This window comes from Lissotriton vulgaris, unplaced genomic scaffold (genome assembly GCF_964263255.1).
Source record: "Lissotriton vulgaris unplaced genomic scaffold, aLisVul1.2 SCAFFOLD_1139, whole genome shotgun sequence".
Lineage (NCBI taxonomy): Eukaryota > Metazoa > Chordata > Amphibia > Caudata > Salamandridae > Lissotriton > Lissotriton vulgaris.
Window position 1 is genome coordinate 611,375 of NW_028241234.1, and position 135,544 is coordinate 746,918.

At 46.0% G+C, this 135,544-nt stretch overlaps 1 protein-coding gene across 1 annotated transcript; it reads left to right on the forward strand.

The window, feature by feature from the left end:
• Nucleotides 1-38,624: 38,624 nt before the first annotated feature.
• Nucleotides 38,625-117,345, forward strand: LOC147672011 (F-box/WD repeat-containing protein 5-like). The gene is made up of 7 exons (XM_086948058.1): nt 38,625-38,753; nt 39,410-39,574; nt 52,202-52,418; nt 57,924-58,081; nt 59,983-60,157; nt 104,777-104,925; nt 116,432-117,345. Exons 3-7 carry the CDS (start codon nt 52,226-52,228, stop codon nt 116,909-116,911), a joined length of 1,155 nt encoding a protein of 384 aa, XP_086804184.1. The 5' UTR covers nt 38,625-38,753; nt 39,410-39,574; nt 52,202-52,225; the 3' UTR covers nt 116,912-117,345.
• Nucleotides 117,346-135,544: the final 18,199 nt, after the last annotated feature.

Genomic DNA, 135,544 nt, shown 5'->3' on the forward strand with positions numbered 1-135,544 from the left:
GGCAAGTGTGTTCTCAGCTATTAGGGACGTGACTAAAGTTTTTTAAACTATGATACTCTGGTATTACTTCAGTGTTACCACCTTGCTACATTTCCTTTCCATATAGCTGTAAACTGCACAGAATCTACTATAGTAAGCACTATTTGTTTGATTGCTTTAATGTATCTCTTTAGTGACTGGCTCCCAGTAGAACTTTGGCAGCCTTTTTTTCCCTGACTATAAACTGTTTTCTCTTTTAGCTATCTCGTCTGTATATCTTCAAGTCAGTTCAGCTCTTTGTATCTCTTAAAAATTGAATTTGAGAGTAATTGCTGTGTTTAGGCGTCCAGTGTGCAGGTGTCGTCCAGCCTTTGGTGTTTCTGCCTGCCTATATTAGGCAGTTCACCTGTGTAGGACATTTGGTTGTCACCTCTTTTCTTTTACAATCTGTGCTTTCTGTTGTTTGCTGCAGCTATTACAGGTCACTCACTTGATCTAGCATGTATCTGTTTGTGTTGATTCCCATGCCTGCCGAAAACCCAGAGGGCCCCCATTCAGTCTAAAGCCTGTGGCAGTGGTTCCCAAACTTTTTTGACCCGTGGCTCCCTTGATCTAATTGGCAGTTGGCCGTGGCTCCCCCCCATTTTTTTACCGGTGGACGGGTGGGTGGGGATGTAAGCCCGACCTCGGGAGTACTTCCTGTTGTTTTGCCTGCTTCCGTTGTGCCCTCAGACTACCCTTCTGTCCGTGCCTGCCCCCATACCCCTGACTACGCCTTCAGTCCATACCTGCCCCCGTGCACTCTGACTGCCCCCTCTGTCCATGCCAGCCCCCGTGTCCTCAGACTGCCCCTTCTGTGCATTCCTCCTTTCTTCGTGCACTCAGTCTGCTCCTTGTATCCATGACTGCTCCATTTGTACCCCTGATTGACCCGTCTGACAATGCCTGATCCCACTGTGCTTTCAGACTTCCCCTTCTTTCCATCCCAGCCCCCTTCGTGCTCTCAGACTACCTCGTATGTCCATGCCTTTCCTCCATGCCTTCTCCCTTCGTGCGTTGAGACTGCCCCTTTCCTCCATGTCTGCTCCCTTCGTGCCCTCAGACTGCCCCTTTCCTCCATGCCTGCTCCCTTCGTGCCCTGAGACTGCCCCTTTCCTCCATGCCTGCTCCCTTCGTGCCCTGAGACTGCCCCTTTCCTCCATGCCTGCTCCCTTCGTGCCCTGAGACTGCCCCTTTCCTCCATGCCTGCACCCTTCGTGCCCTGAGACTGCCCCTTTCCTCCATGCCTGCTCCCTTCGTGCCCTGAGACTGCCCCTTTCCTCCATGCCTGCTCCCTTTGTGAGGTTAGAAAAGCTGAGTTACGTTAATACTGGGGTGGAATGAAAGCCCCAAACCTGGTGTGAAATACGCATTAAAAAAAATCAGATGAAGGGCTTTAAGATGATCTGGGAAAAGAAACAGGAAGGATAACTTGGACTAAAACCCGCATTTTGTCGCTCAGCTGGTGGGGTTGGCATGCTGGTTTGTGTGCTGTTGCACAAGAAAGGAACAATCACTGTGACATTGGCAAAGAGCAACAAGGCCCCTTGCTCCGCTCCCCCCCCCCCCCCCCCTAAGCCTCCCCTTTGTGTGTGGCAGCCCAGGATGGTTAGCTACTGGGAAAGTTAAGAAAAAAGGGGACTCTTGTAAGGGAGTACCTATAATCTTTGGCAATGGACCACCACACATGTCAAGCATTTATCTGACACTGAGCATTTATAGGACACTGAGCATTTATAGGACACTGAGCACTCACCCAACCTGAAGTGAAATGCTCCGCCACATGGTATGCTCCCCATACATGCCGGTGGTCTCTGACATGTGGTATCTGAACCTTCCCATTAAGGGGGTACTTATGGTGTTCCAGTCTGTGTAAAGACACTGTCTTGGCCCTATAGTGCCTGTAGAGAGAGTGAGGAATGCAAGAGTTAAAATTATCTGAAGGTGTGCCAGTATTTTGTATTAATCCACCCCACGGTAAGACTGAAAACACCGAAGAGGGTGGTGTTGATATACCCTGTAAATCAGTCCAGCATGTCTCCTCCCATAAGAAATAATAGCTCATAAAAGGTCCCTAATGTTAGTCATGAGCACTGAATAGCATAGCAGACCCGCCCTACATAAAGGGAAAGGAATGGATGAGAAAGCACCATGTCATCCCCCTAAAAGACTCCTAAAGGATGCCTGACCTACTTGTATATTCACCCTGGAGTTCGACTCAAGTCAATAGTGTCTTATAAATGTACTGACAGACCTCCAAGTGGTAGCTTTATATATCTATGATATAAGAACATTTCACAAAAGAGACGTTGTAGAGAGTTTCACCTCTAGAGGAATGGACTCTAGGCCTGATGGGCCTAATTATTTTTTGTCAACTGCTTGCGTAGTAAAATACAAGAGACTATCGATGTGCAGATGGATTTTTTTCGTAGTGACAAGACCTGTTTTCACAGGACTAAATTTACAAATGTTGGGATTGCCTAAAACATTTCGTTTTCATTAAATTGAATTTTCAAAACTCTCTTCACTTCTAAAGTGTGATGAGCTGTTTCCCCTGGAGATTATGGATTTGTAAATAAAATTGGGCAAAGATCTAATCCAATTGGCGCATGATTCCTGACTGCATAAGGCCTGAATCTTGCTAACCCTAGAAGCTAATGCTGAAATTATAACTACCTGAAAAGCAGACTTTCAAGTAAAATGCTGTGGATATGCCTTATGTAAAGGCTCAAATGTCAAACCAATGTGTTTAGAAAGGGTGATTATATACTACAAAGATGGAAACAGACCTAATGGGGGAATCGCCTTTATTTAATACCCTCTAAGAAATATTTCACGACTAGTATCTTGAAGAAAGTTTTGAGGAGATTTCTCTATTGGTAGTAATTTGCACAATGTGTACCTTAATTGAAGAACAGTGCAATCCAGATCTCTAAATGCAGACAATAAAGAAGTACTACTTATTCTTGACCACTATGAGGATCAAAGCTATTTTGAATGCACCAAAATGCAAAACCTCTTTCACTTGAAAGTATATGATGTGCTGGTGAATGGATGCATTCCCTCTTTCAGAATGTCTGTACAGTCCTGTGGCAAATTCAAATGAACATATTGTATGTGTTTAGGAGCCAGGGCACTTAGTTCAATGATAGAAGGTTGGAATGCAGGATCTGGCCCCTACCCTTCTGCAGCCTCCTGTTTGATTACTTTGCAGGTGCAGATGGCCTGTAAACTCATTATCGCATCCATCCCAGAGCTAGGAGGATCATTCAGGCCCCTTGCTCCCCTCCCCCCCCTCCGCCTCCCCTTTGTGTGTGGCAGCCCAGGATGGGACAGCATCCCGGGTGCACACACAGCCGCACCCGAACGCTTCCAGGTCTTTAAAAGACCATTTGCGTGCTAATGAGGCCTTGCTGTTTTTTTCACCCTGTCTAAGAGCCCCTGCAGCTCCACTCTGCATGTTGCCCACATCGTGCCGCGGCGCCCCTGGCAAGTGATAACGGCGCACCAGGGCGCCACGGCGCACAGTTTGGGAACCACGGGCCTATGGATATTGAGGAGATGAGGGGGGTTTGGGCATCCCTCATCAATTTCTGCAGGGGGCATCCTTCTATATTATGCCACAGGCTGGTATGCACATGCCTACAAGCCATAATATATGGGATAAGGTACCATTATAAGGATAATTCAAGTCACTGAGGAGTTCCATAACCATATGTAGGAACGAGGCAGAAAGCAGAATTCCTTTATAGGGTTATGGAACTCCATGGTGACTTGCAATATCCTTATCATCAATCAATCAATCAATCAAAGACATTTATAGAGCGCACTACTTACCCGTAGGGTCTCAAGGCGCTGGGGGGAGGGGGGTGCTGTTACTGCTCGAACAGCCAGGTCTTCAGCTTCTTCCTGAAGGAGAGGTGGTCTTGGGTCAGGCGCAGGTCGGTCGGGAGGGAGTTCCAGGTCTTGGCGGCCAGGTAGGAGAAGGACCTTCCTCCTGTTGTCGCTCTTCGGATGCGGGGGACGGCGGCGAGGGCGTGGTTGGCTGATCGGAGGTGGCGTTTGGGAGCGTAGAAGTTGATTCGGTTGTTGAGGTAGCTCGGGCCTTGGTCGTGTAGGGCTTTGTGTGCGTGGGTGAGGAGGCGGAAGGTGATTCTTTTGTTGACGGGGAGCCAATGCAGGTCTCTCAGATGTCCGGAGATGTGGCTGGTTCATGGGATGTCGAGGATGAGTCTGGCTGAGGCGTTCTGGATCCGCTGGAGTCTCTTCTGGAGCTTGGCGGTGGTACCGGCGTAGAGGGCGTTGCCGTTGTCCAGTCGACTGGTGACGAGGGCCTGGGTGACGGTCTTCCTAGTCTCGGTGGGGATCCACCAGAAGATCTTCCGTAGCATGCGTAGGATGTTGAAGCACGCCGAGGAGACGTTGTTGACTTGCCTGGTCATGGAGAGGGAGGAGTCCAGGATGAAGCCCAGGTTGCGTGCGTGGTCTGTCGGTTTGGGTGCGGTGCCCAGGGCGGGAGGCCACCAGGAGTCATCCCAGGCGGAGGGCGAAGAGCCCAGGATGAGGACCTCCGTCTTGTCTGAGTTCAGTTTCAGGCGGCTGGTCGTCATCCACTCGGCTACCTCTTTCATCCCTTCGTGCAGATTGGCTCTGGCGGCGGCGGGGTCGTTGGTCAGGGAGAGGATCAGCTGGGTGTCGTCGGCGTAGGAGATTATGTTGAGGTTGTGTTGGCGTGCGATGGCCGCGAGGGGGCTCATGTAGACGTTGAAGAGGGTGGGGCTCAGCGAGGATCCTTGAGGGACGCCGCAGATGACTTCGGTGGCCTCTGACTTGTACGGTGGTAGGCGGACTCTCTGTGTTCTTCCGTTGAGGAAGGAGATGATCCGTTCTAGAGCCAAGGGGAACTTTATCCCATATAATACATGGTCACACACCCCCTTTCCCACAAACCACTGTCAACCTTTTTTCATAGCTCTTTCATATGATGGCGTGCACATGTTTGCAAACATAGAGAATAAAATTAAAACCTCTAGGGTGAAATTAAACCCATCAAAAACCTGCTAGATATTTGTTGCAAACAGATATTAGAAACAGTTCAATACAAGTCAGTTGTTTTTAAAAAACAAAGCTACAGTAGCTCGGAATGTATAGAAATATGCAGAAAGATTCTAGCTTTTCTGTATCTAAGGAGTGCAAAAAATAAACATATTCTCTCTGCTTGTCATTGTAAGCAATTAAAAAAGGAGAAAAAAGAAAAACAATGTTCAGTTTTCGTTGTTAAAGAGCTGCTTCTGACGGGTGTGGCCAAGATGGTGGCTGGATAGGACGCACAAACGTCTCCCACCAGCATCGCCATTCTCTAGCTCTAGATTGCGGGCCATTCCAGGTTCTCTGAAGCAGCAAGGGAGAACCAGGCATTGGTGGAAAGTAGTGGAGCGCCAGAATTGAGCCCTTTTGGTAGCTAATCCGGCCCCATTAGCACAATCCACACCTCAGCAGAAGCGGAGACTGGGGCGGATGCCCAGTGGGAGGAGCCAGGACGGCTGATGGACTCCAGAGCAGCGGAGCTGTGTACGCCTGCTACCCGTTGACGGCGAGAGGTTTGCTGGAACCTCGGTGTATGGCGTATGACTGGTGACAACCCTACAAGACAGTGAACAAGATGCCCGATGGCTGCCTTGAACGGCATTGGCGCAGCGGAGCCATTTTGCCTGTCTGCGGCACCACTGCAGCGTCTACCGTGGCATGGATCAGCGCTGCTCGATAAATGTGAAAGTCTCACCCCAGGCTCCTGTGGAAGTCGACGCCTCGGCTGCTGGAGCGTGGTGCAGTGGACCCTGGCCGGTGTCCCAGTTGCTGTGAACAGCATATCAACATGGAGTATGCGGACAGCCGTCTTTGATCCCCTGATGGTGGGCCTAGCGCTGGGTGCAGCAAGGCCTCTGAAGACGCGGTGAGCCCCGGAGCGGCTAGTGCACAGGTTGCCCACTGCGCGTCACCAGCCCAGGAGCTATGGTATGAACTGAGCCAGACCCAAGGCACAGTCGAGAACCACGTAACCAGCGTGGGTCCCACGATTTTCATCAACTGCTGACTTTTGTGAGTATGGCCGTGAGGCCTGGTGGCATGGTGCGAGCCCAATCAGCGACTCCCCCCTAACCGGTGGGTTTGCCGGTGCGGTGCTTGCCAAGAGGCGTTGATCAGGAGTGGGGTGGACTGGCGGCTGACCCCCAAGCAGAAACACCTAGTGTACCCAGTCCTTGCTGGCGACAACCCTAAGGGGAGGTGGATGGGGAGCACAGTGATCACCTTGGACTGAGGAGGCCTGGCGCTCAACTTCTTGCCTGCTGGGCGGGCGCAGGATCGTCTGCCGTTACAAGGTGAGATCATGCTCCGCTGAGCCTAGAGACCAGACCTGAGCAATTGGCAGGTCAGATCGGAAAGCGGTGTGGTTCGGCACAGTGCCCATTGTGGTGCGGGAGATTCAGGCGCCAAGACCAGCGGATCGCTGCCAGGGAGTTGGGTGGCTCTCTTGACCTTGCTGACGGCCGCATAGATCTGGGCACTGCTGGGTCTTCGGTGGCGCGCCGAAATTGGCCAGTCTGTGCTCGCGTACCCGCCTACCTGCCATCTGCCCAGTAGCGCACGCCTGATCGGCACCAGAACTGGAGAGCGCTGGAGGCCCAAATAGCTAACATGGACTGGCCTATCTGCAGTCTGCTGGGCTTCTGCGAGTACAGCCGGGAGGCCAAGCAGCGTGGCGCATGCCTGATCAGTGGATTTCCCCTGGTCTGGGGTGCGCTTAGCTTTGTCTTTTCCAGTAGGAGCTACCCAGAAGTGAGATAGGCTGAAGAGTGGCCCGGCGAATCGGCGCACATAAGATCCAATTACTCCGGGGGGACAGGCATCACATCTGATTGCAGCCACCTCGTGATACAGGATTTCCCTCACGGCGGTGGAATGCGCCTGGAGCACTACCGGTGGTGGGGGCCAGAGGGCCCCAGATCTTCAGGGACATCCCTGGTGGAGCACTAGGGGAGTCTGGCACACACTCGCTCTGAAGTACACAACGGTGGCCTGATATACACAGAGGGAGCCCCTTCACTGGCACTATCTACCGCTCTTCCAGGGCATTTGTGCGGGTGAACAGAGTTAAGTCTGCCCCGTTTCCGATTTCCCGGGGGGACACGACAAGGCGGCCCGCTGTACCCCCTCTTATTTGTCTTATATATGGAGCGTTGGCACAACGCCTACGGGAAAACTCACAAATTGAAGGCCTGAAATTTGGGGCAGATACTCACAAAGTCAGCCTTTACGCTGATGACGTGATTCTGTTGCTCACCAACCCTCAAAACTCCCTACCTCCTCTACTCTTAGAACGCGATAACTTCGGAAATGCGTTGAGGTTCAAAGTCAACTTGACTAAAGCGCATATATTAAACCTGTTGATCCCTCAAGAGGGTGGCGGACGACCTACAACACCACTACCCTTTCCAATGGACCCCGCATAACATATTGTACCTGGGCATCCACCTTGCGCCAACCATTGCTCGTACACTAACCCTCAATTATGTGTCCTTGCTTGAACAGACGACTAAAGCTTTGGATTCCTGGGCATGTCTACGATTGGCGTGGTTTGGAAGAATTGCGGCTGACAGTACTTCCCTGTATTCTTTATCTATTTCAAACCATGCCAATAGCTCCCCCACCGAAGGCTATCGGCCAGCTTCAGTCCCTCATCAACAAATTTGTATGGAGGTGAGAAACCGCGCCTATCGCTAACCCAAATGGCACTGCAAAAAGAGGGAGGAGTTGGGTTTCCTTTGATTAAACGGTATTATCAAGCGTCCTGTCTTCGATATATTGTCGAATGGAACAGACCACTGTCGGGTAAGCATTGAAAACTTCATGGACCAAGCGGTGGCTGGAGTGAACATCTGGCCTGAAATCTGGTTGCCCCGTAAACACAGAGCCTGGGGACTTTACTCCTCACCAGTTACCTCCCCAACGCTGAAGACTTGGGATGCTGTGGCGAGCAAAAGTGACTGGACCCCTTTTCCCTCACAGATGCCCCTGATAGTAGACAACCTGGACTTCCCACTGGGTCGGGAATTGGCAGTGTTCCAAAGATGGAGAGAAGAAGGATGCAAGAGACTCAGATATCTTTTTGACATGAAAGGGCTGGTTCCATTTGATCAGCTAAAGTGAGATTATGGCCTCCTAGCATCTCATGAATTTGCATACCATCAACTACATCACTGGGTGACAGCGACCTCCTGCTATAGTGGGGCTTCCAGGCTACTCACGACCTTTGAAAAATGGCTAATCTGTAAAAAGGACGATCGACGTCTCATCTCTGAGCTTTACTCTATGATCACTATGAGACACGCAGGGCACTGCACGAAGGCTCAAAGCCGTTGGGAAGTGGAGTTGGAGAGGCCACTATCTGTTAAAGAATGGGATAATATAATCAATCGTGCACATCACCCGGCACACAATACAGCTAGGACAGAATCTGCTTTCAAGGTTTTTCCATACTGGTATTACACACCGGCGTACTTGCATAGTTGGGATAAAAGCAAATCTGATCTCTCCTGGACGGGGTGCTGGCTGACCGGATCCTTTGTGCATCTGCTATGGCACTGTCCCAAATTGCAGCACTATTGGACAGAGGTCCTAGATAACATTGATGAGGCTTCTGACACGTCTATACCTAGATTCCCGGCGTATACCATTCTGGGGCTTTCGAATCCCCTTACCTTTCCCCTGCACTCCTTGAAAGGCAGACAAATCTCCTTAGCCCTATTCGCTGCACGACAAGCAATCTTAGTCTCTTAGAGATCAGCCACTGTCCCAGACTTTACTGCCTGGCTGCATCGGCTCTGGCTAATCCTTGCTATGGAAAGAAAGTCCCTTGTGGTGGATCAGAAGGGGGACTCTTATGCTGAACTAAATATCTCCAAATCCTTAAACCATTGCTGCAGGGAACCCCCTAAATACCACTGTATTCGCCAAAGGGGAAATTACTCACAGGTGCTGCGTGTCTCCCAGGTGGAAGGATTCACAGGGAGGACGGACTGGTTCGGAATGTGGGTGGGGTGGTTTTTTTTTGGAGGGTTCTTTTTGGTCTGCCCTGTTCCCATGATGCACTGGGCCAGGGACAGACTAATTTGCATGTAGCCAGGTTCTGAGCTGGGATGGTGCAGTGAGCTAAAAAACGGTGATGGATCAAGCCCTGATCTTTGGACTGGGTAAGAGTGGTCTGCTTAATTCAGACACTCTGTTCATCACCACCCCCTTTTCTGAATCATTTTGTCCACCATAAGCGTGGAAGGGTATACTCAGATGTGAGTCCCTTGCTCATTGCACCATCAGGATTCAAGCAAGCCGGGCCGAAGACGGCTGAAATGCCAGAAACCGGTCCCCGGAAGCTTGTTTCCTTCCCAGTATAAGAATTGGCTTGGTAGTCTGGTCTGCCCTGTTCCCATGATGCACTGGGCCAGGGACAGACTAATTCGCATGTAGCCAGGTTCTGAGCTGGGATGGTGCAGTGAGCTAAAAAACGGTGATGGATCAAGCCCTGATCTTTGGACTGGGTAAGAGTGGTCTGCTTAATTCAGACACTCTGTTCATCACCACCCCCTTTTCTGAATCATTTTGTCCACCATAAGCGTGGAAGGGTATACTCAGATGTGAATCCCTTGCTCATTGCACCATCAGGATTTTTTGGGAGAGTCGCTTGCTCACTGCACCACCAGGATTCAAGCAAGCCGGGCCGACGACGGCTGAAATGCCAGAAACCGGTCCCCGGAAGTTTGTCTCCTTTCCGGTGGAGAATTGGCTTGGTAGTTTGGTCTGCCCTGTTCCCATGAGGCACTGGGTCAGACTAATTTGCATATAGCCAGGTTCTGAACTGGGGTGATGCAGTGAGCTAAATAACGGTGATGGATCAAGCCCTGATCTCTTGACTGGGTAAGAGTGGTCTGCTTAATTCAGACACTCTGTTCATCACCACCCCCTTTTTTGAATCGTTTTGGCGACCACAAGTGTGGCAGGGTATACTCAGACATGAGTCCCTTGCTCACTGCACCATCAGGATTCAAGCAAGCCGGGCCGACGGCGGCTGAAATGCCAGAAACCGGTCCCCGGAAGCTTGTCTCCTTTCCGGTGAAGAATTGGCTTGGTAGTTTGGTCGGCCCTGTTCCCATGAGGCACTGGGTCAGACTAATTTGCATATAGCCAGGTTCTGAACTGGGGTGATGCAGTGAGCTAAATAACGGTGATGGATCAAGCCCTGATCTCTTGACTGGGTAAGAGTGGTCTGCTTAATTCAGACACTCTGTTCATCACCACCCCCTTTTTTGAATCGTTTTTGGCCACCACAAGTGTGGCAGGGTATACTCAGACATGAGTCCCTTGCTCACTGCACCACCAGGATTCAAGCAAGCCGGGCCGACGACGGCTGAAATGCCAGAAACCGGTCCCCGGAAGCTTGTCTCCTTTCCGGTGAAGAATTGGCTTGGTAGTTTGGTCTGCCCTGTTCCCATGAGGCACTGGGTCAGACTAATTTGCGTATAGCCAGGTTCTGAACTGGGGTGATGCAGTGAGCTAAATAACGGTGATGGATCAAGCCCTGATCTCTTGACTGGGTAAGAGTTGTCTGCTTAATTCAGACACTCTGTTCATCACCACCCCCTTTTCTGAATCGTTTTTGGCCACCACAATTGTGGCAGGGTATACTCAGACATGAGTCCCTTGCTCATTGCACCACCAGGATTCACCAGGTGAAGTAGTGTGGCTCACTGGTTAGAGGCGGCAGACCCGAGAGCAGAGGACGGCCCGGGACCAGGGTTCGATTCCCGGCGCGGCAGGTTTCTGGGCCAGGGTCAGCGGACTCGATAATTCTCTTGCCTCAGTGCCCACTCTGATCAGCGATCACACTCGGCAACTCTGGGCATTAGCTTGCCTCATCTTCACTAACGGCCCCACCAGACCGCCGGGGATGCCTGGTCTCACCCTGGAGATACCCATTAAGGGACCATCTCTCAGGGAAGCCAGGAAGGGTTTCGCAGCGGTCGAAGCACCTTGGGACCCTCCGGGTAAGTAGTGCGCTATATAAATGCCTATACATACATACATACATTCAAGCAAGCCGGGCCGACGACGGCTGAAATGCCAGAAACCGGTCCCCGGAAGCTTGTCTCCTTTCCGGTGAAGAATTGGCTTGGTAGTTTGGTCTGCCCTGTTCCCATGAGGCACTGGGTCAGACTAATTTGCATATAGCCAGGTTCTGAACTGGGGTGATGCAGTGAGCTAAATAACGGTGATGGATCAAGCCCTGATCTCTTGACTGGGTAAGAGTGGTCTGCTTAATTCAGACACTCTGTTCATCACCACCCCCTTTTTTGAATCGGTCTCTGGGTGTAGGCAGGATGATTCTTTCTTATACTAATAAAAAGATTAGTTCCTTAAAGAGCTGCTTCAAGTATGTTCCCCGATCTGCTGTTCACCTACGCTGCTGGCTCTGGTAGCAGGCATTGTGACCTCAGAGCTCAACTGTAATAACTTATAATAGTCGAGTTCTGACGTCTTTTCTTTGTAATCAATGACTGGGTGCACCAGAAATTGCTGATTATAAAGAAATTTGGAACTGCCATTTATACAGGGAATACAAAATCCCATGTAGTATAAACTGAATGCCTGCTGCAAGACACAAGGCTTAGTTCTCTTATCAGCATGTAGTAATAAACGCCAAATGGAACCCACTCAAGATTTTTATGTGTGCTCTATCTCATTAAACTATCTGAATGTCTTTTCATGAAAATTGACGTCATGTCTCACTAAAATCTGCAACACAAACATTCATACTTCTTTCTGTGACAGTTCCTGAGGTATGTAGGCGCTCTGCTATGTATTTATATGCTAACAGCAGGACAAGGCAGTACTAAAAAGTGTGGTAACATATGCAATATTGCTACTTCAGACACACAAATAGCTTTCAAATCTGGGACCATTGTGAATTCATCTTCTAAGAAACTGCTGGTAGAATCAGGCTTCAGCAAACAGTGAATCAGCCTCAGAGGCTGCTCAATTTACCGTCTGGACCTCAGGAATAATTTTCTTTCTGATATTCAATCCTGGGTGGTCAATCTAATTTTCCCCGGAATATGAAACTCTGGCTTTCAAGGTAGTAGCATGTTCAAAGAATCATATAAATCAGCTGGACTTGGTGAGTCCCTTCCAATACTATAGGAACTCCACACAACCCCTAATTAATTGAAGAAGCAAACTGTTTCTTACTAAACCAGGTTCTGGTAAAGAAACACTCTATATTATGTCATTATAAAGCTATTAAACAAGAAATCAAACATTACACTGTCAAATCTGCATCCACAATTTGGAGAGACTGCAGTGTAGACTAGTGACATTTGCAAACTTTCAGGAATCTACAATTCAACCAGAAGCTCATAATGTAATCAATAATGTGCAATGCTTGTTTATTTACTGTGATTGGCACAAGATAAACAGTCTCTCAATGACCCATAATAATATTAAACATGACACCTATACCAAAAAATGAATATAGTGCTTAAAGAAGGAGCATTCAGCTATTCCCGAGCCGTAGTAAAACGGAGCCTCAGGAACCACAGGGATAGATTTTCACATGAAAATTAGATTTCTTTACCTTAACTAATGCTAACTAAAGTTGAGACTTAATTATTGCAGACCACTATAGAGAGAATTCAGTCTAGCTATTTAATCCATATGATATCAGAAAGGATTCCAAAATCATGTGGGCTCTCTGGGTGAAACCAAGGGTGAAAAATGTGTTATTTCTTGGGAAATCAGGAACCAAATTAAGTAATTCCACCTGGAAATGTGTAAGGGGACCCTCAGAGCCCTACTTAAAATCCCTAGTCTGTGTCTCTACTCTAAGAGATATTGATACCCCAATACAGATAGCGTCAGGGTTTGGGTACTGGCACCAACTGCCACCTTCAGCAATATCATCCCCTCTCCTGACCTTTGCAACTAGCTCACAATAATTCTTCTGCAAAAAAACCACTTCCATATACAGCAACTTCGATCCCCAACAGGACCCAGTCACTGTCTCAATTTAACTTCTCATCACCTCCAAAGAACAAATTCTGACCTCATGACCTGCCGATACCACAGTAGTAATCACTGCCACCATGAAGACCTTCCACTCAGGAGCTCCATCTGACCCATGCCCCTCTGCTCTTTTGCCAAAGGACTCCTGCTCAGCGAAGCACTAACACCCATCCTCATTGCCTCCGTTGACTTAGCCACATTCCCGGACACCTGGAAACATGTCAGTGTCATGCCCCTGCTCATGAAACCAAACCCTGCCCCAGTCATGCTTCACAACTGCATGCCCATCTCCCTCCCACCATAACAGGCAAAGGTCTCAGAGAAAGTAGTCAATCAACACTTCATCAACCATCTTAGCAACCACCTGATCCTCAATGCCACGCAGTCCCTAGTCAGACCCAAATACAGCACAGAAATACCACTTATTGCTGCCACAGATGACATCCGCATGATTCTTGACAGAGGGGACTTGGCAGTCCTCTTTTTTCTGGACCTCTTCGTAATATTTGACATGGTCTCACACCCTATCCTCATCAGGTGCCTGCATGAGATTGGCCTCCAAGGTCCCGCATTATGCTGGATCTGCTCCTTCATAACTGATAGAACACAATATGTAAGCCTAGCACCTTACTTCTCAGAAACCCGCAAACCCATATGCAGAGTGCCTCAAGGTTAATCGCTCTGACCCACCCTCTGGTCAATGTCATCCGTGCACACAACATCAACATCCTCTCCTACTCTGACAAGATGCAACTCACACTCTCCCTCTCGGATAAGACCCCCAACACAGGAAACAAGGTCACCGCCTGCATGACCAAAGGTGCTAACTGGATGAAAGTCAACTGTCTCAAGCTCAACACTGAAAAGACAGAAGTAGTAGTGATCTTTGGCAGGAGAACCTCACCATTGGACTCTATCTGGTAAAAGGCTAAACTCGGACCCACACCGAGAACCTGCGCCAGAAACCTCAGAATAATTATCAACAGCAAACTGGACGTGACTGCATGAGTCCTGCTTCCAAACCATGAAGATGCCCAAGTGTTTCCCAAGGAACACTATGAAAATTATTACTTACACCCTAGGCACCAGCATGTTGGACTATGGGAACACTCTCTATGCTGGGATAACCAAGCAGTGCATTAGAAGACTTCAAACCATTCAGAACCCAGCAGCCAGATTTATACTCAACCTCCCACACAGAATTCACCCCACACAATATCTCAGGCGCGTTCCACTGGCTCCTAATACACAAATAAGCTCAATTCCAACCCCTCAAACACATACACAGTCAACGCACTACACAAATTAGGCCCCACCTATCTGAACTATCACATCTCCTCCCACTGACCACCTCGACACCTCCTACTTGCACACATCCCGCACATACACAGAACCAGATAAGGAGGACGGGCAATCTCTTCCATTACATCTAAATCATGGAATGGTCTCCCACTCCACATCAGAGCCTCATTCTTCTCTTCTTGAATTCTGCAAGAAGTTGAAGACCTGGGTTTTGCAGGGTTAAACACGCACACCTGCTCTGTGCCAAGGATACCCTCGCAGGTGATAGTGAGATTTACAAATACGCATAAAATAATATAGTGGGAACATCATTAAGCTTCTTTAAAGGGTATACAATCATGGTTAACTTCTGAAAAAATGGCTAGTCATTTGAAATGCATATAGGGTTGTCTGACTAGGATAATTGATATTTAAAACAATAGTTGTACGTGAACATATCTAAAATAAAAGTCTCATGTAATTAAGTGTTTTTAAGCAGGTAAATGCCCTGGTGGAAGTCTGCTGCTGGCAAGTAAGTGAAGTGAGTGAGTGATGATCCTATGGTCTTACGCAAAACCACAGTAGTTTCTTATCTGGATTAAATCAATTTTATGGTAGGATTTATACTTGCTGGAATCCTATCAAGTCATTTTTTTCTGAAGGCTATTCTTTGAATGTGATCTTAATCCCCAGATTTATTGTGGGAAAATAATTGGCGGTAAGACGATATTAGCTTATCTTTTGAGTCAGTCCATCTGGCATTTAAATACATGTCCTTTCACCTGAACAGGCTATCACACTTCCATTGCTTCGCTTCAGCAATCATGTGCATGACTATTGCCTTAAAAGCTTCCTCCAACATATTAATACAATTTATTTTCTTACCCTCAAACCTGCTCAAGTATTACATCAGTTGCATGATATTCACTTGCACTTCCGAACATTTTACATGAATGCCACGCAAGGGGGAATCAACAAGATATATATTTTCTTTTTAGCATCTGCAGGTCTTCCACCAGCAACTTTGCTCTTGGTTCATCAGGCACATGCCAAGAAAGAGGCCACTCCTTATCTGAGGAGGTGGGGAGACCAACCTCTGTCCCACAAAAAAATGAGGTATTTGGTAGTGATGAGGACTGAACTTGAACAACCATCAGAAACAATCCCCCTAGGGGCCAGGAGCACTGTGTGCTTCCATCTTCAATCCATCTGTCTGTTTATACCAAACTTTTGTTGTCCACCTGAAACCCAGCCCACTCGGACAATTGGGTAACAACTAATGCTCCTCTCAGAATCTAATGCTGCCACACAGTTCCCCCACCACATACTTGGCAACATTCTATTCCCAAAAGGAAGTAGGGTTTCTGCGAAATCAACACAACAATTTGGCATAATGATATCACTGGAACTAGCATCTGATGATGGCATTACTGGGAGCCACTTCATGTGTCACTGGACGCCCATCATAAGAAAGGCCCCACAGGGCACCTGGAGAAATACTTGGCATGATATAAATGAGTGGCGTGGTGAGCCTTACATTTTTTCACACATATCATCACCAGCAAGCTTATCAATGCTGATGATCAATGCTGAGTACTGTAGTCAGAGAATAGCTCCAGTAGCTGCAGCGAGGTGTGGGTTTCAAGGTACTATGCTGCTTTCTGAAGGTTCTTGGTATGTTATTCCCGCTCAGGGAACTACTTTCACCTTTTAGCAGGATCAACCTGCAGCATTTCCTTAAGCAGTAGGATGACATAGATACATCTATAGGCAGTTGTTCATCCGAAAAATGGATTAGTCGACCTCTTAAATCTGTATGGTTGTCTAGACCGGAAGCTACAATTGCCTTTGCTTCTCGCCCTGGAGGCTTTGAAAGTTTTTGCTGCAGCTACACTGCAGATACATCCTTCGCCAGCTCAACATGCCTCTCGACGAAATCCAAACAGGGGCCCGCTCCCATGAATTTTCCAATTACGGAGAGTCGATTAAACTTGCTTTTCAAAAACTTTAGACAATTCAAGAGCCTCCCCTTCAGCCCATCAAAATAGAAAGAGCCATGGTCATCACAAAAGGATCTTCTCAGCGGCCCACCTCTAGGTCCGCCCTAGGAAAGGAACCCCAAAAAGACCAGTGCGGGTACAGCAAACTGTCTCCTTAACCTCTCCCCAAATGCCCGGCCAGAGGCAAACCTGCTAAGCATGTCTTCACCCCAACCACTTTGCCAAGGTCTGTTGAAGCAGACGCAAATTGCCTGCTCCGCGTGGGCGTGAGTAAAAGTGATCACACAAGACCTCGCTCCCGCTCTGGATAGTGCACCACCCATGCCCAGCTCAAGACGATCTTGAGGGAGAGGACAACAACATGTTCTCATATCCTATGCCCGAACACCGGCGCAACTGACATAACAAACCCAACCTGAACTGCAAAGTCATCATTAACATTACCCCAACCACTTCACTCATTGACAGAGGCGCATCAGTGAACATCACCAGCCTAGTTCAGTTCTACACTCTGATCCCATGGCCCACCCTGCGACCCATAACAGCACGTTTCTTTGGTATGGGAGTACAACCGCCATCTCGTTAGCTGGTGTTTTTGCCTCTGTCACATCCTATGGCACCCACTCATGCCCAGCAAAGTTCTTTGTCATCTCAGCAGAGTTCGAATCGCTCCTCAGTTGCAACATGGCGGAATGACTGCAGTTCATTCACTTCACAGTGGCCCTTGGTGACCCCTTGGGAGATGTGAATAGGCTACTCCTCGGCTTCCCTCGCCTATTGACCAGTCTAGACTGCCTGAAAGGTCCCCCAGTTTCACTTCACATCGCCCCCTCAGTCCACCCAGTGGTACTCCAACACTGCAAAATCCCTTTACACCTCCTTCTGGCAGTAGAGGCAGAGCTACAAAAACTGGAGGATACCAGAATTATTGAAAAAGTCTCTGGACCAACCCCATGGGTATCCCCCATGGTAGTCACCATCAAACCCAAGCAGCCAGTTTGCACACACATTTTGCATAAACATGCGTTTCCCCAATAAAGCAGTTAGAAGATAACAGCATATATCCTCCACAATCAAACTCATCACCGTCATCAACGGCTCTACCTAGCTCCAAAAACTAGACCTGAATACTGGCAACCACCAACTCAAGCTCTAGGAGGATAGCAGGTAGATCATGACTTTCTCCGCCCACGTTGGCCTCCGCTACTACCGTTGGATCAACTTCGGAATATCACTGGCAGCGGAGGTCTTCCAAAATGCAATCTGAGAAGTCCTGACAGGCATCGAAGGTGTCATAAACGTCAGCGATGACATCAACATACATTTACCCACCGTTGACAGTCATCACTGCCATCTACATGCCGCCCTAAGGGGGATCGAGACAGCTCGCCTCGCCCTCAATGGCACAAATAGCCAATTCTTCCAGCAAGAGATGGTGTACCTTAGCTATATCTTTTATAAGGACGGCGCCTAAGTCGACCCATCCTAATGCGTCGACATTAGAGATGCAACCATGCCCTTCACAGCAGCAGAGATTTCAAGGAATATCTACAGTCCCTGGCCATTAAACACAGGAAGATCACCCGACGTTGGCCTCAAGCCAACGGAGGAGTGGAAAGACTGATGCGCACACTCAACAAGTGCATATGCCCTGGGAGCGAACAACAAGTTGACATTGAGGAGGCAATCCACAAAAACCTTGGGGCTTACAGGCGCACTACTCCCCACAGCTCGACTCACAGGGCACCCGCTGACGTCATGTTTGGATGTGCTGTCCGAAACCGCATACCCCATGAGGCAACATGGGCCCCAGAGCCCATTGACATCATAGCTGCACAACAGAGGAGAGCGAGGAAGAGCTAAAGTTTCAGACATATGTGTAGGAATCTGGATCCTAGTGCGAGATCAGCACCCTGGTGGGAAGTTTCTGGCAACTCAAGTAGTTGCCAGAAAGCGCACAATGGCTCTGACTCATCAAGAGAAATGTGTCCACCTGAACCAACTTACTTTCCAGAAAATAGGACTGTTTCGAAAGAGCTATACAGTTAGACAAAAAAAAAACGTATTCCATTGTACATGGATTCCTTTTACAATTCTGAATACTGATTGTAAATACGTATACATTGTCTGAGTTGTGTCTTGTTTGTTTTAGAATGTTTTGTCACAGTGAAAAACTTGTACGTCGTTATTCGTTAGTTTTGAGTGTGTCAGAATGGACTGAGTGCTCGGAGCCACAAGGTGAGCTCTGCCAGGAAACATCAATATGTATACTGTGACTTTCTTGCTTTTGGTGAGTTGCGTATTTGACATGCAGATGATTTGTTTGGATTCCTATTCATTGTATGGAGGAAGACGGGGCTTCATTGTGTGACTGTAAAACCTCTTCTGTTGTAGAGCGGATCAGTTGGCACTCTTCAACGCATGAACGAGCAGATGAGTTAATTCAAGCCTTTAAACTGAGATCTCTGCTTTAAATGGGCAGGTACTGTCAGGTACTTAGGGGCTTATTTATGAGCCCTTGCGTCAATTTTGCGCCGCCGGTGCGTCACTTTTTGTGATGCACCAGCAGCGTAAAAAATGCGCCATGTTGGGTCAAATTTACAAAGTGACGCATCTAGGTAGATGCATCACTTTGTAAACCCCTGCACCACATTATACCTGTGCCAGGTATAATGTATGCATGGTGAGCATTCTGACGCAAGTAAGCCTTGTAGAAGTGACGCAGTGAAATCTAAGAGATTTCACTGCGTCACTTCTATGATGCAAATGTGTCAATATCTTACGCCTGCTGTGCCTGCCTCACAGCAGGCGTAAGACTTACTCAGGCACATTTGAAATGGGACTTGCCCATGTGAAATGGCCCATTGATGGAGCTGCTTCACTTTTAAGACACACTCCAGCAATGCGTCATTTTTGCACCTACAGATACGTCAGAAATACTGACGTATCTCTAACTCCTTGCGACATGATGCATCATACTATAAATATGACACATCCAGCGTGTCACAAGGAGGGCGCAATGAAAAGTGACGCATCGCTGTTTTCACACAGCAATGCACCACTTTTTATAAATGAGGCCCATAGTACCTGTACTTATTTCAAATGAGAGGGAAAGTACCTGCCCTTTCGATAGAGGTACTATGGGCCTCATTTATGAAAAGTGCCGCATTGCTGCGTGAAAACAGTGATGCGTCACTTTTCATTGCTCCCTCCTTGTGACATGCTGGATGCGTCATATTTACAGTACGACGCATCATTCAATTCCCCCTTCGTAAGGGTTGTTGCCCTTAGAAGGACTCGTGGCTGCGATTTTGGCCCTTGGATTTTCTTAAAGTTTGAAGAGATTAGTGAAGGTGGATTTGAATGTGAAGGACCTGGTTTTTACTTTTCCAACGACCCATCTGGAAGTCTGCAGGACGTCGTAACTGGTACATGATTTATGAATCCAGGTCTTCAAAGAATACTGTAAATGTACAAATAAACCTTTTGGGATTCACTGACGGTCAGACACCGATTGAGTGAAACGAGAGATAGACATTCTTGCCCTGACGAAGTTCCTTTTGGAACGAAACGCGTTGGCTGTTGTATGAATTTTAAACTGAAAAATGTAAATAACGAATATATTTTTGGAACACTTTTGGAACTATTTGACTTCATCCTGGTGCACTGTCCTTCCACTTGTGAAGTACTCTGGGATAGTGAGTATCAGCACTTATAGATTTTCATTTCAAGCTCAGCATAGCGGAGATTTCTGCGTACATAGAAGAATGTAAACATTTCTTCTCAATTACACTCAGCACTCTGCACCCTGGCGGCAAAAAGGCACCCTATAACAAGATCACGGATAAATACTTAAGTTAAATGAATAAACTTCACATTTAACTCCTGGGGTACCTTCTCAAACGCAGTTCCAAAACATGATTCCATGTCTAGTGTCAATGTGTATACAGGCAACTGACATGACACAATATATCGCTACACTGATCCTGCACCCTCCTCCGGTAGTCCTTTGAAGGCTAGTTGATTCATCCACACATTTATCCTTTGTGAATCCTATGCTTCACTCCGCAGGAAAATGCAGGCCTTCATCCCTGGTCTCCTGTCCCACGCTCCTACGGTCACCCAGCTGTCAACAGCTGGTGACAGCAACAGCTAATGGAGCTCGCTTCCAATGACCAGGGCCAGACTAGAAAATAAAATCAGCCCTGTAAAAAAATATTGAAACCAGCCTGACACTGCAGGAAGCCACGCTGTCTTGGGGCAGCTGAGGGCTAGGTGGGTCACAGCAGCCCATCCAGCTGCGAAAGCAACCCTCGCATTCCAGCACAGCCTACGACCACCTCCTACAGTCAAGCCAGCTATTCTTTCAGTAAAAGCAACTCAAAATGTGGAGAGAGATTAGATTTCATTGTGTAAGGTGTGCTTAGAGGGTGCGGCGCTACATGGCTCTGTTCCTCTGGTCAGGAGCCTGCTGAGCACTGCAGCCCTATCAGACGGGGGTCAATCTTTGACTCCGTTTATCCTTATTTGTCGTAAGGCTTGAGGGACGTTTGACCAAAATCCCGCCCCCGTTCAGAGAGCTTCTGCACTTCATACATGACGCACTGATTCGGGCATGCATAGCCCAGCACTGCTGACACGGGCGCACTACCTGCCAGAAGCACAGGACAGGGACCTGAAAACAGAGCGGCGTATCTGTCAGTATGTTTGTTTACAGTTCTGCAGCTCACTGCTGCAAAGAGCTCCCTAGCGTCCCCAGTGCACCAGCAGCCTCTGCCATAGTGCCACAGCCTTTAAACACAGCTTCAGGGAGTGTGGAACATTATCACTCCAGATCACATGCGCCCTAGACTCCCCAGTGCACCAGCATCCTCTGCCACAGTGCCAGAGCCAGTAAACACAGCTGCAGGGAGTGTGCATCATTACCACTCCAGGTCACATGCCGCCCTAGCGTCCCCAGTGCACCAGCAGCCTCTGCCAAAGTGCCACGGCCAGTAAACACAGCTGCAGGGAGTGTGGGTCATTACCATGGCGCCCTAGCATCCCCAATGCACCAGCAGCCCCTGCCAAAGTGCCAGAGCCAGTAAACACCGCTGTAGGGAGTGTGGGTCATTACCATGGCGCCCTAGCATCCCCAATGCACCAGCAGCCTCTGCCACAGTGCCAGAGCCAGTAAACACAGCTGCAGGGTGTGGAACATTACCACTCCAGGTCACATGCGCCCTAGCGTCCCCAATGCACCAGCAGCCTCTGCCACAGCGCCACAGCCAGTAAACACATCTGCAGGGAGTGCTGAACATTACCACTCCAGGTCAAATGCGCCCTAGTGTCCACAATGCACCAGCAGCCTCTGCCACAGTGTCACAGCCAGTAAACACAGCTGCAGGGAGTGTGGAACATCACCACTCCGGGTCACATGGCGCCCTAGTGTCCCCAATGTACCAGCAGTTTCTGCCACAGTGCCACAGCCTGTAAACACAGCTGCAGGGAGTGTGGATCATTACCATGGCGCCCTAGCATCCCCAATGCACCAGCAGCCTCTGCCGCAGCCCCTGAGCCTGTAAACACAGCTGCAGGGAGTGCTTAACATTACCACTCCAGGTCACCTGCGCCCTAGCGTCCCCAATGCACCAGCAGCCACTGCCAAAGGGCCACAGCCAGTAGTAAACACAGCTGCAGGGAGTGCTGAACATTACCACTCCAGGTCACATGGTGCCCTAGTGTCCCCAATGTACCAGCAGCTTCTGCCAAAGTGCCACAGCCTTTAAACACAGCTTCAGGGAGTGTGGAACATTATCACTCTAGGTCACATGCGCCCTAGACTCCCCAGTGCACCAGCAGCCTCTGCCACAGTGCCACAGCATGTAAACACAGCTGCAGGGAGTGTGGAACATTACCACTCCAGGTCACATGGTGCCCTAGCATCCCCAATGCACCAGCAGCCTCTGCCACAGTGCCACAGCATGTAAACACAGCTGCAGGGAGTGTGGAACATTACCCCTCAAGGTCACATGGTGCCCTAGCATCTCCAGTGCACCAGCAGCCTCTGCTGCAGTGCCACAGCGAGTAGTAAACACAGCTGCAGGGAGTGTGGATCATTACCATTCCAGGTCACATGGTGCCCTAGTGTCCCCAATGTACCAGCAGCTTCTGCCACAGTGCCACAGCCAGTAAACACTGCTGCAGGGAGTGTGGGTCATTACCATGGCGCTCTAGCATCCCCAATGCACCAGTTGCCTCTGCCATAGTGCCACAGCCTTTAAACACAGCTTCAGGGAGTGTGGAACATTATCACTCCAGGTCACATGCGCCCTAGTGTCCCCAATGCACCAGCATACTCTGCCACAGTGCCACAGCCAGTAAACACAGCTGCAGGGAGTGTGGAACATTACCACTCTAGGTCAAATGGCGCCCTAGCATCCCCAATGCACCAGTAGCCTCTGCCATAGTGCCACTGCCTTTAAATACAGCTTCAGGGAGTGTGGAACATTATCACTCCAGGTCACATGCGCCCTGGAGTCCCCAATGCACCAGCAGCCTCTGCCACAGTGCCACAGCGCCACAGCCAGTAAACACAGCTGCAGGGAGTGTGGAACATTACCACTCAAGGGCACATTGTGCCCTAGCATCCCCAATGCACCATCAGCCTCTGCCACAGTGCCACAGCCAGTAAACACAGCTGCAGGGAGTGTGGAACATTACCACTCCAGGTCAAATGGCGCCCTAGCATCCCCAATGCAACAGTAGCCTCTGCCATAGTGCCACTGCCTTTAAACACAGCTGCAGGGAGTGCTGAACATTACCACTCCAGGTCACATGGTGTCCTAGCGTCCCCAATGCACCAGCAGCCTCTGCCAGAGAGTCACAGTCAGAAAACACAGCTGCAGGGAGTGTTTAACATCATCACTTCAGGTCACATTGCGCCCTAGCATCCCCAATGCACCAGCAGCCACTGCCACAGTGCCACAGCCAGTAGTAAACACAGCTGCAGGGAGTGTGGATCATTACCACTCCAGGTCACATGGTGCCCTAGTGTCCTCAATGTACCAGCAGCTTCTGCCACAGTGCCACAGCCAATAAACACAGCTGCAGGGAGTGTGGGTCATTACCATGGCCCCCTAGCATCCCCAATGCACATGCAGCTTCTGCCATAGTGCCACAGCCTTTAAACACAGCTTCAGGGAGTGTGGAACATTATCACTCCAGGTCACATGCGCCCTAGAGTCCCCAATGCACCAGCAGCCTCTGTCACAGCACCACAGCCAGTAAACCCATCTGCAGGGAGTGCTTAACATTACCACTCCAGGTCACATGCGCCCTAGTGTCCCCAATGCACCAGCAGCCACTGCCAAAGGGCCACAGCCAGTAAACACAGCTGCAGGGAGTGCTGAACATTACCACTCCAGGTCACATGCGCCCTAGTTTCCCCAATGTACCAGCAGCTTCTGCCACAGCCAGTAAACACAGGTGCAGGGAGTGTGGATCATTACCACTCCAGGTCACAATGTGACCTAGGATCCCCAATGCACCAGCAGCCTCTGCCACAGTGCCACAGCCAGTAAACACAGCTGCAGGGAGTGTGGAACATTATCTCTTCAGGTAAAAATAGTAGGTGGCAAAGTACCACTAGAGAAATGGAATTAACCAGAAATATAAGAGCAATCAGGTATTGGAAGTCCCAAAACCAATAAGCACTGAAGGTAATGCCAAGAATGTTGAAGGCTACCCTTTGATCATTCTTCATGCTCAGGGCCACTCATGCTACCCAAGTTGTGTACCAGCTGAAGTTGATCTTGCCCTTTCTTCTGTACCCCTATGTGCATACTGGTACTGTAGTCTAGGTGTGATAGTATCTGTGTGCAGAAGACGTTCACTTTGTATGGAAATGTAAGAATTTGTGTGACTTCACTCTGCCTCGCCATTGACTTGATGGGTGAACATGGGCGTCTAAATCGGTGTGGCGCAGTGGCCAGAGTGGCTGATTCCAGAGTGCGGGGTTCATGGTTCTATCCATAGTGCTGGCAGCAGCTCAGCTAAGCATCATATGACTGGGCAATAGCTCACTTAATCTCTCCGATGGCCCCCAGCGCCTTGAAACCCTTAAGGGGGTGATGTGTTCACACTTTACAAATAGGAATTTTTAATTCATATCTGCAGCTCTGGATCATTGCCTTGAGCTCGTTCTTTTTACAGGTCTAATTCACCACCTATAAAATTCTTTTATATAATTTAACATAAGCATTAGCGATGCCAGTGGGTTTGGCTTATGAATGGAAGTGCCTTGTGTGTCACTGATGAGTTAAGGTACTCAATAGGCCATCAAATATGTACTCTGTTACTCATCTTTGCACTCATACATCTCATCATCCACCCACTGACTCATTCTTGCATTCACACTCTGACCAATCGCAATAAAACATACAGAAATTCAACGGCATATGGAATAATATACCTTCCTCATGGCTGCCAACCTCCCATCTGTGCTGCTGCCAGAGATAGACAAACACCACATATTATCTGGTTATCTAAGACAAGTTTGCAGCATTACAGTGTTCCAGCTCAGGCACACAATAATTAAACAAACTGGCCACAGCTGTGTGGCGGGCAAGCACTTTTTGTGGAAGCACACAACTTCTGCCCAATCAAAACATGTATTCCTAATTCCCAGCATAGGGATGGAGTCAAAGTCCCTCTCTAGTGATGATCACATAGTTCTCTGGGGACAGCCGGGCTGTCAAGCCAGACTATAAAATAGCAGACCGGACTTGCTCATTCACAAGGAAGCAGCTAACACAGCCTTGCCATTAGGTAGCAATAAATACTATATTTTCTCTTTCCGAGAGAACATTTTGTTTCTATTTACAAGGTAAAAAGTCGAACAGGGCCTCACAAAGCATTTTGGACCGAAGCACTATAAAACTTCTGATAGTCCTGAGTGAATGAAAGTGCCGACTAACGAATAAGGAGTGCGTGAGTAATACTGTTTGAATCAATTGCCTTGTAATGTGTAGAGTCCCCAGTGAGTGCCAGTGACATCACATGTAAGTGGAAGAACACTGATGCCCTAGGACACAGGGGAGTAACAACAGTATTCTCAAAAGAGATACTGCCCAGTAACCATGGCCTGCCCCAGGACCAGAGAAAAGACTTTACGCATACCTGCACGAAGCATTTAGAAAAATATTTGGACAGTTTTGAATGTGTTTGCCACGTTGTGCGAAAATATCTCAAGCGTGATACAGAACTTCATCAAGTTTGTCAAGATGCCGAATCTCATTCTTATCTGACTGTTTTTAAATGTTAAATTCTATACAGCCCTTTTCCAAAATTGAGCCATTAATCCCTTTTTTTCAACATAAGGAAAAGTAAGAATTATTTGTCTGCAATAATAATTGTAACCTAGTGATGGCACTAATGGTCTATAAAAGAAAATGAAGGACAATCATACCAAAATGCTTGGGTCGTGCACATCGATTGACTGGAATACTGGAGGACAGGAAATAACATGACAGCATCCATTACTGCACAAGGACATCACAGACTATATACTGACACTCTGCAGACTTCACATCCCTTAGAGTAGTGGTCTTTAAACTTTTAAATGGCTCTTCCCCTTGGTGTAAAAGAAATATACGTGGGTCCCCACAGAATGACAAACATGTGTTCACAATAATTCTATAAACTTGGCAGTTCTAGATATATTGAACAACTCAAACATGGTAGTTATTGCTTTTAATAAATGCCATCAAATTGTAATTGTATGTATATCGCGCTTACTACCCCTGACGAGGTGTCAAATCGCTTTTCAGCAAGTAGCACACTAATCCAGAACCCAAAAGGATTAGTGGTAGATTAGTATAGGGAAATATGAGTATAGTATTAGTATGACTATATGGAGGTACACGTTAGTTTGCGCGGAGGACATGGGAGTCTGTTAGTTGGATTGAATAAAGTAATGGAGGGATAGAAGAGAGAAGAAAACCAGAAGTCTTATTTGGGAGATCATACTAGTAAATTGAGGTCTCTGATGAGTAATGGAGAGATGGAGGAGGGAAGAGACTGTTGAAAGGGATTAGGGAGAAAGAGACTCAGAGTAGAAAAATGAGGTTTGGGATGAGTCAAGGAGAGATAACATGAGGGAGAATTTAGTAGGGTTGTTTGGGAGATCATAGTGGTAAGCTGACATTTGGGGTGAGCCAGGAGGTGTAGAGGAGGGAGGAGTCTAGATAGGGTTATTTTGGAGATCATAGTAGTAGAAAGGGTTTGGGATGAGAGAAAGTGAAGATAGAGGAAAATTGATAGAGGTGTAGCGTGATGGTAGGACAGAGTAATGCTTTCGAGAGAGTAATTTATTTTTCTTTTATAATAGGACAAAAATAATAAATACATGGATACATGATTACATAGTAAGGGAATACATATGTAAGGAATATAATAATTTTAGATTTGTGTGCTTTGTTGTTGTGGAGTAGTGGGAGAAGATATTGATGTAGTGGATTTCTGTGAAGGATTTGAATGTGCAGTTTTGCTGGTGAGTGGTATTTGAATAGTACAGGGCTGGTGGTGTGGTTGGAAAAGAGTAAGGGGTGTGTAAGAGGGAATGAACAAGAGTTATGAGTGTTTGTGTTAGTTTGATCACTGGAATAGGTAATGTGTGTGGTGGAATGGCGTGTAAGGATTGTATGGTTGTTTGGTTGTATGGCCTTTGGTGTGCACGGCGTGTGACACCTTCTGAAAGAGTTGGAGGACGGAAAGGTCATAAGAGAATTCTGACGCAACTGTTGACACTTGATCGTCAATATGAATATTTAAATCGCCTAGGATAGTGAAATTAGAAGCCAAACTGGCCAGCTTGGTGACTGTTTCGGATAAGGGATTAAGAAACTGACCTATAGGTCCAGGCGGTCTGTAAATTAGAATGACCGAGAAGGAGCGCAAGGGGGAGAGCCTTATGGAAAAATTGAGATTCTCACATGCAGTTAGAGGTCTCCCTAGAGTGCGACACTTGAGGGAGTATTTAAGAATAATAGCGACCCCACAGCCTTTCCCTACTGGTCTATCTAGTCTGTGGAGTGGATTGTCAGGGGGGAGGGCTTGAGCAATATCAGGTTCAGAGTAGAGGTTGGTCCATGTTTCGGTGAGAAACAAAATGCCCAGACTTTCCTCTGATAGCAAAATGAACAACTCAGAGGAGTGTTTGGGTAAAGATCTGCAGTTAAGCAGAAGAATTTTTAAAGGTTCTCGCCTGTGATCCTTCTGAGGCTGGGGGGAGGGCTGTGTTTGCAACCTGAAAGGCCAGTGCCTACAACTCATACCAAGGCCACTAAGATTAATATTGTGCATGCATCCTGTTTCAGGAGTATTTTTTAAACGTTTTAGCTGCTCAGGACTATAACAGTATCTCTTTTGTTGAGAAGGGGTAGAGTTTGTGGCCCTTTGCCCCGGCCGGCCGCAGACGGGCTTGCCTTAGGTGCACCTTCGGCGCGCCACCAGCGCGACCGCTGAGCGCGGTCGCATCATGTGGGTTTAAATTCCCTTACAGGGTCCAGCGACTAGAGCGCTGACCCGAAAATGGCCACCAACTGCGGGGATAGTGAAAATAGCGAGCGTATTCCCCCCTGAGCTTTAACAGAGCTCATAGTACATCAAGCCACAGAGTAAGACAACAATTACATTGAGAACAGTATTAAAATCAATTAGAATCACTTAAAAATTCGAGCCTATTTTTAAGAAGAGACCCCCTCGCGCTGCAGGCTTGTAACAACTAATGCCCGCTGCGCCGTCGCCTCATGTGGGTTAAATTTCCTGGTAGGGTCCAGCGACTAGAGCGCTGACCCAAAAATGGCCGCCAAATGTGGGGATAGTGAAACGAGCGAGCGTATTCCCCCTGAGCTTTAATAGAGCTCACAGTACGTCAAGCCACACAGTAAGAAGACAATTACATTCAGAACAGTAATAAAATCAATTAGAATCACTTAAAAATGTGAGCGTTTTTTTAAGAAGAGCCACCCTCGCGCTGCAGGCTCGTAACAACTAATGCCCACTGCACGGTCGCTTCATGTAGGTTTAAATTCCCTGACAGGGTCCAGCGACTAGAGCGCTGACCCAAAAATGGCCACCAAATGCGGGGATAGTGAAAAGAGCGAGCGTATTTTCCCTGAGCTTTAACAGACCTCACAGTACGTCAAGCCACACAGAAAGACAACAATGACATTGAGAACAGTATTAAAATCAATTAGATTCAATTTAAAATTCTAGTGTATTTTTAAGAAGAGCCCCCCTCGCGGTGCAGGCTGGTAACAACTAATGCCTATTGGAAGATCATCAGGGCCCATCGCGCCTGAATACCTTTTCCTGTTAAGGAAGCTCTCTATTTCTTTACAAGAAGTGAGGCCGCAGTCTATCCCCATATGAAACTCCTTAAATAACCCTAACTTGGACCCGTGAAATGTATTGGGTCCATTCTGCATCAGGTATTAAAATGGCTTTTGCCTTAACTCGACTGTCACAATATTTGACTATTGAACCCAATATTTGCACAAGTCACCAGACTGTGCAAGATCTCCTATTTTAATCCAGTTTGAGTCTGCCGCCTTTCTACGTTTAGACACAAGCATTCTCTTTCTTATCTGCTTTAATCTACTAATTTCCCTTTGCCTAATCAAAGAAGATTGCTCAAATTGTTCCCTTACTAGGACATTTATCTCCTGATTTAACTTTTTCACAGTCCCCGAACTAACCAAAGGTTGCTTAGTGCCTCTGGTCCGTTTTTTCGTTCCGCAGGATCTAAATAAGAGAAGGTTTTTTTCAAACCAGGAAATGGGATTTTCCTGTATAGGACCACAGCTCACATTTTCAACTAGCCTCTCTAAACATATAATGCTTTTATTGGGCCAAAATGTGCGCCGATTTGTTTCATTATACATAATAGTATTGTCTCTAGAATTCCAGGACTCCAAAGACTTGAGCTCCAAGCTGACTTCCACTGATAAAATACCGTGGTCACTCAATTTTGTCTCAATACCTTAAATTGGGTGCAGGCACCAAAAGGCGGGTAAAATACTACCATATAGTCAATAAGTGACTGCCCCCATGAGGCGTGAAAAGTAAGGGAGACTGGGGAATCCTCTGGGAATCTCCAATTTAAAATAACAAGATCATTAATTCTCAAACAATAGAAAAAAATGCAATCCTCGCTTGTCCGACCTAATATAGTCAGGCAACATTGGCTCAGGGATGGTCCATACATCCTCCAGCTCCTGGTTACGGTAAACCAGGGAGGAACAGTTTGAGATTTTTGCATTAAAATCTCCCACCATCAACATCATTGTGCATTCTTCTGAGACCCTAATTTTATGGATAAAAGAGAAAATGGATTCAACCGGAGAATCAAAAAACCTCCCAGGAGGAATATACACATTTACCAGTAAAAGAGACGGGTGCTGACCAGGCCTCCCATTACCCAGCATAAGTTTCATGGCCATACAAAGATTAGACTGATGTGATAAAACCAAGGGGTTCCAATTTATCCTGCAACTAAGTAAAAAAGCAAAACCACCTCTTGCATGACCTTTTACTGAGTGTTTTGCTGCACAGCAGAATACAAAGAAATTCTCAACAAAAAAAAAATGTAGATCATGCTGCATTAGGGTGTCTAGCTTGGAGCTGGGATTTCCTAATCCAGCCAAGTTCCAGGACAAAACTTTTTTGGGAGGGCTACCGCTGAAACACTTCTCTTCTTTGGAAGCATTCAAAGAGCCAGCAACCCAACTCCAGTGGTCCCCCTCCTCTATGGTCCGTGGTACTTTGAACAGCGGGTCCTACCATGTTAATCACTCTTTTTCCGGAGGTACTACCAAAAGAGATTTTAATATCTTTCAGATTTAAGGCATCCTTAGTATTGGATAACGCTCCACCACTGTCTTGGTAATCCTTCCAATGGGACTCACATGGAACAAAAACTGGCTCCTTAAATGGAAAAACATCAATACAATTTTTTTCTAAAAAGATCTATGTTAGCCAATACTAACATTGTGATTATTCCACAGCTGAAAGTTACTCTGGAAAGTGGGAGTTCACTTCTTGGATCTAAAAATACCAGCTCAATATCTTTATTTGTTACCAATCTGAGATCTTCGATTTCATATAATAGCTGCAAGAGGAAACTTATATTAAGTGGGCCTGGTACTCTATAGAATAATAACATAAAAAACAAGGTGTTCACTACTTGTCCTGGCCCTTGTACAACACGTACCCTATCACTCAGCCTTGACTCTGACACTGGCGTTTGCCCTAGAGGGGAAGGAAAGGTAGGCCCTCCCTCATAAAACCACCCATGGTTGGAACCATACAGGGAGAGTATCCCTACCAGTAGGGGTTGAGGAAAAGCTATCCCCTACCTGCCCTACCTGTGACAGGGCATTGTTTGTTTTTACTACTTTATTCTCCGAGTCTGGTTTATCTTTATTTTCTGAAGCTCAGAATCCTGATTTGTCATTATTTTATGATCCTCCCATTTAGAGCACAATCTCCCCCACCCCATTATGTTCCATTACCCCCAACACCTTGTGCCCGTCTTCCAGTCCTAAACCCCTCCCTACAAGTTCTCTTTCATAATAATAGGTGGAGGGAGAGGATTTACCTCTGGGTACCCAGGATTCTGACCAACCGGGAACCTGGCAGGAGTGGACTCACTACCTTTCTGGGGCAAGGGGGAATCAACAGGCTCCTCGAATAGCGTTGGAAACTGCAATTTTTTTGGCGTATGTTTTATTATACGCTGGGTCCTCTTCTTCTTCTCCCTCCGTGTTTTTGGGACATTAGCTTCTGCCTGGGGGACACCCACCCCGGGGGGAACAACCTCTTAACTAGGGGAGAGGAGTTGGCCTAATGGCTACGGCGGTCGACCTTGAATCTGGGGAACCGGGTTCGAGTCTCGACAATGACGCTGAACATCCTGTGATTCTGTGCAAATCACGTAATCTCCCCGTGCCTAACAAAAATGAATGTGTGTCCTCATGTAACGCAACTGGTGCTACGTAAAGCGCTCTGATACCCGACACTGGGTCAAGTTCGCACTATATAAAACTCTGTTAATTTTTTTTTTAAATAACTCGACCATGGGCTGTTTAACATCTGAAACATCAGTTGTTAAAACTGAAATCCTGGTGTTCCCTTTTTAAAAAGAGTAAATCGGCGGGGTATTCTTAGGTACTAATGCATTTACATTTCCCTCTAGATGACGTGCAGATGATCACCCGATTCACGATCTTCTGGGTTGCTATAAGACACAATAACAAACATAGGGCTATCTTTGGGCTGCACTGAGGAAGTAGCCCCCAAACCTTCTCAATTCCCCACCTGGATCACCCTATCAATCCCCTTTGTACTCGTCAGACTCGCCTGAGATTTCACATCATTACATGTTCCTGCTTTTCCTAGACAAGAACTAGTAGAATTAAGCTGCTGCACCCCCTTTAGAATCGGAGATAGTACACCCAGCACATGATCAGAATTGGCAGTGGATTTCTCAAGCAAGGTTAAAATTGATGAAAGAATCATCTCTAATGCATAAAATACTTCCAAATTTGCCCTCCCTTCCCTATTTTCATTAACAAACTCATTCAGTGTGTGCCAAAAATCTTGTACCCTTTCATTTGAGGTTGCTTCCAAATTTGATAATCCCAATGATCTCACAAGTGAAGCGCTCAAAGGAGTGCTACTGTACACAGCTGGCAAGCAAGGGCAGCTAACAAGGTAGTCTGGCAACAGTCTCCGAGCTAATTCTGGAGCACCTGGCACACACTGCATTTTTAGTTTAGGCTCTATTTCTTGATTTTTTTCGTATGTATAGCAATGTCAGGGAGTATAAAGTCCTCCAAATCCTGATGTTCAGAACTGCAATTATCAATCTGGGTTACGTGGGTTAACTGGTAAGGGACCTGGTGGTGGCTCTATGACTTTGAAGGGGCTATAATGTCACACATAAGCAATCTGAAACCTTGGCAGCTATGGCTAAGGACCACACGTGTAATATGTTGCATATCTTATGCGTTTGTCTCGTTCCTCGTCTTTCCTGTGGTATGCGCTCTAGCTTATGGACGCTTACGTGAGCACGCGTTACGTCATAAGCTAGAGCGGCACGGCGCACGCGCAGGACTATGAAAGGAAAGGCGCGAACAGGACAGTGTCAGTTGGCGGCTGGAGATGGTCATAGCCAGACGCTCGGCGCCCTTAGCGAATTGTATTTCTTGTTGTATGAATAAACCTGTTTCCTTTACCGGAAGTCTCCGTGTATACTGTGGGGGAGTAAGGAACATTACAGTGGCGACGAGGCTGGGATTCGAACACCACCTGGTGTTTGGAAAAAGGAGAAGAAACGAAGAAGAACACAGGATACCTCCACAGCCGACATCCACGGGCCAGTGAGGCACAGGTACTACACGAGAGCAAGGGCGTGGCAGTAGCGCAACAGCAAAGGAAAGAACGTTCCCAGGCATAGCAGAAGGTCGTGCGACCCAGGCCTCCAGGACCCCCAGGCAGCACCCTGGCAACCAAGGGAGACACCCCCACTTCAGAGGAAGGGGGGAAGGACGTACAGGCAGCACACGCCACAAGGGATAACACCCCGGGCAGCCCAGGGGGCCCAGGCGACACGGCAGGGAACGCAGGAGCGTCCGGTGAGCCTACCCAAAGACCCCAGGAAGGAGGACCCAGAGGTGAAGCCAGAATGACGAGTCAAGCGTCAACACTAATGGCGCCCGTCCCGTTCCTGACCAGACCAGGCGAACCCCAACTAAAATGGGAAGATTGGAAAGAGTACTTCCTAAATTACATTGAGGCGCTGGAAGACGAAAGCGAAAGTGAATACAAACCGGATAGAAAGAAAAGACTATTGCTCCACAATTTAGGCCCAGAAGGGGTACGGGTCTATAAGAACTTGGTGCCTAAGGAGAGGGGTGCAGAAGAAACGGATGTCTTCGTGAATGCACTGGACGACCTGGACAGCCACTATCGCCCAGCGGTCTGTGTCTCGATAGACCGCTACAACTTCCAGCAGAGGAAGCAAGAGGCGGGAGAATCGATCGACGACTATGTGGCTGCCCTCCGCCGACTTGCAATCACGTGTAGGTATGGTAACCTGCAAGACGAATACATCAAGGACCAAATCGTAATGCACACCACCAGCAGGGCAGTCCAAGACAAGCTGTGGGCAATGAACGAGACCACCCTGAAGGAGGTCGTGGCAATGGTCAAAAAGGCGGAAATGTCGAAGAGAGGCGCAGACGCGGCGAAGAGAGAAAGCGCGCCAAAACAGATGATCAACAAAATAGACGAGGCACCCCACTCCAGCAAGCAAAGAAGTGCCAGTGGAGACCTGAGGAAGGAGACGAAAGGACCGGGGAAGCAGATGCCTCGCTCCAGCCAGGGGACGAAGTTCGCATGCTACAGGTGTGGCAGCGCCGCCCATGCAGCCCAGGACAGACGTTGTCCCGCGTTCCGCGCCAAGTGCTCCTATTGCGGACTGACGGGGCATTTTGAGAAAGTCTGCCGGAAGAAAGGGTTGAAGTCTACGGTAAAGTGCATCGAAGCAGCCACTGCCGAAGCGAGTGAAGAAGAGGAACCGGATGAAGACGACCTGGTACTATGCATAGAGGACCAAGTGCTGGACGTGTCGGGGAAACGAAGGGACAAGCCACGCACTGACATGCACATCGGAGGCGTCAAAGTCTATGTAGCGGTGGATTCAGGATCCCCTTGGACGATAGTGCAGAGGTCAATATGGGAGGAAGATTTTGCCCCGGTGTTGGGACCCGACCTATGGCCACCTGACATCAGACCCATCTCGTACACGGAAGATGCCATTCCCCTAGTGGGATGCAGAGACCTGAGATTCGAGTTCAGAGGAAGGACGGCCACGTGCACGCTATATGTGGCGGAGAAGGGTCCGTCGGTGTTGGGATGGAGAGATGCGGGTGCCCTCGGCATCGTACTCAACCCAGGAGGGAGAGAACAGATCTTGCTGACAGAGGAATGGCCCCTCTCGAAGGAGGAAGACTGGAAGGCAGCATACGCCAAAGTATTTGAAGGCACAGTGGGCAAGCTGGAGAAATTCGTGCACAAAATGGTCCTCAAGGAGGGAGCAAAACCGGTCGTGCACAAAGTACGGAACATACCAATATCCACCAGCGAGGCAGTACGCCAAGAACTACGGAAACTGGAGGAGCTAGAAATCATCGAGCCAGTGGACAGCGCGGAATGGCTATCGCCCTTGGTGGTAGTTAAAAAGCCCAACGGCAAGGTCAGGCTCTGCGTGGACCTGAGGGAACTCAACAAAAATCTTATAGTGGAGAGGTTCCCACTCCCTAGAATAGAGGAGATGTTGGCCAAGACTAAAGGGATCACGCACTACTCCACCATAGACCTCACGTCGGCGTACTACCAGATAGAACTGCACCCAGCGAGCAGGAAATACACGGCCTTCATAACGCCATTCGGGTGCTACCAATTCAGAAGGATGCCCTTCGGACTGGCATCCGCCGCGGCCGTGTTCCAGAAGCTCATGCACAGGCTATTCAAAGACATCCCGGGAGTGCAATACTTCCAAGACGACATCCTGGTGATGGGCTCCGACAAGAATGAGCACGACAAGAAACTGCACCAGGTGTTGGGAGTGCTACAGAACAAGGGATTGACAGCTGAGTGGAGCAAGTGTAGAATTGGGTCTCGCTCAGTGACATACCTTGGGCACGAGATAGGAACGCATGGCATCTTACCGAAAGAACTAAATGTCAAGGCCATAAAGGACGCCAAAGCCCCAACGACCAAAGAGGAGGTGCGGTCATTCCTCGGCATGGCCGAGTATTACAGCAAGTTTGTAAGACATTTCGCCACTAGGACGCACCGGATGAGGCAACTGATCAAGCACAATACGAAATTCGAGTGGGACAAGGAGGCCCAGTCGGAATTCGAATCCATCAAAGAATGCATCAGCCAGGCCATTCCGTTACAGGGATATGTACCCACGGGCAAGACCATCGTAACTACGGATGCGAGTGACAAGGGCTTGGGGGCGGTCCTGGCGCAGGAGAGGACAGATGGAACGAAAGAAACAATCAGCTTCGCTTCCAGGGCACTATCCCCAACGGAACAGAGGTACAGCGTGATAGAAAAGGAAATGCTGGCCGTCACATGGGCGTTGAGTAAATTTCGTCAATTCATATGGGGCACGAGGTTTAGGCTCCAAACAGACCACAAGCCCCTCGTCAAAGTGTTGACGTCATCCGGCCACGACACTGCCACCCCGAGAATAGCGAAGATGTCCCTGAAGCTACTAGACTACACCTACGATGTCGAGTACCTTCCGGGCACGCAGAACAGGGTGGCGGACTACCTCAGCAGGGCGGCGGCGATGGAAGAAGCCCCGAGTGCCACCCCCGAGACAGAGGAGATGGTCGCTTGCATGGAGGATCACGAGACAGCCATCAGCGCTCAGGAGTGGCAGGAGGCCTATGAACTCGACGAGGAGAAGAGAGATGTCAGGAAACACCTCACGTTGGGGTGGCCGGACAAAAGGAAACTGACGGAGAGCGTCCGCCGCTTTTATGAAATAAGGGAAGAGTTGTCCTTGAGTGATTCGGGGATATTCTTATACCGAGGTGAGAGAGTGGTACCCCCGAAGTCATTGATACCAAGACTGCTGAAAACACTCCACGAAGGCCATCTGGGCATAGTGAAAACCAAGGCGCTGGTCAAACAGACGTATTGGTGGCCAGGAATGGATGCCCACATCGAGAGGCAAGTCAGGGAGTGCGTGCAGTGCCAAGGAGCGGACAAGGTGCTCCGACCACTCCGACCAGCGCTGGGGAAATTTGACACGCCACATGGCCCCTGGGAGGATGTGGCGATAGACATTCTGGGGCCGGTTCTGGACAACCGGGGTGTGAACAAGTATATCTGCGTGCTGATGGACAAGTATTCCAAGTGGCCAGAAGTGGACATACAGGAGTCGATGGATACGGACACGATCTTGAAATTCGTAACAGAAGTGTTCCTGAGGGAAGGAATACCCAGAACGATCCTCAGTGACAACGGGCCACAATTTGTGTCGGACAAATGGGGAAAATACATGAAACGGAATGGGATCGAAGTGAGACACACGGCGGTGTACCACCCGGCGTGCAACGGCCAAGTCGAAAGGTTCAACAGGGTGCTCATGGGATCCATCCAGGCAGCCATTTCTCAAGGCAAGGACTGGGAAGTGGAGATAATGAACATGATATGGGCTTACCGCATTACTCCCTCGGTGGTAGGGTATAGTCCCTTCCAGGTGCTAAGAGGACGGCATCCATTTACCAGGGACAATGTGGCATGGAGGGAAAAGACCATCACCAGCAAATGGTCCCCAGCGGTGGTGCAAAGCAATCTAGAGAAGGCCCAGAGGATATATGCAGCGCACTACGACAAGCGACATGGCGCTAAAGAAACGTCGCTGGAAGAAGGGGAGTGGGTCAGGATCAAACTGCCCACCCTCCAAAAGAAGGGCGACAGCAAGTTCAGTCAACCGCTCCAAGTTAAGGAAGTGCGGGGCAGAGCGGCCCTCCTTAGTGATGGAAAAGTCTGGTCACAGGATCGCATGGCCAGGGTCAACAAAATATTGGTCTGGCCGAGGACGGAGGAAGCAGACAGAGACACTGATCACCCAGAAGAGAGACTGCATCAGGAGCAGAACAGCCAAGGAGTTGAGGCAGGCGAAGTCAGTGAAGAGGGCGCCCAGGGAGCTGGGCAGGCCGAAGGAGGAAGAGCGCAAGAGAGTGCAGGGCAGAGATCGGTGGAGAGAGATGCGGGGATATCCCAGGCACAGACTGAGACGAGGGAGAACGTGCCGGTAAGACACACCCGCAGCGGAAGGGCAGTAGTGATGCCTTCTCGTTACAATGACTTTGTGGTAGAAAGACACTAGGAATACGGCCCCCGGTGCCCCACATAGACAAGGGGTACAGAGGTGGACTATGCCTTTATAGAAGGGGGGGGTTGTGCTTTCTGTGTTTAATAAAGGGGGGAGATATGTGGTATGCGCTCTAGCTTATGGACGCTTACGTGAGCACGCGTTACGTCATAAGCTAGAGCGGCACGGCGCACGCGCAGGACTATGAAAGGAAAGGCGCGAACAGGACAGTGTCAGTTGGCGGCTGGAGATGGTCATAGCCAGACGCTCGGCGCCCTTAGCGAATTGTATTTCTTGTTGTATGAATAAACCTGTTTCCTTTACCGGAAGTCTCCGTTTATACTGTGGGGGAGTAAGGAACATTACATTTCCCCTTGTTTTTCTTTACTTCCTTCCGTGTGTGTGGGTGTGCCGAGCGCTGGAAGTTGTGGAATGTTGACGCAATTTAAAGTGGCGGTGCATTGTTTAAAGACCACGGTCATAATAAACATATATTTTGACTTGACTTGACTTAAAGTGGCGGGGAACGTTAACGGCTTTCAGTGTTGATTTGAGTGGCGTTAATAAAGAATATGAAATTACTTTGTCTTCTCATTTCGACAGCCGTCAAGGGGGGTGGTGGGTCGGTCTCATAGTGAGGCGGGGATTCAATACTGTACTTAAGAACGTAAATTAGTAAGTAATGCAAAGGTTGCATCCCCAAAGACACTGTGTGTTTGAGGCGAAGGATTAAAACCTTGAAGGATATACTGGCGTATGGCTCGAAAGCACACGTTAGACACCTGCACTAAGTGCTTCAGGAGCACGAATTAATGTATCCGTCCTATTTAATATGAGGACGCCACATCGAAGACAGAAAACTCGCCATCACCCATCCTAGGCACTCAGTCAACTCTGCACCGACCCTTCACTGTTGCCGCTGTTACTGCCCGCAACCGAGGTTTATTTTCCCCTCCTGACCCGTGGGTGGAGCAACAAGACCTAACTCGAAGAGGCTAAAACTTTGCCCTATCGACTATAACTGCCACGTCCATGACTGACTCCTTGAATGGCAGTTGAGTCCACCTCCTCAGTGTTTCGAGTGAAAGCGTATGTTGTCAGAGAGTGACAGTGTTCTGTTTACACATCGTAAAGGCACGTGCGGGCCTGACAACCAATCAACACTTCAGACTTCTGTGCTGCGCTCTATGATTGGCTGGATGTCGACAATGCTCCAATCGTAGATCCTCGTACAAAGTAGGAGTCTCTCCCAGTGTCTAACAAATCCCGAATTATGTTCAGCCTAGGCATTGGCTGGCAATCGACCCGGATGTACTGAAAATACACACTAATGTCCTCCGAATATGGATCGGTGACAGGCGACGGATGTTGAATTGAATTGACTGTCAACCGGAGTAAGTAGTGATTAAATGGGGCTACCTTAATTCCTGGTGGACACTGTCTGCCTCTTAGGTTTTAGCTGCTTTGGGATCTCGAGGATGGAACTGGTTATTGCTACATGAAGTTGTTTATGGTCTGTCTCAGATGTTGTCGCTGACCTCATAGTGTCTCTCTAGGAAGCAGGATCACTAATTGTAGTGAGCAATAGCAGGTATTGCTCAAAGTGATAACTCTGCCCATACAGTCGCCTTTGTGACTTTAGCTCTAGGTTATACGAATGCTGAAAAAGATGGAGATGCCTTAAGTTCGAAAAAAATTTACTCTTCCACGTTTTATAAAGCAAATAACTAGTAAACTTCCATACTTTGTTTTATAGTCTAGCCTTAATTCAAATAGGGTCAAGTTGAGCTGCAAGTATGTCAGTGGCACAAGACCCTTTCAACAACTTTCACATGTGGCGAACTGTGGTAACGTCTATCATTTGCCCACTTAGAACCTGTGTATGTGTTTCCCATTTATCGTCAAAATAGCTAACACTTGTGTGGTTTGCAGCAACTCTAAACGCGTACTATACTAACATTTAAACGGGCTCAAGAAAAAATGCATCTGATTTCGACAAAAAGAATCCAATCGTTTCCAATAATTAACATTGTTTCCTTGTTTCCGATAGGCGTAGGGTATCTAGCATTGACAGTGGACCACACTAACAGCACTGCTGCCTTCCTGCCAGTCAACTTGGCTGAAGAGACTAGCGGCACAAAACGTCAGTAGCCTTGGCACTCCACGTTTCTTCGTACTGTCCAAACTATCCCAGCTGCAGCAGCAACTCCTTCCGGTAGGTACAGCAGCAAAGGGCGCTGGTGGCACTGCATTTCTAGAGGGGATTGGGACAGCCTTGGGGAGCGTTTTAAGGTCTATTACACCCATGTTACTTTATGTGCGCTGTGCTTACTAAATAAGATTTTTAGGCCCTTCTTTGCTTGGGTAGGTCTGTCTACTCGCAGAAACTAATCACGTTCTAGATTTCCTGGAAGGATCCTCTTTTAATATCAATCCGCTTTTCCAAATTATATGGGGTCATCAGCCTTATCATGGCAAATATTTGCACGCACATTGATTGAAAGTTTCAAAATAGTTACCACATTTAAGTCGTGTGTTAACAGGAGGAGGCGAGGTGGAGGAAGGAATAAAGACAGAGAGATCAGACACAAAGCATTGCTAAAGAGGCATGCATGCTATTTTCGACCATCAAATAATTCAGTTGGGTGCACAAGTTTAAATAGTCGCAGTCTGTTACAAAAACAGCCAAAAGAAGATTGCTAGAAACTCCTCTGCTGGAAAGACCACAAGCAAAGAGCTAGAGCTCATGAAAGCATCAACATATTGTATTGGTCTAAAACTCGGTTGCATATTATTCTGAGGGTGGGATAGTGAATCCACTAAACAGTCAATAGATGAGGCAAATATAATTCTAGTTCAGTAGCAGTTTGAATATTTGTCGGTCAGTCTGAAAACTCAGATCGTTTTTGTCATTCAGTGGGTTGATGTTGCCAACCCTAAATGTTAATGCTCTATTTAACAAAAATAAAGTAACACCCTTTTGTGCTAACACTGGACACAACCCAAAAAAACATGAAAACAACTAAACTAGCAGACATTAGATTGTTTGTTAAATCCAGGGTTTGATAAACCTGTTTGAGATTTGTTTTTTCTGACTTGTAGAAAGCTATTCTGAGATGAGGATTGTAAGCAAGTAATTATTTTCAGTTCACCCATTTAGACGCACACAACATCCACCACATGCATGTAAGAACTGCTCTAATCCTCTTGGACCTCTCTGCAGCATTTGATACGGTTAATCATCATGTGTTAGTCACTGGCTGGAGACAGTGGGAATAAAAGGTGCAGCCCTAACCATACTCTCTTAGTTTCTCTCACGTGGATAACAGACTGTTATATTCGAAGGGCACACCTCTAATCGGGTTTCTCTCCCTTGTGGGGTGCCTCAAGGATTTTCGTTATCTCCATTGTTATTTAACTCGATGTCACCCTCTTGGCAAGACTTATTCAATCTCATGGTTTCCCTGCCATTCCCTATGCGGATGATACACAGATATTCATATCTATTATATCTGATGCAAATAATGTGGCCAGACAATTTAAGAACTGTTTGGCGCACATCACCAGCTGGATGCATGAGAACCATCTAAAGTTAAACACAGAAAACAGAGGTGATACTTTTTGGGAAGAGTTTTCTCCTTCTGGAACGACTCCTAGTGGCCTGTTCATTCCGGCCCCAGTCTGTAAAGAAAGAAATCTCGGTGTCATATTCGACAACCAGCTTTGTTTCTCCGAACAGATCAACCATATTACATCTTTGTGCTTTTATCTTTTAAAGATTCTAAAAGAGATCTTTCCCTTTATTCCATTTGATATGCAAAAAACGGTAATAGTTGCTTTGATTCTGTCCAAGATAGAATATTTCAAAGCTCTCTATCGAGGACTAGACAAACAACTTCAATTAAAGCTTCAGTCTCTGCAGAACTCAGCAGTTTAGCTGCTATTAAAAATCCCCCAATTCGGCCCCATATCGAACCGCATCAAGGACCTTCATTGGTTGGCAGTTTAAGACGGTCAAATTCAAGGCATTGTGCACAAGATCTTGCATGGACTCTGACCCCTGGGTTTACAGAAATTCTTTGTCTGATATGTCCCTCGACGTGATCTAAGATCTTCTAATGCTCTGCTGGTGGTCATCCCTAGGATCAAGCAGGCCAAGTGGGATGGTAGAAGCCTCTCCTACTTGGCGGAAAAACTATAGAATTCTTTGCCTTGCTCCCTTAGGTCTCAACCGAATAGGCTCTGTTTTAGAAAATCTTTCAAGACCTGGATCTTTGCTCCCATGTCCAAGTAAGTCTTTTCTTTTCCTAGATCAGCTGCAGCATTGTTCCAGCACTAAGCACTAAGACGCCTCTGCATTTGTGCGCTTTAGAAATACTTTACTTAATTACATATCCCATCACTACACATGCCACATGCATACACACTGATGTGCGAGTGAAGAGCACTCCCTTGGAAGTCTGCGGTATTCTTGTAAATTGAAAGAGCACTTTTAGCAGTTTCAAACTCCTGCACGGTCAGCAAAGTTTTCTGTGTTCATGCAAGCCATGTTCAATGCTTTATGCCAGAGCTGGACAGAGGCCTGTACAATCTGTAGGTTACACGTACAGCAATTATATGTAACAAGAAAATACCAGTGCATGATCCGAGATGCAGATCGCTATTTCTGCAACGACTTTGTATACAAAATCACCTCCTAATATCATTGGCTTATGCAATAATGCAAACATGAGCTTCAAACACCTACCTTCTCTCTAGGAGGGGAAATATGTGCAGTAACAGTTCATTTCTATGTTATCTGTCAGAATCTGGTCAGTAGCATAATGACTCTTGTGGCATTCATATTTGTAGGCAGGTAACCTAAAATAAAAATCAGAACAACTGCTGTGTCACTCTACCAACAGCGCCGCACTGCCAACCCCATTCTGCCTGAGCCAGTGCAAGTTTTAATAATTATAGGCAAAGAGCCAGAGCTTGGAAGTCCATGCACAGTGTTGGAAAATGATTTCCAGAAAGTATTTACCCAGAAGCAAGGGACTTGCTTTGCAAAACTTTATCAAAAAACCCTTCCCGGATTCTGGTCTTGCACCAATACTTATTGTAATCGCATATTGCTTTATATTTTATCTTGGTTTTTTTGTAATAAAGGTTATGCAAAGTACTTTGTACTGAGCTGGTGCAGGATATAGAGCATATGTGAACTGGCAGGACGAAGACCCACTAACAGGCGAAACAGTACAGACTGACTATACATGATGAAGCAGACTTAATAAAGAGGTACAAATGCTAGCTGATATAAAAGTTGGGCACAGTTATGAAGCAGGGGTCGACTGGTAAGAGGGCTGACACAGATAGGAGGAGGACAGATTGACAGGAAGAAGAGGTAAGAGCTGACAAGACGAGTAGGTAGAATTACAGAAGTGGAAATGAAAGACAGGAAGATGAGGAAGGCAGATTGTGGAGAAGTGTGGCTCAGGGATTTGAGGCGGCAGACCTGGAGCTTGAGTTCGGCCCTGGACCAGGGTTCAATTCCCCGCCTCGGCGGGTCTTGGCCTCAATAATTCCACAGACTCGATAATTCTCGCTCCGGTGCCTTCTCGACTCACGGGTTCACACTCTGCGACTCTGGGCAATAGCTTGCTTAATCTCCACATCGGCCCCTCGCGGTGGGATGCCTGGCTTTCACCTTGTGGATACCCTGCCAGGGTTATCTCACAGGGGAATACCAGGACGGGTTTCCTAAGCAAGCGCGGAGATGCCCCAGGGTAAGTCATGCGCTATATAAGCTTCATACATTTACATTTGACTGCTGGATTGACGATGGAGCCTTCTTAAAGGCACAGTTGAATCAAGGCTATCTCTGGGCGTGAAAGTCTGCTAATTTGGAAGCAGTTACGAAACCATAACAGTTTGAAAGAATGGCATACTCTCTTGCTTTTAGCGTTCTGTTAATTTGTTTGGCATTCGGAAACTTGTCAGAATTCTGTTTTACCAGAGATACAGGATTAGGGGTGGACGAGTTGGGATGGGGACTTTGTATAACGGGGCTATGTAAACTAAAAGTACTCGGACACAGATTGATGGCTTAATATTTACTTTTTGACCAACTTTACTTCCTGGTATTAAGACTCTTTTGGGGAAGAAGGAATAAATGGTGACTCCAAATGACTAACCTGAAGTTGATCGCATTAACCAATAGGGAAGGCAGAAGTAAAGATTAGTGTTTCACTTCACCTCCAACGTAATTGTCAATAATTAAAAAAAAAAGTGAAAATCGGATAAAAAAAAATCAAAAGAACTTATATTGGTGCTGGAAAATTGTGTAGGACACGGTTGAGGACCCTCGTCCAAGTATTCAACCTCAGAAGCGGTATATTTATTCTTCGCTAGGGTGATTTCGTTATTAGTACCATCATATTCCACCTGAGTATCCCATTGTCCAGGTGGAAAGACCCTCTTCCTGGAGGTAAACCGTTCTTGCTAGGACAGAAGTGGTTTGTGGGTGAATTAAAATGATCTCCAGTCCCAAAAAGTGTGTTTAATGAAGGTAAAACGGCAACAGGGATAAGGTTAAAAAAAGAGGGCGATGTTGTAGGATGAGTTAGCAATTCTACACATCTAGTGCATTAGGTCAACATGTTTTAGCCATTATTAGCCCAGATGGGTCAGTGGCTTTCATCAGGAACAGGTGAAAAGAGGTTGCTCTTAGATTCTGAGCAGGTGCGGTAAGTAATTAACTTACATGTAACACAAAGAGACCCAACCAGGTTTTTATGTTGAAGGCAAAACCTCACAGGATAGAGAGAACCGTCCGGTCCTTAGACATTTATGTGCCGACCGGCAGGAGCAGTTTTCTGCATCTCTCGTTTCCCCTTGTGATTCTGATGAAAGCAGCTGACCCATCTGAGCTACTAACAGTTTAAACATGTTGACCTTATGCACTAGATGTGTAGGATTACTAACTCCTCCTATAATCCTCCGTTTTTAACCATATCAGCATCTCTGTTTTACCCTCATTAAATATCCTTTTTTTGGGGAGTGAGAATTTTAATTCACCCACAAACCTCTTCTGTCCTAGCAAAGACGGTTTACCTCCAGGAAGGGGGAATTTCCACCTGGAGAACGGGACACTCAGGTGGAATAGGACCCTGTGATGATGCTACCCTGTAAATCATCCTAGCGGAGAATAAATATACCACTTCTGAGGTTGACTACGTGGATGAGCATCCTCAATTGAGCCCTCCAAAATTTTCCAGAACCTATATACATTCTTCTGATCTTTTTTTATCTGAGCATTACTTTCTTTGATTAGTGTAACCTGAAGGTGTATCGGTAGTTGTTGTGGCTCTCGCTACTAGTTAGCACCGGTTCCTGCATCTCTTAGAGTTTTTGGTTTCCTCCTATTTCGGATCCTTGACTTCCATAGTCCACTGCCTTCCTCCCTTTGTGGTTGTGTAATGCTCATGGTACCTTTGGGTTGCTTGTCCCTCTCTCTCTGCCTTGGTTCTTCAACTCCTTATTTTTCTATTTTGTCCAGTTACCCAGGAGAAACCGTTATGTCTGGTCCACAAATTTAAAGTAACCAGCTAGAACAGTCCAGCACACCCACTTACACAAAGCAATTCCTGCCTGTCAAGTTGGAGATGCTAGGTTCAAACCTAACTTGTTAATTCTAAAGACGTGGAAGCCAAAGGGCAACAGACCAGCCACTGTGCTCACCATTTCCAGTTGATGTCTTTTTCAAACACTAACATTCTTTCACCACCCATTCTGCTCTGGCATACCTACCATTACATACAAGTGATGCTGCTAAATACATTCCTTTCTTTTAATTGAACTAAAAAAAAACTGAATGACACCGGCTATAGCAAGACTATAACTTCTCAACCCCCTTCAAATGTTCTGAATGTATATGTAATCATGTAATTTCGAAGGCAATTTCCTTCCATCGAATATGCTTATTTCTGGAATCTTTGGTCACAGCCGCATGTTTGCTGGTGCCCTGACTGTCAACAGACTGATCAAAGTGAGATCCAGCCACCTTCTCTTTTCCCACAGTATCAAAAGGGCCATCACCCTCCTCCTCCTATTTATGAGTCATGAAAGGGATTATTATTTCTTGAATAACTTGTCTCCTTCATATCAGTTGCCTTTTTACCAAATGTAGTAACATTCCATCTTAAAACTGAGACCCTGGATAAATTCCAAACTTTACCTCTAACGACCCTTACAAGCCTTCCTGTATACATCTGTAACGACTATTTTGTCACACCACAAGGAAGTACCTCAACCAGCGTCAGTGTTAAACCTGAGTGTGAATAACAATTTTGCTGACCCTTGCGTTTTTTCTAGACAATGTAGTCCTTCATTTTTCTGCTGTGTTCTTCAACAACTCACTTGATTTGCTTGCGATCTGTTTTGGACCCAACTCCAAACTTTGTTAACCCATCTCCAAGTGAGTTTAGATCCTAGTTGTGTCCCCTTGGTCACTCAAAAAGAGGTAAATCATGTACCTGTTGCGTGTTCTTTACGTAATAAATGCCCCTTATAAAGCAGTCCATATAAGTGTTAGTCAAAAGCGGAGTAGTTTTACAATTCTGCAAATAGGACACTGCTGTAGCATATATCCAATTACTTCAAGTCCACAAACCCTATAGGACGATTTCACAATGATTGTATGATATTGTCAGTGTTTTTGTGTGTTTTTTTAACAGTTAGTTGTTATCTTATCTTAACAGCTAACTGTAACGTCACTTTTTAACATTTGTCTTTTTTAGTGAATGTTTGACGGGTTTTGACCATGTTCAGCTAGTGGTGTCGCTAGTGGGCTTTGAGGCGGGGGAGGCGGTGCCGCATCTCTACATGTCGTGCCCCCAACCACACACACACTGCCCCTTAAACCCCCTCTTGTGCCCCATCACCACCGACAGACTCTGCCCTCACAACTTGGGAACAGCAATGTTGTTCCTGTTTACATTTCACATTTTACTTACTCTTGAATTCCCTAAGTGTATTTGCTTTTTCCATGATGGTGTGTTTTCTTAATGCAACACATTACTTGCGCATATTGTGTACTGTGAAAAGAGTCGCTCCTATGTAGCTGTGTGAGTTCAGGTTTTGAGTGGGCCATGATAGGGAGAGCAGGAGTTCAATCCCAATGGAGTTTGAAGTTCTTTCAGTGCATGTCAGTGGCTCATAAGCTGGTTTGAAATACATGCTCATAAAGTCCTCGAGCTTGCTACAGAGCATACAAAATAATGTTTAGGTGTGGCAATTGTAATTGTGATTATATGCAAAAGTGTGTGAAGATGACAGGACGAAAGTTTAAGAAAATGCAGTGCATATAGGTGAGTTGGTGCATTGCGTGTCTGGGGATTGCATAAGGAGATATAAGGAAATGCAAGGAGAGTGAAAAGATGGTGCTGAAGAGGAAAGAGATGAGATGTGAGATATGTAGATTGAGTATTTCAGAAAGATATGAGGAGAAAAAGCAAGTGTCTAACAAAGGCTTCTTAGGAGAACAGGAGTGATTAAGACACCCCAATGACCTTGGCCCTTCCACTGACCATACAAATGTTTCTATAGTTCTTAAAAAGTTCAAACAAGTGTGTGTGTGTGTGTATGTATGTATGTATGTGTGTGTGTGTGTGTGTATATATATATATATATATATATATATATATATATATATATATATATATATATATATATATATATATATCCTATATCACATGCGCATGATCATCCATTGCAGGCGGGCCGCCAAATTTATCTGTGCCCCTTCAATGCTGCCCCTAAAATTCTAATCTGGGGAGACGCAATTTAATACAGACAACTCCGCCACTTCGCAACAAGGGATTGACCGCAGGGACTGGTGTCTGGCCTGGCCCTGCACCCAAACCCCCACTGATGTCTCCACCTCTCCCATGTGAACTGTTCCAGTGGTACCAATATGGCCAACGTAAAAAAAAGCTCCCTCTGCGAATTAGAGGGCCCTGTTTTATAATTTAGAGCACCGCGAGTATCGAATAGGACCAACCGCCCATATATACTTAACTTTTAGCCCACCTCTATAAACATAACCCTGGGTTTACAACTGATTACAAAAAACACGCTTTCTGAGTAAAGTTATACATTTTTGCAAAATTTGGTGTAGTCTCATTCAGCCATTGTTTCTGTATCCAAGAGAAAAGTTTCTTATAGGAATTAATATGGGAAAGCCACGTTTTGGGACCCTCCTTTTTCTTGCTCCCACTTGATTGATCAGCACAAAAACTTTCTAGGAAGGAACTGAGATGGATGAATTTCTTTTCGTAAAGCTTTCTGCAGGTTTTTCAAATGACGCCAAAACAAAAACCACTCTATGTATGAAAACTCTCATCTAACCGATAACTACACAGTGAAGGCTGTCAGTGGATGATAAATATATACATAGAGAACTCATTAACATACTAAATCCTCTCCAAAACATCAACGCTGCTACTTATTACTCACAGGAATCGTGTGATCATATTTCCAACTTTTTTCAGGCCAAGTTGCCAAATATCAGGGAAAGTATAACAGACTGTTAAATGGATTCTTTCCCTCTCTCCCACCAGCAGCCCAATCCTTCCCTCCATGCTCAACCTCTGGAGTTATGTCAGCCTCCTTTTTGATTTCTTAACTTCATTTCATAACCTATTACTGAAAGTGGTGGGGGATACCTTAACTAAAATAAAATCCTCTTTTATGGTCACAGAAAAATACGGGTTTGGAGAATAGCCTCATTCCTGAAATATTTGTTTATAAACTATTCAGTCTTTGTTAACATCTCTCTGCAAAATGGTCAGGTCCTTGCTTACGTACAACATGCGATCACCACACAGCACCTTGACAGACCTCTCACCCCCAACTTCCCACCTCTGGAGTTGGGCTTCCAACCTCTACTTTCGAATGTCCTAGTCTCTGACTGGAAAAAAATGGGGGCTGCCTTAACTAAAATAAAGCCCTTTTATATGATCTGCTGAAAAATACCATGTTGGGGCAACCCTAGCAGAGCACTTCAGGTGATTGGGCCATGCCCCCGAATCCCTCCGCTGGCTTGTTCTCGAAAAGGCTACCCTGGGCCCTAGGGGTGGTGACATTGAACAAATACTGAACACCAGGGAGTCCAAATGGATGTCCCTTCTTGACTCGATAAAAACAGGCTCAAGAAATGGTCAGCAGCCATGCCCAACTGGCGACACTGTGCCTTTAGATTCACTATTTGCCAACACTACTGCGCATCCCTCAATGAAATGGACATTAGTCATGCCCAACTGGCAACACTGTGCCTTTAGATTCCCTATTTGCCAACACTACTGCATATCCCTCATCTATGCTATCTCTGTACAACTAATTGAATACTCTACCCCTTTTGGAATTTGTGGTATCCTGCTATGTTGGTACAGACTTTAACTGAATGTGATTCATTCCTTAAACAAACGCCTTACCCTCCTGCGGTGAGAGGTACATGCCTTCTATGTCTGCCATGTGCCCCTTAGGTCTTCACCCTCCTGTGCGAGAGGTGAGAGGTGCACTTATGGACATACGGGCTATTACATAACCTAGTAGCACTTAGCCACACAGCTGTGAGTTCCACTTTTCCATGTATTATGCCAAAACGGGACTTTTTACATTTTATATTTGTTCTGTAATTAGTTTCGCTAGGTTGGCTCCATTTTTACATTTGCTCTGTAATTAGTTAAGCTAATTTGGCCCTGTTTCAAACTTCACGGAAACACCAATCCGGCTATCGGTCTGCTTTAGTTGTCCACCTTCAAAATTTTATGGTGGCAAAGCCGTACATTGTACATTTTCTTGACCATCATGGGGTTGCTTTTAAACTTTCCAATCCCTTGTGGATACTATCACCATGGCAACGTCATCGACCCGATCATCATCGGGATCGACGTGCAACCACTTCCTCCTGCCGCGTGTCCCGTTGCTTTCACAAATCCAGCGTGGTGTGGTGTGGCGTGCACGAGATGAGCCGCCATCGGCCGGCTTCATCCACATCCCTACCTATCCACTCTTCATTCTTTGCGGACTTTGGATTCCTGAACGGGTCATGATTTCAGATGAGCTACTGATTTTAGGCACCCCATACACTACGCAGTGCGGTTTCACAACTGCGAGTAGTTTAAGTGTTGGTCCCTTTTCACATTTCAGACTCCGTGGTAAGCTGACCATCACCCGGCAGCGCCCCAATTTAATTCAAACAATAAGCGATGGCCTCTGAAGATCAGTGAGTATATACTGGTTTTCTTTTTGCCATTGACAGGGTCTTTGCGCATAATTATTTAATTTATACCAAGATCTTGACTCCGGTTTCACTTCTTTATTTAGAGACTCGATTTGGCCGTTTCTTCCCACTTTTTGGAGCACATGAGCCCACATACACCATGTAAAAATCTTCTGTGCAACTGAGAGTAACGGTAATTACTTTCGGCACATTTTTATCATTTATTGAGATCAGAGAAAACTATTGTGACTGTTGACTCTCTGTAATTTGTTCCCAGGCTCTTGGCCCCTCCCACATCCCCCTTGTCCTGAAGAAGACCCCCTGCTAAGGTCATACTGTCACCTAGAACGTATTTGCGGTCGAAACGTCGACAACCACCCTACCTGCCAATACCGACCTCAGTGCGAATATGTTCACAATGGTTGTTTTATGATGGCTTTGAAGAACCTGTATAAACATTTAACCACTTGGCTGCTAGGCGTTTTCCCCCCCTGTGCTGGAAAATGCCATTTTAGTGGCACCATGACGAGCTCAGCTCGTCATCAGCACACGACACCTGTGGGTGATGACGAGCTGAGCTCGTCATCAGCATCGAAGGGGTTAATGTTTTAAGTGTGGCTTTATGTTCAAGCTGACGCATTTGTATATATTTCAAGAATCTAGTCGTTTTGATTGTCACTCTCCCTGAATTCCCCATTAACCGTTGCACTCACCTTTGCACTGACCCTACCTCCCCGTCCTCTCCCATCCTGGGGCACTTCTTTTTGTCGTTTATTGGAAAAAGTAATTGATTTTCTAATGAATATGCTAAGATTCCTTGTTGTAATTCATTGTGATTAAATAACAGTGAATCCATGCACTTTGTTCTTTGTATCATCCTTGAATTTATTTTCTTTAATATTGTTCTTTCCGAAGGGATCTGTACTGGGACCCTTTCTTATCTAAAATAAAGCCCTTTTATATGATCTGCTGCAAAATACCAGGTTGGATACTACCCTTCAGAGATCTGTCAGTTCTAAGCAAAGAATTACGGGAAAGGGATTACAAAGAGCTACACAACATTCCAATAGTTGTTAATGGCTTGCCCACAACAATTGTGGTTTTGATCCACAGCATGGGGTGAAGAGTGCACTATTAGATAAAACTCTAATATCTACTGCTCAGTTGATGAATGCTGCTCAAAGGCCTGCATAGCAGGACAGCTTTTAACACAATTGGCCATCTGCTGCTTTACAAAGGCTTGAAAAAGTGAGAGTGGTAAATGGGGCTCCCTGGTGTGGTTCCTCTCTGTTTTGATGGCTCAAACCTCCATCATTAAATTGGGAATGTATCAGTCCCTTTCCACCATGTTAACCAAACTCTCACCATATCATGTTTGTTTGTATTTGCCCTTAATTGCTCCTGATTCAACCACCGGGACTTGCATACAAGTTCTACACAAATGACACCCGTTTTGAGATCTCCTTGCCAGCTGGACACACAGATTGATTTTCTTAGATATATAAATATCTTGATAAAAATTACTTGACTGTAGGTCAGCAAGGATAAAATAGAGTCCGTCCTTTTTTCCTCCTTCTTGGACAATTGAGTGACATAGAGTGTTTTTTTCTCTCTTGGATAATTGGGTAACACAAACACTACAGATAGGAGAACTTCAGTGTTCAATCAAAAGAAGGAGTCTCTTCGTAATGTTTTTGTCTTTGTAATTTGTATCTTAATGCTGAATGTGTGTGATGCAGGTTGAAGGTTTGTTTTGAGTGTTCGGCCACTATCACTTAAGGCTAAGTACAGTATGGACCGAGCTACTGTTGTCATTTCTGGTAGGGTATGGCTTAGGGCTAGGCCTGGGTGTAACCTCGGATGTTATCTGTAACCTGATGTGAGCTATTATAAATAAATTAACTCGTTGCACTACTACTACTGAGGGCATTGAGCAACTTAATAATTGTGCTACATAGAAACTCAGCAGAACGCCATCCTTTCTAATGTAAAGCTACATGGCTTATTAGATGACATATATAAAATACAGCATAAACAGATCAGCTGATACAGCCAGTAAATCTTAAACTGGCCACATATTGTGCTGACTCTGCACCCATATCTCAAAGGTAATTAAATTCATATTTACAAATAAAATGTTCCACATGTGCACACACACATTCAGCACATAATGTGTACACTGCATTCTCATTAAGCAAAATATGGAGATTTCAAATCTCTCTCCATACCTAGGCCATGCCACATATTTAGCAACAATTAGCTCAGAATATCTTGATCTGCTGGGCAATGGGCATGGGAGATATGTAAGTAATTGCTAAAGACCTCCAGCCACACCCTTTCAGCATCACCATTATACCCTACAACTTAATGAATAGCCTTTGCCCTTATTGTGAGAGACAAACTAAAACACAATACTGGAAACCAATACAAGCTGACTGCATTCTAGCCTCCAGTAGAAGCACGTAGACAGCTAACCTGGACTTCTGAAAGAGCTGCAAGACCATATAAGGGCAAGCTCTGTGCAATACCAATGCCAGTAACATAACATTGTCTGTCTTTCTTTTCCCATGTCCTATCTAGAGCCTCTGGTGACAGAATGACACAATGGACGCTAGGGGTTATCCCTGTCTCCCAGATACTATTCTCTACCAGATCTTTCTAAACTTAGATCATGAAGATGTGTTGGCAGCAGGCTTGGTGTGCCAACAGTGGTATGCTGTCTCAAGGGATGAGTTCTTGTGGAAAGAACACTTCTACCGATACTACCGGTTGGACCGAGATGTGCCACGACACCCAGGTTTGTTTTCTTTTAGTTTTCTGTATTATCATTTTTCTAGCTTGTGACACCTGGCTGTTCTATATGGTGTGGAAAAGACCTATTGGGGCTTTACATTTGAGCATTTTTAGAAGAGCAGTTAAATTATATAGTACAGTTATGGGAAGCATCATGGTGTAAAATCAGTATCTTAATGTACAAAGAAGCAGAAAAGAAGTGTACAGATTTGCATAGGGATGGTATTTATAGTAATACTAGCAGTTGTGATCATGGAAATAGCTTAGGTTTCAGATATTGCTTGTCTGGGTCTTGGAAAATTGATAGGTCGAAGTGGCATTGAAACAACAGACTCTTTAACTTTAAAAAAAACATGTTTTGTGAGATGATGTTGTACTTTTGAGTGATGTAATGAAGTTCAACTCCCTGGGTGCTCTTTCCGAGAAGGACTGATTGCCATTATACAGTGATCTTTTCAAGAAAGGTGTCGTAACTCCAATGGGATTGGCAAACTGAGATTACTGTTTTCTGAGAAAGATATTTATGGGTCTCCGGAGTGCAGTGACAGATAAATTATACTTTCTGGATGATACTCTTTACCTCTGTAGAAAAAACAACTTCCCAAGCTCAGATCTGTTGAGTTGTAGTCAGATGTTTCGAGTTTGTAGTCCGCTCAGCAGCTGCATATTGATCCTATTGGAGAGGTGCAAGATGCAGTTCTGCAGTCCCTTGGATAAGGAATTTACCTTAAACTAACAATAGAACAAAGAGTTTAATTATTTATTTGATAACCAGATATAAGGTAAATGGTATCATCATTCGAGTGGGTTTGAGTTGAAATTGTGTCCATGGGGCCAGTGAGCAAATGTGGGCTTGTAGGTTAAGATTCTTTTCAAAAGTATTTAGTTTATTCCGCAATGAAATAGCTGCAACTCAGCACTGAAAGCGTGATATGCAATGTTTGAAGATGGTGGTGCTTCAGCCATGCTTGAATATCATCAAGAACGCAAGCCAGGATTATTACACATTTTAGGGCAGACATCTTCCCATATAGTAGAGTGCTGTCAGCATAAAACGATGCAAGATGTTAATATGGGTTCTATTGGAAGCAAGAATTTTCACAGGTATGTTGGAGAGTAGGCGTGATAATCGAACCCGAGGAACCTCTTTTTCGTAGTTAGAGAGCGAGAGAGAGAGTTATACATTTTTGGATGATTTTTCAGGTATGACAAGCTTCAACTGAGAACTGAACTATTCAGATAACATTTCCCATTACACATTTTCTGGAATTTGGAGTAATTCACAGTGTAGAAGGTTGCTGATAGGTCAAAGTGGATGAGTTGGAGTCAACATAGTTTAGAATGTGAAGTGTGCCAAAGTATTTTTAAACTTGCTGTTTCTGTGCTGCATCCTTTTCAGAAGCCTGGTTGGTTCCTTTTGAGGATGTTGTTTTCCTCTATCACTAGTTTGAGCTTCACACCGCTCTCTAAGAGCTTCATTTTGACTTCGGTAGTCCATCGGACTGCCGAACCTGTGGTTGCAGTACGGCCACCGCTGCACTGGCAGTCCTACCGCCTCCTTCCGAGTTCGGTGGTCGGAACGCCATAGGACCGCTGCTACAGCCGGGGATCCATAATCCCATGGCAATGTTGCAGCAGTCAGATGCTGCAATATACTGGTGGTGCTGCGGCGGCACCGCCAAGCAAATTACGACTTTCCTCACTTCCCTCCTTTTCATGCCAGTGAGTCTGCCATGAAAAGGGCAGCGGTAAGGAAACTAAGGAGGGCCTTATAGAGCCCTCCTGTTGCCTCTGGGCCTGGAGTTGCATGAAGGGGGCCACATATTGTGCCCCCCCTGTATGTATGCACCCCCTGTTCCTCCACCGCATGGACTACACAACATGGTACATTCCATGCCGTGCAGGAACGTGCTATGGCGTCCCCACAGCAATTCCAGTCTAATGCTCCCATATGAGCCTTAGAAAGGCACCGCAATGGGATTGCCAAAGCATTGACCGCCCGAGATTAACTCGTAAACTGGCAGCGATCTGACTATGGGTTTGGTGGTTTTCCTGTGGGAAGCTGGTAGGCCCTAAGATTTTGACAAACAGAGGTGAATAAGAGACTTGTCAGAAATTGTTCAGATCTTCTGCAGCTGCCCCAGGTTCCTTTAGTAATGGGGAGACCTGGCCATTTTAGGCAGTTTGGGACTGTTTCTTTGGACGAAGAGATGTTAATTATTTATATCCAGTAGTATGTAACAGCAGAGCTGTTCTCTTAAAAAGCATAACAGGGATGGGTTTTGTGAAAGGGAACAGGGGAAGATTTGGCTGTGATGTTAGCAGTTTCAGAGGGGAGGCCTCTTTTGAGAGAAGACCATACAATTTAGATTTCTGGATTGTGTTGCCACTGACCTATGTTTTCAGTTGGCATGTGACGTAGAAGGTGAAAAACTCTTCTTTGGATAGCTTGGTGATCCCCAGCCCTGTGTGTGGGAAGAATGGGTTTGAATAGGTTATTTTGGGTATTCTTAGCATGTTCGATCTCCATTTTGTCATGAGTAGATGTAAAAATATATTTTGTTTGTATTTACGTTCATATTGTAAATGTGTCACTTTATTAAGAGAGAGATTTTAATGCCTAATTTCTCTGTTGCTGTGACTTTCTTTCCTTGATCAATTATTTTTTTGTGACCTTCAGACCATTTCACTAACCTTTTTGTCCACGGTGACTGGCACAGTGTCCGTGATGTGAGTTCCGAGGCCACTGACATTCTGCTCTTGATTTGTACCAATGTGGTAGAATTTTCCTAGGAAAAAGACCACCCCTGGAGATGTATGCACTGGGAGTGAGACTGGAACCACTGATGAAACGAAAATCCCTAACCAGCTCCCTCTAGAGACAATTAGTGCACACTGGCTTCTTCCACTGATTTTATAGAAGGAGACTATGTAAAATAGCACCAGAGGTGCCTTATGTAGGTAGAGCCATTTACCACCCACCAACTTTGCACCCAAGCCATTCCTTAGGTCTACCTTAAAGTATTCACTCTATTAGAAGCTAACCACCGGAAAAAGCAGGAACCATGGTTTTTAGGAGTGGATTAGCTGTCTTCTTGCTTGCTAGAAACATAGAATTTTGCCGGTGGAGAGGAATTGAGCCTCCTTTTCTGTTGCTACTGATAAGCGGTCTGATATGTGTTGGAAATTATGTATACTGTGTCAATAATAAATATGATTACTGCCTCCTCGAAGAGTAAGTATAATGCACGTGATGTGAAATTTCTGTTTTAAATAATATGTTTAGTGATGAGTGTGCTTATATATCACTGATCATGCGCTTGAGTTTGCAACTCCATTTTAAACAACTACTGTTTAAAGCTGATCTTTATGGTTGAGTCGTACAAATGTCTTAAGAAACCTTCTATGGACAAGTTTGTTATATGATTTTAGAACACTGTAAAGGAGTTGGAAATTGAATTAACGTAATTGTGCCAGTTGAGAGGCAAACAGTTCTTGACTCTGCCACACCCAACTCTTCCTATAGTTTAATGATATTGTTGCCCTTTCTTGTCTTATCAGACTGTTGCAAGGTAGTTGAAGTTTTCTAGTATATTTTTATGTTTACAATATGTGTTTCGTTATGCTCCATAAGTTGTATGCGGCAGGTCATTAGTTTAACAATTTACTACACCTTCTCTGGACTCGCTTGTTCTAGAAAGTGGACAATTGAGGTGTGGTGAAGGTGCACAGATTTTCTGTTTCTTGTCTATACAGGGCCTCCTGGAGGAGAGACTTACCTACACTCAGTGCTCAAGACTGAGTGCTGGGCGTGATCGTGAGATTTTACATTCTCATCAAAGACTTGTGGTCCTAGTTTTTTTTACATCGTCCCTTAGTTATTTCCAGAGTCATTTCATTAGCTTGTGCTTTGTAGTAGAATCACTCAACGTTGCTATAACGTGATTTGTGTAGTGTTGCATAGATGTATCACCTTACTCCTACTCACATTGGTGTGCTTCATCCAGTGCTTATTTAGGAAAAGAATAAGTGCTGGGGTCCAAAACTTTGTTCAGAAGCCTATGCTGGTGCTATCAGAGGTCTTGATGACCACTACCAAAGTATCGTAATCTTGATTCCACCTCATGCCTCTTTAATCCACAAGCTGGGCCCGTCCTGATCCTTTACTCTTGCAGGATCTTTTCCTTCTCTGCTTTCTCCCTTTGTCACTGTTTTCGTGTTTTTCTCTTCTTCCCCCCCTCCGCTTTATTCCTCGTTTCATATTATTTCACTCAATCTTCCCAGCGCCACTACGCTCTTCATGTTTTGTAGAATGTCTTTAATTGCAGTTTAATAACATAGGTTAGCCTTTCTAAAAATCCACTTGTACTTTAATACCAAAAATATTTTTGGTTTACTACTGCCGTTTGGTCACTACTTGTACAGTTTTGTTACATCATGGTGTCATTGTGTCAGACATTGCTTAGTTAATTTATAAAAAAAATCTACGTAGACATTGTTGTTCTGTCTTATTAATAATGGAGGATAATGTTACAAAATGGGACAATTGATTACTTCTCTCAAAAGTAGTTGTATGACTGGATAGTTACTGGTGACGACACTGCAAAATTCTTCACCACATTTTCATAGAAGAAAACAGAAGTGTACATCATGACCTGTGCCATCTAAAAACGCAACGCGAGGTGTGACTGTAATTCTTTTCATATCAATTAATACTGGTTGGGTTAAAACTCCTAACCTAGCAATTTTTGTTATTGTGGTCAGTTGTGCTGTTCATGTTTAATGATATTGTTGCCCTTTCTTGTCTTATCAGACTGTTGCAAGGTAGTTGAAGTTTTCTAGTATATTTTTATGTTTACATTTCTATTTACAAAAAAAATTTAATAATATGTGTTTCGTTATGCTCCATAAGTTGTATGCGGCAGGTCATTAGTTTAACAATTTACTACACCTTCTCTGGACTCGCTTGTTCTAGAAAGTGGACAATTGAGGTGTGGTGAAGGTGCACAGATTTTCTGTTTCTTGTCACATCCTATTTACCTCTTGACTAATATTGAACTGTATTTTTAGTTTAAGATTTGGAAATAGACGACCTACGACAGTATCTTTTCATTTATTGTAAAAGTACCCATGTTAGCCTTCAACTTGTCAAAGTTGAATCATAGCTTGTTTGGCAAAATAAATACTAATTCAGTCTACTTTTTCAACTGAAAACTGTTTAGGTGTACCAATATAGGATGCTATTATTTCTGTCTAAAATAAAAAAGACTGTACTATTTAAGTGAGGATTATTGAGAGGCATGTAGCGTGATAGTCCCTGGCTCATGTACTGGAATTAAACTACTGTTAAATATAGTGCCTGAGACATCAAATTGAATACTGAAATACAGTCCTTTCACTGTTACATACCACTCCATTTGAAATGTGTGCAATGCCCTCTCCCTTTGATGTTTTGATGTTTTAAGCGTGTTATGTAGATGTTTTACTGTATACACACTACTTTCTCTAGCTGCTGTGTCCTGGTACGAAGAGTTCCAACGGCTCTATGATACCATCCCATGCGTTAAAATCCAGACTCTGACGGAACACACCGATCAGGTGCTCCACCTCAGCTTTTCACACAATGGGCTGCTCTTTGCGTCCTGCTCAAAGGACTGTACTGTCAAGGTAAGGGTAGCCCTTTGAACCAACCATTGATTGGAGTGAAGTGAAAAAGGCCTCTCCATATCTGCAACAAATGTTAGTTTCTCTTAAATGCATGTGAAACCTAAATGTTAACAGCGAGTAGAAGATAATCATTGTTCGTTTTAACATACAACAATCATGAAAAGGTGTAGAATACTTGAAAAGCACCTTCTTTCAAGTAATGTTCAGCCAAGTATGGAGGAAGATGCATCTACCTTAGCTTACCCTTGAATTAATAAAAACCTAACCTTGTTTTGAAGCAGTGATTACAAACTGGGAATTGCGAACAAAGCCCCTTTCTGTTTCCGGATTTTACACCTCTTTTTTCAATGTCATTTCTCCTTCATGTAAACTAGAAGGCTTTGTCTGCAATTTCTTTGCAGTTTTAAAATTGCAATCTCATTGCATCTGCTTTTCTATTCATAACTTGAAACCCAAGATGATAGGTGAATTCATAGGAAAGCGAAAACATGGAAACCACTTTGGAGGAAACAAAATGTTAGAAACCAATTTTAAGGAACGGCAGTTTTAAGGAAATACAAACCAATCGAAAATTAAAGGTATCATTTTGCATTTTAAAAAGTAAGATCATTTTAAAGAAAATCCAAAATTACATTAAGCTTGGGTAGAATCTAGGACTACTGTGCGGTTTATGGGCTCCGGGTTAGATCATACTTTGGGTGATGAGGGGGTTCTTAAAGGTCAGGAATAACTTGTGTTAGGGCATAGAATGGGGTTTTTAGTGTTCAGAGATGGGTGGAGTTCAGTGGTGGTGAGGGCTTTTTAGGGTCCACAGATGAGTGGTGTTTAGGTGTGTGAGGTGTTAGGTTTCAGGGATGGGTGGAGTGTATGGGTGTCGAGGTTTTGGGGTTCATTGATGGGCAGGGTTTAGGGCTTGTGAGGATTTTGTAAAGTTCAATTATGGGTAGTGGCTGGGGTGGTAAATTTTTAGGGTTCAGGATAGGGTTGAGTTTAGATGTAGAAAGGGCTTTTTACGGTTCGGGATGAGTAGTGTAGGGTGATGAGTTCTTATGGGTCATGGATGGCTGGTGTTTAAGGACGGTGAGGGTTTTTTTTTAGAAATAAGGAAGCATGGAGTTTGGGTGTACTGAGGTGTTTTAAGGGGTATGGGATGGTTGGGGTGTAGGACATTTTAAATATAGGACAAAGAGATGGGTAAAGTGTGTGGCCCCACTAAGCCACCGCAGTTACATTTACAGACCTTTTGTACAAGAGCAAGTTGACCCATCAGCTGTTTTTTTGTGGGCCCTCCTTAATTGGTTATCTGTGGGACTTTGTCTCGCAAGACATATAAATTGCCTCCGCTGCACTAATTAAGATGATGTTGAATATTACTCAACAAACTGAAAAAGAAAACATGATTAACTAGGAAGGGGATAGGAATGCCTGTTCGTGGTCATTGTGAGAGGAACACTCATTTTACCAATGTCAAATTTAGAAGCAAAGAAAACATGACTAGTGCAAGAGCTTTATCAATAGCCAGAGGAATTCCACTCAGTTACCTGTTGTCCCTTAGTTCTTATGTGACCAGGCTAACTGACCTGTGCACTTGGGTAGTAATAACCATGGTTTGCCATCCATGGGACAGCCTGATAATGGCTACCTAAATCAATCCCAAAGTAATTACTTTCTTTGGGCTGAAATGGAAATCCTATTTCCCTTTCTGGCTTTAACTCCCTGGGTACTCTTTGAATTGTGTAAAGACTACTGCTGCAGAGGTTGGCATTTGGTGATACTGAATTAGTCTATTCTAGATGGGTAACAAAGAAAGAGGGCAGAAACGTCCTATCCATTACTCACATTGGTCCGATTTATGAATTAACAGGCATTTTAATGGGGTTTCTTATGCTTCTTTCTATCAGATCTGGAACAATGACCGATCGGTCTCTCTGCGACACAGCTCAAACATGAAGCCTTATAACTGGAGCTACACCCAGTTCTCTCAGTTTAACTTGGATGACTCACTCCTGCTTGTTTCGGGGGTCTTCATAGGGCCTCACAATTCCTCCTCCGGGGAGATTGCTGTCATTAGTTTAGGTAAGGTGTGTGTTTTTATTTTCCATTGCTGTTTGTTTTTGTCATTATTGTTGCCAAGCCTAACAAAGGTTTGAATAAAAGCATAAAGTATATCCTTAGAAGACCAGTGGACAGTTTCAGAACAAAAAACACAGAAACATGAAGAACATGGGATAGTTGGACATTGTGGTCACTGAGAGTCTGAAGATTTGCCCACCACTAACGACATCAAAGTAGGCAGGCAGTGTGTAGGAGATTACATTCCAATTGCTCTCGGCACACCTGCATCCAGGACACAATCATACTAGAGATGAAGTCTAAAAAATTAAAAGGTAAAGCAAGATGCTTTGTCCATCTACTGACCCAGGACCTGGAATGACATCAATGCATCAATTAGGACTGCCCCAACCCTGTCCCTATTTAGGAAAGAGAAAGACACACTTATTTAAAAAAACTTTACATCATGGTGCACTAACAGTACACATTCACTCTTAGAAATCAGCTAACCCCCCATTCACATTTTGACTGTGTCTTTGCCTTGCACCCTCTACAGCACTCTTATACCTTTCGGCTAAGTTTTTGTATATAAATACCTTAAACTTAAATCTGCTTTCATATGTCCAGTTGAATTAGATGTGAGCTCGGTAAGAAAGCCTAAGCACCTTTGATATCTGCTGGGTCATTAAGTACCCATCTCATGCATTCTCATTGAGGGGCCCATTTTCTGAGAAATGTTCCATTATGATTGGAAATGCAGACGTTGTCTTCACTTCTGATAGAAAAGGCTAAGCTTTATTCCACTAAATTTTTACAGATCGGTTATTTGTGCATTTTCATGAATGGAAAATATATAGTTTAGCTGCCACCAACTGGTTTGTGATCAGCATTACAATACTGTTTCTAAAGGAAAAATGTCATTGTAATCCACATTACCTAATAAACCTGTATGTCAAGCAGAACTGCATGCTGCATCTTTTATGTGTGATGTGATTTGCTTCCAAAAGATTTCAATGAAGTAACATTTGCTCCACATGTAGTACATTTTGCCTTTTTGGCCGTAGCCCCATCAGCATAGCTATGAACTTTATAGGAACATATGAAACTATTCAAGGATCTGATGCCACTGTGAGTGCACTTTGAAGGCCCTTTCTTTAGTTAGTATAACTCTTCAAGATGTAAGCACCCTGCACCAAATATTGGAACACAATGTTTCTCATACTTTAGATTATAAGTCCTTTCTCCAAATAACTGACCTTATTTGAGACTGACACATTTTCCAGATGTTTAAATAGGAACGTTATTAAGTATCCGATCAGTTTCTGCAGAGAATTTGTAATCCATGCACATTTTCAAAAGTATATGTCTCAGATCCCCGAAATTCACACTAATTTGTTAAAATATCTTTAAATATTTTCAGAGTACAGTATAGTTGACTAACCATTTTTTTTGTTCTGGAGTTTAATATAGTGCGAACTCTGGCAAAGGTAACAAAACGCTTTACATGAGCACCAGTTTTGTTAGACAGACACATTCATTTTTGTTTGGCACGGGCAGATTACATGATTTTCCCAGAATCACAGGCTGTTGAGTGTCCTTGCCGAGACTCGAACCTGGTTCCCCAGCGTGGGTTTATCCAAATGCCTGAGTAAACAGGATGGTTTTGAGTTTCCTCCTAAAGCGAAGTAGAGTGGTTTCCCTGCGCATACTGTCGGGGAGCTTGTTCCAAATCTGGGAAATCACAACTAAGAAAGCCTGCCCCCCTAATGTAGCTCTGTTAAAGCGTGGGCAGGCCAGTAAGCTAGCCTCAAATGACCGGGGATAATGTCCAGGCACTTAGGGCTTCAGGTGTTCCCTGATGTATTTGGGCGCTACTCCATACTGTGCTTATGTGCAATGCACAGACCCTTGAACCAGACCCTCTGCTAGATAGGGGGCCATTGTAATTGTTGTAGCAGGGGGTGGCATTAGCTCTTCTTGGCAGTTTAAAGATCAGCCTTGCTGCATCATTTAAAACCACCTGAAGTTTCCTCAGGAGTTTGTCAGGAAGCCCTGTGTATACTGCGTTACCGTAATCCAGTTGTGACAGGATTAGGGCAGTCACAACGGTACGCATGGTGGAAAATGACAGCAGGGTCCTAAGCTTCCGGAGTTGCCGAATCAGGCCTGTGCAGCTCTCAACTACAGCAGACACCTGATTGTGTATCAAGCTGGACACCAAACTAACCTTAAACAGACTCTTCACGGCTGGCACTGGTGTCGGGGTGGTGCTAAGCTCTAGGGGCCAGAAGAGGCTGGACCAGGGTGAGGTTCCTGTAGTGAGAGCTACCTTGTGTGAATTAGAGGTCACCCAGTTCATATTGAGCTGGGCGATATTCTGGACATTGAGCTGTGCCTGGGAACAATTATCAACTCTTACAATTAACTGGGTATCATCAGCGTAGTTGAACACCTGACAGTCTAATTTTGCCAGTGCTTCTACTAACGGCTGGAGGTAGATATTGAATAGCAGGGGGGACAATGCAGAGCCCTGTGGACCCCCCCCCAATGCAAAACACCCTGCCTGGACGTACATTCTCCTAGTTGGACCTTTTGCAACCAATTCTCCATGTAAGAGGTAATCCATTGGAGGACCGTCCCGGTGACTCCCTGCCATCGGATACGGGGCAGCAGCTACGCGTGGTTCACCGTGTCAAACGCTTCTGAGAGATCTAATAAGAACAGTGCAGAGGGATTCTTCTTGTCAACCGCTAGCCTTAATTCATCCAGCACCAAGAGCATCACCAACTCAGTGCTGTTATGGGCCCTGAATCCTGCTTCCCGTGTATGTAACAGCTGATGCTCTTCCAAGGACGAGAGAACTCTGAGCACACATTGCTCGAGAACTTTGGCCAGGAAAGGAAGCCAGGAAATGGGTCGGAAGTTTTTCAAATTGTTGATGTCTGCCCCAACTTTTTTCGGTAATGGGATCACCATGGCTTCCTTAAATTTGTGAGGTACCTTCCCTTTAGCCAAGTAGAGATTTAATAGAGACAACACGTCTGGCTCTACCGCCGTAATGACCCTTTTCAACACCAAAGGGGGGCAGGGATCTTCTGGTGACCTGGATTTTACGTTGGCCACAATATCGGCTAGACTATTTGAGTCGAGTGTCGGGATGGTTGAGAGAGAACCGCCCAGAAACTCTGGCGAGTCCACCACTGATAAAGGACAGGGGGTTATACGGGTATTGCCTATTTCAGTAATGATGTTTTTAACCTTAGCTAGAAAGAAGTCCTGTGCCTTTTCTCGGTCAGCCTGATTAGGGATTGTCCTTTGTTCTTTCATGCCACTTAACTCCTTGAGTACGTTAAAGGTCTCTCTCTGAATATCTTTAGCGTCCCTAATCCTCACTTCATAGTACATAGATTTGAATCTGATGATTGATTTTTTTTATTTTTTTTATTGAGGGCTAGTTTTGCCTTGTACGTCTCCTGGGATTCTAGGTCGTATGATTTCCGACAGTGCCTTTCGCATTGACTGAGAGCCTGTTTTTCTCCTCTTAATTCTTGCACGTATCCGGGGGCACCCTTCATACTCTTTGTTACCCTTTCCCTTTGCGCAGGAGCTACTAAATCGAAGGCTGTCCTTAACCCGGAAGTGAGTTTTTCGTACACCAGGTCCGGGTCCCCGGACTGTGATCCCGGGTGTTCTGTCTCATTTAGTGCTTCCCTCAACTTGGTGTACTCTATCTTGTGCCAATTCCGTACAGCCCTCCAAACTGGGGTAGGTGTGTAAGGCAGCTGCCCACAGGAAGTTCCAAGCTGATAAGATATTGATCTGACCAGCTACATGGCCTGCAATCTGTATGTAACTTTACTGATGACGTGGTCCAAATAAGGTCTAGAGTATGACCCTTCTCATAAGTGGGGGACTCCACAATTTGCTGCATCCCCAACATAGTCATAGCTAGTTAAAATCCTCTAAAACCAAAATCTGTTGGTATCTTGAACACAGATCGCTAACCACTTCATGGACCAGATCATTAAATAGCGGGATTGGCAGAGGGGGGTGGCATACCGCTACCACTATCAGACAGGATAATTTGAGCCAATATTAATCCCCAGTACCTCTGCCCCATCTAGGCTCTCCTGAACTATTTTCTCGGTGGTAAGTGACCTGCAGCTGAATACTGCAACTCCGCCACCTCTTTTGTTCCTTTTGCCGATTATACGTTAAGACGTCATAGTCTGGGGGAAGGGCGGCCACTACATCGAGACCAGAGGTCTCCTCTAACCAGGTCTCCTTTTATGCAAGGAAGTCGAGCTCCTTATCCTGGAGTAGCTTAGAAATCTCTAAGTTATGCTTTTAGAGGGACTGGGTGTTCCACAAAGCGGCCTTTAGGCCAAAGGGCACCTCTAACCCAGTGTCCAATGCCTTTTCAACCAACACACCACTCCTCAGTGGGGCTCCGGTGTCCACTAGCAAGTTATTTGAGCCAAGACTTTCTACCAGAGAGTCAGAGAAGGCCGGCGTGTGTGGTGTACTTTTTAATTTCATGAGTTCTTCCATGGAGTAAACCAGTTTCTGACTAGGGTTCCTGGCCCCTGGGCCCAGTCGGGCACAGACAGCCTTGCCTTAGACGGGCTAACTGCACGTCCCTCGCAGCACCGGTCTTATGACCTTGAGTGAGGTGGTAACTAGCGCGCTAACCCTGCCCAAATCGGAAGTGTAACCAAATGCCTCCTCCACACAAACAGCACACTGCTGCGGTGGACTGTGAAGGTGGGCGTGAAACCAGGCTGAGTAAGGAGTCTGCACACTCTAATTAAAATGCAGTTAAAACTTGTTTTAAAATAGCAATTTGTTTAAAAAAATGTTTACAAATATTTAAGGACGCTGGCTGGAACTGTAAGCAGCAAAGTGTCGGCACGAGTAAGGGGACCAGCCTCTGATCAGCTGCTCGTCCGTTGCACCATGGATCTTATGACCGTGAGTAAGGCAGCAACTAGCGCGCTAACACTAACCAAAGCGGAAGTGTAGCCAAATGCCTCCTCCACACAAACAGCACACCGCTGCGGTGGACCGGAAGGTGACTGAGGAAAGTCGGCGTGCAACAGAGCTAAGCAAGGAGTCTGCACACTCTAATTAAAATGCAGGTAAAACAAAAATAAACCATCAGTGTCGCAAATCAATATGCAGTAATGGAATATCTGAAAAAAACTGAGGGTCTTATTTCATGACTGCTTGAAATTCTAAAAAGATGGTTCTGAAGTCCTAAGACTGTAGAAGTTTGTGGAAACGTGCTTCATGGTCTTCCAAACTGTGGGTGGGAATGTTTTAAATAGCAGAAGAATCTCTTGCCCTCTTTCTCTGCTCTTTGTTGCCCTCTCAGTTGCCCTCTTCTCCGGTTCTCTTATCTTCTTTTTTTTTTATCATCACTGTTGTGCTCATTCATGATGCCTGAGGTCTTAGAGAGAGGGGCTGGGGGCAAGGCACAATCCAATGTATTTGTAAATGCTTGTTTTCTGTGAGACCATGAATTCCTCAAACATTTTACTCTGTGGAGATAGTATTTTATAGGTGGGGAATACTTGCCTAATGCTTGGGTGGCCCCTCGCCTGCATGGATAGAGAGGAGGGCTTCTCCATACCTTTCCGGTGTCTAGCAGGTACATCCCTGTATGGAGATTGTCCTCCTGCAGACCTAAACAGGCATCTAGTAGGAAGAGATACCACTAGAAAGGAGAGATTCTCCCCTTACTAGCAAGGTGTAGGAGGCTGGCTTAGTCTATGGTGCTCACTTATGCAATTGTAGCACCCTGCACTAGAACCACACATTGTAGTTATAAAAAAATAAGTATTTATTATTATCACTCACTAACACATTGCAGTATCTCCTACCTGGAGATATAAACACAATACTTGGTCAATAGAATATGTAAGCAGCACATGCTCCCATCTGCTTTTCCGGTCGTGGCCCCGGTCCACCGCGGCAAGTGCCGTTTGTGTGGAGGGCGTTTCTGACCGCGTGCCCGCCCCTTAGGGTTTCACTCTGCACCAGAGGCGGGGACGGTGCCTACATAGCCTCCTTCACTTTCTCCCGTGCAGGGGACGCGCGCGGAGGGTCGCCAAAAGCAAGCCCGTCTGCGCTAGACCGTTGCCTGTTGCCCAAACCCCTGGTCGCTTAACAGCGATGACGCCCTACGCCCGGGAGGAGCATCTCGCTCTCAGATACCGATCCGACTGTATGGCTCACACATGGTACCCTAGCTCCCCCATTACTCAATGCAATCAGTGTGGCTTTAAAATCCCTGCGGCCTGTTTACCGCCACCTTCTTCTACCTCAGTGACTACTGGTTCTTCTAAATTATATATATATTGAGCCTGAATTGTAGATCCCTTGTGAAACATCACGAGGACATCCAGGAGCTCCTCTCTGACAAGAACCCTGATGTTCTGTTTTTAACAGAAACCTGGCTAACCGAAGATTCCTCGGCCATTTTAGCCCTGGCCCTTCCCCCAGGCTATTGTATCTGTGTCCAGAACAGACCCATAGGCAGGGGAGGTGGAATAGCGGCGATTTATAAGTCCAAATTTACTTGCACTTTTGAACCCACTAATGTAGCATACAGTGAATGTGCACTTTTCAAGATAAAGGTCTCTGACACCTACACCCTCTCAGGGCTCCTTGTCTACCACCCCCCAGGATCAGCGAGCGCATTCCAAGACTCGCTGGTATTAACGATTTCATTACTAGCGCTCCAATCAGCCAATTTTAGCGTATTCGGAGACCTCAACCTCTATCTTGAACGCCAAGACTCCCCCCGTCATATCGAAGTTCCTTGGTGATTTGGAAGCTTGTCAGCTCCAACAGTTAATTGTGGGTCCCTCCCATCAGGCAGGCCACCTTCTGGACCCTGTCTTTACCAATATAGAGGAAGCTACAGCTGAACCCCCTAGTCTTCTCAGTTGGACTGATCACTTCCTGGTTTCTGTTTCAGTCGAGATCCGAGCAAGCAGCAAGGAGAATCCTCCCCCTCTCCTATGGAGGCGCCCCTTGAACAGCCTAGATAAAGTTTTACTAGAAGCCAAATTGAACCAATCACGCCCTGTTTGGTCGAATGATATGGAGGAAGCAGACTCTGCATACAGGGAGTGGATAAACACTTCACTGGATCACCTCATTCCCATAAAATGTTCTAGGCCTAAGCGAGGTTATTCTCACCCCTGGTACTCGGAGGCTCTTGCTGATACCAAAAAACAATGTAAACGGTTAGAACGTATTTGGAGACGCTTGTATGATCCTCTGGCCAAAAGCAAGTTTAGGCTGGCCACTAAGGCATATCATAAACTTATAAAAAAAAATAAAGCCACATATTATACTGGCCTGATCACCGCTAGTCCCAACCGTTCCAAAACTATCTTCTCCCTGGTAAAAGAATTGACTAAGGCCCCGTATGGTATAGGCAACCTGATAGTGTCAGATACACAGTGTGAGGAATTATCTTGTTTCTTCATTAATAAGGTCAAAGGGATATATGACCTATTACAACCAGACGGCCCCTTGGGGTTCCCTAATCCTACTAGTGATCAAGCTATTCTCCCTTACTCCCTCTTAACCATTCCATCTCTAGAGTGGACAGGGATGGAACACCTTACACTAAGAGTAAAATCAGGATCCCCAGATGACCCTATTAAACCCGAACTGTTTAGATCTTTCTGTGAGTCCGCCTTACAGGCAGGACGGGAGCTGATTAATAAGTTATTTCAGCTAGCCTCCATCCCTAAATCATGGAAGCATGCCAAAGTAGTGCCCCTCTTGAAGAAACCATCACTCGATCCCTCTCGGCCTGATAGCTTCCGTCCCATCTCACTGCTTCCCTACCTTGCAAAAGTGGCAGAAGCACATGTCAATCACACTTTGACCGTCTATCTAGAGTCCAATGGGATCCTAGATGAGTCCCAAAATGGCTTCCGTGCTAACCATAGATCGGAGTCTGCCTTGCTAACAGTTACAGAACATCTAAAAGCTTCACTGGATATGGGCACAACCTCTATTCTGATTCTGCTGGATTTGAGTGCGGCTTTGGACACGGTCTCCCACAAGATACTGCTCGAGAGACTGTGGGAGATCGGAGTCAGGGAAACGGCCCTGGACTGGTTTGCGTCATTTCTATGTGACCGTTCCTTCCAGGTGCACGCACCTCCGTACTCATCCAGCCGGCTCCCCCTTGAATGTGGGGTGCCTAAGGGGTCTGCGCTCAGCCCCACATTGTTTAATGTGTACGTCCGCCCCCTGGCTGTGATGGCCCGGGAACATAAGATACAACTAATATCACATGCGGACGATACACAACTTATTTTTAATTTCTCCAATAACAATGTGATTGATCAAATGAAGTTCCAAGAAGACATGCTGGCCATATCTAGGTGGCTATCCAAAAACTGTTTTCAATTAAACTCCTCCAAAACAGAGGTACTCCTGATTGGCAATGGCACGCAGTCTTGGGACGAGCATTGGTGGCCTCCTGCGCTGGGATCAGCTCCTATACCTAAGGAGTTAGTAAAAAATCTGGGAGTGATGCTTGACAATTCGCTCAATCTGGAATCCCATGCCAAAAAAGTGGCGGGCATCTGCTACGGGCGTCTGCGCTCTCTCAGACCCATTTTGGGTTTTTTCGAGCCCCCTACCCGTCAACTCATAGTCCAGGCGTCAGTCCTTTCTCATCTGGACTATTGCAACTCCCTTATGTTGGGCTCCAACACGACCACAATAAACAGGATGCAAAGAACACAAAATGCCGCTGCCCGTGTCTTGTTTGCTCTACCCAAAACACACTTCCCCCTTTCTCCGGCGACTACATTGGTTGCCTATAAAGCAACGCATTCAATTCAAAACCCTCTGTCTCACTCACAAAATCTTGTACAGCGCTGGCCCCCAAACTCTTCAAGGACTATGCTCCTTTTATATTCCTACGCGTGCACTCCGCTCAGCGGATCTTTCTTTAGCACGTACCATTAAGATTCGGAGGAGCAGAGCCGGCGGCCGTTCCTTCAGGTACCTGGCCCCTAAGCTTTGGAACTCCATCCCCCTAAAAGCTCGAGCCACTTCAAACCATCTGCTATTTCGTAAACTTATAAAAACTTGGCTGTTTGCGTCCATCTAGCACACCCTCTGTCGCATTAGTTTTAGGCATGTCCGCAAGCGCTGAGACGCCCCGTTGCTGGGGTAGCCTTGCACTATACAAGATTCCATAACATTAACATTAACATATACACTGTGTTCTCCAGGGGGAGGCCAAACCATAAACTATAATAGTGGAATGCGAACCACGACTTAAGTCAAGAATGGACCCAGAAGACGTAGAAGAGTCTGGATCCAAGGAACCACTCAAGGTGAGTATCTAGGAACCCCACGGAGGCCGTGGGCAGAGTGGGAATACGACTGCGTGCTCAATAGAAGCAAATGGGTAAGTCGGGTTTGCAATTTTTTAAAAAGGGCCCTTCCCAGAGGACCCTGAAGAAACCCTGTAGAAGATGGATGGTTGGAGAGTCACCCCACCCGTGGATACCCCAGGAACCAGGATACCTACATCAGGGAAGCCTAGTGCTTAGGTGCGAAGTGACGTCGGAATCCGCCGTAGACCACAATGGAGGACTTCAGAAAAGAAGCCGCTGGCGAAGAAGGTGGAATAGTCCAGTGGAATCCAAAGGTGGATTCAAGATGAGAGATACCTGTAAGAAGAGGAGGCAGAGTCTAAGCCACTCAGGAGTGACCGGGGGGCACGGAAGTCGAATGCCCACCAATGAGAGGGGACGGTACCCTTGAAGTTGCAGCTGTACAGACCAGGCAACACAGAGGAAAAACAGTAGCTGGGCACAAGCTGTCCCACGTCTGATGTCGAGAGCCAAGAGGTCAGTGTCCGGCAGGGGCATCAACAAGCCTTGGCAGTGGCAAACAACGTAGTCGTCAGGAAAGGTGCAGTGTCGGGACCAGCAAGGTCCAAGTGACTCACCACGAGCAGGTAAGTCAGAGCAGGCCCAAGCAAGCAGGGGAGCCCACTGGAGCCAACGAAGTCCCACAAGAGGACCCATGGACCAAAGGCACAAGAGTCGCAAGAGGATCTCGAGCATCTTACCCAAAGGATGCTATATGCAGGTGAAGATCTTAGCTGCAGGAGATGCTTGAAGCTGGAGCTTCTTTGAGCCCGAAGGTCTCTAGAGGAGAGAGTCAACAAGCCTTTGCAATGATAAGTTGACAGGGTGCACAGGGGTTCTGTTCCAGCGGTTCCGAACAAGGGATACTGGCTTCAAACTTGGTGAGAAGACAGTGCAGGCCTCGAGGGAGTTGCAGAACATCCACCACCTGTGTTGCTGAGCCTTTCGAAGTCCATGTGAGCCCAGAATCCGCAGACCAGTCAGCTTCGTTTCAGTGCCCGCAGATGCATGGGAGTGACTGCTTCACCCCAAGGGAGATTCCTTTGGGTGTCTTGGATGTTCACAGGCCGTGTGAAGAACCTGTATGGAGCACAGGCACAGATGTTGCAGAAGACTTGCAGGATGACAAGACCAAGAGCAGCAGGAGTCTTTCCAGTTGCAGTCTCGGTTCCCAAAGCGAAGTCCAGTGTGCCCAGGCGGTTGAAGTAGAATCTAGTGACACACCCACAGGCAAGCCCTTAAGTACCCTAAGGAATGGGATGGGACGATTCAGGGGTCCCTCCCAGCGGTGGGGCTGGACAGTGGGGAGGATACTCTCATATCCTTTGTCCAGTTTAGCTCAGGAGCGGGAACCAACGGCTCCCTGAACTGATTTCAACTGGAGTATACAAGGTGGGCACCAAAGGTGCCCTTCAAAGCATTCTAGTGGCGCTGGCAAGCGCCTTCCCCCTGTACCAATACACTAAGTCCTGTCTGGGAGGTGGTCCTGTCTTCCTCTGCTCGAGCTTGGCCCAGCAACAGGAGTGCAGAATTGTGTCTCTGGTCGGCAGCAGCCATAATTTGCTGTTCGAGTCTAGAAGACTGGTACTGGGAGCACTGATGGCCTCCTGGAGGAGCTTTACAGTGCATGGAATCATACCTCCCACACAGTTTACGGTGTGGGTATTATGATTCCAATATGTTTGATACCAAACATAACAGGTTTGTTACATCCAGTTTAAAGTTAGCCATCGCGTAATGCCACATGGCCACTCTATGTATATTAATGGCTGATGCACTTACAACCCGGGAGAATGGACTCTGAAGGTTGAAGATGTGTCCTGCTCATGCAAGGGCACCCTCACACTTAGAACCGCGCACCCTTCCTTCTGGATTGAAAGGCCTGCCTTAGGGTCGACTTACAGGTTTTAAGTGCAGTGACCTCAGATATAAGGAAACCTATATCTGTTGTAAGTGGTGCTAGCACCAGCTTACACAGGCTGCAATGGCAGGCCTGTAGTAGCAGTTTGTGTGGTCTCCCATGGGTGGTATAATACATGCTTCAGCAAATGGGAGACCCCTGGTGTGCCTATGCCCTTGGTACTTTAGTACCATATACTATGTTACTTACAAGGGGATACCTGTAGCCAATCTGGAGTGTACCAAAGTACTCACCATGTCCAATTTAGGAAAGAAGCACAGTGACAGGGGTCCTGATTTAGCAGGATCCCAGTCAGAGTATTCAGTAAAACATAATGGCACCAGCAAAAAGTGGTTGTGACTGGGAAAGAAAATCCTACTTTCCTACACAATCCTTCTCCCATCAAAATCTGTGTTCCAGGGCTGAGATATTCCCCAAGCACCAATGGAAGTGGAAGTATTCAGCTTCTATCACTTGATGTCAGAGCACCACATGTTCTGATCATTAGTAAACATAAAACAATTAAATATATATATATATATATATTGGTCTGAAGGGGAATGCAAAATGTCCTAGCTATTGTAACCAAATGTTTCAATTCTATTAAAGACATGGAGGCAGGGCTTATGCGCCTACTTTGTTCACTGTTATTACCCATCAGCCACAGAAAAACATCAAAACTCTTTACCATGAGAACTTACACCCAATCACAGCATGGAATGTCCTTTGTAGCCACTCATCTATTACCGTGCCTCCTGTTTCTTCTTCACATACCATGCACCAGATTCTTGCTCCAGGTTACTTCTGTTTAGAAGATTTATTCCATTGCGAGTAAACCTCAATTAATAAATTGCAACAAGATTGAATCCAATTTAATTGCAAAAACAAAGTACACCAAGCTGCAATAATTAGTAACTTTCACCACAGAATAAAATTCCCACATGACCACAAGCTCCTGAAATCAATAACATGTAACTGAAATATGGTTACCTACAAAGTATGCAATAACAAAACGCATCCAATGGGAGGAAATGTGATCTGACCAAGAGTAATTTGGGTGGAACAATACTCACCTCTGTGTCCTTTATAGAATTGAAAACAAAGCTGTGTCCCCCACCTGACACTCTATATAATTACCCACTAGACACTCCCGTACTCTTACTTTTCCCACACAGTCTCAAATAACTGAACCAATTTATATGCACAAATGTAACATTTTATTCCTATAGCAGTATTACAAATTTCTAAAACAAATTATTTCTATAATCACAATCTTGCTAATTTAGGTACTTCGTCACAAAGATGATCACTTGATACATCCAGAAGAACAATTTCACATATATGTACATGTTTCATCAATATCACAAAATAATCACAGATATCTCCAACCATATGAATATCCATATATACAGATAAAAATATTGTAACTATAGGGTTGTCGATGCAGCATTTCGGTAGATGCACTTCAATAAGGACACCTTCTTCAGGACTTTATGTATATGACCCCAATGATCTGTTTACTTTACACGAACAAATTAATTGAGGGATTCCAGGTCACAAATTATATTTTAACTGAGTGACTGAGTCATCACCCCACTTGAACTTTCAATGGTTCCTACAACTTAAAAATTCTGCTTCCGTGGTCTCATCTGATTAAACCAATTTGATTCATGCTCTCCAACTATTTCCTTATTTTATGTAATGGGAGATCTTATTTAATGTTAATGCATTCACTTTGGGCTCTCTGCAATTATCCCTTTACGGTTGGCATAGGTCAATTATTTTGGTCGATGCCTGATTCCAACTACACAATCGGGTGTCTCTTTTTTATTTTGTGATTTGGTGAATTTAAATTTTCTGGTACGATAGCTAGAAAATGCTTCACTCTGTCAGGACCAGAGACGAGGATTATGCTGGTTTGAAGCAGATTCTCCCTGAAAAGTAACCCCTTCTGGGGGTAAATATTCTACCTGTTACATCCAGTGCCTTGACATCGGAGATGTGCCTGCAGGAAACAAGACCCAACAACATTACCAGCTTCTTCGACAACTACTTCCCAGATAGTTACTCATTACTCTGCCAAGAGAGAAGCCGATTCAGAACCCTGTTGACATCCCATAGGGAAGAATATCTCAGGTTCAAAGGGAGAGAAATATGAATACCTTGCAACTATTTCCTAAGCTGGTAATGCTCCCCTATAGGAAGGCCACCTACAGGAGAGTCTTCTGCCAAAATCGGTGAGCGGAATATTTTCACTGATCTGTATGCCTTGCCCTCCGAAGCCAAATGCGCCAGGAAATTTAAGACCTTGACAGTATCTGCCCCATCCATTTCAATCGAGCCGACCTGTAACGCTTGATGGTCCCAACTTATGCAAAAGACCTAGGACATTCCAAATGTTCCTATAATCCACCAAGCCAAAAGATACAACATCCTTTTCAGATTTAATCTGTGATGATTCCCTGACGAAACGAGGAGGCTCAGAAACTCAGGGAGAAAGTTCCATTAGAACTGGATACCAGACTTGAGATTTCCATGCTGGAGTTGCCTCCATGTTGTGCGCCTGTGTCCACCGTACATGAGTGGAAAGCAATATTATCATCGAGAATGGGGAGAAAGCCTACCCAGTCTCCTGGCTGCAACTCTTTAGGAAAGCATCTGTTTCCACTACTTGCGGGTCAGGGTCTGTCTTTGGTCCAACATTGAACTGCAAATGATCCCTCAAGTAATTCCAGGCAATTGATTTGCAAGCTATGCTTCTGACCGGACCATTATCCTCTTGTGAACATCCCTTCAAATCTGGCTCCTCAGCAGCTTCTACTGGCATCTGATTATATGACCAGATCCAGTGGGGAGCTTAAACTCTTTCTCCCATTCTAGAACTCTATGTATGAAAGCCACCAGGTATCTCTTCTTTGGCGTCCACCTGAGACCCTTGCGAAGATGGGACATTTTCAGCTGTTGTAGGGCTCTGTAATGAAGCTGACCTGGTAAAATTGCTTCTGTGGACGATAACAGAAGCCCACCAAGCATTGTAATGCAGAGACTTGTAGTTTTGCACAGTGTCTTGCATAATTCGATTTTGGTCATCTTCCGAGACGGGCAGTTCCGAATCACCTCAATGGGGTCTATTACAAAGCCCAAAAACGTGATTCTAGCAAAAGACAATGTTTCAACTGGTATATCAAGCATGGGGGCTATTCAAGGCGTGTATGAATCACAAAGCACAGGAAAAGGACACTGGAGACCAAGTAGGAGTTGGAAGGTTGTTATTTGCATATAGGAACACAAAATACAACTAAGTTGCAGTAACCATAACAACCAGATGTGCACTGGGAGTGTTTCGTGGTGAATAAACGGCGCAGTGACTCATGTGATTATGAAAACGTCCGGACTAATTCCAACACCCTGGTCTACAACTGAGCTGACCACACTCCTCTGCAGGATTAATTACTTCCCAGAGCGTTGCCTAGCCTTCTGCACGCTCCTAGTTTCTTGACATAGGACCTTCCTCCATTGATTGCCTCCCAGACACTGAACGCTGCCATAGTGACACCTTACCGCTGATCCAGATGCTTAAGAATTACCCTCTGGACTCTCCTGTGCCTCTTCCCTCCTAGGGCCACCAGAGCACTCTTTGAATCATGTAACCTTCGACCTTATGATGACTTCAAGTTAAAGACTTCGAAACGCCGTTGACTCTACAACGCCATTGACTCTACAACGCCATTCGCGGCAACCAAAGGGTCAATCACAAATAATTAAATTATTTTTGTGACTGTAAATATTTTTGTTTGACCCCCACTTATTAGCATTGTTTCTTCGCTGCCTCGCGTTGTTTTCATAATCACGTTTCCCTGTGTCGTTTATTCACCACAAAACACTCCCAGATATCTATAGATTAGATAGAGTGATCTTACTTATTTATTGTGCCTTTTGTATTGCAAACAGACTTCATTAGGTATTTCAACTAAAAATGATAACTGACACTTTGGTGAAAAAAAGTCCTTAACATTTGTCTACAGGAAAATTGGGACTGAGAAAACTGTGTTTCTGCCCGTTTTTCAAATTCAGAGTAGTGTGCAATTAGTGCTTTCACCTGGTTTTATTTTTTTTAGGCAAGTTTCAATAGGGTTTACCTGGCAGAATATATTTGGCCGAAACATTGCAATTTAAAATACCATGCAGTAATAGTAGTTGGTATGGCAATTTCCGCGTGTTATTCACCATTTCCCATTTGGAAATTCTAAATCGCTGCCATGTGGTTCTCCTAATTTCCTCTTTTTGTGTTTGATATTTCTTTCCAAGGCAGTAAGATCACCACGTTTCGTCTGTCAAAGCATGATAAATGTTCAGATAACAAGAAGTGTAAATGAATCTCCTCTTTATAATCAGTATTGAAATTACATCATTTGTTCTCGTGCTCCCAATGGCAAGATGAAGGTGGCGAATTATACGTTAAAAGTAAGCTTAGAGTTTGATAGCAGTTAGAATATACACATGGTCCCCACTTTCTCATTTGGCAAGGGGTAAGCGAGATGACGTGTGGATTTTTTTTAATCCCTTGTTTAGAAAGAGACTTTAAATTTGATTGCACGCTCAAAGGGCAGCAGTAGGTTACAAATAGCAACTGTTTGAATGGGTCAGTAGGCAATATAGGTAGACTAAAGTCTGCAGTATAAAAGAGCATATTTTGAAGATATGGGAGGCCTTCCTAGCCCCTTTTACCCTCCTTACACCAGATTAAATGGATACACAGCTCTTGTTGGTAATTTGTGGCTACCATCTTATGAAAAGTGACTTGCTTAAAATATTTACCATCTCTAATTCAGTCCATCGGTTGAGAATTCCCCAATTCATGTGAAGAGAAATAGGAAGGCAAGGGGGAAAAAAAGAGGACCTCAAATATTCCAACATCTCAACTTGTTAATTTTGTGTATTCTCATGCCTCCTCTTCGGCTGTACAGTAGAAGCCTTTGCTACTGCTAGACCAAATAAGTGGCCCGCAACCAAACAGTCCACCTATATGAGAAAAATGCTCGATAGTGGTCAGTCTGTTCTTCCACCTCTTATCCAAAGAGTTCTTAGTAGCCTGAACCCGGATAAAACATGGCATGAAGAGTGATGAGTTACTTTTAGCTTGGCAGGTTGCCACAAGGCAGCACCCATACATACACAGACTGATTGCTTTATTGATTATTTGCAACATCTGGTGCCTATTCTGTGTTGAATGGTTATATCTGGGGAAAAATGAAAATGTGTCCCCCATGTCTGGCTGTTGTTTGATGATTAACTGCCCCTTTCACACTCTGGCCAGTTCAACATGGACTGTTTCTATAGACGCCCTAATATATTGTTACTCTGTTGGGAAACCTATGTGCCTCCTATCCCTGACCTCCGCTGAAGTCATCAGCACGGAGGATCCCAGTGTTGAAAATCTTGTGTATGGAAGTGTCTAGGGACCCTTCTTCGTCTGTTGTTTCAGCACCTCACATGGTGAATTGTGGTTGCTCACAGCATAAAAACCTGTGCTTCCATATGGATCAGTTATTGTATAGTAACATTTTTGAAATACTGATGTGTTTTGTGTTCCTGTGTTTGTGCAGGTCGTGTTTTACTCTGATCATCCTAGGGATACATTTTGTGGGTAGTCTACATTGTGGCATCCAGGTATCAGCGAGGAGCTCATAGTTCTAAAGTTGAGGCTGTCGTTGGTACTCTTGGGCCAGCAGTCTTCTACAGACAGGTCTTTAAAGGCAGTACAACACCAAGTGTATGCCTTCAAGCTCCATGGACTTGTTATTCCATTCAAGTGTCCATGTAACAGCCCTACAAAGGCTGCAAGTGATGTTTGCAGAAAGGTTTGTGGAGACCCAGGACCACTGGAGGGCCCCTTCTTGTGTTGTATGAGGTCCTAGTCATGCCTCCCCTTCACCAAGCATCACATCTATGGCAGGGCTTGCAGTTGCCTCTGCCTGAGACCACTGCCATCTTGAAAACCCCTGGGCCCAGTTCTGAGGTCGGGGTTGCACTTCACACGACCTCAGCCATAAGTGGAATAAACAGCACTCATCCGCATCAAACATACTGGTACGCCTATGCACCCTGCTGTCTGGGCTGTCTTACCATGCACTGCACACTTGTTCTAAACTTACTTCGCTCGCCCTTAAAATGTAAGCCTCTCCATAGCTCTGAGACAACATGTGTGCTCTGGTGCCTGCCTGGCTAAGCCACCCTGGAATTGCAGATTAAGTTCAGGTGTGCTGACATTAGAGAGGGAAATTAGCAAACGTTTTTACTGGTACTCCTCTTGACATTCTAAAAAAATATTTTGCACAATGAATCGCAGCTTAAAAATCTGATCAAACCGTGAAAAAACGTCATCAGAGTAAAGTTAATATCATCCTTCATGTTATAGATGAGAGAAATTATATTTTGGATCATTTTAGCAAAGGGCAATGAAACCGGTTATGGAGTGAGATGAAAGTAACAGTCTAGGTAAAACTTTAAATTCATAAAAACCTGATTCCCCAGATTCTTCAAGACCTACAAACCTGCAGAGCTATCAGCACAGCGGTTTATGCCTTTTTACAAAGGGACTTGTGGAGATTGGCACGATGTTTTAATGTTTGAGAGAACCCTCCCAATAGAGTAACACATTGTGTGTACACTCTGGGGTTCCTTGTTCTATAGGAACCTAAGCTTTATGGTGCTCTCTTTCTGGGAACAAGCTAGTGGGGGCATGTATCCAGGATCCTGTATTTGGCTATTACTTCCATTCCATGAGGTTACTCTTCCATTTCCTCCCACTACTTTTTGAGTTTTTAGACTTAAGCTCATTAAGGCAAGTGTTAAGGTTTGTCCCTACAATAAATGGTTTATAGCAGGTATTATCTATTTTACTCTCCCGGTTAAAAAGCTCAGCAGTACCATTTGTCTTCACTATACAAAGTTTCTGTTTTTATTTATTCAACCACGCATTCAACCAATAGTTGCTTGCACTGTGCAACTTTATCAAAATACAATCTACTTGTTCATGCAATTGAGACACTCTAGAAATCTAAGTGTTCTGTAAAAACATGTTTCCCATTCATTGTCATCCTCGTTACATATTAGGCAATGTTCTCCTAATAAAACACTCAGATTAGCCTTTGGTTTTCCTTATAGCTAGATTCGGATATTGCCTTGATTCTGATTTTGCTAGACACTCAGTGGGGAGGGGCTGCATTTTCTCTCCTCTCATCACAGGCTCGCCTTATGTATAGATGCTGCTTAATAGTGCTATCAATGCCAGCACTCCCTTTATGCATCAGTTCTAATTATTACATCATTCTGGATATTCCAGGGTCCTTACTATATCGTGGCTCTGTTTTATTAACCTTTGTTTCAGGGAAAGGGACATGCAAATTTCTCTGGGAAAGGAATCGCATTTACTTAATGCATTTACTTTGTTTTATTTATGTATTTATTTATTTATTGTGATTTATATAGCGCACTATAACCCAGAGGTCTCTAAGCGCTTTGTTAGGATCAGCTAGACAATAGAAAGGATGCATCAGAATTACAATTGGCGGCCACCCCACGCTTGCTGGAAAAGCACAGTTTTTAGTTTCTTGCGGAAGGGCATTAGGTTCGTCTCATTGCGAAGTTCCAGCGGTAATTTGTTCCACATAGCTGGCAGAGAATGTGAAAAAGCACGCCCACCCACAGTGGTCAGTCTACAGCGTGGCTGAACAAGATAGATGGAATCTGCAGATCTGAGCGCCCTCCCTGGTTTATGGAGGGTCAGGCGTGATTTCAAATAGGTAGGTGCCCTTCCATGAAGAGCTTTGTGGACAATGCAGAGCCCCTTGAACATTAGCCTCTGCCTAACTGGCAGCCAGTGGAGTTCCCGCAGGAGGGGGGATGCCTGGGTGCTCCTCGGTTTCTTAAAAATGAGCCTAGCGGCATCATTCATGACCGTCTGCATTCTGTTTAGAAGACCCTGTGGCAGTCCTATGTACAGTGAATTGCCATAGTCTAACCTGGCTAAAATCATTGCAGAGACCGCACTCCTTAAAGTGGAAAAAGAGAGCAGCGAAGAAACTTTCCTGAGTTGTCGGAGGAGGCCGACACAGCTGCCCACCATAGCTGTGACTTGCTTTTTCATGGACAGCTTACTGTCCACCTGGATACCCAGGCTCTTAACCACCTCCGCCGGTTCCGGAGGCATGCCCAACTCCCCAGGCCAGAAACGATCACACCAAGGATTGCCAGCGATGGTAATCAGCAGCACCTCGGTTTTGTCCGGGTTGATTTTTAGGGAGTTACCGGACATCCAGTTAGCTGTACTTCTCAGAATGTTTTGCAGTCTAGCAAAAGCATTCTGGCTATCATCCAACTGGATGATGATCTGAGTGTCATCTGCGTAGTTATATACCTGGCAGTCCATTTGATTAAGCATTAGAATCAAAGGCTGTAGATATAAATTGAACAATAGGGGTGACAGAGCAGACCCTTGTGGGACTCCGCAAGTGATCGAAGTTGCGGTAGAAAGCATGTCACCTAATTGCACTCTCTGCGTCCTCCCTTGAAGGAAGGATGTGAACCATGCCAGTGCTGTGCCCTGAATGCCGAAATCCCTCATCCGCGACAGTAGTTGTTCATGACACACGGTATCAAATGCCGCGGAGAGGTCCAGCAGCACCAGGGCCCCCGGGATTTTCTTGTCTGCTCTGTTCCTAAGCTCATCTACGATTGACCGCATAACCAGCTCCGTGCTATGATTAGCACGGAAGCCTGCTTGATTCGGCTCTAACAAAATGTTACTGTAAATAAACCAAGAGTATACTTTCAATCAAGGAGATTGATCACCGTTTGTTCCATACAGATCGAATCATCAACTATTTTCTCAACAAAGACAACCATCAAGAGCATTTATGTACTTGTTTTCGGTATTGCACTTTGTCACTCTAACTTTGTTCATTTACTCACATTTCCCTGTGAATTGCACTGCCTGCACTCTATTTCAAATGTATATAGCGTATGTTAAATGAATGCATATTCTTGATGTTATTTGAAAGATTTGGTCATGTATTGAATGTTTATAATGCACTTATATCAGAGCCTTAGCAGGGGGTCCTTTGTTTAAACTTCAAGGATTGTAGGATGAGACCTAGGAAGCCATTGTCTCAAATATTGTATACACCCAGACTTCTAAATGGGTTTCTATGTTTGGCTCTGTATGTTTGTATTTCCTGACCATCATCTGACATGAATCGGAGTATCCGGCGGTTGAGATTAAGAACCTGCCCTGCTGTAGCTAGATGGTAACCATTATAAATGTAACTAGGTGCTAAGGATACAGAAAAGTTTAGTAGAACCATGCATCCTTTAGAATTAAAACCTTCCTCCAGATATTCCTGTAACCGGAGCAGAAGGGCCATTACAACTGCAGTGTCCTTATTTGTTTTAACCCCTTCGATGCTCATGATGGAACGGTTCCGTCATGAGCATCGGTCGATCTGTGCTCATGACGGAACCGCTCCGTCATGACCACACCCATTAACATTGGGGCTCAGCACCGGCGGTAAATCGGGGCAGCACGGATGTGGTTAAGAAAACTGCATTAGAGCGCCCCACTTGGTAAAGATGGACTGAAACCCTGCCTGGGAGGATAACACTCATAGTCAGGGACACTGCACCACTGCAGGTCATCTGCCCACTCGCTAGGCATGCCAGAATGTTGACAGACAAGTCTTCACAAATTCAGACCCAGCATCACAACCTTCGAGCTTCCAGGCAAAGGGAACATGGATCCATATTAACCATGTGCTTTAGGTTCATATCCTGAAATATCACGATCATGTATTGAAAGTACTGTGCCCTCTGCTTAGAATAACTGGTCCCAAGGGTGCTCTTTATCTCCATCACTATTCTGAGAAGACCTTGCATAAGCCAACTGAAACATTATGGGTATATGAGGTAATGCCCATGGAGGAACAACAAATGTACTTGCCTAGTTGATGGACTGATCTCACAACATTGTAGTCTTTCTACGGAGCTTGCAGAAAAAAATAAAAAATAAAATGGATGCAACAAAATCTAAATTATAATGATGATAGGTAAGATTTTTATCTTGAAAATTCACATATCCTCTATAACCAAAGAAAACCCAAAGGCATGCGAGTAGGGTCCTAAATCACAAAGATTTTAATATGTTCCTCTTTTGAGCTCCAGTGAGTAGAGAACACATAGTGCACATGCTGTTGTACACGAGCCAGTAATAGGTGTGGCTGTGTCTGTCGATGGTAAGACTAAGGCTAAGTTAGAGCTTCTCTTGCAAAAAAATAATTCAAATATTCTTCTTTAACCAGAGATGCTAGTGACCGTTCCATATCAAACCTTATTCCAAAATGTGCATCTCTAACTGGTGGGGATAGTCATCCAGCTCATAGCCAAAATAATGGACCACACGGGGTATTGTGGCATTTGAAAACTGATCCCAACGGTGATCCAACTGTCTTTCCACAACATGTTACTACATCGTGATTCTTCCTAGAATGTTAGAAGGATTGAGGTACATCTGATTACATATATAAACAGAAACCACATCGATGGATGAATTGGGGAAGAGCCTTGACATAAACATTGTAGAAGCTGGTGTCCATCGACACCTCTAGTTGCTGCCACAGGAAAGGTGCTGAGATTCTAAGTAGAAGGTGATCAACAGAACCTTGTTCTTTGAATTGTTGAGAAGAAAGCGGGCCAAGATCACAGAGTACCCACTACTATTATCTTGTTAATTAATGATTTGATTGGTGTCAACGACTACCAAAAGCTCTAATATTATCAGTTGTGATATTCTCATCCCCTCTACTTCTCAAATCAGTGAGCACTGCAACCAGAATGCATACCATGCTGTGGGAGAACGAAAGCTGGCCTAAAAACTATGGAAATGGATGATGGACTCCAGTATTCCAAAATGAATGGCATTTTGGAGGCGGCTGGAATAACGGTTATGGGTTGCTTTGTGCCAGAAATTGAGTCTGATGGCTACTAGAAGATACCTAAAAGGATTGATTAAATTAATGGCTTAAGTTGCCTTTTTTTGTGTTTTGGTTTAATAAGGAAAGAAAAATCTTATTTGGAGCAGTTGGCTAAGCGGCCTACTGTGAGGTTTCTTATAGCATTGGAAGCACATCCATGCCCCATTTGTCTAAGCGAGTAGTAAGGCGATCCCATGGAGGGCTCATCCTCTAAACTGATACTTCTTTCTGCAGAGAAGCCTATAATTTAGGGAAATCAGTTTCCACATCTGCCACCCAATTCCACCCTATTTCTGTGCACATATGTAAATGTATCCTTTAAGGGACAACTGCATGAGAAGATTGACTGTGGACACTGAGAGTTGTGAAAGGAGGTCATCTCCTGCTCCGCAAAGGTTCCCTGGCCATGCTTAGTATCATTAGAATGGAATATCCTGCGTTCAGTCCCACACAATTCAATCTCATGGTCGCCTCTAAATGTATGTTCACTTCTATCCCCTTCTTTGTTTCTATTCCCTCATACTGTTCCCTGCTCATGCCACACATCCACTGTAGCTTCCACTCTCTATAGATGCACATAATGCGCTCTTTATCAAGTGAGATATTCATGCTCTGTTTAAGATTTCTCCACCCACAAGCCTCCTTCTTTCCATCTTATTCTTGGTTTTCCTCTCTCTCTCTTGTTTCCTCTTTCCCATTTCTGCATTATGCACAATTTTCATCAGGAATTTATAAATTTATAAATGTGGACAGTCTAAGTTGATAGATCTAAATAAAACCGTGTGAGAGTAGAGAGTAGCATAACTTGAAGCTTGAACAGTTAGGTTAAATGCCTGTGTATACTCAATACATCTCTTTAAATAAAGTTAGATATATATACCCCCACATGCCATCTATTTTGAAAATTGGTCCTGCTTTGTATTGTGTTTAGAGTAGTGATGGTTAAATGTATAAGTATTGCTCTCAAAGTTTGGCAGAGGTGTCAAATGTCACACTTAGCATAGGTTTTAAAGTGTGCCAACTTCCACCACCTCACTTGTGTGAAAAGTTCCCTTGGGGAAAAGAAAGAAACGTTTCATAAATACATTCTTCTGAAAGAATTGTAGAGAGACTGTTCAACACTACAACCACAAATCTAAAAGCTCAATTCCCAAAGGCAGTTCCTTGTAGTAAAAATGGTTCTCCTCATGGATACCTCCATTAGATTCTCATGTCACCTACCTTATATGTGGGAATTGAGCGCAGGTGGGGATGGGCTGGGCGTTGTATTGTGTTTGTCAGGGCAGTTTAGGTTTTGGACCCATTGCAATGGGAGCATAACATGATTACCACCTGTTTGGTTTTCTGAGAACCTCGATTGACACTCAGTGGAAAGTCACACAGGCATGTAGCCTGACAAAAAGAAACTATTTATGGAGAATCATTGCAACAAGTAGGACTCTGTATTACTTCTCCACTCCCTTGAAAAAGTGCTGTACCTAGTACTAGCACAATGTCAACTGAAAATTCTGCTGATATATTGGGTCTTCAAGGGGATTGATTAATGTTTCAGCCATTTCACCAGTGATATTTTAAATCTATGTCTGTCCAGGGTCTTTTTACAAACATGTCCTCTGAAAAGGGCCCTGACCATAATTCTTCCTGCAAGGACACCATATGTTGGGCACAAAGCCAGTCTGTGGCTGTATTCATTTACGATTCTCTATTCCTAAGGCTAGCTGACAGACTAGTTTCGCCAAGAGAACATACTTTATTGAGCAGCTTCAGGCACTTTTTCTTTTAAATTCATCCATATTCCTCCCCATGTGACCTCTTAGATAGACAGGAACCTATCCCGTAGCCATCACCAGCTCTAAAAGGTATTATGCTTGTTACTGCATAGTGCTAAAACAGATGCTTCATGGTAAGTCTCACAGAACAAACCGATAAAAAGAAAAGGCCTATGTATACAAAGTTTATTCATCAATTTTAGTGCTCATCCATACAATGTTTTCATTAGCTACTTCAGTCCTGTGTGTGTCCCCCAGTGTTTAGCCTTTATTTTCAAATTAGTAGCAATTCTCATATAAGCCTTAACTATTTTGTTCTACACAGCATATCCAGGCCGTTGTATGCTAAATGTTGGTTATTGTAAAGGTACTCGAGGTTAGTGGTTTTCCCCAGAGGGACCAGAGAAAACAGCCACAAAATGGCAAAATTGGGTTCCACTTAGAATGATGAACTGAAGGATGCTGCTTCTGTACCAGTGAGACTGTTGATAATGACTGCTCAAAGGTTAGGTAGGTAATTTTACTCCTGGTGTCAGGCTGACAATAGAGAGCATATACATTATATGCTGACAAGATACCAAGTGGACAGCCAGCTTCTAATGCAAAGTGCAGATTTGATGTACTGCATCATATGATTGAAGCGATTTGTCGATTTCTCTCTATGCCGCATATGTTCTTTATATAATCAGGTAGACAACTAAGCTTATGTCCTTCTGCCAGCTTTGACGGGAGAAGGGCTCTCTTCATGAGTTGTAGTAAGCACAAGTACTGAACTTCCTGTCAGTTGTGAATTCTTTCAGGTAGCTGTTTGTTGCAAAACATTGCACTGCTATAACCTTTTATAGAGCGTTTCACTAACCAGCTCCTGAGGGAAATCTTAGAAGTAGATTTGAACTGTCCTGCACGCAACAGTGCAAATGTTGTACAGTTCGCTGAACAGTTACGTTTTTGTATGGAAATTGTACACATGAAGGTTATAACCTTCAATAAATATCACTTCCTCACTAGAACATAGAATTAAGAGCTTTTAGGTTGGCCATCACCATTCCTCATGCTACTGTCTAAAGAGTACAAGGAAATCACTTGTCTGCCGTACCTTAAAGTGTCATTGCCTCGTCTGGAATCCATCTTTCAGTTTATACTTCTCTTAGTGTTACAAATGTATGCCGGGACTTCAGTGTGCCACTTCCTTCACACGACATTATGTCTGTGATTTTATGTGTGTCTGTGTGTCTCTTTTGCCGGGGTTGGGAAGTGGTAATTGGGGGCGGCGGGGGAGGGGGTAATAACAGGACATGGTGCTTTGGGATGTTAAAAGGTTCCCTTTTTTCTATGTGCACTGCTTTCTCATTGACCAGTCTGGTGCAGGTGATGGTATGTGTAGAGATGAAACAAATAAAAAGAGTTAAGCATAAAGGGAGCTTATAAAGGGAGTTACTCCCGTTATTAAGTGGAATGGGATCTCACATAGACTTCTCGCTAATTCTTTCTTTTTCTTTGAATTGCTTTTAATCGTAAATGTCATCAATTATCAATATGAACAGCAGGCATTTCAACAGATGATACATGATTTGTCAACTACATACTCTAAACAGCACATCCTTAATACCCATATCAACATATAATTAATAATCAGTCAGACAAAGATAGAAATAATAGCAGAAAATGCTTATTCATATTATTCGTATATAATTCACAATCATCAGTGGAAATGAAAACCATTTGTTCCAACATTCTCATTAGGACTAACCCTGACAATGGATTAAAGTTCATGAACATAATGCCTCGAAGTTAAAATCGTGTTATTAAACCAGACCAGAAACAGTGTATACATGTTCAGAAAGTGCAATATCATAACTGCACAGATGCCATTATGTAAAAGCAGCAATTCCACCACCCTTTTAGGTACCAACAAATCTTTAAAGTGCAAATGTATTAATGCTAAATATGTTTGATGATGCCAAAATAAAAAATGCCATATCTCCAGTGATTCTCAGGGAATGGACACACCAGCAGATGAAAACCTAGTCCAGCTCAAAAGCCATCAGCTCCATTTCCTTGTTCGCGCCCCCCCCTCCCCCCCCCCCCCCCTTCACTGCTGCACTTCGATCCATTTAGTATCCGGGGCCCACATCCTGGACCCCCAACGCTGTTTTTTTTATACTCTTTATATTTATACAGATTAATTTTCCTATGGTAGATTGCTAACTGCCTTGACCTCCACATTGAAAAAGTTGGGGGTGGGGGTGGATCAGGGCTTCATTATTGTGACGCAATACATAGGGAGACAACTGTCATAGCCACAAATTATCCATCTCTTCTGGGCTTACTCAGACAGCGCACATGAAAGGACTCGGTCTAGCTTCTCTAGACGTGGTGACTATTTAGCCCCATCCTGGCAGGCTCCAGACACTCCCACACTATCGACGGAGCCTCCAAGACGCCCAAATTACACTTGCACAAATAGACTTACAGACCCACACTCGTGTCTTACTGGCCTTGATATCTACTGCCGCTTTTTACTTATAGGATTCGCACTCCTGATTGTAGCATTTTACTGGAGTGAATGCTGAGGGACCACTACATCCAAGAGGTTCTCAGACTCTACATACACAGTGGGACCGGTTTGGAATTATCACCGGCATTACGATTACCTCATCCGATTTTTCACCGGACAGTCCGTAGTACGGTTTTTTTAAGTCTGTACCACCATCATTGATTTACAGCGTCGAGCGCACCCTACCGGTTTGGAATTTTCACCAGTTTAGTGACCAGTAGTAGCGTTGGTATAAACTTTCAGCCCTGAAAAATCAGGAAACTACTAGTTTCCCTGACGAAACACGTGTTGGCTGGCTGCGCTGTTCAAACTGTATTAAAGAACAAAAGACATCAACCAAGAATTCTGTGCAGTTTTACTTTCACCAATACTTTTTGTCACAATACTTTATGATACTATATGTGTGCACGGGAGACAGGCAACAAATTACCCATCACACCTAAAATTATCAACATCGGGGTAATTCAAACCTGCCCACCAATAATTAGCCCTATAAACCTCCCAATCTCCTGCAGAAATGTATTTAGTTTGAATAATTTCAGCGAGCTCGAAATGACACCTATTGCATTTGCCACCAAACATACCATTCCACTTTGCTTCCTATGCTGGAGTGTGATATAAATTAAAAATCGTCTTATAATGCAGAATTTTTATAAACTGCCCTTTTGACTCCTGGATATATAACCCCTCCACTCCCAGTCTAGCCTCTGACTTCGAGTTTTAGAGCTCTACATCATCTGGTAAACATTGTATCTAACTCCTAGATTGTGCCAATCCTGTCCTTTCACCTCATTGGTTCAACTACGGGTATCTTTGTCACAACCTTTGCATCCTTCATGTTTTAAAAAGGTCACAAAGCTACAAAAAAACAAATGATTATCTCCCCTAGCCAGTCCAAATGTCTCTTGCAGCTCAGCAAAGCTGTCCATCTGCGTACATATCCCCGAAGGCTGTAAACCCCTCTGTACCCATCTAGACATTGTTACATCCAGAAACACAGATGAAAGATTTGATGAGGCCATCATAGGTGTCTATTGATTGATTGATCTTGGTGATACCAAGTTTTTGTTTAACTTGAGTCGAGACCTTACATGCTGCTTGTAAGATCTTAAACCTAGTTTTCCTATAATAACTAGGTTCCACATTTTTAATGAGGCAACCTTCAGCTTCACTCCCCAAGACCACCTCATAGATTGTTGGAGTTTCTGCCAAGGAAACCCCTCCTGGGCTATCTGGAACTAAATACCCTTGTGTTGTAACCTACATGCCCAATAGTAAAATTTAAAATTTGGAACCGACCAACCTCCACGCTGCCTGTCAGAGTCGTACATTTGGCTTCCCTCCTTGGTCTCCGATAACCCCACAACAATCTAAAACAAGCACTTTCCAAAGAAGACAGCCATAGTTTGTTAATTTCGAGCTAAACTATCCTAAACATATGTAGCACGTTTGGCAAGATGGCTATTTTCAACACATTGCCCCTTCCATAAAGTGACAAGTGCAGATAATCCATTCTTATCAAGATCTCACTTAATGTTACCTAGTATTCGTGCCTAATTCATTTCCACCAACTTACCTAGGGCTACTCTGAGTTTAACGCCAAGGTATACTGCCTCAGTTACTCATTTCATTTCATAAATCTTTATTTCGGTAATTTATCACCATAAAAGATATTAAGTATCCATTTCATAAACTGTTAAGACAATAAAATATTAAAAGCATTCCAAGGTCCATCGGAGTCCATAAGAAAATTTCATTAGTACAAGGTATCACATTTTTACTACGGCAAAGTTCAATAACCTGGCCTTAAGGCACTGTCTTCTCAGAGACCACATTGCACCTAGGTATTTAGCCACTGCAAAGACAATGTGATCCGACAATTCTGTTTTCAGCACTCTAAACGCGGCAAGGCACTCTGCAAACCCCAAATTCCTGCATACAGGGACAATCCATTTCTTACGGGTCGCGTTATAGGCCGGGCAGAAAAAAATTATATGCAGCTCAGATTCATTGGCCACTCTGCAAGCCGGACATAAACTGACTGCTGGTTCGCTCCACTTACTAGTTAGAGCTCGAAGTGGAAGGGTCCCGTGCCTCCATTGCAAATAGAGTTTCTTGAGTGAGGCAGGATATAGTTTATCTAAGGCTGGTTCAAAGCTGTAGATGTCCTTGATACGTAAAAATGACTCCGTGAATGTCCCAAGGTTTTGTCGACGACAAAGTGCCGCTAATTTGCTGTCGTAGTAAACCTTTGCCAGTCTCTTTTTGGTAATTAATGGGCAAGCGTATGAAGGGTCAGACCAGAGAGTCGATAGGCCTAAACCCTCCAACTCAGTTTTAATGAATTTAAGCAATTTAATTTTCCCTGCGTTAGGCATGGCTAGCACCTCCTGAAGCCCCTGCCTATAGCTAATCAGTTCTGGAACTGCCCACAACCTACGCCAATAGACCAAGGGACGCAGTGCTAATTCTTCACCAAGAGGTTGCATCCCCAGATCTAGCCTTAGTGGAACAAGAGGCGTGCTGGGGGGGGGAAGTGCTACCACCCGCCTAATGAACTTGTTCTCCTCTTTCACCAGGTCTGAAGAAACTACATGACCCCAGAGCTCGCAACCATACATGGCAGCCCCCCTTGCCTGTGCCCTGTAGATCTGGAGAGGTGGGCCAACTGGTTTGATGGATGACCTGTTTTTTTCCATAAGCTTCATGATCCCACCCGAGTACTGAGCCAATTTGAGTAGTGCTTACTCTTGGTGTGTGCACCAGGTCATTTTCTCATTTAACATGACTCCAAGGTTCTCACCCTTTCGAGTCTACTTTGCCCGATGTTGGGGCTAGAACGTAGTTTTGGTGGGGGATTGAAGACCATAAATTTGGTCTTTAGGGTGTTGATTTCTAAACCGTGTTCCCCACAGAAATCCACAAAGCCGTTTAGAACGCGCTGAATCCCCATCGGAGACTTTGAAAGCAGCAGGGTGTCATCAGCGAACATAATCACCGGCACCCTGCTGCCTTCCAACTTAGGAGCGCCAGAGTTAACAACCCCATTCAGGTGGGAGATTACCCCGTTGGCGTAGAGGCAAAACAGGGTCGGTGCAAGCACACAACCCTGCCTTACCCCCCTGTCAACGGGGAACCGGTTCGACAGCGCCCCCTCCTTGCCACACCTCACCTGAGCAAAGTTGGCAGTATGGAGACGAATAATCATCTCCAACAAACCCTTAGGGACCCCAGTTTGGCCAGCACCTCCCAGAGTGTTCTGCGGGGAACCAGGTCGAAGGCCGCCCTCAGGTCCACGAATACAGTGTAGAGGCTGCCACCCTCCAGCTGTACCGTTTTCCAAAAAATGAGGGCGAGCCGGAAGACCTGGTCTATGGTGGAGACCTTCCTTCTGAACCCCGCTTGGAATGGACTCAGAATATCATATTCCATCATCCATTCCGACAGTCGATCCAGAAGTAGCCTAGTAAAGAGCTTCTGAGAAACGTCTATCAGGCTTATTGGCCTGTAGTTAGCTGGGAGCAGAGGCGAGCCCTTCTTAAATATAGGGACTATCTCTGCCCCCAGCCAAGTTGGGGGGATCGTCATGCCATTCAAAATCGCATTGAACAGCACCCTAAGATACGGGGCCCAGATCTTGACTTCGTGCCTATAGAGGTCACCTGGGAGCTTGTCTAAGCCTGGCGCCTTTTCAGCAGCGAGGCCCATAATTGCCATAGTGAGTTCCTCCAGAGTGAACCCATCCATCGGGGGTATGCTTTCAGAGGGTTGGGCCATTGCTAGTTCGGGTAGGTTCCCCAATTGGTCCAGATCGGGCGCGCTATACAGGGTTTTAAAGTGGTCCTCCCATACAGCAGATGCAATGTTTGTATCTACTGCCGCTATAGGTTCAGCTGTTCAGTTACTACTTGTGAATCCCTGAATCCTATTCTCTCAGTGTATAAAACGTGAGTTTTGCTCTTCTGTAATTTATATCTGTAGCACACCCCAAAATGCTTAGCTATCGCTTCGATTTCCTGAAGCAAAGATGATGGGTCGGTGGTTACCATTGCGATGTCTTTGTATGCAAGGACCTTATATTCCACCTGATTGACAATAACAAGGTTTGATATGTAGACTCCTCTCTTGTCCTCCTATAAAGGGATCAATATATAAGATGAATAATAAAGGCGAGCATGGGCAGCTTTGCCAATATACCCCTAGAAATTCTTATACTATCAGATTCTTGCCCCATTTTTCGTACAGTAGCCCTCAGAGCCTTATATAGGGCATTAATAGCCCGAATACAATTGTTTCCAAAGCCCTCCCACTCTAATACCGCCCACAGACACCCCCATGACACACGGGCAAAAGCTTTCTCAGCATGTAATAAGGCTAAGCCCAGGATGACCCTGAGGCTTTAGCCTTGTCAAATAGAGTGATTACCCTTTTAACATGGTCAACTGTGCTATGCACAGGAGAAACAACATATTGCTGGAGTAAAACTAATGGTGCAGTGGCTTTTACCAGTACTTTTGCATATAGTTCCCATTCAGTTTATTAAGGAGATCATCCAACAGGACCCCAAAATCATAGCCGCGTTATCTTACTTTCTGAATACTAACGATATTGGTGGTCTCCCAAGATGGTGGAATTGTCCCTGCTTGTGCTTGCCAAAAAGTCTGTAACATATCTTTTTGCAGCTCTTCAAAAAAGGATCTAAAAAACTCAATAGGGAGATTATTGGGACCCACCGTCTTTCCAATTGCTAGAGACTGTATTGCCTCCTATATCTCATCGATAGTTTTTGGGCATCCAGAATAACAAGTTCCTCCTTACTTAACCCCGGACGCACTCCCTCCCCAGTGCTGCGAACGGCCAACGACCGTCGCAGCCCCGCCCACTCAATAGAACGCCCGTACCGCGGTGGAATTGTCGCCCCGCTTAAGGCGTTAACTTGACCGTATCTAAGTCCATACAAAAATATTGACAACTTTCGGCCGGTTAAGCCTCTTCTGTATAAAGTGCATCATAAAACTGCCTAAAAATCCTCAGGATATCAGTCAGTGACTCGAATATCTGCCCTGGCTGATTTAATATAGCGTTCTCCCATTTTCTACCTCCTTCTGTCTAATCAGTGTGGCTTGAAGCCGCACTGTACTTTCTTTGAATTCGTAGCATTCAGACCTGTACTGATTAAATTTAGCAGCCACCTCAATACCAAAATGACGGTTAATCTTTGATTTGAGAATTTCTATCTCTTGTGGGATTCCTGAACATCTGATGCCCTAAGTTTCCTCCGGGTAAATTCTCCTTTGGCTAAGGACAGCTGTTCATATAATTTGTGAGTCTCACCTTGTCTCACCTTTTGTTGATGCGAGCTAAAACTGAGGGTCTCCCACTTAAGCCGTATCTTGAGAGCATCCCACACTATGCCTACCGAGGCCATACTCCTATTAGTTTCTAGAACTGTTGAATCCATTTGCACACCTGATCCCAATACATTATATCCAACAACAGCTTCCTGTCAAAAATGAATGTCCTCCTATGTCTAGTGATATCCATACTGGAGTTCAAGAACCAAAGGGCTATGATCCGACAGGGCCCTTGGAAAGATCTCTATCCCAGCCTGTCCTGCCAAAGCTATAGATATAAAAAGTAGTCCAACCAAACTAATTTGTTATGCGGGGATGAATAAAATGTAAAACATGGATCTGGATCTTTACACTTAGCCCATACTTCTACCAGGCCATGATGCTTCACCAAACACTGCAGAGCATTGTACACCCCCCGGTTTCTTTCCAAAATACAAGTGATCCCCACTTAAATCCTCCCACACATCCAGATGGATATTTAAGTGCCCACAAAGGATAAGAATTGCAAAAAACACAGTATGTCATACATTCACCCCAGTACAAGAATCTGGGCCTAAATCCATCGTTTTTTTGCACTCCACACCACCCTGGGTTAGACACTGGCTATATGCAAATCAGCTCTGACCCTGTGCCTCATGGGAACAGTCCAGTCCGAACTACCAAGCCATGTCTTTCCCAGACCGGAATCAAGCACCCAAGGACCGGTTTCTGGCCATCAGCCTTCATCAGCCTGGATAGCTTGACTCCAGTGGTGTGGAGAGCCTGGGACTCACGTCTGAGTATACCCAGTACACTCGGGTGAAAATTGCAAAAAACACAGTTGATGGACAGAGTGTAGAACAATGTCATACATTCACCCCAGTACAAGGATCTGGGCCTAAATCCATCGTTTTTTTGCACTCCACACCACCCTGGGTTAGACACTGACTATATGCAAATCAGCTCTGACCCTGTGCCTCATGGGAACAGTCCAGTCCGAACTACCAAGCCATGTCTTTCCCAGACCGGAATCAAGCACCCAAGGACCGGTTTCTGGCTATCAGCCTTCATCAGCCTGGATAGCTTGACTCCAGTGGTGTGGAGAGCCTGGGACTCACGTCTGAGTATACCCAGCACACTCTGGGTGAAAATTGCAAAAAACACAGTTGATGGACAGAATGTAGAACAATGTCATGCATTCACCCCAGTACAAGGATCTGGGCCTACATCCATCGTTTTTTTGCACTCCACACCACCCTGGGTTAGACACTGGCTATATGCAAATCAGCTCTGACCCTGTGCCTCATGGGAACAGTCCAGTCCGAACTACCAGAAAGACCTTGGAGGTTGTGAGGTGTCATCAGTTAAGTTACCATATACAACTGGCTTTGATGTATAGCCCCCTCCCCACCCACCCTTAAGGTGCCATACACATTCCCCCTGTTACAGAAATCACGACCGCTATACCTTCTTTAGTTGTTGGCTCTATTATTCCCTCCAGGCGCTGAATCACTGAAGCCTGCTTTCTAGGGAGGAGTGCAACTCCGTACCACCTTCCAAGGAATTTTGACCAGTCTCGTTGAGCTCCAATCAGGCAGAGGAAGAGATGCAGAACACACTGGTAGAGGGTTGCATGCATTTAAAAAGAAATCCCCATAGAGCCTGCAGATCCTGCTGTAACTGTTGATTTTGCCAACCAGCAGCCCCTGATTCTGGGCTCTGTCTCTCCGCCGGCTTCTTCGCTTCTTTGCTAAAGATTGATTCGAGTACTGCTGGCCTGATTCCACTTGTGTTACCATTCTGCCACCACCATGGGTTTTTTAGCCTCTCACTGCCTTCAGAAGTATCACCATCCCCTGCTTTGCCTGGCTCCTATTAGCAGCAGCCGTCCGGTGAGCAGCTCGATATACCAGCCATGTCCGAGCATGATGCGCCTGGGATAATCCTTTTGTTGTTGACAGCCACACGGCTAACAAGACGCTAGCGATGCCAGTCCCCACTCTCATCACCCGGTAAGACACCTGAGGAGTGAATAACTAAATGGTAGGCTCTGTAGGGAGAAAACATTTGTTGTGTCACGCCTGACATCTTGATTTTTTTGCTCTGACTTCTCGCTAATTCCTAATGAGGAAAGGCAACTGTTCGTTTCTCGGATACATTCTAAAGTTGTATACATAATCAGTGGAACGCATGCGCAGCATATAAATCTTGATGCAGTAACACACTCTTTCAGTAGGTATATACTGCCTGAACAGCAGCCACCCTATGTTCAAGATTGAAGACTCGTCCACCCTTATTATACCCTGAAATGCAAACCTCTGCAGCATTTGCTGAGAAATGGTCAACCAAAGCTTGTATCTTGAACAGCCTACAATAGTTTGGTAGACTGGGCAGGTTACTTAGTGGACTAATGCATCCACTGTAGGTGCATGTGTTCGACCTCATGATCACAGGTTCAAATCACGGCAGGTCCACTCTCCCTTTCATCCTTCTGATGTCGAAAAAAAGAGTACCATTGAGTTGGATAGCAATAAACACCTGTTATTCAGCGCCAAGATACCCCTGGGTGAACAGGCGATTTACAAATGCACATTATGTAATGTTTCATAGCAGTGCTGCTAAGTTATCACTGTAATAGAGCACATGCTGCAGATTCAAAAGCGAAGTCTGCTCTTGATAGATGTGAAGGTGGGTGTTGCCAAAATTGTCAAAGAGCCGTAAGAAGGAGGCGTGCATAACACACCTATGAGCAGCTAAAGGCCTCAAATGTTTTTAGGTCCGTAAGTGAGGTGGGAGTCTACAAGTGTGTTCTGGACGGAGATGCCAGAGAGCCATCAAGCTCCCACAAAGCTTTTCTGCATGCAGTTTAGTTTACTGCACAAATTCTTCAAAGAACTTGTTATCCACAAAAAGCTGAATTCCAGTGGGCATTTACAGTATTGACTTTACATCCATAACCTCCTGACAAATCAAGAATTATACAAGGTTGTCGAGGGAGCTCCCTTGCAGTGCTGTGCGGGCAATTCTGCGGATTGTGCTCCTTTAGACTGTGAATACTCTCCGAAGAATTCGAGAGAAAAGAAAGCTGCAGTCAACACCAGCCAAACAAGAGCAGAAAAAGCATAAGGTCATGGCAAATACACCAAAATCAACAGGGAAGCACAGAGAAGCTTAAGAGAAGACAAGCGAAGATTTATCGAAGCTCTTGCCACAGACAACCAGGAAGCAGCAAGCCATGGAAACCTGAAAGAACTTTGACATATCAAGAAACCTCTCTGGCAGATACAGCAAGCCTGAAAGACCTATTAAAGACAGACAGAGCTGGGAAGACACGCATGGGTAGCGAAGGCCAACGACGAAGATGGATGGAGCACTTTAAAGAACTGCTGAGCCAGCCTGTTCCGCAGTCTTCACCAGACATTCAGCCAGCTGACCAGGACTTTCCAGTCAACTGCAGCAGACCCACCAAGGAAAAAATACGGCAAGCCATCAAACATCTGAGAAATGGGACGGCAACAAGACCTGAAAACATTTCTGCAGAGTCACTGAAGGCAAGCATTGAAACAACGAGAATCCGGTCCAGCTCTCGGAGGAACATGGCGGCAGTAGGCTGAACTGCCGCGGTACCCCACTCTAAGCTCTTGCGGAGCGTTTGTATACTTTGGCAGAAATGAGGACACCTCAAGATTTTTGTTACTTTATAACTTAAGGGTGAGCTATTAGCAGGTTATAGTTTAAAATTGCACCAAAAGAAAAGCGGAAAACCTTTTCTCTGGACGAGCCGTTGGCCCGGTCTCTCCTCGCTCTTCATGTGCTTTCAGAGGGGCGTGTTCCGGGTTGATTCAACGCTTGTCGGAGCTCTCTTGCGAAGCTGTAGCAGCTCAGCCGTCGCAGCGGACACGGACGCCAACGGTATCGTGGAAGTGGTGTGGAGCCACCCTGGAACTCCGTCGGGGGAGGCGGCTGCGGTCCCTTCGCAGAGACCTTTGCCCTGTAAGTGAGGCTACGGAGGGGGGCGCAATAGCACGGAAAGACACTGCAGCACTAGCGGCGACTGTTTCGGTATTTACGACGGCTGCAGCAGAAGCAAGAGAATCGTGTCCGTCAAAGTCAGCAGCAGCAAAGAAGGTGAAGGGGGGCAAGGAGGGGGGAAGGCAGCTGATAGTAAATGTGACAAGGCACTAGAGGAGATATTTGAAGAGGGGTTAGACCCGAGCGTGGGTCCAAGTATCAAACAGAGAGATAGTAGTTTGGTTAAAGAACTACGTTCTATTACTGTTGGAAGCCAGTATTTGAACCAAGACAAGCTCTCCACGAACTTACACTCATCTATCACTACTAAGGGTCGTAGAGAGAATAAAGCTAGCAAGTATCAGAACCCATCTAAAAAAAGGGGAAGAAAGGCTAATTGGAAAAAAGGGGGAGCGTGTGGGCCCCCGGTCCTGGAAAACAGGCTGGAGTTTGGGGGAGAAACCCAAGATACTATTGCAGTGAGATCTGAATTGGTCAAGTCGAACAGTACCAACAGTACCAACGACAGTAATAGTGCCAGTGCCAGTGCCGGTAACAGTGCCAGTAAAATGTAATCAAAAACCTCTTCCTACCTCTCCTCTGAGGCGAAGCCCAAACGAGCGAAAAAATCTAAGAAAGCAAAAACAATTCTAGATTCAGGCACTAAGATAACGCCTTCATTGATATCTTATTTTAAGGTCATCCCTCAGGTTTTGAATCTGGTGCAGAGCAATTCCTCTGTAGTCTGCACATCTCCGGTTATAACTTCGAATATAGCTACATCAGGCAGTCAGGCCTCTTTAGAGTGTAGTTCACTAAGTATGGACGAGGAGGCCCATAATGAGGATCAACCTTGCGAGAAGGGCTGTGTATCTACTGATTCTATTTTGTCAGGTGTTAATTCAGCTATCTTGTCTACAGATACATTAGCAGAGAAGGGTTTTGAGAATCACAATAGTCTTAGTGATTCCCTAGCTCTTCACAAGACTGTCACAACTCCCACGGTATCAATTAGTTCTGCGGAAACAGAAGTCTGTAGCTTTCCTGGTGAGCATATAAGTCAGGAGGCTGATACAAGCCCGAGCCAGAAGAGACAGGGTATCTACAACTTGAGTGTCTTCCAAATGTAAATCAAAACATTCAGCTGCAACCCACTTATAATCCCCCTCCTAGCTCGGACATCCTTCTTGGACTACCTGCTTTTGCCACAAATATACCCCCTGATCTTTCACTCTCCTCAATAACATCTATGTTTTTTAATTTATCGGCTGACATTAAACGGGGGTTGGAGGAGTCATCAAAAATTCAGAGATCAGGTCCTACTGTGAGTCGCTAGACAGCAAAATAGACGGGCTTTTTGCAAGAACTGGGGTGCTGGAAGAAACAACAGCTGCAATGTCTCTTGAATTGGAAAGTGCTAAGGAGGATATAGTTAAACTCAAAAGAGAGGACATCGCTCTAGCTGATAGAATGGAGGTCCTGGAAAATAATGCCAGTAATGTAATATCCGCATTTTAAATGTACCAGAAGGAAGTGAAGGTTCTGACATGAAGTCCTATATTATCCAACTCCTTAAAAGATCTCTCAATCTAACCCATACAGAGGAGGAATTAAATACAGACATCCAGCGGATTCACAGGGACCCCTTCAAGAGAAATATTCAGCGGACGAAGCCCCGGAAGATACTAGTCCACTTTCATACTTTCTTATTGAAGGATCATATACTTAACTTAGCCCTTAAACACAAATCCCTATCTGGAGGTGACTTGACTTTTCAAATAAGATCTGATCTCCCAAGGGCAACCCTGGATAGACAGTGGGAACTGGGCAGGAGAATGGAGGCCTTCAGGAATCTGGGTGCGTCAGTCTAGTTGAGTTTTCCCGCTGCTTTGAAGATTATGTTTAATAATAAAATGTATAACATCCGCACAGTTCAGGCAGCAGGTGATCTATTGAAGAGTATTGGTACTCCCAAAAGTTGAGGCCGTGCCGGGTCAGGATTGGGGTATGCCCACTCTTTCTGCTTGTGGGCTTGAGTATTGAGTCTATATATTATAACTCTATCCTGATCTGATCTTCCCCAGCTTTCGGTTTTCCTCACTTTTAGAAGCTCATAAAAGTAAGGGGAAAAAAAGATTAAAAAAAAATTAAAATAGAAATAAAGAGAGAAAGAAGAAAGGAGTGGAAGGGTAAAGAAAAAGGAAGAAGAAAGGGGGGGGGGGGGAACCCTAAAAAAAAAAAAAAATTAAATTTTTTATTAGAGCTATAATACAATAAGAAGTTTAATATCAACAATTTATAAAAAAATTTAAAAAATCACAAAACTTAAACATCTCATTCCTTGAGGAAATTACTCCTGATTTTCGGGAGTAGCCATAATAAGTTGAACTATAGGCAGATTTAGTTAGTCCTCAACACTATAACTAATAGCGCTTCGAGGAACTTAGAATGGGTTAGGGGTACCGAACCGGACCTGTTCCGGTGGACAAACAAGGGTTCCTCAAGGGAGGGTGGGTTGGGTTCACGTGGGTGAGGGTTAGGGTAAAAAAGTATAAAATGTTTCTCATCTCTGAATTGGTTGTCGACAATATTATTCCTAAAAAATGGACAGAATACATATCTCCGATATATACCAAGGGCTATAAGCTAGCAAGATCTCGCCTCACTAGATACATCAGCCATGAGTACTATTCAGATTCTTTCCTGGAATGTTAATGGCCTGCGCACAAAACCCAGATCTAACACGATACTACAATATATACGTGATTTTGATGCGCAGGTCATTATACTCCAGGAGACACATCTCGTTGAGGCTGAAGTGCTCGACTTGGTAAATAAAAACAGTTGGATAGATCTAGCTGTTACCACTTCTCAAGCAGTTAATACCAGAGGGGTTACCATTCTTTTCAAAAAAACAATTACTACTAGACTTGTAGAGCAGAAAGTAGATCCCATAGGTAGGTGGGCTATTGCGACCGTTATGATATGTGGCTCACGCCTTACGATAGTGGGGTATTATGAGCCTAACCGGGATGACCCCTCTGCCTTGGTATCATTATTCTCTGAGCTTTTGCACTTTCCAGAACCTGTCATAATAGCAGGAGATTTTAATATTGTACTCGACCCCTCATTCGACAAGACTACCTCTAGTCGACAACATACCTTGTCTAAATCCAGAGATTTTTTACTCAAAGCCATGTCTCAATACGGTATTATAGACATTTGGAGGGTGAGGTCAGGACAGAAAACTGGTTTTTCTTTTCAAAATTATAAATATCGTCATAGATCCAGGATCGATTTCTTTCTAGTAAGTAGAGCTTTTCTTAATTTAACAAAGAGTGTTACCTACCTACCATCCCATCTGTCAGATCATTCGGCGGTTCTTTTAGATCTTGAAGTAAAGATTCAACCTCCAATCAGGTCATGGTCTATTGATAAGTCTTTCCTTACATCTCCAGATGACTTGGAGTACATTAGAGCAGAAACGCAAGAATTTTTTCTAGTTAACATCGGTTCTGCGAGTTCAAGTTCTGTATGGGACGCATTTAAATCTTCCTTGCGAGGGGTTATTAAGAACAAAATTACGTTTCGAAGGAGGCAGTACACCCAAGAAGTTGCATCAATTGAGGCTAATCTATTGCTAGCCCAAACTGAACTAGATACTTTCAACAATGCTTCTGATTTTGCTATATCGGCTAAGCAGGAGGAGCTGCTGAAACTTAAAGGGCAACTAGCTTCAGTACTTAGTCAACGCATACTTCAATGGTGGGAAGCAAGTAAACTGGCCCATTTGGAATTCGGAGAAGAGGCAGGTAAACTACTCGCTTGGAAAGCTAGAACCGATCGGACCCGTAATAATATAGAGTCTATAAAAACTAGTTCCGGTACTGTAACTTCGGACTTAGAAATAAGATCTGCCTTTAAAGATTTCTTTCAGACCATATACCGGGAGGACAATAACATCTCCTCTGAAAATATAAAGAAGTGGCTGAGTAACATTTCATTGCCATCACTTTCCCCAGAACAAAGGGCCTTTTTAGATCAGGCAATAACGGATGAAGAGGTAGTGACTGCTATACATAACCGCAAAAGCGGTAAGGCGGCGGGGCCTGATGGCCTGCCCGCTGAGAGATATTTACCTTGCGGGAGATATTGCGCCTTTTCTAACTGTATTATTTAATCAAAGTCTGCTGGAGGGTGATCTACCGCCCATATCTTGGAATAAAGCATCGATTACACTCATTTTGAAACCAGGCAAGGTTTCTTCCGACTGCGGCTCTTATCGCCCTATTTCAATACTCAACACTGACTACAAGATCTTCACGTCACTTTTGGCTAAGAGGTTGGGTCAGGTTGCTCCCTCAGTCCTACATTCCAACCAAAAGGGCTTTGTTAAAGGTTGCCAGCTCTTTGAGCTGACGTACGACTTGATAGGAGCAATCGATATAGCAACTAGCTCCTCATTACCCTTGGCTATTCTCACATTGGACTCCACCAAGGCCTTCGACAGGGTCAACTGGTTGTATCTGTCGGAGGCCGTGGAAAAATTTGGCGTGGGTAGGGCCTTCCGCAGAGCGGTGGAGCTCCTATACCATAATCCATCTGCTTCGGTGTTGGTGAATGGCGGTTTGTCAGAACCATTTACTATTACAAGGGGTACACGACAGGGTTGCCCTCTATCGCCCCTGCTATTTGATCTCTATATTGAGCCGTTTGCTCAAAAAATTCGGGAGGAAAATAACATCATAGACTGGGATAAAAAGGTGTCCCTGTATGCCGACGATATTATGATCATGACTTCAGATATCAGCACTGCATTTCCGACAGCCATAAAGTTAGCATTGGAATTTGGTAACATCTCTGGGTATGAAGTAAACGCCACCAAGACCGAGGTTATGGTGTGGAATAGCTTAACAACTGGGCTTCCTGTGCAACTTTGTGGAAACATGAGATATCTAGGCATAAGAATCGTTAAGGATATAAACCTGATTGCTTCTATAAACTTTACCCTGGTTGCTAAAGAGTGTAGGAAATTAATGGGCTCTTGGGGTCATCTCCCATTGACACTTCTGGGTCGCTCAAATCTAGTCAAAATGTCCATTTGACCTAAGTTGACTTTTATTTTTAACAGTATACCACTATATTTTGAAACTTCACTAATAGCGAAGATGCAGAGTGATATCTCTTCATTTGTTTGGAAGAACAAATGTGTAAGAATAGCCTGGAAGAAATTAAGGCATCGCAGGGAGAAGGGTGGTTTGGCAGACCCGGACCTCCAGACCTATGCCTGGGCCTTTCAGATGTCACATGCCCGAATGTTACTAAAAACTCCATCAGATCAAGACATCGGGTTAATGTTTACAACATTATTACAGTGTGAAGGGATAGGGCAGATGGGGTTTCTTTTTAAGTTTGGAGACCCCAAATTTTTCAAGAAGATCAAACTGAAGGTATTGCTGGGCCTAGCAAAAACTTGGTATAATCTTAGAGTAACTACTAAAATAGGATACTACTAGAATAGATCTCCTATATGGGATCTCCCTATTCCTCCTGGTTGGGTTAACGATGTATTGATAAATCCATTAATAGACGCCGGAATCTCAACATAGGGTGACCTGTTTGTGGAAGGGGACATGCTTTCCTGGGAACATCTAGCAAGCAAGGTGGGCCCCAATCTCTCCAGATTGAAGTTTTTACAAATTTCAAATTGGGCGCAAGCACAATCATCTGGGGCTCCTCGTCGTCCCCAAATGCCCATAGGAGGAAGTAGTCAATTGGAATCTTCTCTTCTTGATAAAACACCGGCACCCAAGGAGGTTTCCTTTTTCTACAACTTAATCTTGGAGGAGATAGACGGGGAATTCCATCTTCCAGACCAACTTTGGGGCTCCTTGTTGCATTCTTTCAATTTGCATGAACTATGGTTAGCCTCCTGTAACGTTCTCTGGGCTATAGTCAAACCAGCTTGGCTTCGCAGAAACCATCTATATACTCTTCACAGGGCTTACTACTCCCCCCAGAGATTGTCTAAATTGTCAACAGGGGATCCGGTGGCGTCTGCCCGGTGCGGCTTAGTGGAGGCCTCGGATGCACACATGTTTTACGACTGTCCACATTTAACATCTTATTGGCAATCAATAGGCAATAAACTAACATCTTCAACAGGCTCAACAGGCTCCACTGTGACTATAGATCTCCGGTTAGTAATATTTGGAGTAGTAGACCAGAAGCGAAGCTCAACTAATAACCTTTTGTTCTACTCTATGCTGGTGGCCCGACGAGAAATCTGCAAGCGATGGAAAGAGGCTTCTCCTCCGACGTTACATGACTGGTGGTCCTCCATGTTACAAATATCAAAGATGGATCTTTCCAGGGCCGGAAAACCAGATAAAAGGGCTTTTTGGCAGAAACTCGATTGGTATCAATAGTTTGAGCTGGGTTTTTTTTCTTCCCCCCCAGTTCCAATGATTACGAAGCCATGATACACTTTTTCTGCTATAACATCTTCAACCTCTTCCTGGGCAAATTGGTGATAAAAGCAATGGTGATAACTGGCTAATGGTAAATATCCGTCTAAAATGATCCAGGGTGCAAAGATTGAATAGGTGAACGACATAGCTGAAGGGTTTTGGCGGATCCTAATATCGAATATACCCCTAGCAGTCTTTGACTGAGACAGCATGTCGGACTCACCATAAGCAACTCTTCCCTGTCCATTGGTTCGACAGATTAGTACCATGGTGGAAAATAGAAACATCAGTAGACATGTTCTACGCCATGTTTGGAAGGATCTGGGAAGAGGAAAAGGTGCCATCAGACTGGAAGGAGGGATAGCTCATCAAGATCCCCCAAAAAGGTGACCTAGCAGCTGCGCAAACTACAGAGGGCTTACTCTTCTATCCACCCCAGGCAAAGTGTTCAACAAGGTCAGATTGCAAAACTGCACATTATTATTGAGCAGTGAATGGAGTGGAATTCCCCCCTCTATGTCAACTTCATCGACTATGAGAAGGCATTCAAGATCATGGATCACCATTAAGGTTGGCAGATAAACTTGTAAGCATCATCAGAAACTCTTACGAAGGAATGACTTGCAAGATAGTCTGCGGAGAACTCACAGAAGCCTTCCAAGAGAGTACTGGAGTCCGCCAGGGTTGTTTGCTCTTGCCTTTTTTCTTCCTGCCGGCCATAGAGTGGATCATCAAGACACCCACAGCAAGGAAAAGAAGTGGGATCCAGTGGACACCTTGGATGCAGGTGGAAGATCTGGACCTCTCAGACTCCCTGACCCTACTCATATGCAGATTCAAGAAAAGACTCACAATGTGGCAGCCGCATCAGCACAACTTGGCCTCAAATTCAGGGGAAAACTCAAGATCCTGAAGGCTAACATGGCCAGAACAACTGCAGTCACTCTTACAGGCAATGCGCTGGACGAGGTTGAGACCCTCACCTACCCCAGGAGGAGTAGTAGGCATAAGTGAGTAAGACTGTGATTGTGAAGGTTCATCATGGTTGCAATGCTGTGCTTCATGCCCATGGGAGATTATAGGGAGTGTCCTTTGCTGTGCTCTGCTTGGCATCTCTATGAACTGTGTCTTGTGCTCTCACAGACCTTGCTTGTGGAGGGACACCATGGTTACCATGATGTGCTGTATGGCCATGTTCTCCAGATTGACTTGAAGAGGAGTCAGACTCCTCATCGTATACAATTCGGCCAATGGAAAATACACTTCCAGAATATGAGCCATCACCCCCCCTTACTCATATGCTGACTCAGTATTTGAACAAGCCAAAAACACTCCTTCATTATTAGACTTAAAACTAGGGCAACAGACAACCTATGAGAAGAGGTATCTGCTTTTACATAAACACTGGCTTCTGTATATTAGGTAGGGGTACTATTACCAATTTGAAAATAATGGTGAGCTGAAAGAATGAATGCACTGCACTGCAGGGGACTGTGAGAAAGTGAGAACACAAAACTGCAAAAGCTAAAAATAAAACTACAAAGTGTCTGATAAAGCAAATAACATGAAAAAATTCAAACGTTCACATGGAAGAATCACAGTAACATTTATCTGGAAACAACCTGTGTTATAAAAACATTATAAACAATACTCCTATTAACAGCTCAAAAGCACACAACAAAAAGGCAATAACAACTTTAACAAACAGGATTGGTTTCAGGCCCGCTGTGCATGCGAATAACCAAGAAAAACAGGAGTCGCACAGGCACTTTAAAGATAAATTATAGTATAGCAAATCATTTAGAAATGACTGACTGACCGTGTTAGAGCAAACATTTCTATTGATTCCACAGCAGTGTCACCCTCTCTGGGTACAACCAGCTTCAAATATCATTTGTGTGCATGAGAGTGCAAGAAATTGAACACAGTTGTAAGCAGTTAGCGTGTCCCAGGGGTAGGATATATAATGTGACCTCTGTTCTGGACATTGGTTCCTGAGACCTTTGAATAGCTACGCGATGAGTAGAAGTGGTTGGGTTGTGTGTGGGAATTCAGCAAAGCTCAGCCTGATAAAGATTTGTAACCTCCTTATTTTTTGCTTGGCCTGGTTAATTTGTTTAGCTGTTCAATTCGTCTTTCTTCCTATTCCTCATCCAGAAAACTTTGAACTCCTGTCTCGTGTGAGAAACAAACCCTATGATGTTTTTGGTTGTTGGTTAAACGAAACCCTCCTAATCTCTGGGAACCTGCACCGAATTGGCCGCATCACATCCTGCTCTGTGCTGTGGCTGAACAATGCATTTCAGGTAACGTGTGTGATAAGGTGCTCCAGTTTAACAAATTTACAAAAATATAGCAACCTTTCATCTTTTTCCATCATAAGGTGATAATTGTTCGTTAGATTGTGATTTTACTCTTTCATTGTGTACTGCATCTTGACACCTTGGCATCATATTGCTTTTAAAAAATGAAAACCTCATTAAAGAAACTAAGCAGAGGCTAAAAGTATTATCTTAGTTGTCTCAACATATTTTTCATACTGTAGAGGGATTTTAAATTGCAGATCTCTTATCAATGCATGCAGTGTTCTTCGGCTTCATGTTTCATGCAGCAAAATATCCTAATTGCTGATTCAGTCCTTAACTATGTGTATATGACTGTTGTAGAAGAAAACTCTTTTCTTTTTTTAAAGAAAGATGTTCTGGGAGAAACTAGAGCATCGAAGTAGCATAAACTACTGCGTCAGTCTCCACAAACCAAAACCAAAATGATAATTCCATCTAAAGTGCATTCTTATGTTTTGTTGATTGGTATATCACGTGCTGCCTTTGGCTACTTGGGAAAATCATTGGGACCACTTACAACCTGCTGTCTAAGTGGCACTTACCTTTCACGAGCTTTTCAGACTCGAATTGAACTGTTTGTACCAAGGTTAAGCAGTAAGTTGTTCCAGATACATGCTTTACAATAACCTAGGATTTTGACACTTTAACCTTCCCCTTTCCGCAATCTCTGTATTGTAATGTGCTCCTGTGAAAATACTTTTTGTTAATGTTTAGGTAAGCATCCTACAGTGGACATTGTATTGTGATGTAATGGCATCTATATAGCTCCTACTACCCATAATGAGGCTTTGAATCCCATTACACCAAGAAGCTCGCTGCTCCGTAATCCAAGGTTAGTGGGTTAACCAGTTGTTATTGTTGTGCTTTCAAGAAAACCATTCCATGCATTTACTGCAGTTTCTTTGTGGTGGTTTAAATTAACAGGGGTTAGCTGTGGGGATCATTGGTGAGGGTAGAGTATGTGAGTTCAGGCAGATGGTGAGATAGTGGAGATTTGATATTGTTAGTTTGCTGTTGATGCTTTCAAAAGGAGAGGTGATTTTTTTTGTTGAATTTTGAAATTAAATGTGGGCAGTTGACAGTAATACAATAATAACGATTTCGTCAAACATGCATGTAACTTAAAGTAGTCTGTTATGAGAAAGAGGAGACATGCAAAGGGTAGAAAGTAGAGGGTCACTTGTATTAAATCGGGGGAAGAGTTTTTCCTACTGGGTTTCAGCAATATTGGGGAAGCTGTCTGAGATAGCATGAGACCTGAAGATGCAAAACATGTTTGATAGTCCTGTAGTAGGTACTTTATTAGTCACTAAAACAGGTGAATAGCCCATATGCTGGTAGGCTCCCACTATGCCAGTGCTTCAGCAAAGACAGCTAATCAGCTCAGGAGTTGAAAGTGCAAGTTAATGGCATGATGTGTATGTATAGGAAATTAAAACTTTCCTAGTAGACATGAAGGAAAGTTTCAGTTCTATTACGGAAGTTGAGGCGAAGATTGTGGTCTACTTTCGTTATTTCCTATGGTGCACAGGAAAAGGTCAACAACAGTCAGCCAATCAACAGTCCAGGCTGTCCACAGTAGTCCTCCTCCTCTGCATCCAGGCCGTCGGGGCAGGAGGGGTTTGAGGGGGGGAGGAGGGGGTATAGTCGGCCATGTCTGTCAAGGCCTTGGGCGTGCCCAAAGTTGGGCGAGCAAGGAAAGCCTTCTTAAGGTGCTTGCATGCCCTAAAGTCAATGCCCAAATCATTTCTGCGTTTAGCAGCATGTTTAATGGAGGGAGTAGGTCCCAGATTAGAATGGGGTGTTTGAGCATCAGTCAATCAATCAGGGATTTGTAGAGCACACTACTCTCCTGTGAGGGTCTCAAGGCGCTTGGGGGAGGGGGATTTCTGGCAGTTGCGGTCCTTCGAAGAGCCAGGTCTTGAGGCTCTTCATGAATGCCTGCAGTTTGGGGCTTTGTCTGATGCTGAGGGGGGAGTTTTTTCCAGGTCTTGGCCGCGATGTAGGGTCTGTCTCCCGTTCTGGCTCTTTGGATACGAGGGATTTCGGCCAAGGCTAGGTCAGTGGAGCAGAGGTTTCTCTTGGGGGTGTGAAAGGAGATTCTTCGGTTGAGTATTGGGGTCTGGTGTTATGGAGGGCTTTGTAGGTGTGTGTGAGCAACTTGAAGGTCACTCTTTTTTTAGACGGGGAGCCAGTGGAGGTCTTATAGGTGCTGTGTGATGTGGTCTTGTTGTGGGATGCTGAGGACAAGTCTGACTGCGGTGTTCTGAACGGTCTGGAGTTTGTGAAGTAGAGATTTGTTGGTTTCTGCGTAGAGGGTGTTCCCATAGCCCAGTCTGCTGGTGCATGGGGGATGGTCTTCCTGGATTTGGGAGGGATCCATTTGAAGTTCTTGCGGACTATGCAGAGGGTGTTGAAGCACGTGAAGAATACAGAGTTGATCTGTTGGTTCATGGTGAGGGAGGAGTCGTGTATGATGCAGAGGTTGCGGGCGTGGCTTGTGAGTGTGCAAGGGTTACAGAGGGCGGGGGGCCATCAGGTGTCGTCCCACATGGGGGGTATGGATCTGAGGAGGAGGACTTCCGTTTTCTCCTAGTTGAGTTTCAGGCAGCTGCTGCTCATCCAGGATGCAACGTCCTTCATTCCTTCCTAAAAACTGTGCCTGGTGATGTTGGGTACCTTGGTGAAGGAGAGGATGAGCTGGGTGTCGTCTGTGTTGGATATTATGCTGAGTCTGTATTTTCTGACGATGGTCATGCATATGTCATCTCCATAAGGGCGGCGCTCGAAGCGCGCAATGGCTGCTGCCACCGCCTGGTGGATGGAGGTATCCACTGCCTCACCAAATTCATCATCCAAAGGGAGGACCTGTAAGGACTCCTCCTCAGTCTTCCTCCATGACCCCATTGAGGTGTATATCTTAATAGGGAGTAGCAGGTGTACCTGCTGCTCACAACTGGCAGCCTTGCAGGCTGGAGTATAAAACCAACTGTGAGTAAAATGAAGAAGCATAAGGCTTTATATTTTGGGAATTGCAACAGATTTATTTTTGGTCGCACTGAGCATGGAAAAAAAAACTGGCTTCTGCCCTGGGATGACTTTCCCTACCGTCGCCAGGTGTCACAGGAGGGTAGAGTGGAGGAGGGGCGCTAAGAGCACGTTGTGGAGGCACATGAGTACTACTGACCCACCCACACACAGACGTCGGCTGTTTATTTTTAGTACAGACCCGTACACAACGGGCGTCTGGGCTTCCAGGTGGCTCGGGCAGGCATAGGTTCCGTGGGGGCGCTGGCTTGTCAGTTCCATGCCTCCTAAGACTTCAAGGAGCACCCCGAGTGGAGCGATGAAAAGCGCTCCCGCGACCCATGACAAAACCGGCGGCTCAACCTCTGATTATACTGTAATAGCACAATTTGACGTAAAATACAATAAATACGATTAATATCAAGAGCAGTAAAAAAATTGTCACTTAACTGCTGGAAGCAGGAAAAGAAAGAGGAAGCTATCCAAGGGAATTCTACCTTTGTGGATATCCTGGACTGCTGATTGTTGTCGAACTTTTTCATTTGCACCAGGGGAACGAAAGTTTTTAAGTTTATTTTGTTGAAGACTGCTGGAAAGAAAATAAAGAAAGTAGGGCATAATCCTCGCCTCCGGTACGGCAATAGAATTACCAAGAGGTTTAGGGCCAGATGTACGACTCACCAATTTGCGACTCGCAATTTGCATCGCATTTGCGACTCACAATTTGCGACTCACAAATTGGGATGTAAAACAGTGTCTCGGACACTGTTTGCAATTCCTAATGGGTTCACAAATTGCATGCCTCATTAATATTAATGAGGCAGGCGCAATTTGCGACCCCATTAGGAATGGCTAGCACTCACAGGGATGGTGGCCTGCTGCGTTCAGCAGACCACCATGTCAGCAGACCACCATGTCTGTGACTGCTTTTAAATAAAGCCGTTTTTAAAAAAGAAATGCGAAAATGGGATGCTTTAAAAAAAAAAAAAAAAAACTTTTCAGTTTAATTTTTAGGGCTCGCCTAGCGTTGCAGCGCAGATGCGCAGGTCTCGCCTAGCGTTGCAGCGCAGATGTGTAGCACGCTCTGTGAGTAATGTAATGCGACTCAGAAATTGGGGTGTAAAACAGTGTTTCAGACACTGTTTGCAATTCCTAATGGGTTCACAAATTGTATACCTCAATATTATTAATGAGGCAGGCGCAATTTGCGACCCCATTAGGAATGGCTAGCACTCATAGGGATGGTCATGCTGGGGTCAGCAGACCACCATGCCTGTGACTGCTTTTAAATAAAGCGTAGCCCAAAATAGGATGCATTAAAAAAAAATATGTATGTATGTATATATATATATATATATATATATATATATATATATATATATAACTTTTCAGTTTCATTTTTAGGTCTCGCCCGCTCTGTGATTGCTAATGTAATCAGGAGATTTCATCATTTTCATTGGGTCGCATCAGCGTCTATGGTTAACACTGGCTTCCCATTGAAAAGGATGCTTCTTAGTTAAGGAATTTCTTATCTAAAGGGGGTGTGCTATATAAACAAACCGTGAAGCAAAGGATCTAGTCCGGATGGGCGGTCCGAAAAGTAGACCGGGCAGTAGCGAATGACAACAGTTTCCCCTTTCTTCTGTCCCTCTACCCGAGCAGAGCACGCTCTTAACATGATTCCGCTTCACCCTCGAAAAACACTAACTCTGCACACCACTAAGCCAATCTGCCCGAAACTTTCAAGGATCGAATGAAAGTGAAATAAATTTGGGTTAATTTTTATGCAGATTTGTCAAATTTCAGCGACGTTATGATCCAAGCACCAAAAAAATGCTTTTCTTTGCGTTCGGCCTTTGTACAACAGTACAGTGTCAGATTCTCAGCCGCTATCACGTAGAGTTAAAATGTGAGACGCGTGTTTTTAGCTTAGAGACCTACCTCATTGGTGTTTGAGCCCCCAGCTCCCCGCCTCCCTCTGAGCAGTCAGGTGGAGGCGGACGCTTCGTCATGGTGTCGTATGACTTTCAGTGAAACAGTTGCAAAATGTGAAGTGTTCTCACTGCCTGATTCCAGGGTTGCACTTAATGCAGGCGAAGCTGCGCGGCCGTCGCATGGAGCTGCGCACGCGGGGGCACCAACAGACCCTATTGGACCGTGAAACTCATTAGTTTCAGGGCACGATAAGGGGGCGCATGCTCCTGGCTTTGTTGACAACATGCCAGCTCACCTGGGCAGCCCAGGTTACTCCCCCAAACATTGTTCTAATCCTGACCGACGACCAGGACACAGAGCTGGGGGGCACGGTGAGTGTGTGCTTCTTCGTTTCCGGCTGTCCCTAGATTTATTCAAAGTCCTAGGAGGGTGTTTCATTATGTTTTGTAGACTTTAGAAGCAGCAAAATAGCTACACGGATCTCAACCTGGAATGTTGTAGGTTTAAGTCGAGAAACTAACTGCGCGCAGTAAACCGATTGTCTTGTTTTGCGAAGTCACTTATTGAATGAGCAATTAACTCTGCGTAGGTGTTACATGCCTCAGCTGCCTGGTTTCATCCTCTCCAGTCACACTGAGCATGAAATACAAACTGAGTAACAGTAACAAGCTTTTCCAATGCAATAGGTCTCGCATTTAAGCAAGTTTGAGCTATTGGCATTGTAAATGACAATGCCTTTTCTATGTTTTGGTTTTTAAAACATAAATAAAAGGCATTGCCATTTACAATGCCAATAGCTTAAACTTGTGTAAATGTGAAACCTTTTGCATTGCAAATGCTTGTTTAAGGGCCTGCCTGTCCTTAAAAAATATTTTGTGACCCATTCACAAAGGTGAAGGGGGTCTTCAAGTAGGCGGTTAATTGCGAACATTCATACATACAAATGCAAGTCGCTATTAAGAAGGGAAGCCCTTAATAGCGAGTCGCAAACCTCATTTTGCGAATCAGTAAATTTTACTGATTCACAAAATGTTGTTTGTACATGGCCATGCCCTAAATTGCAGTCGCAAACTGGCCATTTGCCCATTTGCAACCTCGATTTGAGGTCGTACATCGGGCCCTTAGTTTGTGCTCACAGGAAAGAGTAACCTCTTGATCATAGCAGCATTAGAGAATATAAAGAATAAACCATGCAAATTCTGAAAAGGAGTTTGGGCAATTGTCTTCTGATCAAAATTAAAGTTTGACTCCCAGTATTAATTAGGGGAGCAAAGTGGGACCCTCTGTATAACCCTGGTTTAGCATGCCACAAAATGAGGTTGGGTACAGCTTCCCTACATAGTCGAAGTGTACTGCCTGCATTCCTGAGGCTGGTAGGTGGAGATCTGACAGTGATATTTATTGAAGAGTCTGTTAGGAAGGGGTTGCTGATTAATCTTCCTGAAGCACTTCCTTTTGGAATGGGTGAGGGGTGGAACTGCAGATTCCGTTGTGCAAAGTGAAGGGCAACCTTTAGGTGAAGCTCAACCATATGTCTTCCTTGGTCACGCTTTAATTTCAGCTGGTGACAGAAGGGCAGGAATCTCACACCCGTTTATGCTACTGTTGTGGATGCTACAGACCAGAGACTACACGCTGTGGGGGGGCAGCATTACATAAAGGCTGATAAATAAACCAAGATCACTAGAATAAGCATACAGGTCTGAAAACGCATCTGCTCAGTAAATTAGAAAAGGGCAAATGGGGTTGCAACATAACAAAACGAGAGACATGAAAAAGTGCCTTCCAAGGTCCGGGGGAGAGAGCAGAGGATCACTGTATGCATGAACACCTTCAACTCTGACAAGTTGTTGACTCCTGTAGGGTCTCCATCACCTTTTTGGGTGCTGCCTGCTCCTTTGTGCGCTGGAAGTTTACCCTGAAACCCAGGGTTCCATCACAGCTGTACTATGGCAGCAAAGCCACCAGACTATTCACATAGTATGGGTCTTCTCTCCTATCTGGGTTCTCACACCCCAGCATGTCAATCCCCAAAAGCACCAGCAGGAACAACCATAGGGGCCAGTTGCCTAATTAACACCCTTGTAAGGAAATCCTTACTACACTCACTTTTGCTCCCAAAAAGTATTTAAGAGATGTGTCTCAATAAAAGACTTAAATCCAAGACTGGTTTTTGAAACAGTAGAAACTCAGACTTAATCCATAATTGAAACATTAAGATGTCTGCCAAAACATTCATCAGAATGTTGCTGTAAAGTTTAAATATAACCTATATACAGTGTGTTAGACCTGGCACCATTGGCTTGGGTTACCTCTGTATTTTTGTCTTTGCCTCCTGTGTTTTTCCTGTGTGTTGGACTTCGTTTTTGCTGGTCTAGATGCTTTGGGCACTTTGCCACTGCTCTTCAGTGCCAACATGCAAGTGCTCCCTTTGCAAAATATTGTTCTGGATTAGTGATTCCATGATTGGCATATTTGATTTACTAGTCGGTCCCTAGTACAGTGCACTGTGTTTGCCCAGGGCCTGTAAATCAAATGCTGCTGGTGGGGTGCAGCACTGATTTTGCCTCCCAAGTAAGCAGAATGTAAATATAACTGAGACCTGCCATTGCAGAGCCTGTATGCAGTCTGGTACTGCCATGTCGACCTGGCAAGTGCACCCACTTGCCATGCCCTAACCTTCCCTTTTCTTACATGTGCGACACCCCTAAGGTAGGCCCAAGGTACCCCTGTGGGCAGGGTGCAGTGTATTTGAAAGGTTGGACATGTGCTGTATGTGTGGCATGTCCTGATAGTGAAATACTGCCAATCTCGTTTTCACCATTGCAAGGCTATCTGTTCCCATAGAATTGAATGGGGAGTTTTCTTATAACGTTTTATAAACATAACTGTTTGATATGCCTGAACTCAGAATGTTAAGATGCATCTTTTAGTGAGAGTGATTTTTACTTTCTGTGTTTGAAAATACCACTTTTAGAAAGTAGTTATTTTCTTGCTTAGTTAACTGTCTGGATTTAGTGTGACCGGGGCTGGGAAGGTGCAGTGGCTCCAAAGAGTCTGGAGGAGTCAGGGCTGGGCTGAATAGACCTGGGCTGCGTTTAGAGTAGGGGGAGGAGATTTCCTTTTACCGGAATGGGCCTGGTGTGCCTTCCACAATGCTGTCTCCACCTCCTACCAGGAAGCTGCACCTGTGAGGTCAGACCTGGTTTTGACTGGGCACAGACACTCTCTGCCTTCAGAGAATACATTATTTATTATTTATTTATAGGTTTTATATAGCGCCTGAGTCACCCCCGCAGGGGTATCTCTGTGCTATGGATTGCACACTAGACAGACATGCAAATGGTTTTGCTGTGTAAATATTGGGGTCCAGACCCCAGAACCTCAGATCACTTTTGGACTTCAAGAGGAACCTTGCCGAGCTGAGAAACTGGAGGAGGAGTACTGCCCCTTTTGCTGTGTGCTGTCTGGGGTTGGCCTGCAGTGGCTGTTTCTGTCACGGAGAGGAACTGTGTGTGCATCATGCTTGAGAAAGAATCTCCAAGGGCTTGAAGTGGAGCTTGCCCCTGTTCAAGAGGTCTCAGGAACAGCAAAGACCTCACCATTGTTCTGGGCACCGTCTCTGGTTCCGGTCGCCGCAGAAGTAAAGGGTAACCGGCTCCGTCACCGAGTCCATCGCAGACTCTGTGTCCTGAAGGCACCGCAGAGAGCACCTCCTCGCTTCGCAATGCAACCCTGGTCTCACCGACTCCATCAACTAGCCGCTGCACCAAGTCGTGAGGACACCGCCCGCTGCAACGCTTCCAACTCACATCGCAACTGCGACGGTTGCCCCTGACCGGCCCGTACCATAGCATTGGCCGCAACAAGAAAGGTAATGTCTCCTTCTCTGTCGATGCTTTAGCTAAACCCGTACCGACGCGGTTGGCTGCACTTCTTAGACTATGTTGTGTTCAGTATCACGGAAGTCCCCAAAAGAGCAACCGAGTCGGAGGAACTGTGTTTTTCACGTTATTCCTGCAATTTAAAGGTTATTTTGCACAGTAGCTATTTTTACAGTATTGTAAGTTGGATTTTTTAAAATTTATTTTTGGTCTTGTTGATTTAGATACACTTTTGCTTATTTTTCTAAACTGGTGTGGTGTCCATTTGTAGTGTTTTGACTGTGTTACTGTATGCATGCATAAATGCTTTACACACTGCCTCCGAGATAAGCCTGTCTGCTCATGCCAAGCTACCAAGGGGGTGAGCAGGGGTTATTTTGGAAGTATATCCCCCATACCCTGACTAGGAAGAAGGGTCCCTACTTGGATAAAGGGGCAAATCTTTGCCAACTTGAGACCCCCATTTCTAACACCGTGCTTAATTTGAGCCTGTGGTTTCCAGTGCTCGGCACCAGCACTTAATTGCCAACACCAGCGCTTGTGACAGTCTGCCACATGGTGGCGCTGTCTGGCTAATTTAGAGATCAACTCAACAACAGTTAATTATTAATTCAATATAAACGAAAAATGACTAATACCTCCCGCCCAAACCATTCTTTTAGCTTTGGAGGCCTGATATAGTCTGATTGTCACACTTGAAGGGGTGTGATGGTTAGTAGTTGTGTTAATATTGTCATTTGCAGCAGTGGCCGGGGCAATGTGTGCTGCAATCTGCAGTGGCCTCCTGACGCGAGCCCTGGCACTTATTATTTTTTTACAAATTAAGCACTGCCTGTATAGGCTTATTGCTGTTATAAGCCATGATGTTTTGCTTGCACAATAATGATGTCTGTCTAGATTGGGTTGTTTAGACACACTAAATGTTTGAAACCACATTAAGGTGTCGGTCAAAACATTCAACATAATGTTTCTGTAAAGTTTGGAGGATAACATATATAGGCTTATTACTGTTAAAATAAATGAAAGTGTGCTTTGCCCACTAATTATATCTCTCTAGATTCAGATGTTTAGACACACTAAATTAAACCTGAATCTTGATGGCAATAAAGCATTGCTTTTGCTTTTTAAAACTTTTAAAGCAACACTACATCATCAGATTACACTGGTGAAATCAAGCATTCAAGATTTTTCCTAAACAGTGAAGTAGTGTGGGATTTGCATGTCATTTTGTAACGGTGAATGGTAGACTATTGCCAGAAAAATCATTAGGAATTGGTAAAATACATAATTCATTAACTTTATTCCTGCAAACATTAATTGGTGGCTACAGTATCCATGCCAGTGATTTACAGTGATGGTCCTACAGGGCTACATCGAAGATGCAGTTTTCGATTGAATTTACAAACAGTAAATCTTATTGTCAACAAATTTACATAGTGTTCACCTTGCAATGGGTGATACCCATCTACATTGGACACGCTTATCTAGGGCAACCCTTTGAATGAAAACTATCACTGTGTAAGTGGTTGGATAGAAAAGGTGATCCTTGAAGATGGGATCCGACCTGCCTGCACTTTATTGAAACGCCCTTCACCGTAGCCATTAGTTGCTGTAATCTGACAGTTTCAGTTCTGTCCTACATCTATCAGGCCTCTGAGTTCTTCTGCCTTAAAGAGATCCTGTGGTCTGGAGAGTGTTGGTTGACTTTAATGGGTGGATCGCCGTGGTCACTAAAAGGTGGTTAATGTATTTTACACCTCACACATCATGCATACTTAGGAGTATGTCACATATGCAACATCACGTTGTCTTTGACTAGGTGTTAACTACAGCACGGTAGACTGCTACAAAGCAAGCTGTCAACCTGCAGCTTAGTTCCTCTAGGTGCTTTTTTTTTTTCTTCTAAACATCCCACATTTTACTCACCAGACCTACCGACTAATTTATGACTCTGTGCTTAAATATGAGGTGTCACTGAATATTACTCGACCATTGCGGTCCTCCATATGATCAAACTCACTTTGGTTTTCCATTCTGGCTCCATCTTTGATGGTGAGCATGCGTCATGTAGAATGATGTTTATTCATACTCTGGAGCGACCACGAGTATAGTGGAAAAGAGAGGCCCCATCAGTCTGGCCATTTTCCAGAGGGAACCTGCCCTTTTGAATATTCCACACACCTGAGTGAAGGTTGTTCATCAGGAGGTGGCTCCCTTCCATTTTGTATTGTCGTCAAAAAAGCAGTGAACTTCTGGAAGTTAGTCATTTGGTGGCATCCCCTCTCTTTTTAATCATGAGTTTAACGTTTTGTAAGGTGCAAAGACTGGTCTACCTCTACATAACCAAGTAATTCACTGATCACACCTCTTTGATGGAAGATTTGATATTGACGAGTAGTGAGAAATGCTGGTAGGACCTTATTGTGTGTGGGTTGGATGGGAGATGGTGGGGTTGCCATGTCCATTCCTCTATTCCCTTATTTGTTGACAGACATGATTTAGGAATTGTATTACTACAGTATCTGTAGCACAAAAAAGACTACTTGATTGTAAAGACATTTTTCTGCAAATTAACTATATCCCTACTGCCTCTAACACAAGATTTGTTTTCCTTGTTTTAGGATGTAGAATCTGAGAATGTTAACGTGGTAAAGAGATTGTTTAAACTTCAGAATCTAAATGCCAGCACTATCAGAACTGTGATGGTAGCAGACTGTGCCCGTCATGATTCCCCTGACCTTCTCCTTGATTATAATGAGCAACAGAATGAGGCAACTTCTACTGCCTGGCAGGTGGACATGGCGAACCAGAACAAGGAAGGAATGGAAATGCTAGAAGTATTTCTGAATGAAGCAGAAGAGCAGGCAGACGTGGGTGCCAATGACCGATTGCAGCTCTTCTTGGGGGACCTAATGGAGGGACGCGTCAGGCCTGTTCCAACCGAGCAAGAACTAGAGGCAAAAGTTGCAGAACTATTTGCGTGTTACAGGACTAAGTCACCTGAAAGGAATCTTCTCTCATCAGATGGGGCCTACAAAAAGAAGTACTTGATCTTCACCACAGGATGCCTCACCTACTCTCCTCACCAGATAGGTACTTAATAACCAAATTGGTTTCTGTTATCTGTTAATATAGTAAAATGGGGTCTGTGTTGCTAAGTTATTGTGCAATAATCACCTCCTGAGCACACTTGTTTTCTAATCAGGCTCCTGTCTTATGTCTACATAAATTATGGATCATAATATAGTCCAGCCAAAAGTGGTAAACTGGTACTTTTTACCAACTGACATGTTAAACTGGGTTGTTCAACATTTCATTGTGAGGTATCCTGAACACCTGAAGGACTGGCAGTCTACAGGTGTATTAAAACCTGCCAATTAGCTTACCGCACAGCATACATATTTGGTCACCTGCAAAATCTAGGATGTGACCCATCTACGTTGGGCACGCGTATCTCGGGCAACCCTAGTGAACAATAAATTATTTGTTGTGAACCGCACACCAGTCTATTTAAACATTTATCGAAACACAAAAATGTGAGTGTGACTTTGTTTAATAGTTTATGATTTTACTTGATTAGCAAAATGTTCATTACATTGAGTGTGATGCTCAGGTCACTCTGTGAGGGCCGTATTAGTGACTTTGTGTTGCCAAATCACTGTTTAACATGGTAAGTTCTTTTGAGCTAAGCATTCGGCTCTACGTTTGTAAGGACGTGGGAAAAGGCAGCATAATGGCTGTAGACTTTAAATTTAGTTCTGAAACTTATAATGCTCAAAAAAGCGAAAATGAAGGTCAGATCAGTTTGACAACATTGAGCATGAAAGGAAAATAAAGGCCTTGGGTAACTTCCAGCCATCAAGTTTAAGTGAACTGTTTGATACACTGTAACTGTCAGAACTTTACCTGGGGAGAATGGCAAGCCCCAGAGAAATGAGGCTTTATGCACTGGCCAGACATTAAATCTGACTTTCCCAGAAAACGTCTCAATTGCATGCTGTACAGCTCACTGAATGACGCAGAGAGACTTCAGGACACTTTGTTTGGGGTCAAGGGCAACTAGTTTTCAAATGTATTTAGTCCCTTGGGACAAGTAGGGGAACCCCCTGAAGTAATCAAAAATCCTTCCAGGGGTCTCACTGATACTTAGTCCTTTTAAACCTACGAAGAAGAAATTGGCACAGAAGCTGAAATATAAAAGAGCATCTTTATTAACCTCAAATGAGTGAGACTACGTCACACAGAAGCCTTAGCAACTGAATGAGGCAGTCTAAGGAGTACAGAAAACTGGGGCTTTGTATATGCTTAGAGTTACATAGTAAGCCTAAATGCAAGGGGCACTCCTGGCTCATGTAAGCATGCAAAATGACTAAGATGGGCATACAAGATCTACTTGCTCAACAAAGTGGGAGGAGAGTTACTTCTCCATACAGCAGCAAAAATAGACAGTTATACTAGAGAAGCAGGTGCATTCTACTAGCTAGGCCCTTCTGGGCATGTGCAAAGTGGAAGATGCTAAATATAGTTTGTCTCTAGGCAGATTTCAAGAGCAGTTAACACTGAGGGAGGACAAAGCACATGGCAAACAAAATGGCTGCCAGAAATACAAAATGGCTTTCACAAAGCGGATAAGATAACTTCTAAATACAGGATGGCTTCAGCTAAATGCTAACCCATTGCTATCAATTTAAGACACCCCTGCAGCACAACCCTGTGGCTGCCAGTTTGCAGTACCACATTATGGATCAGGGAAGGGCACTGTCTGCAGTTAAGGTAATATTTTTGTCCATATGTTAATGGTGTTCAAACTTGTATTCATAGTTCATTAATTTAAAGACTTTTTTGTTATGGGGAGCTCTAAGTAAATTTTGTAAGCTCTGACTGCACTACTGACAGTGGTTCCAGTATAAAAATGTGTACACATGTTATCAAAGTTTAGCAAAATACGAGGCTATGTGTAATGCTCCCAGAATGCTCTCTGATTTTATGCAAATATTTGAAGACGCTTGAAAGCAAGATTCATCATTCTTTGCTTTCAAAATAAAATGTTCATAAAAAAATAAAAGCAGGAATAAAAACATTTAGCTAAACTACTGTAAAACCTCAGGTACCATTTCTTTGCAGCATCATTTAGTAACATGTGTTTACGCATGCTAGTATTTCCCAAAAAAATTCATAATGGAAAATCGATGTAACCAATTTCAATAAATGTATGGGAAATAAAAATAAACAAGCATTGGCAAAGCCAGTAGGTCTGAAATTAGCGGTCAGCTTTTTAGTGTTATCAATGTCTGTCTTCTTTTGGCATGGGTTTTTATAAAACCTTATGGGTGTGGAAGCTGCCGGTCCCTCACCATTATAAACAAAGTTGGTAAACGCAAAAATGTTTTTGGTCTCAAAAGGCACACACTGACACAGCAGTTACTGGCACTGAACAAAACTACTCTGTGCCGATATGCTCCTTGTGAAAGAGCAGAATGCTGCCACTCATAGTGAAGCCAACCGAGGCAGAGGGAGAGAGACAGAATTTTAATAAACACAAAAGGTCACAGTCAATGCCAGACCAAATTAGTGGACCAATTATTAAAGAAAGTCTCAAAAGTGCACCCATGGTATATGTCTTTGCAATAATTGCAGCTATGCAGCTTTCGTTAATGCCCAAGAATTTACAGACGTAGGACACGAAATAGTACTCCTAGAAAATATTTGTGAACTGCATTTTAGCTAGAGCAAATTTGCATGTGTAGATTTGCTCATGTGAAAATCCGAGTGGTTGCAAGTTCTCTTTCCCTCCAACCACTTTTTCCCCCAAATCTTGAAGAAGGTTTAAATCTGACATTGTCAGGAGTAAATTTCCAACATTTCTCAGTATGGGAAAAGATTAGAGAGGAGTTGTTGAAAACCCTTAAAACATGCAAGTTAGTAGTAAGTACTCAAACACTACTATGGTATGAGCCCTGGCGTAATCAGAGAGGCTATATCAGAGCTCTTATATAGTGAGAATGCTGCCATAATGTGTCACCGCACTACCTGGCACCAAAGAGACAAGTGGATTTTGTAACCGCACAAGTAGATTTGTGAAGAACCCTGCCCCATGGACAAGTAGATATTTTATTATATTCCACACCCTTGATGACAACTGTTAGAACCGGCTGTCTCTAGTTGGCAGAGGTATACACTTCTGACAAACAGGGACACACCTTTTCTAGTCAGGGCAAGGGGATCACACCCTTCGATAACCCCTGCTCACCCCCTTGGTAGCTTGGCAGAGCAGACAGGCTTATCTCAGAGGCTGTGTGTTAAGCATTTATGACCACATACAGTAATAAAGTGAATACACTACAAATGGACACGACACAGTAGTATTATAAAAATAAGTATTTTTATATAAGGCTTAGCACAAGACCAAATAACGACAAAAATGTACACAATCTTAATAAATACTCTGGGAAGGGAAATAGGATAGTTCAAAGGTAGTTTCTTCTTTAGCACAAAAAGTCTTTAGTATCAAAGCCAATCTTCTTCTTGGCAATACAGTTCTTAGCAACAGGGTAACCCACACGGGGGCTACACGACGTCGAGGCAAAGTGGGCCAACAATGCTAACTCATATGCTTTAAACCACTGACCAATATCTTCGTTCCTATGATAATCTTTTATCACATCTTTGGGAAAGTAAAACTTACTTTCTGCAGGCTCGGATGGGTTGCTGCCACCAGAGGGATTCAATTCTAACTTTTTAGCTTGGATGTCCAACTCCCTCAACTTGGTATCACGCTCCAAAGCTAACTTCTCTCTTTCAAAATCTAACCTTTTGGTCTCCAAATCAGCTTCTCTTCTACCTCTTGCATTTTCTAACTCCAACTGCCCATTTATCTTTAGCCTTGCCATTTCCATGTTGTACGCACGCTCCTTCGCCCTTTCTTCTCGTTCTTCAGGGGAAAGACCTTTGGAGGAAACACTGCTTCCGGGAGAGGACTCGGGCCCATTCGCTGGCGCCTCCTCATCCCCTTCCACTGGCGGTACCACCACCGGATCAGTGGGATCTCTGGCTTCCAACCAGGCCTGCAATGCTTTGAGATAGGTTTCCTTAGCCTTGAGACCTTTGGTAGGAACTTTAAACTTCTTGCAAAAGGATTTCAACTCCTCCAATCTGTAGACGTTTAACTTCGCTCTGTCGAATTCCTCCTCAACAACAACAACAGGGGTAGTGACTCCGGTGTCACTCATGGTCAAAACTGGCAGTGTTCAAAAAATCAAGCTTCAGAAAAGCGGAGAACCAAAAATAGGATCCTTCCAAATTAGATTGTGACTGCGCTATGGTCTGCTTTCACTGTGTAGCGCACACTAATCACTGCACATGGGTCATAAATGCAAGGTCCAAATCCTCACTGCTGCATCCAATGTTAGAACCGGCTGTCTCTAGTTGGCAGAGGTATACACTTCTGACAAATAGGGACACACCTTTTCTAGTCAGGGCAAGGGGATCACACCCTTCGATAACCCCTGCTCACCCCCTTGGTAGCTTGGCAGAGCAGATAGGCTTATCTCAGAGGCTGTGTGTTAAGCATTTATGACCACATACAGTAATAAAGTGAATACACTACAAATGGACACGACACAGTAGTATTATAAAAATAAGTATTTTTATATAAGGCTTAGCACAAGACCAAATAACGACAAAAATGTACACAATCTTAATAAATACTCTGGGAAGGGAAATAGGATAGTTCAAAGGTAGTTTCTTCTTTAGCACAAAAAATCTTTAGTATCAAAGCCAATCTTCTTCTTGGTAATATAGTTCTTAGCAACAGGGTAACCCACACGGGGGCTACACGACGTCGAGGCAAAGTTAATCCAAAGGTTCGGCGTCGACCGCGAGGAGCGCTACGTCGAGCCCGGAGTCACACGGACCCCCAACAACACAGTACCTTTAGAAAAATGAAGCACACGATGATCAGCGGCGTCGAGCAATCCGGCGTTGCGTCTTCGGTGTCGATCAGGCCTCAGCAGGCGTCGTCGATGATGCGGTTGCACAGAGTGAGCAGCGCTCACGGCGTCGAGAGGGCCCACAGTTGATGCGGTCAGCAGCGGTGCAGACACGAGGTCCTTTGGAGCTAGAGCCGTACTCCCACTCACTGGCGTTGCTGCTGGCGTCGGTCGGGCCCGGCGGCCGGTCGTCGAGGAAGCGAGACACTGGGGCCATTACCCACTACGTCGAGCTGGATTCAGCGACGTCCTTCGGCGTCGAGATTGCTGGTTCTTTCAGAGGTGCTGGATTCACAGGTTCCAGCAAATAGCACTTTAAGCAGATGAAGTCCTTTAGCCCTGTGACTTCAGCAGGAGACTGGCACTCTTCCAGTCCTTGGAGATTTTCTTAGCAAGCGTGAGAGTACACACACAGTTCCTCTCTCCTGGTTCCTTGGCAAAAATAAAGAAGCACTGCAGGATTCCCCCCAGCAAACAGCACACTGGCAGAAGGGGTAGGCAAGTCCTTAGATCAGCAGGCCTCTTGTCCTTGGTTACAGAGTTCCTTGTCAGAAGTGATCTAAATTCTTGGTTCAGGGGTCCTTCTCTTATACCCCTTTTCGGCTTTGATCCCTTTGTCCATGCCGGGGAGTTTCCCAACATCCTGGGTCTGTTGTGGGTGGAGCCAGGCAGAAGCACCTGGCCTATTCACTGAGCAGGGCTGGGTCCTCAGACGCCCAGCAGGAGGTGGAGCCAGCATTGACACTGGCAGGAGCAGAGCTATCGGCCTCCTGGCAGGAGGTGAGGCTAGGATCGTCCATGGCAGGCACAGAGCCATCAGCCGCTTGGCAGGAGGTGGAGCCAGCATTGTATCAGGCAGGGCCGGCTATCAGCAACTACTCTCCCCCTACTCTCAACGCAAATGTCCCACTCATCCCACACTGACTCATCCAGACCTCTTGGAGCCACCCAGCTCCTGTCACACACACGCAAGACCAGCAGAAACCAGATATGGTTAGACAAGAAAATAGACACTTTCTAAAAGTGCTATTTTCAAACCCAGAGTCCAAAAACCATCCACACCAACGGATGCGTAATTGAACCCCGAGTTCAGGGATACCAAACTCGACATTGCACCATGCTCCCCGAGCCAGCTAGGATCATAGCATTAATAATCCCGGCGGCCCATTCTAACTACTGGAGAGCAGGCTACCTCGCAATAGTGAAGAACGAAGATGGCTGTAATTCACTATTAGGACATGCCAACTTGGTCGGGCGTGTCTTACCTTATACTTACAATGCACCCTGCCCGTGGGCCTACTGTAGGGGTGACCAACATGAAGTCAAGGGAAGGTTTGAGGGGCTGGCAAGTAGGTATACTTGCGCAGCCTGCGTGACAGCACTAGGCTGTACGTGGATCTCGCAATGACCGACCCGTAGACATTCTTTTACGAGGCCGCTCTTTGTGGGTGGCACAACTCGTGCTGCAAGCCCACGAGCGGCATTTGTATTTACAAGCCCCGGCACTCCTGGTGCACTAGACAAGGGACTGACAGTAAACAAAATAAGCCAAACATTGATACACTAGATACCACAATTTAACATAGGGAGCACTTGCGCGGTGGCACGGATCAGCCGTGGCACAGCGCCCAAAGCATATACCAGCAAAAACATCGAAAAACAGTGGAGGCAAACAGAAACAAGCATTTACAATGCAATAGGTCTCGCATTATTAAAGTTTGAGCTATTGGCATTGTAAATGACAATGCCTTTTATTCATTTGTTTTTAAAACCTGCAATCGGTGCATAAACACGCACTTTGAACATATAGTCCTTCCTTAAGATGAGCAAGGCGGGCAGTAAAAGAGACTGCCAGCCTTGCTTCTCATAAGAATGGACTAGAAGTACAAAGTGCTTGTTTACGCACCAATGCAAATGAATAAAAGGCATTGTCATTTACAATGCCATTAGCTCAAACTTTAATAATGCAAGACCTATTGCATTGCTCTAACCATAAGGCTACATCCTCTCCCCTTGAAAATCGAAAAGTTTGCACCTTAACCTGCTTTGCTTACTGTACAGAACCAGAATGACAGTGGTTTACCAACGTCCACTAGGCCACAAGAATTTACGCGTATGAAAATCTTGGGAAAAAACAAACATTTTCACAACAAATATCTCAGGCCTACTGCCTTTAACATAACTTTACATAAACAGATCCGGCACACAGCCAAGATCACTGGCTTGAGACCATAAGCAACAATGTCCTGCTACTCAAGGCAACCAACATGTATGTGGGTGACGCCTAAGCCCCTTTCAACAGTTGTTATGAAATCTGTTTTTTACGTTGACTGCAAAAGGTCACTCGACAGCTGCATTAGGAGCAAGAGCTAAAAAGTTTTGAAACTGCGATGAAAAAGTATATTGCAATGTGGTAAATAATGACCTGGTGGGGCACAGAGGGAGGTGGAGAAAGGAAGAACTCAGTGCAAGGGCCGATACTTAAGTTTGTAGGAGGGAGCGAGAAAATGAGAGCAAGAAATACAGAAGGAAAAACATAAAGAACTAGTTTTAAATGCGTGCATGCTGTTTGCGAGGAGCAAATTTAAAATACAAAACACGTGTGCAATGTTATCAAGTGGATTCTTGACGTAAAAACAGTGTTCAGTAAGTGTCAAATACTGACCAAAGACAAATACTGCAGCTTTCACATAGGACATGCAAAAGAATTGTCAATGGCAACGGGCGCCGACTAGCAGGAAATGCAGCAGGAGGTGGTGCGGGACAGCACGCAGTGTCCCAAAAAAATAAATAAATAAATACCGCCTTCGGGTAAAGTCCGCGCTATATAAAAATGCATAAATAACTAACTAAATACATACCGCAATCACCGCCGTCACTCTGCCGGCCTGCGACCAGGAAGTCTGGCAGGCCGGCGCGACAACAGGAAACAGGAAGTAGGGGGGCGGGAGCCTACCCCGCCTCTCACGGAAGAGCCGCGATTGGATGGAGCCGCCGTGTTTGGAGCACCGGAGCAGGCAGGAGCCTACCCTGCGCCCCGGTGCCGAAGGAGGGCAGAAGAGTCCTGCTGCCGGGCCCTGCAGCTGAGGAGAGCCGCCGCACGAAGGAAGCCGGTGAGTGCGTTGCCGAACGGGGGAGCGGCGAGGGGGGCGGGGGAAAAGCATGTGCGCGCGCGAGTGCGGGCGGGCGGGCTTTGTATGTATGTGTGTGTGCGTGCGTGTGTGTGACTGTGGGGGAGGGGGGTGTGTGTGTGTGTGAGCGAGTGTCTGTGTGCCTGTATGTGTGTGCCTGCGTGTGCATGCGCTCGCCTGTGTGTGCGTGCGTGCGTGCATGCAGAGGGGTGGGGGCTGCCTGCCTGCGTCTGTAAAAGCAAGGGCTGTGAGTTACTCTGCGCATGCGCAGGGGCAAGCCTGTTCATTCCAAGCCAGCCTCAGCCAGCCTCGGGAAAAACGAAAGTAATAAAAAAGCGAAACTGACACTGCCACTGCAGACAATGCTGCGCGCTCCCGAGGTGAAATCCGAGACTGAAAAAGCTCGTAACACTTTGGTGTCCACTCTCCTAAATACTGATCACAATAGTTGTCGAGCTGACAGTATTCATGCTTCGCATGAATGCTAACGTCAGCTCGACCTAAAAATGGAGGAGAGACTCAAGCCAATGATGTCAGGTCTAACACGTGTCCCCTCCAGCTGAAATGTGGGGAGAACTACCCTTGACCTAAGGAGTCCTCATCACTAAGGCGGAAAAATCTGGACAGACCATCAGCATTCGCGTGATCTGTACCAGGGCGGTGTTCCACCGTAAAGTCCATCCCCTGTAGGGAAATGGACCACCTCAACAGTTTCGGATTCTCACCCCTCATCTGCATCAGCCATCTGAGGGGCCTGTGGTCTGTCTGAACCCGGAAGTGAGTCCCAAACAGGTAGGGTCTTAGCTTCTTCAGCGCCCAGAACACAGCAAATGCTTCTCTCTCTATCGCACTCCACCTCGTTTCCCTGGGAAGTAACCTCCGACTGATGAAGGCTACAGGCAGGTCTCGGCCCCCTTCATTCACCTGAGCTAGAATAGCCCCCACGCCATGCTCTTAAGCGTCCGTCTGGACAATAAATTCTTTCGAAAAGTCGGGTGCCTGGAGTATAGGTGCTGTGCACATTGCAGTTTTCAGGGTGTCGAAGGCCGTTTGACAGGCATCAGTCCAGATCACGTTTCGTGGCTGCTTCCTGGAAGTCAGCGAAGTCAAGGGGTGCACAATGTTACCGTAATCCTTGACAAACCTCCTGTAATAACCCGTGAGTCCTAAGAAGGCTCTCACCTGAGTTTGGGTTTTGGGCGGCGCCCAAGCCAGGATGGTATCAATCTTGGGTTGCAGGGGGGCATCCTTGCCGCTCCCTACTTGGTGCCCCAAGTACACCACAGAACCCTGCCCAATCTGGCACTTACTGGCTTTGATTGTGAGGCCTGCTCCGCGCAGGGCCAACAACACTTCCTGGAGGTGGCGCAAGTGTTCCTCCCAGCTGGCGCTGAACACTGCGATGTCGTCCAGGTAGGCGGCACTGAAATCCTCCAGTCTAGCCAAGACCTGGTTGACCAACCTCTGGAAGGTGGCAGGGGCATTCTTCATCCCAAAGGGCATTACCCGGAACTGGTATAGCCCATCTGGTGTGGAGAATGCGGACCTCTCCTTTGCCCCATCAGTCAAGGCGATCTGTCAGTACCCAGACGTTAGATCAAACGTACTAAGGTACCGGGCAGCCCCCAACCGATCGATGAGCTCATCAGCTCTGGGGATGGGGTGCGCGTCAGTCTTCGTGACCGAATTGAGCCCTCGGTAATCCACGCAGAACCGGAGTTCTGGTGAAGCACCAGGCGCTGCAGCCTTCGGGACCAAGACCACTGGGCTGGCCCAAGGACTGCTAGAGGACTCAATCACCCCTAACGCAAACATTTTGGAGACTCCCTCCTTAATGTATGCTCTAACCTTGTCAGTCACCCTGTAAGCCTTGTGCTTCACAGGAGGGCTGTCTCCGGTGTCAACGTCATGGACACACCAATGAGTGACACCCGGAACCAAGGAAAACAGATCCGGGAATTGTCCCAACAGGTGGCGACAATCCTGTTTCTGCTCAAGGGTCAGTGTGTCAGAGAGGACCACACCATCCACTGACCCGTCTTGCTCTTTAGCACACAGGAGGTCAGGAAGAGGCTCACTCTCCTCCTCCATTCCATCATCTGTAGCTAGGAGCATGCCCACTTCGGACCTCTCTAAGTGGGGCTTCAAACGGTTGACATGCAGGACCCGCAAGGGGTTCCTGGGAGATTTCAAGTCCACCAGGTAGGTGACATCGCTCTTCTTCTCCACAACCTTAAACGGCCCAGTCCACCTGTCCTTGAGCGCACAAGGTTCCACAAGGGACATGACCCACACTTCTTGACCAGGCTGAAGCTCTACCAGAGTGGCAATCCGGTCGTACCATCGCTTCATCTCCTCCTGGCTGGCCTCCAGATTTGCCTGAGCAAGTTCTCTGAAGCACCGAGTCTGGTTCCGAAAGGCCAGCATGTAGCTGTATACACCTGGGGAGGTTTCCTGGGAGATTGCTCCCAGCCTTCCTTGACCAGACTCAAAGGCCCTCTTACCGGGTGACCGTACAAAAGCTCAAAGGGGCTGAACCCTTGAGACTTTTGCGGCACCTCTCGGTAAGCAAACAACAGGCATGGCAAGAGGACGTCCCATTTCCGCCTCATTGGTTCTTCAAGACCCATGATCATTCCCTTCAGGGTCCGGTTGAATCTCTCAACCAGCCCATTTCCTTGAGGGTGGTAAGGAGTGGTGAACTTGTAGGTTACCCCACACTCCTTCCACAGAGACTTCATATAGTTCGAAATAAAGTTGGTGCCCCGGTCTGACACCACCTCTCTGGGGAACCCCATTCGGGAGAAAACACCCATCAGTGCCCGTCCCACCACGGGAGCCGTCACTGTTCGGAGAGGGATGGCTTCCGGGTACCGCGTGGCATGGCCCACCAAGACCAGGATGAACCTGTTGCCCAGGGCTGTCTTGGGGTCCAGGGGCCCAACAATGTCAATACCCACCCGGTCAAAGGGGGTACTGACCACCGGAAAAGGTTGGAGGGGAGCCTTCTGCTTCCTTCCGCTTTTCCCACTTGCCTGGCAAGTGCGACAAGTCTTTCAATGGATGTCTACATCCCTACGCATCTGAGGCCAATAAAAATGGGTGACAAGCCTGTCATAGGTCTTGTCCTGTCCCAGATGTCCAGCTAACGGAACGTCATGAGCCAAACCCAGTAGGAAGGCTCTGAAGCGCTGGGGTACCACCAGCACACGGGCTGACCCAGGCTCAGCAGCCTTAGGCTCGCTATACAGGAGGTCGTTCTCCCAGTACACAAAATGTGACCCTGACTGATCACCTGAGGATTGGGCTGAGGCCTGCTGCCTCATGCCCACAAGAGAAGGGCACTCCTTCTGTTCCGCACAGAATTCCTCCCTGGAGGGACCACCGTCCTGCTGCCAATGGGTCAGCACGGGTAGATCTCCCAGTTCGGCAATTTGTTCCCCTGTGGGCTCCAGGGCATCCCCCTCAGGGTCTACCTCCTCCTGGACCACGGGAACTACGGGGGCCGGTTTCCCGCGCCTCCTGCCTCTTCTCTTCACAGCTGGGTCCTGGGCCATACTTTCAGGCTCCGGGACCCCATCAACACCCTTACTCGCTGTCATCGAACGAGTGGTTGCACACACCCACTCTGGCACACCCAACATTTTCAAGTGCGCCTCTCTCTCCACCTTAGCCCAAGGGGAGTCTTCTAAATCATTGCCCAGGAGACAATCGACAGGCATGGCGGGCCTCACAGCAACCTGAAGAGTACCTGAAACTCCCCCCCATTCAAAGGAAACCTGAGCAACCTCACACTCTTTCTGGGAGTTGTCGGCAGCTATCACGGAGTAGAATGCGTGGGGAACCACCTGCTCTCTGGACACCAAGTGACACTTGACAGCTGTCACACTCGCTCCGGTGTCTCTGAGAGCTTCCACTCTATTTTTTTTTTTTTTTTTTAAATATATTTTTATTGCAGGAATCAGTAAATTTTTACAAAGCGACCAGCATTATAAGTTCAATCAAAATTAATAGGATACATCCCTCCGTCCCCTAGCAGGATGAACCATTACACAGCCATTCAGCCCGCAACCCGAGGGTCGGGCGGCGATACCCAATGGGGACTCAACAGGAAGTCGGAGCTGGTCCGGATGATCCACTATCCGTCATCTGCTTTTCTAAACCATCCTACAAAAAAAGCCAAAAGAAACCCCCCCCCTCAAAACACTATGAACCAAACCAAAACCCCCCCCCAACCCCGCCATCAGTGCCCAGTAACAGCCGTAATAGGATCTGTGAGAGGACCCATGAGGAAAGTAACAGACATGTAAAGTGCAATCGTCTATCGGGACTCGGGGCGAGCTGCATCTTCGCTTTCGGAATCGCTGGGAGCGCAATAATCCCTGAGGGCCTGCACTAATGTCTCCCATTCTAGCGCCGCCTCCTGCGCCTTTTCGTTGTGTTGTCTCCTAGCTAACTGGTACCGCAGCGTGCTTTCCCCCGCCGCCCATTTCAAGAGTTCGCTGTTCCATCGGGCCCCCGTTGGACCAACCCGTGCCTTCCAATTCCTGGTCACCTCCCGTTTAGCAAGGAGAAGCCCCAGATCAATGAATTTACTAGTGATTTTATTTTTGGGGGTATGTGGGAACCAGTGCAGGAGCCCCACTGCCGCATCAACCGATAAGGATCTCCCCGTTACCTCCTCCAGGGTATCCCCCACTTCCAGCCAGTAGGAGGACAGCCCCGGGCAGGACCATAACATATGAAGAAGGTCTGCATCAGGCGCCTGGCACCTGGGGCAGTCCGCGGAGTCCGTGGCAAAATATTGTCGGATCTTCGCCGGGGTCAAATATGCCCTATGGAGTACGCAGTAGTGGACCAATTGAAAGCGGGCGTGGCCCGTGCCCTTTCAGGCCCGTCTTATGAGTTGGGACCAGGCCGTCTCCGGGATCTCCTTCCCTATGTCTTTCTCCCAACGGGTTCTTAAAGTAGTAAGGGGGGCCAACCCCTCATTGAGCAGTCTGCCGTACAGGCAAGTGACCGCCTTAACAGTTCCCGCGGACATCATAACGTACTGGCACACCGGAGAAGTAGGAGGTTCCTCCTGCCCGTGCTTCCAGTGCGCCTGAATCGCTTGGACCAGGGCCGAGTGCAGAAGAAAATCACCGCGAGGAACCTCTAAGCGATCAATGAGCTCCTGAAAGGGCAAAAGCGCCCCGTCCTCGTAAAGGTCACCCACCAACTGTAGGCCCGCGTCCTCCCAATCCGCTAATCGTGACCAATCTCCGCCATGAGGCAGGGCCGTCAGCATGCCCAAAGGTATTTCGGGTGCATACGGTATCCGCAACTGGCCCCGGGCGTGGGCTCGGTTCCAACACAAACGAATGGTCTTCTCTTCAAGCGTCAAGTCCTGCAAGGCCAAACGCTGTCGCAGCGCTATGAAGGAGAGAACATGCCTAGCTATCCCTGTGCCCCTCCTGTCCTCTGGGCCTCGGAATTCCCTGGCGACCTCCTGGGTGAACGTCTGCAGCTGCGCTGCCAAGTAGTACTTTTCAAAGTCCGGCACCGCCAGCCCACCCTCAGCTTTCGGCCTCGTCAGGTTCTTGAGGGCCACTCTTCGGCGGCCCGAACCCCAGAGGAATCCGACCACCATTGACCGTAACAGTCAATGTGGCTGGTGGGATCCAAATCGGCAGCGCCCGGAAATAATATAGCAACCTGGGAAGCGCCACCATTTTAAGCAAAGCGATCCGTCCAGCTACCGAGAGCGGTAGAGTAGCCCAGAAGTCCATGCTACCACGCAGCGCGCGAGTGCTGCGAGCTATGTTTCCATCCAGGAGGTCTGACGGTTCATGGTAGACGTATACCCCCAGGTACTTAAAGCAGTCAGGTTCCCATTTAATCTCTCTACTGATATCAGGGCTAGGTGTACCCTTACGAACCGGGAAAAGACAGGTCTTAGCCCAATTCACCCGAAGGCCCGAGACCTCCCCAAACGCCGTGAGCGCCGTCGCAGCTCCATTCAGGGCAGCAACTGGGTCCTCTAGGAAGAGCAACAGGTCATCAGCGTACAGCGAGACATAATGTGGGCCCGAAGGCGTCTATAAGCCATTATAGTGGGCTCCCGACCGGAGTAGCAGCGCCAGAGGTTCCACCGCTAACGCGAAGAGAAGCGGGGATAATGAACAACCCTGTCTCGTGCCTCTCTCCACCGGGTATTGCGAGGAGATCAGCGGGCCTGCCCGTACCCTGGCCGACGCCGAGGTATACAGTACCGTGGTCCATCTAACGAAACCCTCACCAAGGCCGAATCGTAGTAATACTGTGCGCAGGTAGTCCCATTCCAGGCTGTCAAAAGCCTTCTCCAAATCTACCGAGAGGACTACCGGGCACGGGGCGTCCACGAGCGGTTCTCCCAGCAAGCGGAACAGCCTACGGATGTTCATGGTCGTGTTTCGCTTGGGGATGAATCCAGCCTGGTCCTCATGCACCAGAGAGCTCATGTGACCCAACAATCTCGATGCCAAGATGCTGCTCAGTATTTTATAATCGACCGTCAACATTGATAAAGGACGGTAGGATGCTGGATCGGACGAGTCCCTTCCCGGCTTGAGGAGGGGAACCACTAAGGCCTCGCACATCGAGCCGGGGAGCCGACCAAGCCGCTTCGCCTCTCTGTAAACGATCAGCAACCTCGGTGCCAGGAGATCAGCATAAGCGGCATAAAATTCAACCGGAAGGCCGTCCAGACCCGGGGTCTTATTCCTTGCCATCTTTTTAATGGCGCTGCGAATCTCTCCCAGTTCAATGTCGGAACCCAGGGCTTTCGCTACGTCAGGTTCCACCATTGGGAGCTCTAGGGGTCGCAGGTAGTCATCAAGCCGGTCGGGGTCTCTGGCAGAGCGACTGCGGTATAAACGTTCATAGTAGTGCAGGTAACAGCTCAGAATCTCAGGTTGAGTGTGCACTTCGGTCCCATCTGCCGTACGCATGGACGTCGTCAGAGGTCTGGCGCGTAGGATTAGCTAGCCACGCCAGCAATGCGCTCGATCTATCCCCCTCTGCGAGGGACCTAACAGTATAGGCCTTATAGTCGAAACAGCGCAGCCGTTCGACCTCCGCCGCTACCGCCTCCTTCGCCGCTGCCGTGCGTTCCTGGAGTTCCGGGCGCCCGGGGCGACGGAGTTCCAACTCACGGAGTTTCCGATCTGCCATTTCTAAGTCATCAAGGATGATTCGCCTCATGCCCACCTTCTTGGAAATGCAGAAGCCCCTGACCACCACCTTAAAAGCGTCCCACTCTAGCACCCTTGAACCCGCAGTGCCCCCGTTGGACGAGAAGTATTCCGAGATCTTGTCTTCTAGGTCCGCTTTGAATATAATGTCCTCTAAGAGTTCGGGACGCAACTTCCAGGTAGGTACCGCAGGCACCCCCGGAAACCAGCGAAGGTCCAGCAGGAGAGGATTATGATCTGAGATGGTCCTGGTCAAATATTCAGACCGGACCGCCGCTGAGACCAAGTCTGTCGAGCCCAGAAACCCGTCCAGACGGACGTGTAACTCGTGCAAGCCTGAGAAGTAGGAATAGTCCCTAGTGTCGGGGTGCTGCGCCCCCCAGATATCCGTCAGACCCCAGTGCGTCTGCCAGTCCCTCCTACCTTTAGCCACACGGCGAACCGGAGAGTCAGGGAGGGGGGGATGTGAGCGGTCATTCTCCACATCTACCACTGAATTGAAATCCCCGCCGAGCAGGAGGGGCCCGGAAAAAAAGTGGGCTAACGAGCCCGATAACCTGGAAAGGAAGGCAAGCTGGTCCACATTGGGTACATAAACACAGCAAACGTTTAGGTCCCTCCCCCCTAGAGTGCCCGAAATGGCCACATATCGACCCTCCGGATCCACCACTGACTTCGTAACCTGAAAAGGAACCCCAGCTCTGATCCAAATTAGCGCCCCCCTGGCATACGCGGAGTACGAAGTGCAAAAGATTTCCCCCCCCACCTACGCTGTAGCGCCGCCCCTTCCGCCTTGTTAAGATGGGTTTCCTGCAGCAGCGCCATTTGCACCCCTCTACGCACTAAATAAGCGTGGACTTTGTGACGTCTAGACATAGTGTGAAGCCCCCGTACATTCCAAGTAATGCATTTCACATTAGCAACATCAGCCATTGTCCCATATTGTTCGTGCAAAGTCTCTCCATCCGGGCCCCAACAAAGAAAGAGCAACAATCAACCCAGCACTGATGGCGGCCATTTTCCCCAACCAAAACACAACAACCCCGGTTCGACCCAAACCCTTGCCCACCCTCCCCAGAACAGGACCCAAATAGTGCCATCTAGACCCCATCCAAACCATACCCCCAGCAAACCCTCTGTCCCCGACTAATCCTGCAGTCGCCACCGCAGGAAGGCCTTAAGGGCCAGGTGCGGGCTGGGCGTTGGCAATGGGCCCTCGATGCTCGGGCTACCGAGACTGAAGTGAGCCCAAAACAATAAGAGGAAACCCTCAAGGCACGGGCAGGGCACCCCACCTCCACTTCCCCGGGAATTATGAGCAATCTCCTACCCCCGCCACCCCCGCTGCGGGCCCCCACCCAAATGGACGCAGCTCACCCCCGTCAACCCTGTCCATCCAGAAGGTCCTCAACCGAGTTCGGAGTGATCACCGGGGTGTGGACACTGTCGGTCACCGAGTCCTCCGAGTCCGTTGGTACCACCCTCGTCACCAAGGTCTGCTTCCTCTTCTATGGTACCATCCCGTGAGCCAGATAGCGCAGACATCACCTCCAACACTCCCTTCCGCTCCGTCGACGTCTCCGCAGTCGAGGGTTCGCCTGACCCGGCCACGGCGACTCCGAATCCTTTTGGACCGCCGTCGCTGTCCAGGCTCCACTGCTAGTTGAGATGAGGAGCCAAAGCCATCCTTTCCGGCTCTATAGAGTTCTAGCCAGTTACAGACATCCTCCGGGGAATCAAAGAACTGAGTCTTGTCATCGACAATTATGCGGAGCCTTGCAGGAAACAGGAGCGAGTATTGGATGCCCTCGCTCCGGAGCTCGCGCTTGACCGCCAGGAATGAGAACTGCCTGCGCTGGGTCTCATAGGTGTAGTCCGGGAAGATATTCACCTGGCTGTTCGCCACCTTGAAGGGGCCATTATGTCTGGCGGCATTAAGGGTGAGATCTCTGTCCCGAAAGTGCAATAACCGGGCCACCACCGGTCGCGGGGCACGGCCCTGTTGCGGCGGCCTCGCTGGGACTCTGTGTGCTCGCTCCAGGGTGTAGAAGGAGGATAGACCCTCCGGAGCCACCGTGTCCCGTAGCCAGGCTTCCAAGTATGCCACCATGTCGCCATCTTCGATCTTCTCCGGCGGGCCCACCACTCGAATGTTATTTCGCCTGTTGCGACCTTCCGCGTCCTCCGCTCGCCGCTCCAGGGCCTCAATCCGGGAGAGGGCATCCTTCATCGTCGCGGCTAGAGGTTCTCTGTCCTGGCTCCAAGGTTTTCAATCGAGCCCTCCACTTCCTTGACCCTATCCGAGAGCTTGCCGTGGTCCGCTCTAAGGAGGCCCAGACTCGTCGCCACCTGGGCAATGTCCTGCTGGAGGGCCAAGCGTGTGGTCGCGATCGCCTCCAGGACCCGGTCAAATTGTTGCTGCAGTGGCGCTCCACCAGAACTCTCCGGGTCCCCACGTTCTTCTTTGTCCGGGGCCTCCGAGTCTGAGGCGGCTGGGGTGGTCCCCTTGGCTCCCCTCGGTTTTCCCATGGCTCAGGAGTCACACGGTGGAGAGCCAGTCAGAGGCGCCACCAAGTGCGGGTGTCGGCTATGTCTCTCTCGGCTAGTGGCCTTCGGGCCGAGGGCGGGCGATCTCCGTCTCCAGGGCCTGTTGGACCTCCACAGATTCGGGCCGCGCCACCACCCCGCGTCGTCGGAGGGCACTGTGGAGGAGGCGGGGACAATCGGCGCCAGGTCGGGCAGGCCCGTTTAGCCGATGAGGATCTGGAACGAGGGGTCTCCAACACCACCGGAGACTTTGTGGCGCCAAGGCGCCGTGCTGCCCATGGAAGTCAGTCACTCGGGGGGATGCAGCCAGGCGCGGCTCAGGGGATCGGCACCGCAGCCAGGGCCGCCAGGCGTCCGTGAGTCGAGGTCCACTATAGTGAGGGCATCCGATCATCCAGGAGCAATCACCTTATTCAAAGTCCGATCAGAACGACACCCAGACCATCACATCACAGGGGGATGAAAAGGTGGAGGGTGCGCTGTAGAGAACGACGCTCCTCCAGACTAAAGGTCCCGACCAAGGGGACAAAGAGGTCCGGGCGCCATGTTGGGCCGCACTCCGCAGGACCACAAACTTCGACTTTCCGTCGGATCAACTCCTGTTCGAGTTGCACCAGGTGCCTCGGCAGGTCCCAATCAGCCTGATCGACGGTTTGCGGGGACTAGGGTGCCCCACGGCCTCCGATCTGCAGGATAATCACGGGCTCAGTCCCGGAGCCGAGCTCTCAGGCGACCATCGGCGTCCAAGCCACGCCCTTCGAGAGCTTCCACTCTATGGCCATTAATGGTCACCCACTGCCTATATTTACTAGTGTTACTAGGCAGAGGGGGGGGAGGGACCATTTGCATGTCTC

Excerpts from the sequence above, each read along its gene's own strand:
- LOC147672011 (XM_086948058.1), top strand. The coding sequence starts at position 52,226 with ATGGACGCTAGGGGTTATCCCTGTCTCCCAGATACTATTCTCTACCAG. Across the intron at positions 52,419-57,923 it reads AGATGTGCCACGACACCCAG|CTGCTGTGTCCTGGTACGAA; the intron begins GTTTGTTTTCTT and ends TACTTTCTCTAG. Across the intron at positions 104,926-116,431 it reads GGCTGAACAATGCATTTCAG|GATGTAGAATCTGAGAATGT; the intron begins GTAACGTGTGTG and ends TCCTTGTTTTAG.